The sequence below is a fragment of the Mustela lutreola genome, chromosome 2 (assembly GCF_030435805.1).
Source record: "Mustela lutreola isolate mMusLut2 chromosome 2, mMusLut2.pri, whole genome shotgun sequence".
In the NCBI taxonomy this organism is placed as follows: Eukaryota; Metazoa; Chordata; class Mammalia; order Carnivora; family Mustelidae; genus Mustela; species Mustela lutreola.
The window spans coordinates 109,281,350-109,405,208 of record NC_081291.1 but is presented as its reverse complement, the minus strand read 5'-3'; the positions used below and the strand labels follow the sequence as shown (position 1 = coordinate 109,405,208).

Genomic DNA, 123,859 nt, shown 5'->3' with positions numbered 1-123,859 from the left:
ATAAAACCTTTCCTCTAGGACCCCTGAGCCACCATGTAAAAAATGAACTAGTCCAAGAGTATCCTTCTGGAGGAGCCCAAGCTAATTGTGTGGATATGCCATTTGAAGAGAAATACGATGTAATGGTTGTTGCTTTAAGCCACTATGTTTTGGTCAGTTGTTATGCTGCAACAGATAATTAGAACAGCTTCCTTCCTACAAAAGGGGGTTAATACTACCATAGCTACACAAAAAGAACTTGTAGTGAGAATTGCGACAAGATTCTATTTTAATTATCTCCATAATAGGTTCCAGAATTACCATGGGAGAAAGGCCCTTTTTGTTTAGAAAAATACCTTGATTTGCCAATTAGGAGTGGAAGGCGAGACCCTGAGGGGATGAGTTGGCACAGAGAAGTAAAACGATAAAACTAAACCACTCTAAATTGAAAATGGACAGAAATTTGGAAGTAGGGAAGAACAGAGAATAGAGGAGGTAAAGAGAGATAAGGGGAGAGAAACCAAAGAGGGACAAGCAACGTGGCCAGAAGTTGGAACCCAAGTTGCAAAAATGACCAGGAGACTTTTTAAAAACATAGACATCTAACAAATTTGATTTGGTTGAATATTTATGATGGAAATCTGAATTTCTCCAAAACTCCTATCAGATTTGCTACCAGTATAGATATCTTTTGTGACTTAAAAAAAAAAAAAAAGAAAGAAAGAAAGAAAAGTGGAACTAAGAAAAATGTTTAAGTATCACACCTATGTTGACTTGGTGACAACAGGGACAGGTGTCACTTCCAACACTGAACTAATTCAGGATAGTGGTTTCCAAATAGGAGTGATTTTGCTCCCCGCCCACCCCAGGCAACATTTAGAAATGTCTGGAGACACTTTCAATTGTCATAACTGGGACAGGGCAGCCACTAGCATCGAGTGGGCAGATACCAAAATTCCTCCAATATGCAAGACAGCCACCCACAAAAAAGAACTGTCCAGCCTAAAATATCGAGGTTGAGAAATCCTGATTTAGAGGAAGCAAAAGATCTGAGTCAGATGTGTCCAGGAGAACCTAAATCTCCAGCAGAATTTGTAGAAATCTTGGAGAAGACATTGGACTTTCTAGCCTCCATTGAATGTACTTTGAATCAATCTTATCTTAATCATCAGGGCAGGGCGGTTCTAGTTAACATCTGGGTTATGGCATCAAAGCTAACAAATGAACCAGTCATGGCTCCTATCTGGAAATAACAGAAACAGCCTTCAGGAAAAAATGAGCAAAAAAGGAATGTATTAATAATGGGCATCTCAGAGAATCATTAAAAGGGCTGGAGAAAGGGGCCTGGAGACCACACAGAAAAGAACAGCTCATAGAAGCAAACTCCGTAACGGGGCTATGAAGACGTCAGTGCTCCCACAGCTGTCAGAGACACTGCTGGAAAGAAGGAAGGATAGCAAAGCCATCAGACAGAATGGATACCTGAAAAGAGGAAAGGAGAAGAGCTTCCAGGTTGGTGAAGATGTGGAGATGCAGGGAGAGTGGCAGCCTGGCGAAGACATGGAAGCTTGCACCCTTTCTCCACACCAACGCATCTCTTCATCTGGCTGCATATTCGTACCTTTTACCACATCCTTTAACACACCAGTAAATGTCAGTTAGTCAATCAAGATGCCCTAGTGGAGGCTCTCCGGACCCTAAAAGGTAGTAAGACGGCAACACTGGATGCTGTGCTCCTCGGGCCCCTGCCCAGAGATTGTTCTTTGTTGAAGACCACACCCGGGCACTCCACACCGGAAGGGCTGCTCATCCAGCCAGATGGCAGGTGATGGAAGTTTTGGTTGAAAGCATCCTGGCTTCTCCCAGTGGCCGTCTCATTCCTACTAAAGCATCACTGAAATGATCTTATGCAGGCTGACAATTCAGTGGGATGAAACAAGGCAGATCAAATGGGGGGGGGGGGGGGGGGAATACATGACATCAAAAAAGTTCATTTTACAAGCATATAAATGTCTTTCAGCCTTAACATAGAAAATCTAAATTCAGCCACTTATGCTTAAAAGTTAGTTGCTATTTTTGAACCCTTAACCACAATCTAGATCAGACCACATTAGGATAATTATGATAGCCTCCTAACAAGGCTCTCTGCTTGTAGCTTCCCACCTTTACCCACCACCCCACAACACACACACACACACACAGGTAGATTAACCTCCATGGAGGTTTGAATCATGGTGCTTCCTTGCAAAGAAACTGCACGATGGTTCTTTTGCCAGAAGAAAAATATTCAAAAATAATTGGAAATATTCAAGCCACTTTATAATCTATTCTAAACCTACTTTCCAGTTTTCTCTTCCAGGGAAATGGTTTGCATTTTGATCCTAAATATACCAAATACATCCAAATGACTGTATGACCTTGAGAAAATTAATATATTTCTCTGAAGTCATAAAAATACAAAATGGAAATCCTCTTATCTGTGCTGTTCATTGGCAGAACTGATAGCTTCAAATCCTGTGTCCTGACGAAACTGGAGGGTAAGCACTAGCACAGAGTCTTTCTCATGCTCTTTGCTGATGCAGTAAGACTACCAAGTCCAACCCTTTCTCAATCAGATCTCTAAGCTGCAGCCTAACATATGGAAGGCTGTAGCTCACATTAACGTTTTCTTCCAGTTCTCTTAAAATAGCCAGGCCTTCTTGACAGGTCCATGGAATGGTCCTGAAGTTGAGAATACTTCAATCTCTTTCAGTCTCTCTGTGTAGAGTGTATATTTTAATGCGGTAGGAATCAGTCTCAGACTGCAAAACTCAGGTATGCAATAAATACTGCATTCTTTACATCAACTGAATTTTAACTCTGAGCCCACGTTTAGTTGGTTTCTAGGAAATTTAACGCCTGCCAATATGGTGGAGAGTAAAATAAAATTAGGTACTCTACCATTATGGAGAATAAAATGAAAGTGGGTTTCATGGTGTTTTAGACATTGATAGAGGTTACAAAGTAATCTAAAACTCTAAGTTCAATGGGAATATAGATAGCAAATGTAACCAGAAGACAATATTCCATTCTTGGAGAATAGCAACATTATCATGGGAGAATAATATGATTGTTGTTGTTGTTGTTGTTGTTGTTGTTGTAGCTGATGCTCATAATGGCAGAGCTAGGGAGTCTGCACAGCTTTCACGTGCTCCTCTGTAGTTCCCAGCTTTCTTTGTGGTTAAGTTGGCCATATGATGAGGTTCTGGCAAATAAAATGTGGGCAGAAGTGATCTTTGACCTCTTGACCATTCTCAGAGTGGTCATTTTCAAGTTTTTTCTATTCTAGTCCTTAACAATCATCCCAGACAACCCACTGGACTCTCCAAAGTGACCTTGAAGACCAGATGTTTCAGATGGTGTAGACTCAAGCAGGAAGCAACGTGCAGTTCTGAGTCTCCAGGCTTCAAGAAACCCCCCTCCCTCCATTGTACATTAGACTGTCATTTGAGAAGGAAAGAGCGGTTTGTGATTAAGTCCTTGAAATTTGGTAATATATTTTCTAGAGCATCATATCCCACTCTACCTCAACTAATACAACTAGTAAGTGTTTACTAAATATCAAGCACAGCTCTAAATGCCTCAACATCTATTAGCTTTTTTTAATAATGAGATAGACACATTAGCCCATACATAGTATAGGGTCATGGTAACAGAACAATGCAGATGCACAAACCTGAAACAGTCATTGAACTACAAATTCACCACACACATCCTTATAGTATTTCGCTTTTCTAAATCTCACCCATCCCCAAGGACGAAAGAAGATGGCAAACAAAGAAAACAAAGGAAGAAAGGGTTCTAATTTCTGTCTGTTTTATGTAAATGTGTAAATCCAATCCTGCTTGCTCAGAATTCCTTGGGTATTGTGCATTCCTATCATCTCTCCTACTGGAATAAACAGGTAAATGAATCACTTTGTCTTCTCTAAATGCTGGCACCATTGTTGTGTAGGTGGGTCTCGAGACCAGGAGATGGTAGATCTCACTTTTCTGATGGCTTTCGTGAGCTATATCAGGATTACAGCTCTTGTAACAAGCTACTGCTTCAACTGCTCATCTTGGCCCTTCCTACTACAGAAGGAACTCAAGACCACCCAAAAGATGAGAAAGTAAGGAGGTTGTCAACAGCTTGTAACAATGAGCAGCAAGGGTATGGGATCCTGTCTCTCTGCAAGGCACATAGTCCCAACTCCTCTTACTGAAGAAGACACTAGTAGGCTGGAAAGGAGTTTGTACAGGTAATTCCAGAATAGACTGCCATGCAGAATTACTTAGGGACTAATATATATTTTATTTCTTGCATAGGCCAAGTTTGGGAACATGGTGAAAGTAGAAGATATATTTTTAGTCTAAAAAGGAAGCAAAAAGCAAATGTTCCAAAGTGTGAGCAAAAATACCTCCAAGCAGGAGGGAGAAAGCCTCAGAACCTGGAGAGTGGAAGAAGGTAATACTTCTGCCTGCTTTGGTCGTGGCATTGGGTCCCCAAAATGAGACAGCGTATAAGTAATCAGAGATAATAGGAAACTTTGAAACAAATTAGGAACTAAATGGCAAAAGTTTTCTATGATGGAAAGATGGAAATACATCAAAGGAAAGAACTGGTACAATGCTCAAGCATACATATGCATACCAGCGGTATGCTGCTAAATATTCAGCAATCAGGTCTACTATATATATATATATATATATATATATATATATATATATATATATATTATACGTTTTAGTAGAGATAAATGCTTGATTATTTTGATTGCTAGCTATTCAGCAAAGAAGTTGCTCACATCATTGACCTAGGGGTTTAAATCTGACATGAATATTGGTTGCTATTTGCCTATACATTAACAAGAAGAAAGTGAAACAACAAAGATATACGCGAGAACTTAAATAATTCATGAAAACATCATGACGTCTTTACTGAATCAGATAAAAGATTTTAAATAGTGGAAGAATATTTCCTCAGTTTTCCGTGCTTTTTACAATGAAATAGCCACAGACGCAACACACTTTAAAATTTAACCTGTAGTATCACTGTTTTTCCATAACTTTCTTAAGACTGAACAATCAATAGAATGATAAATAGAGCCTCGATTGGTAGGGTTTGCTTACTTCTGTGGTGTAAATACTGCCACCAAAACTAATGTCAAGCTATCAACTAGATGTCAGTGAATGTAGAGTTGGAAAGAGATACACAATAACATGCTATTATATAATTATTTACCCCACACAGATTTACTGGATATAGATAACAGTGTGCATAGAAGATAGTTCTTTTTATAATTAGTGGTCATAGGTAATCTCTGTTGTCCCCCAAATTCCTAATTTTCATGATTTTTTGAATCTGATGGATCGGCTGTTTCTGATCATCCTTAGGTGGAATCTTTCGAGGGGCTGAGAACCCTCCAAGATCTTGATGTCTCCCAAGTATGGGAACGGTAGTTAGGGGAGAACATTCTCCTCTTTCTGGCCTTTATAAATCTCTACCCTCCAACTTTTTTTTTTTTTTTTAAGATTTTATTTATTTGACAGAGAGAGAGAAATCACAAGTAGGCAGAGAGGCAGGCAGAGAGAGAGAGGGGAGGAAGCAGGCTCCCTGCAGAGCAGAGAGCCCGACATAGGACTCAATCCCAGGACCCTGGGATCATGACCTGAGCCGAAGGCAGAGGCTTTAACCCACTGAGCCACCCAGGCGCCCCTCTATCCTCCAACTTTTGCTTCTCCAAGGCCCTTTCTACTGCCAGGCTCCCAACAAAATCCTACGACAGACTTAAGCTTTCTTAGAGAGCTTTTACCAAAAGAGCCATTGAATTCCCCACACATTCCTTCCCACTAACATCCCTGAGACAAGGAAATTACAAAAACTGCCTCTCCTTTCAATGCGGGAAGGAAAAGAGAAGTCTGAAAAATTAACATAAATTCAGTTCAAAAGTTTACCTCAACTAAGTAGTGTATACAGCTGGAGAAAGTCTTCATTTTCGGTTTGAGTGTCCACAGTGAAACCACATTTTCTTAGTCAATAAGGTATTTGACTAGCAGTCCTTGATGCAGTTTTTTTTTTCCCTAGTCAATTACTAAAATACTTGTGGAAACTCAGTAAAAATATGAACATTTATAACCAGATTCACAGGACTGACCACTAAGGATAAGACTTGTGCAGTAGAATTAAAGATTATAGCCATCGGGACGCCTGGGTGGCTCAGTTGGTTAAGCAGCTGCCTTCGGCTCAGGTCATGATCCCAGCGTCCTGGGATCGAGTCCCACATCAGGCTCCTTGCTCCGCAGGGAGCCTGCTTCTCCCTCTGACTCTGCCTTCCACTCTGTATGCCTGTGCTCGCTCTCACTCGCTCTCTCTCTGACAAATAAATAAATAAAATCTTTAAAAAAAAAAAATTATAGTCATTGGCCAATACATCTTTTGCTGCATAAAACAAAGTAAACCCTCTGACCTTAGGAGAACCAGAAAGGGAAAGAAAAGAGGAAGCCTGTGAAAAAATATTGTAGGAAAGAATGGAAGGAGATATTATACATAAAGTGTAACATACCACCTAGCACATTACATGGGTGTCCACTGGCAATAGTAATAACAATAGTCTTCATGATAAAAAGATCCATTATAATAAAAGATCCAAATTCACATCAGTGAATTTATTATCTATGAGTTTATTCACTATAGGGACAAGAAAAATTTTTAGACAGTAATTTTACATCTTTAATAAGATGAAAAAAACCTTGACCTCTAAGATACACGTTCCAGAAAGCAATAAAGATAAGTAAAGGAAAGATTTCAAGATTTACAATGCAAAAGTAAATTTTAGAAACTACTTAGAAGGCAAAAGTGCCACTGTAGAAAGTGAAATTTGCGACATGGAATGCGGACTTGAAGTTTCTTCTTAGATTTCAGGAAAAGAAGATAAAGGTATGAAAGTCATTAAAACTAAGAAAATGATAAATATAAAGAACAAATATTAGAAGTACAGTTTTAAAGCAACAGCTATTTCTGAGTGTGACTGAGCTGCATAAACTTGATACTTCAAGCACGCGCACATACTCCTTAGCATCAGAGAGACCTCACTGAAAAGAATTTAAATGGAGCTGTGAGGTAGGCAGAATAATGCCTCCCACAAAGAAGCCTGCATCCTATTTCCTAGAACCCGTGAATATGGCAAAGGAGAATTAAGGATGCAGATGGAATTAAGGTTGCTAACTCCTGACTTTAAAATAAGAAGATTATGGGGCCCCTGCGTGGCTCAGTGGGTTAAAGCCTCTGCTTCGGCTCAGGTCATGATCTCAGGGTCCTGGGATCGAGCCCCACATCGGACTCTCTGTTCGGCGGGGAGCCTGCTTCCTCCTCTCTCTGCCCGCCTCTCTGCCTACTTGTGATCTCTGTCAAATAAATAAAAATAAAATATTGGGTAAATAAATAAATAATAAAATAAGAAGATTACCCTAGATTCTCTGGATGGTCCCAATGCAACCACAAGGGTCCCTAAATGCGGCAGAGGAAAGCAAGGCAGTCAGGGTCAAAGGCTATGATATTACCAAGATTCAAACAGTCATTGCTAGCTTTGAAGACAGAAATGAGCCAGAAGCCAAGGAATGTGGGGAGCATCTAAAAGTTGTAAAAGGCAAAGAACCAGCTTCTTCCTGAGAGTCGCCCTCCAAAAGGAAGCAGCACTGTACGCATTTTGTTTTTAGCTCAGCGAAACCCATATTTTTTAAGTCTGACCCATAGAACAGTAAGATAATGTTTGTTTTGTTTTAAGTCATTACATTCGGGGTAATCTGTTGTAGCCAAATAGGAAACAAATACAACTAGAATAAATTCTACATAGTACACAAGCTGTGTGCCTTTCATATTCACTGTTCCCTCCTTCATACACCCACAAGACTGCTCTTCTGTTACATTCATTTTGTTTTTCTTCCTGTATCATTTTTATAAGAAGTCTGTGATAAATTTTAAAGCCATTAGGATGAAAATTTTCCAGTATGTACAAAGTGAACAGAATAGTATACGGAGCCCTCAGGTACCTACCACCCTGCTTCCCTAATTATCTACATTTTGTCATTCCTGTTCTCCCCCTAGTCTCCACCCACTTCAACTCTCCCCACTCAATCAATATATAAATGCTTGCAAACTTGGAAATGTGAAAAAAATCTGAAACTTGGAATGCACAGTTCTTAGCTGCACATTATGATAAACAGATACATCCAAGTAACTCAGACTCCTAACATTCCCATCTTCCTTAAAAAGTTCCCTAATGTTCTTTTCCCACTCCCAACACCCATTTTCCCACAAGTGGAACATCCTTTTTGATTTCAGCATGTCTGTTAGACGGATTCATGTTGTTACACGTCCAGTAGTTGTTTCCTCTTTGGTGTTGAGTAGTATTTCCATGTATAAATTCATTTATCCATTTTCTTGTGATGCACATTTGGTTTGGTTCCAGTTCTTGGCTACTATGAATAAAGCTGCTATGAACATTTTCGTATAAGCCTTTTTGTGCACAACATGGTTTTTTGTTTTTTGTTTTTTGTTTTTTGTTTTTGTCTTAGATAAGTCTGTATGACTGGAATTGCTAGACCAAAGGAGAGGTGTATGTTTAACTTTGTGAGAAACTGCCAAATATTTTTCCAAAGTGGTCATATCATGTACGTTCCCATCAGCAGTGGCTGACAGTTCTAGTTGTCTCACATGCTTGCCAAACTTGGTATAGTTTTTTTAAGGCTAGTAGTTTTAGTGAAGATAGAGTGCTGTCTCATTGTGGCTTTAATTTGCATTTCCTTGATGACCATTAACATTGAGCACTTTATGTGTGAGCACTGTATGTAAGATATATATATCTTCCTTTGTGTAGTGTTTGAATTTTTAACTGGGTTGTGTCTTAGTCCATTTGGGCTGCTATAACAAAATACCATATATTGGGTAGCATATAAAGACACAAATTTCTCACAGTTCTAGAGGCTGGGGAGTCCAAGATCAAGGCACCAGGGTGGTCTTGTTTGGGTCAGTGAGAGTCTGCTTTCTGCTTCATAAATGGCTGTCTTTTTTACTGTAACTTTATAGCATGGAAAATTCAGGGAGCTATGTAGGGTCTCTTTTATAAGAGGCTAATCCCATTCCTGAGGGCTTCCCCCTCATGATTTAAGGCCTCCCAAAGACCCTTAATCCTAACAAAATGGGCCTTAGTACAAACATTCAAAGCAAATTTTTTATCTCACTACTGAGTTGTAAGAACTTTTTACATATTCTGGAGATGTATACTTTGTCAGATAAATATTCTAAAAATACCTTCTCCAAATTTGATGTTTGTCTATTAAATTTTGTCAATGTTGTTATTTCATGAGCAGAAGTATTTCAGTTTGATAGAGTCTAATTTATCAATTTAAATTTTGTGGTATTACATGCTGTGTGTGACCTAAGAAATCTTTGTCTATTTTAGATTTATAGTTTTTATTTTTACATTTAGGACTGTGTCCCAGCTTACATAATTTTTGTTTATGTATAACAATTTTTGTATACGATATAAATTTATATTAAATTTTATGTGTATCATATGTAGGGTATATTTTTTCCCATATAGATACTCAATATTTTTCACATCATTTATTGAAAAGACTTCCATCTTTATTGAATTGCTTTGGTGCTTTTGTAAAAAGCCAATTGACTGCACAGAGATCTGTTTCTGAGCCCTCTAATTTGGTCCCTTCATCTATTTTTTATCCCAGTACTATACTATCTTGATTATAATATTAAGTCTTGAAGTCAGTTGGTTATAAATACTCTAGTTTTGTTCTTTGTTTTGGATATTCTAGGCACTTTACATTTCTACATACATTTTAGAATAAATTGTTAATTTCTGCAATACTTGCTGGGATTATGTTGGGAATGGGCTGAATACATAGACCATTAGAACCAAGGTATTGGTTCTAATACCTTGGCAGTCTACTAAGCAAACCAAAACAGAAGCCTATAAATGCCTAAGGTTAAGAAAGCAATACTGATGAATTACTGAACTCGACACCTGAAACAAATGGTATACCATAAGTCGGCTAATTGTATTTAAATTAAAAAAAAATAAGGCAACCAATCACAGTTAATTAGACTTTCCCAAATAAGGCAATCATGTAAGCTATTAGCCAAACAAATAATTTCCTTGCTTTTGCTTCCCTTTTTTCTCTATAAAAGTTTTGTCCCTGGCTCCTGTTGATGGAGCAATCCTAATCAATTCTGGCTTGGCATTGCTTAATTTAAATCAATTTTCGATCAAATAAATGTTTATAATTTTTATTATGCCTCAGTTTATCTTTTAATAATATAGATTCCAATCTTTCACTATTTCATACAATGCAAAAATAAACATGCCTTTGTCTTTGCACATGTGGGAATGTTTCAGTATTCCATTTCTGCCTAGAAATAGAATCGCAAAAAAAAGGGGGGGGAGACTTTGTGAAATGTAAAGGTAACCCATACATGAGAGGGGTTAGTTTACCATTATTTGGTTTCTCTTATTTTTTAAAAACAACTGGGAAGCAACAGTAACAAAGGAATTTTGCACAACTCTACAATCCTGGAAAAAGCTACAGTTTGCAGAGGTCAGTATAGCAAGTTCCTAACTGGACCTGCCATTAAAATAGTCACCACAATAAATGTAATAAAGAAAATCCCCAGAGTCCTACGTTTGGGAAGTTTACTAGCAATGACTGGGTCTAATACTTGGCTTTGTTGTGAATGGATGGATACTGATTTAGGATTCTGGTGACTAAGGGAAAAGGAGTTGGGAGTGGGGGTGCCCTTGAAGTGAAGAAGGGGGAATAGGGCCCTTTGATTTTGGTCTTGGTTAAGCCAGCAATTGACTTTATTACCTTTCATGGACCACGTCTTTTTATGGGCCTCAATTTCCTCATAAAACACAGAGTGTTAAGGGAAAACAGTATTTAAAGTCATAAAACTGATTCAGATTAGGTGGGAAGAGAATGAAGATACGGAAAGGGGCTCAGGATCTCTGAGCTCTGGAAGCTTCCTACAGTAAGAGTTTTGGGGGTGGAAGAACCAGCAAAAGAGAATGGGGAGTAGCGGCTCCTGGAAAAAAAGGAAAAGGTTATGTCCTAAAAACACAGAGGGGGAAGCCAAGTAAGGAGAGTGCTGATTACCAACATTCTAAACTAAATGCTGAGGTCCAGTGGCCACTGATAATATGGAATTGTCAGAGGCTTTGACACAAGCCATTTAAACAAATGAGTGGGATTAAAAGCCAAATGAAGACCATTTAAAAAGTGAATGGGGGGGGGGATCATTATCGATGCTTTTATAAAGCGCACAAACTTATTCCAAACCCACAGCTGCTCATCCGAGCCCTTCTCAGATGTGACCTTCAGAGGATCCTAAAGCACTTAACCAATCCACGACTCCTCTTGCTTCCCAGGATTGTTCTGAAAGTGCTTTGTAAACAAGGACCCCGAACAATCCACTGGCAACCACTGGCTTTTCTTATACTATTACCCTTTCACTGTATTCATTTGGTACTACGTAGGCTCCTCCAGGCCCCCTCAGTACTAAATTTTCTTAAATCGGTAGCCGATAGCCACCTAGAGAGAATTTATCAATCCGCTTTCTTCGCCCTACAACCGCCAGTCCCAGCTCAACTCTCCACCCCTCCCCTCTCCAAATCTTTGACCGGGGAAACTCAAATTTCGTTAATTCCATCCCGGAAACGAAGAGGGAGGGAAAAGGTGAGGGGAAGCGGAAAGTGCTTGTTTCCTCTGGAGGCTCAAAGCCAAAGCACTACTCCTCCGCGGACCGTTTGTGCTGTCCTCCTAGGAAGGGTGGGTGGGTGCTTGTTTTTCTGACGGACCGAGTACGGGTGCCGGGCGGGCTCTCACGGAAGTCCATGCGCCATTGGGAGGGCCGCAGCGGCTGCTCTGTGCCCTTGTTGCCGAGGGCTTCTTCCTGGGTCATTCCTGGAGCAAGGGCCGGACGGGGGCTGACACCCGGGCTCCCGCGTGGCCCTGTAGGCGCCTGTGTGACCTCCTCGCCGGCGGGATGTGGCGACTACACCGGGCCGCCGTGGCCTGGTAAGTGTGGGCTCCGACCTGGCCCCGTTATTTCTGGGGCCTCCGAAAAGCCGAGTTATTTCATCGCTACCTCCAGAATGTGCACATAACTTGCAGGCCAGGCGGAGGAAGGTTGGAGGATTCCGGGATATTTTTGAGGACCCGTGGTTACAGGAGCTCTGACCCGGCTTCCCTGAGGGGCCGGCTGCAGTACTGGCCCTTGTTCCTGTCCTGTGCCACTCGAAGATTCTGGGCTCTTTTCAGTCTTGGCCTGTCTCTGTTGTCCTCTTGTCCCTGCCTCTTTCACCTTTCTGTCCTTGCTGTTATCTGGTTGCTTCTTGTTTCTGCCCTCTGCGTCCCTGGCTCCTGGCTCTATTCATGTGTCCCCCTCTCCGCCTTTCAACTCTTTCTTCTACCTCCACGACAGGTGTACGTTGCTCTTGCGGGTACTCGTTCTTCTCCCAGAGTGAGGAGGCTCTGCCTATTGTCCTAATCGTCTGAGTTGACTTGCTTTGGAGTCTGATCTGGTTAGTGACGCAAATGGTGTCGGAGATGGTGATTAGAGATGCCCTCTCAATAGCAGCTTTTCAGCGTTTAGGGAGGAAGACTTGCTTTGGATGAAGAGTGGTGAATGTAGCACCAACTTTCTTATCACATGGTTATTGCTGCCCTGGCCTGGTTTAATTCCAAGTAAAAAAAAAAAATCTTAGGATCCTTTCATTCCTGTGGGTTACTATATACATTTCAAAAAGATTTAAATTTGACTTTATCTTTAAATGTATTTGTGTTCTGATATCCTTAGATACTTTCAGGCTTAACTTATTGTTGCAGGCTGTTGATAAGAAGTAATATGCATCAAATAGGGTTGAAAAAACTTGGTTTTCCTGAATTAGCCTCTCACCACCTGTCTTGAATTTTTTTCATATTGTTTAAAGGGTATGGATAATTGATGGTTTTTATAAGGAATGGTATCCATTTTTTATGAAGGTTGAGTCTAAATTTAGAACTGGATGACATACAATAGTTATAGTCAATTAGAATAATTGGATAGTTATTTCTAATTTTATGGAATTTGAGTTTCTGAGTAAATCTACAGCTCTTGATACTGCAGTAAATTATTTATTACCTTTTTATTTCTACTCCCGGTTTCCTGGAGAAACATACCCAATGCTATTTAAATAAAAAGGGAAAAGGCTTTGCAGAAAACATCATGCTTCATTGGGACAATTGAGACATGTGGGAAAACTTTAAAATTTGAACTTAACAGACTGATTAATAACTGATATTTGTTTATTCGGGTGGATGCTGTTGGGCTAAATTGTTTCTTAAGTTATTATGGACTCCACAGAGTCATGGCTTAAAAGTGTTTATGTTGATAGCACAGTTTAGCTTTCTTGCAGAAGAGGAGTTGTGGAAGGTTAGAAGCGTCAAGCTCTGGAGTTTTTCTTTTGCTGTATTTGTTTTGCATGTTTGTTATGAAGGAGTACATTTAAATTCCCATTCTTAAGCAGATCGGAACATAAACATTTTTTTGATATAAGGTATGTAAATGCATACTCACTGACAAATAACAAGATAGTGACCAACATTTATTTAGGTGCAATAAATGTTTGGTAAATTTGTTGAAAAAAGAATTCATATTAGGAGATGTTATATACTTAAAAGAGATGATAGATGAGAGAGAATACATGATTTCAGGAGTCATGGGGGTGGTTGTTTTGCATCACATTGATTTTTAGTTTGGCCAAATATAGAAGTCTATATTCAAAATACTTTTTCAGAACGGTAAAGGCATTGGTACATTTTTTTTCTAGAATCCTTTGTTACTAATATAGACTCTCAGGACAATCTGATTTTTGTGTTTTTGTAGGTATTCTGCTTTTCCCTTCACAGGAGCTTTCAGGATCTTGGCCTTATCTTTAATTTCTCAAGGCTTTGTCCTTGAGAAAGGTATGGGTCACCCCCACCCAAATCTGGCTTGGTACTAGTGGGCCTTTCCATTAAAAAGATTCTTTCTTTAGTTCTTCGGTTTTCTTTATTTTCTTCCTTCCATTTTTCCTCTTTTTTTTTTTTTTTTTTTTTTTGACTCCTGTTAGATGAATTGGTCTTCTTAGGTTGATCCTGTATGTCCATGATTTGCAAAATATGATCTGTGCTTATCATATTTAAAAAAAAAAATAGTAGGCATATGCCACAAATGTGCATATACACACTTATTTTTGAATTACATATATCGCTGTATTACTTTATTATTTACATTATAATTCTACCCTAACATAATCTTGAAAGATGAGATCCAAAAAAACACTGTATTTAGAAGCGTTGGTACTTTTTCCTGAATCCCAGTGAGTTATTTTGTGTATCCTTTGAAACATATTCCACACACACCCCACTTTGGATACCAATTCTCTGAGTCACTTTTTTCTCAGGGTTTCCACCTTTTTTCTTTATGTTCTAAGTTCCCAGGAGTTTCCTTAATACATTTTTTGGTGTTGCTGTTCTTTTTTTTTTCTTAATGTACTATTACAGCTTTAATTTCCATGAATTCCTTTCAAGCCTGTATTACACTCTTAAACATATGTTTAATTCAATAAACTTTATAAGAGCATCTTAGCAGTAGGACTCCTTGGGTCTTGAGTTTATCTAATTTGGATATATATTTGGATTAACTCCTTTTTTGAAAAAAGCAAACAACTTTTGAGGGATACAGTGTACTCATTGATACATTAGTAGAGGTTAGTGCGGTTAATGTTGAAATGACATTTGTTGAGTACTTACTCTATGGTCATTGCTAGGTTCTTTCACCTTTTGTTTTGTTTTTTCTGTTGTCCCAATTACATATGTTCGTTCAGTGAATTTATTAAGCATCTACTACTTGTGAAGCACTGGGCTGGGCTTTAGAAATACAGTGAGAAGCAAAACAGGATCACCCTGGCTTTATGAAGACTGCAGTTTACTGGTAGAGACAAATATTAATCCAATAATTACACTATTACTTAATACCAATTTTATGTGCACTGAAGAAGCTAAGAAAAGTAGCAAGGGACTCAAATTAGAATGTAGGTCCAGGAGAAGAGGGACTGCTGAGGTGAAACCATTTGTGACCAGAGTTAACAGGAGTAATGGGAGTTAAGTAGGTAGAAGAGTTTGTCCAGGCACAGTGGGTATCAGGGCCTTGAGGTGGGAAGGAGTATGGCACAGTTGAAAACTGGTCTGGGTGGAGCTGGGAGGTGAGAGGGAGAGAGGCAGGACCAGACCACGGAGAGTTTGGATTTTATTCGGAGTGTAGGAGGAGGCATTGAGATTTATGCAGGTGAATGACAGTGATCAGATTCACATTTCAGAAGAGTGCTCTGATTGTGCTGTGGAGAACACCGCAGTCAGGACTGCTAACAGCAGCCCAGGTAAGGAACCCTGGTAGTGGAGATGGGAGAAATGGAAGCTTCGAGATCTGTGTTGGAAGTAGAACTTGAGGATGAGGAAGGTATCAAGAATGAGCCCCAAGCCTGTGGCTTGTGCAACTGCCAGACAGATGTTTTTGCCATTTCCTGATACAGGAAGTACTAGAGAGGGTCTGGGTTTGAGGGGAGGGAGGAAAGATACCATTAATTTGAATTTGGACATTTGGGATACTTTTAGATATCTAAGGGGTGGTGTTCAGTAGGCAGTTGGACACAAGGCTCTGGAACTTAACTATTTGTATTAGATGTAGAAGTTTGGAGAAACATGAATATGTATATGGTAATTGAGGAAATGAGTATAGGTAAGATTAGCAAGGAAGAGTGAATAGAATGAGAAGAAAAGTGACTTTACATCTGAGTCCCATGCTCCCAGCATTTAAAAGGTAGTTGGGAAGGGGTGCCTCGGTGGCTCAGTTGGTTGAGCATCTGATTCTTGATTTTGGCTGGAGGGGTGGTCTCTGGGTCCTAGGATCAAGCCCATGTTGGGCTGTGCACTCACTGGGGAGTCTGCTTGGGATTCTCTTTCCCTCTCCCTCTGCCCCTTACCCTCCATGCTCACAAGCTGTCTGTCTTTCTAAAATAAATAAATCCAAAAAAGGGGGGAAGGGGTAGTTGGGGAAGAGGTGGCCTGAAAAAGAGTTGTCAGTGAGTGGGGTAAAGCTAGTGACTGTTGGTATAAAGGAGTTCCTGCAAGGAGGGGTCAGATATTGCTGAGAGAGAGAAAATGAGAATTGAAAAAATAAATGCCCATTGGAAGGCATCAGGACATTCAGTAAGGGCTGTTTCAGTGAAGTGATACAAATGGAAATCAGGTTGGTTTGGCTTTTAATAGAATAGCTAGAGCAGGGAACTGGAGGTTTTTTTCCATCTCTTCTTTAAATTGAGAGAGACTTGACTAGTGATTCCTAAATAGGGAATTCAGAGGAAACAGAGGGAGTTGCCTTTGAAGGGAAGAGGAGTACTTACTGTAATCTTACAGGACTCAGGGTTCAGGGCTCCGGAAATTCAGGGGGAGCAGCTAGAGGAGGGTGGGCGTAGATGCAATAGGAAGCAAGGAAGCAACAGCATGTCTCCTTCAGATGGCTTCCATTTTCTCCAGAAAATTGCAGGAAGTATAGGAGAATATGGGAGGGTAGAGGAGTGGGGAGAACATCCGAAATGGTCCTAGCAGAGAGTGGAAGAATGGATTGTTAAAGTAGGATTGTCAAGCATTCTTGGAGCCAAGGTGAGATGTGTGTCCAGTAGGTACAGTTTTCTTCAGTAGTGCTTCATTCCATTGGTACAGGCTTAAAGTGATAAGGTTCATCTAGGGTTTGCATTTTGCCAGACAAGTGTAACAAAAAGCCAGAGGGCAATTGAGTTTAGAGTATTTGTAAAAGAGTCATTGAAACTGTGAACTATGAACTATGAACTATTTATAAGGTGGGTAAGGAGGTAAATAGATAAGGTAGAGACTAATAGGTTAAGAAGAAGATAGAAGGATCCATGACTTGGTTCTTCCAGTAAGATCAAAGATGGTTGTAGTGAAGGGGTGAAGGGGATTATGGTCTGAGAAGAAGATAACTTAGATTAGTGAGTATTGACAATATAACTCTGATGTAGCTATTATCCCATTTTAACAGATTTTTTAAAACAGCCTTTGGCAAGTTCATAATTTGCCCTTGACTGCACAAAACTAAGCAGTGAAACTATAATGGAACCAAAGTTTATCTAGCTCAAAACACTAAGTGGCTGTAAGAAGAGAGCTAAAAGAAGTTTGAGCTAAATATTATGGAACCGTGGGCTACTCGCCCCGCCCAGTTGGTTAGGCTCTTGATTTTTTTTTTTTTTTTTTTTTTTTTTAAATATCTGTAAGTGGCAAAAATGTCAGGATTACTATTTGCTTCTTCCCTTGATTCCCATGTCAGTTCATCATTCTGGTATCTGTCTTTCGTTTTTCAGTGCTGCCACCTCAACTCACTCTAGCTTGTTCCCCTATATCTGCACAACTGATATACAGTCACCTTATCACTCCCCAAATTACCAAAAGCTCGGTGGCTTCAACAGTAAACATTTATTTCTCACAGTTATTGGTGGCTGAGAGCTCCAGGATCAAAGTGCCAGCATATTTGGTGTATGGTGAGGACTCTCTTCCTGGCTTATAGACAGGCATCATCTTTTTGTGACCTCACAAGAAAGAGAGGGGACAGAGAGATATATGCCATTTATTTCCTTATAAAGGCACCAGTCCCAACACAGGGGCTCCGTGTCCATGACCACATACAAAGCAAATTACCGCCCAAAGGCCTCACCTCTAAATACTTCATGTTGAGAATTAGGCTTCCATATATAAATTGGGGGAGGACACAAATATTCAGACGGTTGCACATTGCTTTTAGTATCTTCTTTCATTACTCTTTAATTTATTCTACTCAGAAACTTTCCATCAGGTGCCTTATATACAGTTAATGATTTTTCCTTAGTTTCTATCCCTGGGCTGCTCAGGATCCTGAGACCTAGAGGAGAGGCCAAAGAATAGGTATTCTAAGCTGTTGGAATTTTTGTGCTTAAAAGCAGGGTTTGCATTCATCTTGTTTTCCAGTTTTATTGACAGCGAATAGCAGTTAATAAAAGAAGTAAACGAGAGGACAGGCTCTGGAGTCCCAGCTCTTGGGTTTGAATCGTATCTGTGTGGACATGGGCCAGTTATTTATGTGTGTGTGCCACCTTTTCCTCATTGGTAGGATGGAGGTAATACTGGCATTTTCACCATAGGATTTTTAGCAGAATTAAAGGAGGTAGCGCATGCTGCATGCAGCAGTGCCTGGCGTGTAATAAATGGTTAGTAAATGGGAGGTGCGGTCCGACATAGTGGGTTTGAACACATGCCCGCAGGTGTGTTTTCTCTTGTGCATATTGCTTTTTTTTTTTTTTTTTTTTTTTTTTAAATCATTTCCTTTGCACTATTACCCAGTCTGATCTTTGTCCCATGCTTTTTTTTTTTAGTGAGGTCTGCCAGTCCTTAGTGAAACATAGCTCTGGAATCAAAGGAAGCTTACCGCTACAAAAACTGCATCTGGTTTCACGAAGCATTTATCATTCACATCATCCTACCTTAAAGCTTCAAAGACCCCAATTCAGGACGTCATTTCATCAGTTCTCCTCTTTAACTAACCTTCCCTTACGTAAATTGAAACTTTCTCCAATTAAATATGGCTACCAGCCACGCAGGAATTTTTGGCCAGCGAGATTAGCTGCAAGACTCTTAAAACTTCGCTATCTCATACTAGGATCTGCTGTTGGGGGTGGCTATACAGCCAAAAAGGTGAGTCGTTTCCATTGCTTTTTCAGTTATTTTAGCATGATTATTTGAAGGGTTTATAGCACAAATCATTTTTCTTTAGTGCAATAGACTGTAATTTGATATTTAAAAATGTAGTGTGTATCTCTACCATGTGCTAAGTTGTTTTAATGATGCCAATAGAAAACTGCTCTCTGAATCTTGGTTATACTTATAAGAGATCGGAATGGCCCTAATGGAAGGAGCATTGGGCTGGAGTGAGGTCACCTAGGTTTGATTTTCAGCTTGCCACTTAGTAGCTCAGACAAGAAAGTAGGTGGCATGCTAACACAACCACTTTTGGGCAGCTTTGAGAGTAGAGTCAATGTGTCCTGACCCCTGGCTTGTCTTCTGTTCTACAGTATTGTTTAAAGCCAAATCATGAAACCTGTTTGAAATAAGACTATCTTTTGAATTTTTACATTTTCCATATTTTGTAAAGGAACATTTACATATTTTATATGCTGGCCAACTAATTTATTTTTAGAAGAGCCAAGGCTACTTTGTTTCTAAAATATTTGAACATAATACATCATTTTTAGTAGATTAGCATGTTTTAATTAGATAAATTAAGGTAGTTTTTCTCTATTTTTGTATGACATTCAGAGCATTTGATTGGCATACTTTCTTTTCTTTTAGACTTTTGATCAGTGGAAAGATATGATACCTGACCTTAGTGACTATAAATGGATTGTGCCTGACATCGTGTGGGAAATTGATGAGTATATTGATTTAGGTCTGTATCATCAACATTAAAACGTGTTTCTTGGTTATGTCTTTAGGAAAGAGAAATAGTGGTATTGAGATTTTCTTAACTCATGAGCTTACTGTGTAGCAGTTTTATTTGAATGATAGACGTAACAGAATATCAGAGAAAAAATTGTTAGGAAAAAAAAAATAATGCCCTCACCCATCACTCACATTTTCTTTTAGTTGTAGCTAATCTGTGTGTGTGTTAATATTTTAGAGCCATAGTGAACATACGCTTTCATTTTTTATCTTTTGCTAACTAATAGATTGTCAGCTAAGCAGCCTTCTAGACATCACTTTCAGTGTTTTGTATTATTACCCAGAACAGATTCACCGTGACCTACCTAACTAGTTAATTTTGACTAGCTCCCTTGTTTACCTCCACTTGTAACCAGGTCCCTTAAAGTCTGCTATGTGTCCAGAGTAATTTCTCCCCATAGTCAGCCACTGTTCCCTTTTTCTATAATGGGTAAATGAGAAAAAAGTATATTTGATAATTTTGATTGCCAAGATTAAGCTGAGTAGTTAAAAAAAATTTTTTTTGAATGAAATTATTTTCCTCAGCCTCTTTTTTTTTAGACTCTAATTTCTTAGCCTAGGTGTATATGGAGGTAGAATTGACCTCTCTGTTTTTACTCACACGGCATTTCCTTAAAGAGAAAACTGTGTTGCATTGACAGAGGAACCTGCAGGAATTTGAAGTATTCTTTGAGTATTTTTCCAATCTTCATGTGGAGAACTTTCAACTTTGATATATTTGCCACAGTGTGGGGCTGAGGGCCTGAATTCTGAAGCTGGCCTGGCTAGGCTTGAAGCCTGACTCCCCACTTGTTCACTGTGTGCGCAGGTCCAGCTGCTTAACCTCAGTGGCTCAGTCCCTCACCTGTAAAGTGGAGTTGATGATAACTGTTCTGTAGGGTTGCTATGAAGACTAAACAGGTGAATGCTTTTTATAGCACTAGAACAATATCTGACATATATCCTTATTTTGAGAATATTTATGTGTTCCATTTTTTAAATGAAGCTAGCAAAAATAAAACTAAAGCGTGCTTTGGGCTCTTAGACAGTTATTTCTAAGTGGTAACAAGTGTGACTTTTCTGAAAGTCTGTGAAAGGACAGAGAAAAGTAATGGAACTCTGTTTCTGAGCTTGAACTGAGAGTTCATTACTTTTTTTGAGTTTGGACCAGGTGTTACAGGAGGCGTTTTTCTCTTTTTTTCTTTTATTTTTGGCCTCTTCACTGTGACTTTCTCCTTAAAACTACCTCTGATTCCAATACAGTGTTAACCTTGTTAATTTCCTGCTTGTTTTAAGGCATTTAACTTATAGATCAAAGCTGTCCATCTAAGCCAGACATTGGTGAGTCTTTTTAAACAAATTTCATGGCTCATGGAATATCCTCAGAATTACACATTGTTTCAGATACATGTAGCAGTTGTGGTTGTAATAGGGAGAAAAATGCAAAAAATATTTTAATTTAAATTTATATATGACACTTATGTATGGTATTATTTAAATTTTATAAATGTTTTAATAGTGAAATTCTTATTTTGAGAATTTTTTTTTTGTCTTCTCCAGAGAAAATTAGAAAAGCACTTCCTAATTCAGAGGACCTTGCAAAATTGGCACCTGACTTTGATAAGATTGTTGAAAGCCTCAGCTTATTGAAGGACTTTTTCACCACAGGTAAGGAAGGACCTATTTGATCTCACTTAAAATGTCAGAAACCCAGGAGGAAAAGTACTGAGATATATTCATTGTTGATTCCTCCCTTTTAAATGAAAACAGTTAGTACAAATGAAAAACAGGTTTTTGAAAAAAGGACACACAAAGTTTTGGTGCTCATTGATTTTAAATTTTGGTTAGTGCAACAAAAATGAAAATTTGTAAGAGTTTAAACATGCTTGGCTTTAATCAATGAGGGAAAAAGTATTTCTTGTTCCTGACAAGTAGATGAGACTTCCTATGTGCTTGCTTTTCATAATTGGTTAGACCCAATTTGGTGATTTTAAGACAAACTTAATTATGATGGACCATAATGAGTGGAATTTATTGAGGTTAATCCTGTTGTATTTGCCCAATTCATGCCCTATCATGATATAACTCTGAGATCTCAGACATACTTGTTTGCTCATTCCTGTCAAATTTTACATTTCTATTTCCCCTTTTGCTGGTTTTTCACAGGTCACAAATTGGTTAGTGAAGTCATAGGAGCTTCTGACCTACTTCTCTTGTTAGGTGTGTAAACAGACATTTTTGCTGACCTTAACATGCCTTTTAAATGCTTCTAATAAACTAGTTGCAAATAAAATTTCAGACCAAATTTATGCTGCTTATGCTGAATTTTAAAACTCCAGAACTATATTGGGCAAATTCTTTACCTTACAGGAGAAAATAATGAAATAATTATTTTGCAGTAAAACTAAAATTCCTAAGTATGTATCTATAAGATTAAAATTATTACTGCTTAACCAAAATATTTTCTCAACATATCACTTGATTTGATTGTTTCTGATAATTGAAATGAAAAGTAATTTTAGTTTGTCTCATCTGCCCTGTCACAGTTGACATTTTAAATTTATTTTGTTACTATCTGTGGTCGGTAATGGCAGTGGTAAATGGCTGAGCTGTAAGTACTCTCATGGAAAATAATCCTTATCAAATATTGTCTTCTCTTTTTTTTTAATTGAAATTTTCAGTGGAATTTTAAAAACACGTCCTATAATACTCAAAAGGGGTTTTTTTGGTTTTGGGGGGGGGGTTTGCATAGGTTACCAGTATGTTCCCTAAAATAGGAATAGCTTTTATTTTTCAAAAAAGTGATTTTTTTCTCTAAAAATCTACTTGCCTTTAAAGTAAGTTGGAATTTGGACTTTTGACAGCAATGGAGAATTTAAAGGACTGCATTATTTATCTTTAAGGTTCACCGGGAGAAACAGCATTTAGAGCAACAGATCATGGATCTGAAAGTGACAAGCATTATAGAAAGGTAAGTACAAAGGAGAATTTATCACATCAGTAGTCCTGAAAGAGATAAAATAGTTTTTACCCACCCAGAAGATTTGACAGCAGTAATATCTGAGGAGCAAATATAAAAACATCTAAGTAGAGATGTTTTTAATCTTGGTACAAAGTGAAGGTACTGTGTGACAGTTCTGGAAATATTGGAGAAGGCCATTTCTTTCAAATATGCTCTATGAAATACTAGTTACAAGCATTGTTTTCAACAAAAGGCTTTATTGTTAAATATGTATAGGAAAAGCTGATTAAGTAATATAAGCAGGCTTTTCTTTTCCCTAGGACTTCTCAACCTTAATATACTTGTTGTGCATTGTGAATCCCAGGAGAAGTCAAAGTGTACGGAGTCGTCCAGATTTATTTAGCAACAGAACCTTTTTCCATGAAATACATTCTAGGGACTACTGTTTTCATGGCATATACCTTGGGGAAATATTAAGGGAATAGGAAATGGGCCGTTAGGGGCCGTTAGAGGATAAATTGATTCTCTCACATTAACAGTTAACAACTGTGTATGGATTTATTTCGGTTATGTCAATTTCAGTACTTGTGTTAAAATCCATACGAATATTTGGGAGAGCTACTGATATAAAATAACATATGCATTGCTCTTTATTTATATTCATATGTTAACCTGACATTCTCTTAGTCTTCATTTTTTTCATCTTTTGTAATTGGTGACATAACTGATTCCTTGGAAGTTTTTCTGAAATAATATTTATATAAACAGATACCTAAAAAAGATATTTAATGAACATTTCAGAATTAAATATGGAATATGTAACTTTTATATTGAAGGTTATTATGGTTTTTATAAATTGAAGGGAAATTAATTTTATGTTTATTTGGAAGGCAGAAAGAAAATAATTGCTGTGTGTAGGTTTCCATCTTTTCTCCTTGTCCTTTAACTTTGAACTTTTTATACGATATTCCAAGTTTGAATTCTAGTATTTCAAAAGACTTTTCTCTTGCCTTTTGACTAGATCTTTCGGAGAAAACATTTTAAAATGTGTGTACATATGTGTGTGTGTGTGTGTATAAGTATATTTGCCTTTTAACTTGATCTTGTTTGATATCTTTTCCATTGGCATTTTAACAAAAGGAACACCCTTGACTATTCATGCTACTGGGGAGAAAAGTTTGAATAGCAATTAGCCTATTATGCAAAGCTTATTTTGAGCCAAGGCCTTGTCCCTTAATGCAGGTAGACTTAATATGCAGACAACAGCTAATCTAAGGAGGGGGTAGGAACCTCTCTTACTGGATTAGTAGTGTAGTTTTAGAGTGATGAGGCCTTGTTGCCTAGATCATTTAGGGGAGGTCCACATCTTTGCTCTTCTCTGGTATGGCCAACAAGGATTGCTTTGGTAAATGAAAAACCTGTTTCAGGGTCTAACTCAGATAATCTCCTTAAAATCCTGCTAAGATGCTTAACGAATAATTGGTAAGTGATCAGGAGCTTTGCAGTACAGAAGAAGCAAAAGAATGGATCCCTAGGAATATAATTATAGTCTTCAGATGATATTTTACACAATAGACATAAAAGTAAATTTACTGCTTTATTTTATAAAATAAATTTATAAATAATTTACCTTCGCTTGAAGGTAAATATTCTCATCTACTAGTTCCTTTTAACTTCTTCATAACTTATGGGGATTATCTTTCCCATTAAAAGCTCAGCAATTAATATTACTAAGTCTAGAGTTGTAATTAAGCTACTTTCATTACGGTTTAAATTAATTGTAGCAAATGCTAGTGTAAGAATTTATTATACAGGAAAAGTATTTCCAGCCTCAACTAGTGGTTTTGAATTTTGTTAATATGCAACATTATGGGTTTCAAGGCTTGGTATTTACCTATGATACGCTTACCTATGAGAGCCCCAGATTGAAATTGGTATTCAGAGTTTGAAGCAGTCATGTCTTAGCTTAATGGTTGTCTGTGTTGTACCAAAATTTCTGGCCAGACTTAGACGACAAATGTAAAATTTAAACTACAAATGTAGGGACACCTGGGTGGCTCAGTTGGTTGAGCAGCTGCCTTCGGCTCAGGTCATGATCCCAGCGTCCTGGGATCGAGTCCCACATCTGGCTCCTTGCCCTCCACAGGGAGCCTGCTTCTCCCTCTGACTCTGCCTTCCACTCTGCCTATGCTCGCTCTCGCTCAGTCTCTCTCTGAAAAATAAATAAATAAAATCTTTAAAAAAAAAAATAAACTACAAATGTAAAAGTAAATGTGAATCAATTATTTTTTAAAGTAGTGAAACATTTCTACAGCTAGAACTAGAAAAGAGATTTGTCCTTTCTAATAGAACACAGGGGCACCTGGGTGGCTCAGTCCATGGAATGTGCCACTGAGTTTCAGCTGGGGTTGTGATCTCCCCATCCTGAGATGAGGCCCTATATGGGGGGGGTCCCCACTCAGCAGGGAGTCTGCTTCCCCTCTGCCTCTCCCCCTACTCATGCACATACACTCTTTTTCTCTCTCCCCCTCCCCCTAAAATAAATAAATAAATTTAGAAAGAACAGGAATAGGTAGGACCTTTCAAAATCAATTGAAGTGAAAATGACGGAGTTGAGAGAATACAGATTCAGATTGTTGGACTTGAGTTAGACGGAATGAATAGCACAATGAACTGATTACCTGTGGCACCCGGTCTGGGGTCACTAGACTTTTTAAGTACTCTGGAAAGTTGTAATTGAGGTCTACCAAAAGTCTACAAAAGTGAAAAGCATGTATTTCTGCATGATGCTGCACAGGCTAACTAAATATCAAGTTTCTTTGACTTTGCATGGATTTATATCCATTCCGTTTATGGACAGTAGTTACTTACATCATTTGACCAGAAGTTGTGATACGTATTACCAAATTTAAAAAATGGAAAAATACTAAAACCACTTTTCAATAAATGGTGTTAGTCAGAAATTTTAGAATTTGTATCCACTGAAGAGAAATATTAGAGCCCTTGATGTCAACTGAATAATATCCTTGAGACCTGGAGACCTTCAGAACCACCTGAAGGAAAATTGAGAATTGAAGTGATGAGCCTTTTTTAGTGAATAATTTGCAAATCTGCAGATTTCTATATATCAGTCACAACATAGATAGGTGACAAGATCACTTAGTGAATCTCCTTTTTTTGGATTCAGTAAGACTGTCTGTGACTAGTGAAAACTAGCTTGCTAAATGACAGTTATTTTCTGTGCTTTTGTTTTATCATGTTTTTGTTTGGTCAGAAACATCTCACAGAAGAAGCAGTATGGTCATTCTGAAGGTTACAGACACATTTATAATTTACAGGAAATATTTGAAGGACCTTTTAAAAGTCTAAATCATGAAGAATGGGGATACTGTTTTAAGTATAATTATTAGGTAGTAATTAATGTTCTTCCTTTTCACATGTTGCTCTAATTCTTATTTTTGTGGCTTTACTTCTGTTGTACCTTCCAGCTGAAATCTCTCTTCCCTTTTCTGCCAAATTTTTTCTCATCCTTAAAGCCTTGCTCTGTTGTCCTTTTCATGAAACCTTGCATAATTATTTTAGTATAGTTTGGAGTATAGTTATAGTTAACTATATTCTTAACACTGAAAACAGTTGCCAGCTAAAACATTATTTACTTCTGCTTGCATTCTATCATAAAATCTCTGTCCTCAGAACACCTAGGATAATACTGAGCTTTTAGCAAAATTGAGTGATTGATTTAACACCGTAACAGAGATGCTAATTGAAGTATATAAATTTCATTTAATGCCAACAAGTAGGCCACAAAATTTTATATAATATGTGTTCGCTCTGATCACATGTGAATTTTCCTTGGCCTTTGGTATTTGGCAGCTACTGGGGAGCATAGGAATACAAAAGTAGTACCAATGCTTGGTAACTATAATGAAACAGCACTGCTTAAGTGGGATTTATGTTTCTGGCATTCCTCGGGCAGCAAATAATGCACTCACTGTGGCAAAATGAAATTCCCACCACCAGCATTATCAAGCAATCACAGATCAGTAAACTTAAGTTTCCTGAGCAGCTAACTGGCAACAACTAGAGTAGGTTAGAATCTTAGCTAGGAAGCCAACCCACTTGCGCACCAGAGTACAGTAGTTAGGAAGCAGAGGGATCAGAGGAAGAAAAGCAGGGAAGATCTACATGAAGAGAAATGGAATGGCAAAACAGGCAATCCTATTTTATTCTTTCATAAGCACACTGTCCTTTTACATCTTTTAAGAAACGTTAAGTACATATTTTGTATTTAATACTATTTTTTGGTAACAATTTAGAACAAAGGAGATTTGTAGGAATTGTAATATAATATAATATAATATAATACAATATAATAACTATCCATAACAGACTGATTTATTCATCTCTTAAAAATGATCAGTTGTAGAAATTGTCTAACTAGTAAAATAGGAAATGATATGTCTGAATAGAAGCAGGTTAAATAATCCAAATGGAAAGACATATTTCCTTCTGATATCCATTAATAGACATTTTTCCATTGACCATAAATACCTTGAACAGTACTATGTATTACTGGGAGGGGGAAAAATAGTTGTTTTTAGCTAATCAAATAGAATTATTCAAATTTTGAAAAGTAGTTTAATGCATACCAGTATTTTTTGAATGAAAGGGAAAAGAAGTCTTCACTTTCATAAAGTTCTTTTCTAGACCCAAGTTACTTTTAAAACTAATAAAGCAGAGGTTAGCACTTTTCCATAAAGGTTTAGATAGTGAATATTTTAGGTTTGTAGGCCCAAAGGTCTTTGTGGACTACTCAGCCAGTCCACCTTCTTAGTGATTCAGAATGCCTTCTGGTGTATTGTAGTATTACCATTTTCTTCTTTTAAATGTGGATTAAATCGGATGGAATCAAGGCTACTTTGTAAATAGACCATCATTGCAATAAGACAGTATCAGGCACAGATTTTGTAGTCACACTGCCTGCGTTCAGATCCCGTCCTGCTTGCTTTCTGAGCTATGTGATCTTGGTTGGACAAGATCAAACTCTGAGTTGCTGGTCTCCTCTCCTGTAAAGTGCAGACCCCCTGCTTGATAGGGTTGTTTTATGTATAGCCCTTTAGCACAAGATCTGCACATAATAAAACTAAACAAATACTGCCTATTAGGGTGATGATGATGGTGATGATGGTGATGATTACCTTACATTTTTAATCACTGTATGAGTTTATCACCTATTAATATTATTTGATGACTTTTCTCCCCTTTTCTTAATTTCTGTGGAGTCTGTTCTGGGGATTATGAAAAATGGGAAAATAGATTATGGGGTTGATGTATAGCTTACTGACAGAATATACATTTTTTTGAAAAGCCATTTTGGATTTTTATACTAGAAACTTCGTGTGCATCATTATTATTAGGTAAAAGTGGTCATAATTCAATTCACTGAAGGAGCAAACATGTGCCAGGCTTTTCCTTAGGTGTCAGCTGTAACACATCTCAAGTGTCAGGTCTTATTCTAGGTGGTGGGTATGCAAACAGTTTAAGGGCCTAGTTCTGCTATGAATTTTTAAAATGCTGTTATAAATACAGTATTTTAAATGTATTCATATATGAATGACTTCTAAATTTAAGATTATTTAAAATCTTTCCTATCGAAAGGAAAGACTTTAAGGTTTTCACAGCATTTTTGGCTGATGTTTTGGTTTCTAGAGTTATCGCTGATTTTCTTGATCTAATAATTTAAAAATCTGACAATTCTATAGAAATATGAGACTGTGAGAGTTGCAGTATCAAATTGACAATAACTAAGAGATGTTTAGAGAGCATATCATCTGTAAATAACTATCATCTGTAAATAACTATTGTTATTTACATTATTTTTACATGTATTGTGTACGATTTTAACATAATTACGTGCTATTTCTTGATGGAAAATGTCCGAGGTTGGGAAAATATTTATTGAACAAAATATATTTTGTTCATTTGTAGCCACATTTCTTTCCCTTCCTTATTCCACATGGCCTTAGCTCAGAAGCTGTAGTTAGGGTGAGATTTGATGCCCCAAAGTGAATAACAGTAACTTCCTTTAGTCACGTAACATAGTGTAAGTAGTTTTTTCCGTGTCTAATTCTTTTCTTCCTAGTCTTTTTAGGAGGTAACAGTTAATTTCAGCTACCTTCACATAACAGTGCTTCAGTAACAAACTTGGAAGGAAAGTGAGGTGTCACTAGAAAGAGGGTGTTTGCTTATAATATAATAGATATTAAGTATTTACCGTATAATTTATATAGAGATATATATGGATTTGGGAGGGTATTTAAGCTATAGGTAAAAAGGAATCGTGTGCCTGGTAGACTACTAGACAGTTAAGAAATGTGGAATATTTGCTTACTGCTTTGACATTGTATAAGTTAGAGTATTGGTGGTATGTTAATCAAACCACAGGTACACTATTGTATAAGCCAACACAAGAAACCTGTAAAAGGATATTATTTTGAGACATCTAAACATTTGGATGATGAGAAGTGATTATAGTAGATGACTAAATTAATAAAAATAAGTTGGATTACTCTTTTTTCTGCTTCATGAGAAACAGTCATACAAAAAAATGAAAAAATGACAGGTGATGAGGGGAATGAGGAGGACAGTGAGAGTAGTTGGTTGGCATTGTCTTTTCTTTATAGATCTATCCATGACCATAGAAGTGTTCATTTAGAAGAGTTATCTCTAAAGACAGCCACAGGTTTTTGTAAATACATTTTGTATTGTTGAATTTGGAAACAGATGTTGACAGTTCAGTTATGTCACCTGCCATTTTGATGTTCTCTCGTTTGTCACACAGAAATTTCAACTAGTTTCATCCTTTGATGTATAGTAAATCAACCAGTTTCATTACTGTTGGCACAGCCTAATGTATTCAGTCTAAGAATCAGACAAAAATCTCCCAAATTATATGCTAATACTTTCCCTTAATTTAAAATGCCTTACTGTTTGTATTTTTTTCTTTTCTGGGAAAATTTTATTTATAGTAGAAGTCTTTGGGTTATATAAAGTTTAAGCCTCTGGATGAGTCTGCTAGTTAAAATTTTGAATGTAATGTTAACCAGCATTTTAGGAAACTTTCTAGTTGTATTATATAAAATATAATATTTGGACAATTATTTTAAAAAAACTCTGAAGCTATTTGAAACTGCCAATTTAGATTATTTTAATGAGTTTAGTTTTCCTAACTCTTATTTTTATAATGTGGTAAAAATTGAGCCCATTGTTCTCCTAGAACACTGTTCTTGTACAAATTAGTGACCTCATTCACTGAAATTTTACCCTTTTTTGAGTGTCTAATTGAAAAAATATTAGGCTTGTGACATTGTCAATTCTTAGTTGTTTTTTCTCCCACATCTCTTGAGGTCTTTTATCTGATAAAAATACTGTACAGAAAATAACATGTATTGAGTACCAATCCACATGTAAATACATTGTGATAAAAATTGTACCAGTTAACATTTCACGATTATTAAATGGAATGAATTTTAAACATAGGAATGCTGTTTGTGTTGTATATGGGTAACTGGGTTTTGTTTCATTTTGAATTTTCAGAATAACTGTATTATCTCCAAATCTGAGTTTTGTTTTTTTATAGTACTTTTGCTTTAGTAATTGATAGATTTTTACCTATGTTCTTAGAAGCTGCTTTTACTGAATGTCAGAGCAGCTCATAAAAAATGAAAATTCAGTCGAACTACTTACTTTATGTAGTATAAAGTTAAAACAGTGCCTCAAACATCATTCTTTAACTTGGAAAGAGATCCTAAATTGTAGTCATATAAGCTTGTGTGAGAAGGTATATAGAATATATGAATTAATGTAAAACTGTGATTAACTTGATGCTTAGAAACTCAAATTAATAGTTTTGAGGGGCTGTAATCTTAAACTGAAGTCATTAGATAGCAAGGAAAAAATACTTAATAATAATTTACTAATTAAATAAGCTACCATATATACTCCAGTCTTGTGAAAATTATGGTTGAGAATTAAATGATTTTTTCCCCTTTTGATTCAAGTGAGGAGCATACACTAGTTCATATTGGCAATTCAAAAATAAGCGTTGAAAAAAATAAAAATAAAAAAAAAATAAGCGTTGAAGTAATAAGTTGTTAACGACAAGCCACTTTCCTTGAGCATTCCAGTTAGTCTAGGTTTTACTGTATCTTAATATTATATGTCTTGCTCATTTTATTCAGCTAACAGTCACATTGCTTTTCACTTTTTAAACTCTGCTGTTTTATATTTCTGACAGATCTAGTTTTAGTGAGGGGGGAAAATGGAAATGCAATATAGAGCCCTATTATATAGCGGCTCGAGAGGTACAGAAATGCATTTCCATTTTTGTTAGAAGCTATCCATTCTTCCCTAACTTACACCTGTTCCTTGCTTGTGCCCTTTGGTTTAACATTGTTCTCCTCCCCAATTTTCCTCTTCTCCTCATTGTAAACTCATGGCAGGGTCTGCTTGGTGAGCTCATTCTCTTACAACAGCAAATTCAAGAGCATGAAGAGGAAGCACGCAGAGCCGCTGGCCAATATAGCACGAGCTATGTCCAACAGAAGCGCAAGGTGATGGATGATTTAAGGGGGCTACTGATGTGTTCACACTAACCGGCTATTGCTGCCAGGATCCCGTCACCTTAATCCGTTTGTGGACTCCAGTGATGGGAAATTATTTTTAACAAAGTAAAAATATAAAAGACACCTAATACAAATATGTAACTTTCCTGGAGTGGATTAATAAACCCAAAATATTAAACATAGGAATTTGTTTTCTGAAACTGAGATTCTCTGTGAGGGTCCATGGATTTGTATTTAGAGAAGAATTATGAATTGTGGTTCACTTGGTCCAGTTACTGTATGGAGGCACCCCAGTTTGTAGCCAGCTTGTCTGTGGTTCACCCAAGTTTTCATTCCTAAAATGTAAAGGATTACTGTGGATGGCCACTATTTAAATTATCTAAAGAATGAAATTTACTTGTTTTAGTAAAATGGGTTAGCAGAAAACATGGCTACTTCTTGTAGAAGAAAATATTCTGCTATAAATTTTGGGCAAAATTATTCAAATACACCCTGATAAACTCATTGATTATTTCCACAGTCATCAGTGAAGTTAGCACAAATAAATTTTCACCTTGGACTACTGAAGGATTGAACATTGGAAATTTGATATGATTCAGGTCCTAAAGAAGAGATTCTAATAAAAGTTGGCATAAATCTGTACAAATGTTTGGTTATAGGTGTAATTAAGAAGTCCTTAAAAAAATGCTTTTGGCTGTTAAATGATCCCATGGTGTAGATCCCAAGGTTAATGTTCTGAAAAGACTTGAGTCAAAATGAAAGGAATGTAATGACTTCAGAGTTACTTCTGAGATCTTGACATCAGCTTAATTAGGTTACATTTATTAGATCAGGAAAGTTTTAAAAGTGGTATGTAAGTTTTACTCAGGAAAAGAGATTCAGCCATTTAATTAGCTTCCTATAGGTTCTGGTTTGAAGTCAACCAATATTGTAATGATTTAATTACAACCAATATTGTAATGATTTAATGAAGTTTTGCTTACTAACCTTATTACCTCATTTGGTGATGGGTAATACTTGAAAGTACTCCTCACAGTTTCATTTATCTTTTCAGTGTCATTTCCTGACTTTTCTCAATTCCATGGCTGTGGAATCAACTCTTGTATATTTAACTTTCAGTGAATGAACAACATAGGTAGAAATTGAAAATAAGTTATTTTCCTATTTGATTAAGTTAAAGTAGATGCCTTAAACCAAAAAGGACTTATTTTAAGTGGTGCTTTAGCATTCTCTGCTCTGTATGTCTTTGAAGTGCCATAAATAGTCTCACAAATTGGATGCTTAAGCCGAGCCATCTGTTCCTTGGGTTTGTTACACAATGAAAGGAAGGAGTTACTATGTTCTGGTATGTTAGAAATATGAAGAGCTCTACTTAGAATTTCTTGTTTTCTCATAATGGTAAAATAATTTGAAATGAACCCCACAGATCTGCCATCCTTAGATTCTAAGATATGGCTTAAGATTATTGATACACTTTTGAATCAGATGATTAAAGGGATCTTAGTAGTGAATAATGTTAATTTTCTACATTGCTCAAGGTTAGTGTTCATTTGAGGTCTACTTTACTAGGCTGCTTTCAGGTTTAGAAATCTCATTTCTATTTCTGATGTCATCAGATTGTCCATGTAACCCTTTATTTTGCATTATCCCCATTTGTAAAACAATAGCTGGCAGGATTGCACCTCCGTGTGTGTGGCTTATTGAGGCATACTCAGTAAGTACCAAACAGTCTGGCCCACTCCGGAGTTACACCATGCAAAAGGAAATGGAACTTCAAGAACAATTCACGCTCTTCTGTAATGACATCATTCCCTATCTGTCCTGAAAGATCATTTCCTTACTTCACCTTCCCCTGTTTCTCCCTATGGTAGGGACACAGGTGATGTTTCAGCCCTTCACTGTCCTCATGATCTGAACCCCAGTTCATGAGATTTGTGTCATTCCTCTAAACATTTGAGGTTTTCTTGAGGTGCAAAACCACAGCTTTTTGTTGCATTTTAATCATTCTTCCTGCCTTATCTTCTTGAAAATGTAGGTAGGCCTTAACTTCTTTATATCTTATTAGTAGCAGCTAATAAACTGTCCCTATAGCTCATGCAGAGACAGTAGATTCAAACTGCCTTTGGTAGTTCTGCCTCCTATGAATACATAACATATGTGGAAATGTTTACGAGTCCTTTACCTATGTATTTTGGTATTTGAGAATGGCCACAATGGCTTAGTAGGAAGAAACACTTAAAATATGAAACTCAGGCTTGGTTTTGTGAGGAGCTAGTAAAGGTTTTTCTTTTTCAGCTTTAGCTTGTTTCTGCGGAGGATTCCGCTCTTTCTCCATCAGTTTCACAGCCCTGGAATTGTAGAAAAGCTCTGGTTTCAAGACCATTGATACCCATTTCTGTCAGGGTGAGTTTTAAATTAATTTCATAATGCAAACTGAATATATTGAGCAACGGGACAAGAACTTAACTCTTGTCATAAGTGGCAGAACTGTACCAGCGACGTGCGTCAACATTAAATATTAAATATACCCAGAACATTAAATATACAACATTAAATATACCCAGAATAGGTGACAGGTGAAAAGTCAGATGTGCTGTTCCCTTAAGAAAATACGGAAAAGTATCTTCTCATTTCTTTAATATTCACTTCAGAAACCTAAATGTTTTCATCTTATTTGCCAGAAAATATTAGGTCTTATTCTTGACTCCCACCATAACACCTGTCTTAATATAATGTTAATTTTGATATTCCATTAAACTGAGCAGATAGGAAGCATAGTGATAAGTCTGTGCATGAGTTATGCCTAACACTTGTGCCAAAAGGCAAATGATAAACCTAAAGACTCCTAAAAATACAAATTTATAAAAATCTGAAGTCACTGCTACTAAATACTAATGTTAGCATAAAGATTGTAATTAATAGTCTAATAACCTTGTATCATTTTAACTTACCCTTTTTATGTTATCAAATTACCAAGTTAACCTTCTGTAGACCTTGGTTTACAGTAAGCATTCAAACTGTTTTGGTGTAATTATATTAGTTACTTAATTATTGTCCCAGATGTAGAGTACTAGTGGATTTTTCTGTTATAATTTAGGGTATATTGCATGAAGCCATTAATACTCACATTCAAAACTAAAACAGTTTATACTAACACTGCTTATATAGTTCATACTAATTAGCTGCAGTCAGATGAGTTTTTAATGAAACAGTTACCTTTTAAAATGAATTGGGAATTTAATCGACATAGCACAGTTTTTATGATTGCATTATTATAGTATGATGGCATGCCATATGAAAACAATATGAAATTATTTATTTCTCCATCGGTCTTCAAGATTTTGTTCTTCCAGTTGTTGGTGCCTTCCCAGCTTGTTTGTTTCCTCACATTTTAGGAGACTATTAATAATTCTTGTCCATTTTACACAAACACAGTCAAATGAAAAAGCTTTTCTCCATAAGTCTGCTTGCTATACAAGAATGAGAAAACAGTAATACAGAGTTTGTTTTATATTATCTTTTCTTCTAATTACTGAATCATATTTGCAGAGATTTTTAGGCATAGGCTTTTAAGGAAAAAACAGTATGTTCATAGCAAGCGTTGCCATTTTTATTTAAAAGAAGTTTGGGGAATGTTTTGAGAAACTATTTGGAAAGAGGAATTAAAACCTCAAAATACATTTTTATTGTGTGGATAAGAGTTATTAATATCTATCTCAATAAGTAAATCACTTAAAATTTTCTCATATGTAGTTGCTACCATAATGCCTTGATTGCTTAAATAACTATTGAATGACGGTGAACAAGGACTTACATGAATTTCACCTTGAGTTTTGTGTCCTATGAAATAAAGTCATGTTTATGAATTTTGATTATCAGGAATTAGATAATTATTTTGAAAGACTGAGTATGACAACTTCTGCACCTCACCAAGGAATCAAAGAGCAGTTATATGGATTTGTCATAAATGACATCATTTTAATAAAATTGATCAGTTGTTTTATATTTTGAATTATACTGTGACTAGAGCCTGTTAATGCAATAAAGTTCTTTTTGTTTTGGATATTTTATTTTAGAACTGTTAGCATTAGTAACAATTGGAAGTAGTTTCTACAATAGCGATAGATTTTATCCTACTTTTGTTTTATGTTTAAATCAATTTTAGTTGCCTCACTCAATTTTATTACTACTAATGCATTCACTCTGTTGTGGGTTAGCAGATCTTGCACTGGAATTGAATTTAAAAACAAGCATCTGGCTCTACTTAAAGCTCTGAAAATACAAGTTGTTCTTTGATTTATTAAATACTTCTCTACTTACAGAACAGAAATGGGTAATAGATGCTTAACATATACACTGTGACTAGTGAATTTTTTCAGTAACTATAAATGATAACATGCATCTAAGTTCCCAAAACACATTTCTGGAGGTGTCAGTGCTCTTTTTCTCCAAGCATCCAAATGCCTAGGGCAGAATATAAAACAACCTATGAAAACTATAGTAACTGTATATACTGATCTCTTATTTTTTTAACGAGCCTTTCATCAGAAATGACTAGAATAGTGTCTGGAATAGGATTGCTTTTTAAGGCTATTAATATAGTTAAAAATTTTTGATAAGCAATTTTAGTGTTGAATACAGATTTTTTTACTTTATTAAATCATGTAACTTAAAATGTGCTTTGATTAAATATGCATATAAAGTCAATAATTTTTAAAAATACTTCTCAAAAAATTTAACTTACTGTACATTTTATGTAAATCTATTTCTACTGAAATAAAGTTAATTTATTTTAAATATCTAGGTGACAGACAAAGAGAAAATTGACCAGCTTCAAGAAGAACTTCTGCATACTCAGGTAATTCTGATGAATAGAAAGAACCAGGGACTTGAGGGGCACCTGGGTCTCTCAGTGGTTAAGCATCTGCCTTCATCTCAGGTCATGACCCCAGGACTCTGGGATCAAGCCCCACAGCAGGCTGCCTGCTTCTTCCTCTGCCTGCCACTCTGCTTGGCTCTCTCTCTTTCTCTCTCTCTATCAAATAAAGAAAATCTTAAAAAAAGAAAAAACAAGGGACTTTATCTTATACTTAAGTTTGATAATGGAATTTTTTTAAGAGCAAAATTTGGAGTGATTTGATGATACAATCTTATTATAAATAGATGTAAAAAAATGCAAAAGTAAGTTAAGAAATAAAGAATAAAAAAGAAACTTGGTAAGTGTGCTTTACTCATATGTGTAAAAACATATCTGAGTGAACCTTGTACTTTTAATTTTAATGAAAACCTGCTGTGGAAAAAAAAGTGGGGGAAAGTGACTTGTTCTTACATAGACCTATGCTTGCATTTTTACATAGATAGGCTGATAATTCAAGTCATTTAGTAGGCTGATTTAAGTCTACCATAGTTCTAATCCTCCCTCAGTATCTTTTTCCTTTACTTCTCTAACCCCAAAATGAATCAGATAATGGCTTTTCTAAATGTATTTCTGGCACTGATTTGAAAAGCTCTTCTCCTGTAGTTGGTTATAAAACCTTGATTATTTTAAAGACATGTTGTTCTGTGCAATCTGATGAGTAGGTAAATTCTAGTGCAGAATTGCCATATCATCCACTCCATCATTAATTAATATGTTTTTATGATTATTATATGATATAAATACAATTGAAATCTATAATCTAGTTATGTTAATTTACATGGATAACAACAATGTGCAATAATAATTAAGTTTTTGTCTTTTAAATTAACACTTTTTTTAAGGAGAGTCTCTTTTTTAGGGAAGAAATACAAGGGACAACCTAGATGAAATTAAACAGTATAGTTTTTCACAGGTTCTCTTAATATTCTTGATTTCATTGATATCTATGCATTGATCCTCATGCCTGACTATACCATAGAATCACTTGTGCTCTGGCCGTCTCCATATATATTTTTAAAGGCTTTTCAGCCAAGCAATTCCAATCTTCACTTCAGCCAGAGGTTAGGAATCATTGGTCTCAAAGTGTGGTCTCTCGAGCAGTTGCATCAGTATCCTTTCAGGATCTTGTTAGACGTGCAAATTATTGACCCCTTCCTAAACCTCCTGAATCAGAAACTCTAGAAGTAAAACCTAGCAATCTCTCTTTTTAAAAGCCCTCAAATTATTCTGATGCATCCTTAAGTTTGAGCACTGTTGGTCTTGATCTTTGGAGGACAGCTCACTAACACATCTCTACAGAATGGCTGAAGATTGGCACCTGTACCAAAGAATTATTCCATCCCCAGAAAATGTAGATCTGCATAATTGATTCCATATTTACAAAGAAATGAACCAGTGTAAATCCTACTACCCTTGTTTATCTGTTGATATCAACTCTTTGACTTGTGTAATTTGTAGTGTCAGCCATGGGCATTGACACAAAGACTATGAAAAATTCTTGACATAATAAACCCTAGGGTTAGCTATCTATACCAGTGATGTGCAGTAGAAATACAATGCAAGCCACGTGTGTGATTTAAAGTTTTTGCATTCCAAAAAGGTAAAAAGGAATAGGTAGAACTGATTTTAATAATACATTTTATTTAACACAGTGAATTCCAAATTAGGATCATTTAACATGTAATGAGTAGAAACATAGTAATGAGGTATTTTATTTATTCATTTATTTACTGAATTGTAAAAGTCTGGTGTGTATTTTACATTTAACAGTGCATCTCATTTCCGACTGAACTATGTTTCAGAGTGCTCAACAGCTCCAGTGGCTGGTGGCTACCATATTACACAGCAGAGATCTATTTATGTCAGAGTTTTGTTGTATATTTTATATATACAGCATATAAGTGAGCAGGTGTTACTTAAAAATGTTTATAGTAGGGACACCTGGGTGGCTCAGTTGGTTAAGCAGCTGCCTTCGGCTCAGGTCATGATCCCAGCGTCCTGGGATCGAGTCCCACATCGGGCTCCTTGCTCCACAGGAGCCTGCTTCTCCCTCTGCCTCTGCCTTCCACTCTGTCTGCCTGTGCTCGCTCTCACTCTCTCTCTCTCTGACAAATAAATAAATAAAATCTTTAAAAAAAAAAAAAAGTTTATAGTAGAATCTAGCTTCTTGTTCTACCTGTCTCATATTACTGAGTTCTACTGCAGAATATGCTTTTTTTTAATTTGACTATAGTTGGACATTGTCTGAGGATAGACCCCTGATTGCCTGTTACTTTATTCTTAAAAGATTACAACAACCTAAAAATTTTCCAGAGGATGATTTTTCCATTTTGAAAGACATGATATAAGTTGGACATAAACATTCTGCTGGTTTTCGGAAGAAGTAATTCTTAATAGTGTCTGAACATTGCTCATGTTTAGAGAAGAGATGATAGTATACAAACTAAGAAGATCAAGTAGAAAAGGATTGCATTTATTTGAGAAGAGAAGTGTGTAGCTAAGCATCTACCTTGACAAAGCAAGCTGTCTACATGTATCAGTCTTTTTAAAAAATCTCTTTTTATATCAGTATTTTAAGAATTAATGTGAAATCTCCGGCCTTGGAAACATAACCAAAATTTGGAGAGTTTGAGTTCTTGACTCTGACCTATATAATCAAAACCCTGTGATAAGCTACCAAGGGTCCCTAACCTCAGATCCCTAATCTAGGGAACCTTTGCCTCATGTAAAGAGTTTAGGAAGCTAATGCTAATAAAACATTCAGTATTGGGCCTGTCACATAATACATGCTCAGGTACTATTAGCTGTTGTTATTTCATTTTAATATACAACATAAAATAATGTGGGGAATGGGAAGAATTTGAATTTTTGTCAAATGTCCCTATGGTAAAGACTTAAATTTTTGATGTAATAGGAAATACTGTTTCAGTAGATTATACTTAAGAACTTACTTCTTTAAATTCTTACATTTTACTATTTTTAAATAATTCAGTTTCTTCAATGTAAATAGCAAAGAATTTTCCAAAGAAGATGCCAAATTATAATAGAAAAACGAATTCCATTGTTTGCATGAGAATTTTCATAATTTATTTTATTCTCAGCATTTTCAGAGAAGCTTCTTAAATGAAATAATTCATTTTAAATATTCAGAAGATACGACTTCAGGATTTTGCAAGATTTTAATTTAGACTAATTAAATTGTTAACTCATCCTTTTCTTATGTAATTATGGTGTTATTTTGTTACAGTTAAAGTACCAGAGGATCTTGGAACGGTTAGAAAAAGAGAACAAAGAATTAAGAAAATTAGTATTGCAGAAAGATGACAAAGGCATCCATCACAGAAAACTTAAGGTATTTTCAGTTTACCTTAATTTTGCTAATTCCAGAACTTTGCATTTCACATTGTACATTCATCGATACCAGTTTTTAAAGCCATAATGTGTTCTATTCTTTTCTTTCTAACCTGATACCCTTTGGAGATAGGGAAGTCTTTTCCTATATTAAGACACTTCATAAATTATAGTCTACAGATATTTGTTTCATATAGGCCCATAAAATCTTCATCCTTTTAACAGTCATTTCTTGTGAATCCATTTATTTTTCAGAAATACCCCATTTATCTTGAGGCTGATTTAAGTTCTACAGTTATAAAATAAGAATTGTGAGTTGAGGGACATTTAGATATGACTTGGCATCATATCTTAAATTTCCAGTGAATGATTAGTCCATTTTCTTCAGTTTTATGAAAATTACTGTTTTCTTCTGGAAGGTTTTGTAGGCATTTTACAGCATTTTTGTAAAAAGTGTATGCTGGTATTTTTATCATCAGCACATTGGTAATTACCATTATCAGTAAGTTAAAGCTCATTATTGCCCACTAAACCAAGCTGTATGTGCTGAATTAGTTGAATTAGTAACATTTTTAATGTATATCTTATATAAGTAAACAGAATTTGTATATAGCAAACCTACAATAAGTCATGGCACATGTATTCTGAAACCAGGGTCCAAAGATAAGTAGTTCCTCTTTAACCTACATGTATTAATAGTTCTAACTGTAAATCATGACTTCATAAAACAAATAAATAGCATGGCTTTATTCACAATTTACATGTGGTGATTGAGTAAAGTCATATCCAAATGTAATATATTTTGAGAGTTCACCTCAGAAATGGTATTTTTTCTCATAAAATGAAATGGTAATGAAAATTTCAAGAATTTTTTGTTTATTTTTTGGTGGAAAGGATAGCAGTTGCTTTCCATTTAATTACTTCTAGGTGTTAAGAGCTGAAAGGAAATGTTGGCCATCATTTTGTTCCTACCTTGCATTGAAACTTATCTTTAATTATTAAATGCTTGGCATGGTAGTCCTTTTTTTCCTCACTTGTTTATTTGTTCATTAGTTGTTCAAATACTTTATTGAAGTATTTGCCAGGTACCATGTTCTGTCCTGGTTCTCGAGAAAGAAACAATGCAGGATGTCTGCCCTTGATGCTCTCACACTTGAGTCTGTACAACTGTCACAGTACACTTACTCATTCTGACTGATTTAATAGTCTTCTTAGTGATTTCTTCTCTTCTTTTATCCTTTCTTCAGTTTCTCTCCCCTCGCCACCATACACATACCAAACTTGATAGGGGATGATTTCCTTGTAGTTGGTCACCTGACTCCTTTTTTGGCCTTTGTGGTGTTAATGATCTTCCTTTGTTGGGCATTTAATATTTGTTCTTCAATATTAAACAGTAACTTCCCTCTTTTAACATTTAATTGGAAGGTTAGAAAATCCTCAGTTAATGTACTATATTAAATCAGCATATCTCTAAATTAAGTGAGATAAAATGGAATTTTATTATATACTGTTTTACTATGAAAGTATATTATGTAATTAGAAAAAAAATCATTATAGAAAAACATTTTGGATTTATCAACTTTTTTTCTCTTGATACATCTGATTTTCTTTAATTTATTCATATTAATTTTTGAAATTTTCTAGAAATCTTTGATTGACATGTATTCTGAAGTTCTTGATGTTCTATCTGATTATGATGCCAGTTACAATACACAAGATCATCTGCCAAGGGTAAGTGAAAAATTTATATGCAGTGAGCTTGCTCTTCAGCAAAAGAACACTTCAGATTTTAAAAAAGTTATGTGTGTGTGTATGTGTATGTATATATTCAGACACACAGTCTAGCCATATACATAGGGACATTAGCCATATACATAGGGACATACGACAGAGATATATATTTTTTACCTATATATTATTATGTGCTTTAGGTGATGTCTTAAGCATTAACTGTAGCTTGACTCTTGGTCCACTGGCTTAGTTATATTTATATGTAATGAAGTAAGGTTATTAGGTACTTGGCATTATGTATTTGTAACATCCACGAAACTAAAATATCGGAACAATGGAGTAAATTAGTCATGAAGGAAATTTAACATCATAGAATTGAAAATGTCTTTATAATGAATAAGCTAGCTACGGAAAAGATTTATAGAACATGAGTGATCTGGTTTTAGAAGTAGTAGTTTAATTTAGCACAACTTTTTGTTAAAAATTTGGATATAAATACTGGATCCAATTAATATTTTACTGTTTATATTTTTGGTATGCATAGAGGTAATGACCATCTTTGTTTTTATGGATGGGATTTTTAAAATCATTTAACTGTATTTTTTTAAAAGACTGAAAAAATCTCAGTGATATTTCAAATCTATTTAAGTAAAATTGTGTATTTAAAAAATCTGAACTGATGTTATTTGTTCTATGGTAAGGTTGTTGTGGTTGGAGACCAGAGCGCTGGAAAAACCAGCGTGTTGGAAATGATTGCTCAAGCACGTATATTCCCTCGAGGATCTGGGGAGATGATGACACGCTCTCCGGTTAAGGTAGGACAGTAGGCCATCTGGATGAAACTCCTCGGGAACGTAGCTGCTGCAGTGAAGTTTGTTATGTTGAAATGAAGAATTATAATGAAAAAGAATGGATACATAGCCCTGGGAATTAGTCCTATTGTGGAAATCGGTGCAGGCACAGCCTGGAGACCAGTGTGACAGGAGCAGAGCGGGTGATGGATGAGAGATGGAAGAGGAGGGCAGAGGTGTGGTGGGACCAAGCTTCACTAAGCCGTTGTTAGGACTCTGGATTTTATTCAGAGTGAGGTCAGTGAGAGGTTGAGTCAGAAAATGAGAATATTGGAAGTGGAGTCTGTAAATGTAGATAATTTTCCAGTTTTACTCTAAGAAGAATGGAGCAATGGGGCAGTAGTAGTTGAAATATGTTGGGTCAAGGGAAAGATATTTACCAACTGATTGTAATGATACAGTTTGAGAGGTAAAAATGATGATGTAAGGGATAGGGAACAATTGCTCGTAGTAGCAGAGTCTTTGAGGACAAAGGCTGGGACTCAGCATGCAATATATAGAAGTTCTCACAGTTCATCCATTGCCGCAGGAAAAAAGTCTATGGCTCCAGTCTTTCATTCAACAAATATTTATTGAATGCCTAATATGCTTGGCACTGTTCTAGCAGTGTGTTAGTTAAATAAAACAAAGATCCTTTCCATAATGGAGGATGAGTTCCATTAGAAGAAGCAGGCAATAAGTAAGAAGCAAAATAAATGACTGAATTACATAGTATGTTAGAAGCTGGTAATTGTTGTGCCACAAAAAAAAGAAGGTGAAGCCAGGTAAGGGTAGGGTGCCAGATAGACTGCATTGAGACGGTGACATTTGAACCAAGACTTGCACAAAGTAAGGGAAGAAGTCATGTGGATATCTAGTTCAAGAGTGTTCCATGCAGAGAAAAAGTTAGTGCAAAGCCCCTGAGGTAGTTCGGTGGCTGTTGTGTTCAAGGCCAGTGTGGCTAGAGCAGAGTGAAGAGTAGTGGATGGATGATGAGATCAGAGGACTAATGGGAGGCAGCAGGAAACAGATCATTGGGGCTTTGTTGGTCATTGCACAGACTTGGATTTTTATTTTGAATGAAATAGGGAGCCAGTGCAGGGTTTTGAACAGAGTAATACTACATTTTTTTTAATAGAGAAAGAGTTCTCCTGTGCATACAAGTGGAGAGGGGTGCAGAGGGAGAGGGAGAATATCCCAAGCAGACTCTGTGCTGAGTGCAGAGCCCGACACAGGGCTCGATCCCAGGACCCCAAGATGACAACCTGAGCCAAAATCAAAAGCTGAATGCTCAATCGACTGAGCTACCCAGGCGCCCTATAATACTACTTTTTAAAAAGGCTCACTATAGCTGCTGTGCTGAAAATAGATGTAAGTAAGATGGGTAGATCGAGAGAGACCAAATGGGAAGCTTTTGGAATGTTCAGGTGATTCTTTCACCAGGGAACTAGCCACAAAGATGATAAGAGATTATTGGATTATGGATCGATTCTTAAAGCAAAATCAGTAGGATTTCTTAGCATACTTGATATGAAGAAGTGTAAGTCAGTTATCAAGATGATGCCAGTGCTTTTTGGCCTGAATAAATTAGAACATGTAATTGATATGGGGGTGTCTGGAGTAGTGGGAGTTAGCCCTGGAGAGAAGATTGGGAGTTTTTGACTTGCAAGGGATATTAACAAATAAGTAGCAGTTGGAGACCTGGGCTAGAGACATAAATTTAGACGTCATAATCAAATATCTAAAGGTGGTATGTAAAGCCACGGTCTTCCTAGGTAAGTTCACTGAGGGAGTGAGGAAAGAGAAGACACAGGACGAAGAATTGTGTCCTGGGCATACCCAAGATTAAGAGGTTGAGGGTGGAGCAGACAACAAAGGAGCTTCTCAAGGAGCCAGCAGTGTATAGGGGGAACCCAAGCAGCACAGTGTACTGGAAGCCAGGTCAAGAAAATAACTAGGAGGAGGCAGTGATCAGTGAGGTCAAACACTGCTGACAGATCAGGAAAGATGAAGACTAATAATTGGCCATTTTACCAGTGAAGGCAATTAAGTAGAATATGTGCAGGTATCCTTCTGCTTGCTTCCATTTGCTCAGTGAAATGAGAGGCTAGATTATCAGCTATGAAGTAATGAGAGGGGAGAAGGTATTAAAGATCGAGTGAACAAGTCTTTCTAGGCAAGTGGTGACTCCAGAAGTGAGTTGATGGAGATAAGGCAAGATATAATAGGATTCCTGAGCCATACTAAGGTCTCCATTAAGATCTGTGGAGATAGGGGCGCCTGGGTGGCTCAGTCGGTTGAATGTCCAGCTCTTCAGTTTGGGCTCAGGTCATAATCTCAAGGTCATGAGATCAAGCCCCCATGTTGGGCTCTGTTGCTGGGTTGGGGCCTACTTAAGATTCTCTTTCTCCCTCTGCCTCTCTTTCCACCCCTCCACTTGCACATCTGCTCTTTCTCTCAAAAAAGATCTGTGGACATAAATTCAGGGGGAAAGCTGAAAGCTGTCGTAAGGTGTTGTTTTTTTTTTTCTTTTACTTTAGCTGGTGGGTGTAGAGTAATGGCAGAATTAGAAAATTGACATCACCAAGAACAAAGGCCAGAATAGATAATAAGGCTAGTGCTAAAATCTTCCAGAAATGAAGTCTGTTCAAAACTGCAACAAGCAGTCTAGTGTGATTTATAACAGAGTGCACTGTTTTGGATCTGGGCATGAATTCAACTATGTTGTGTAAAACCAGTTTCTTTCCCGTTGCTCCATGGTTTTGTGTGAACACACCAAACTTTATAGGTCCATCTTACTATTGATAGGCACTTGGGATATTTCTGGTGGGGGGAAAGTCTGACTGTACCTCATAGCTTATTCTATAATCATCTCTAAAAATGTTGTAAATCTACCTTCTACATTGCTACCAGCACTCTAATTATAGTGGCTGTTATATGAATAGCATTATGAATGATATTATATTTTAGGAAGGAATTCATTTTCTTCTGGCAGGTGAGTAAATCATGAACAGATTTCCTTGAAATAGACAAGGCTGGTTTCTTTCCGGTTCACCATTACTTCTCTAGAATTTACCAGGACTTCTTCTCTTTGATAGACTCTGAACTCTGTGTTTTTGTCTCCCCTAGACAGATTGCCAGAATCTTGATTTAGCCTCTTTAGCAGATTCTTTCTGTTTTGCTAACTCATGTGCAAACATGTTACGGGGAAATTGTGGACAAAAGGTAGGGCTTGGTTTTTGGAGATTGATTTCTGCTGTCAGTTTTTTTCTGGAGCTTTAGCACCTTAAGCCAGGGCTGCTTGATACCCTCTGATCTCTGATCTTGTCTCCTCAACCCAGTAAGACTGCTTCAAGTTTTAACCTTTTCTCTTACATGACCCTGTGCCACAAATCTGTAAGCACCCCAAAGGAAAACAGCCATAGGAATATGCCCCTAAAATCCTCTGGGGTCTTGGGCCCAGTCCAGGATGCCATGGCTGCTCTCTGATGCTTTCAAACAGCTAAGTTTTGTTGGTTTTCTTAGCAAGTCTCAGTAGAAGGAATTGTATTTTAAAAGTAAAATTGGATCATTATAAAGAAGCCTGAAAAGCTGCAGTTGAAAAGCAAAGGAATGTGAACTTTAGAAGTCCTCATGAAAGCCCTAACTGTTGATATATAAGCTGTTAGGGAATTCTTTATGCAGATGTCTCTCACTCCTAGGATAGAAGCTACATTAGCTCCCCTGTGGTCAGTCTTATGTGCACGTAGGTTTTGCTGCACTGTCCATTTAGTTCTGTGTATTATTTGTCCCAGGAGGTAGTGAGCTCTAAACGAGGGACAGTAGATTCTTTGTTTACCCTCCGGCAGCACTTGACACAGTTAGTCCTCAATAGATAGAAGTTGAATGAATGAATTGTCCTTTACCTAAGTTAACCTTTGAAGTTAAATCCAAGATTTCTTTTTGTTTTTCAAGTTATAGTTTGATGGTTCTGTTCTTAGTAGTCTTCTAGCATTGACTGGAAAAGGATAGGGGCAGCAGCATTTTGTTTTAGGTCATGAAAGATCAAGAGTAGCCAGCAGTCTTATTGGGAAATTACAGCACATGCAACAGATATATGGACAATACAGATAAAAAATTCTGTAGTCTCTGCATTGCCATGTTGTCAGCCCCCAAGGATGTTCCTTTATGTGTACTGTGAGGGGATGCCTGGATTTATGCAGTGCGGTGGGCTGTAAGTCCTATGGGATCAATATGAATTGTAATATGAATTGTAAATGTATTACTACATCTTGATTTTCCATTAATTTCAGGTTACACTGAGTGAAGGTCCTCACCATGTGGCCTTGTTTAAAGATAGTTCTCGGGAGTTCGATCTTACCAAAGAGGAGGATGTAAGTAGACTTTGTATGAGGTTCATGGTAGCTTCTAACTCCTATAAGCTTAAGAAAGACAACTAAACTGGAATTTTTGTTAGTTGAAGATTTTCATAGGATTTTGTTGTTTACTATTAATAGCTCGCAGCATTAAGACATGAAATAGAACTCCGAATGAGGAAAAATGTGAAAGAAGGCTGTACTGTTAGTCCTGAGGTAAGTGTTGTAATTCATTTTAACAATGTTCTGTGGAAATTCAGAGTTTATGATTTGAGATAAATCATGATTGGCATTCATGTTTAGATTGCAGCTATTCTAAAACACACAGATTTTTAAAAATATTCCAAATAATGTATCATTTTGTGAGTAATTTTCTAGAATAATTAAATAAAAGGATCAGAAAAAGAATAACTTCTTTCTGAATGGATGAGGTACAGAATTTTCAGAACATACATATCATGAATATATTACTAACAGATCGCTGCCCATGGTGAATTTTGTTTTCTTTTGTTTTCCCTGAGTAGACCATATCTTTAAATGTAAAAGGCCCGGGATTGCAGAGGATGGTGCTTGTTGACTTACCAGGTGTGATCAATGTAAGTATATATAGAACATGTATTTTTGTCTTGTTCCTATTGTGGAAAATATGTGTAACGATATTTAAAACCTTTTTCTTCAAGACTGTGACATCAGGCATGGCTCCTGACACAAAGGAAACTATTTTCAGTATCAGCAAAGCTTATATGCAGAATCCTAATGCCATCATACTGTGTATTCAAGGTAAATCTTATCAAAAGGTTTTAATTGCACTGATATGCTTCCCTCTTTAGCAGGCTAAGCTTTGCTCTAAATATGCACATTACATAAACATACAAGATAAATGTCTTGCCCTCCCTAAATCATTCATTTATTAATAAATAGGATTGATATTGGCAATATTTTGATAAATTTCATTGTAGGCATTGCAGATTTTTATTAGCTAGAAGTTCTTTTCATAACTAAAATAAATGTATTAAGAAGTTTTCTTACTGTAATGTAGATACAAGGGTGTAGCATATAGAAATTTTAAAGTCTACTTTGCAGTTGTTATAGTGTCATTTTTCAAATTTTTTTCAGATGGATCTGTGGATGCTGAGCGCAGCATTGTTACAGACCTGGTCAGTCAAATGGATCCCCATGGAAGGAGGACAATATTTGTTTTGACCAAAGTAGACCTGGCAGAAAAAAACGTGGCTAGTCCAAGCAGGGTGAGGGCAAGTTCTTCTTTGTGAAAGAACAGATTCTTTGTATAAGCTTCAGCTATGATAGGGACTGGTGATAAAAGCAAAAACATACAGCAAACAAAAACTTGTAGAATACTTTAGTGGGATTTTTCTTCTCATTAAAAACAAAGTATTAGAAAGTTAAAGTAAATTACTTTAGTGCAATTTTGAGGTTTAAGTAAAATTCCATAATTTCAGTTTGTTTGTTTCAGAAATTCTTAGAAAACTATTAATGCTGCTTACTCTAATTTAAATAATCTTATATGCCGATGTTCATTAACCACTTATTAATTAACCACAAATTAATAATGATTGTGGTGTTTCTTTTCTAAAAAAATTTTTTTTAAGTTAATGTTTATAAATTAGTGTAGGCCTAGTGACACTATAGATTCCTTCTGGACATTATGTATACAATTTTTGTTGGTTTTTTTTTTTTTTTGCAAACAAACATTACCTTTCCTAACTGATCAAAGACTATGAAGCAGATTTTTATAATACGGAAGGCAATGGGTTGGTCTCAGGCCTCACAGTTGTTATCCATACTCCACCACCAAGCTGTGTTGTCCTTGAGCAAATCTTGTTACTTCTCTGCATCTAGTTAGTGCATAATCCATCCTATTAGTCTAGCTGATCTCTAGGGTCATTTTCATTTCTAAAATTCTGCAGCTTTATACATCTTTGTACATGGGCTTCAGTGTCCCTCTTTCTCCTCTAACAATGAGAAAGTTTTATTTCAACATGACATTGTAACTCTTACTAGGGAGCACGTCATGACTTAGAGCGAGTTCTTTGCTTAGTTCTAAAAGCAGAAGTCAGTGATTGAAAATATAGGGTCTGTAGCCAGATTGCTTGGTTTCAAATGCTGGCTCTACTCTTTGCTAGCTGTATAATGTTGGGTAAATTTTTAAACTTTTTTTAGTGCTTTTGGCTTCCTCATCTGTTGGGATGAAGATATTAATGGTACTATCTCATAAGTTGCAAAGATTTAATGAGTTAAATATTTGTTGTGAAGGGGTTAAAATAGTGCTTGGCACTGTCTTATATACATGATGGCTGTCATCTGTTATATCTTGATCCCCCATAGAACAACTTAAGGTATAAGTACCCATCCTTTGTGCTACTGCTTAGAATTTCTCTCCTTCCCACCTGAAACTTGCTGCGTGTGCTTCTTGTGCTGTGTTCCCAAGATAGACCACCCCAGAGTTTACCAATTCCATAGAAGGACTCACAAGACTCAGCACATAGTCATTCTTACACCAGCATCTGTGAACAGTGATTGGATACAAAGAAGAATCCCAAAAAAAGCAAAAGTACAAGAGATGGTATCTGGAGGAAACCAGGTTCAGGTTTCCAAGAGCCCTCTCCTGGGAGAGTCCTGAAGGAAACACTTAATCCCTCCAGCAACAAGTTTCTCTTGAGAGACTCAACACCTAAGGTTTTTACTGGGGGCTGTTCATGTAGGCCCCCTCAAGTACCAAAATTCCAGACGCCCAAAGGAAAGCAGATGTTCAGCAGAAACCACATTACTCACACAATGAGCCACTCTTTTGCAGGGAAAGTTTTGTTTCAATGTGGGAATTGTTTACCAGTGAGGTCCTCGGATGCCAGCCAAGGACGAACAGGCCTTTCTAAGGACCGCAGTCTCATGCCTGCTCTGTTAACTCTTCTCTGCACAGCCTCCATGACCTTTGCTTTGCCATGTTTTGAGGGGGAGGGCCTGCTGTGATGCTGCTGGTCCTGGTATGAAGACAAGTAGAAACAAAGTGGAAGGAAATTCTGTGCCTTCTTCCCATGTCCCTTCATTTCTTTCATTCCTTTCCCCTCTTCCCTAGGATAGTAAGTTTGTATTTCTTTTGAAGTGCAGTTAAGTTTTCTATCAATCCTTTTTTATACCAAAGAGGCAGCATTAGCTCAGGGGTGTAACTTGTCTTGAAGGAGTGATTCTTCCTGTAGTGTTAATGTGAATGGGCTTCTGGGAGCAGAACCTTCAGTTGTTTGAATGATAGGTCTCTATGTAAATATGCATTTTTCTGGGGACAGAGTTTATAGTTTTTAGAAAACTAAGTTTATAATTTAGAAAAGGGTTTTTGACCCTGAAAGAGATGAGAGCCAATGGATCCCAATATTTTTAAAAGTAAGATAAGACTGTCCCACCTTGTTTAGAATTTATCTATTTGAAGAAAAGTATAGGGAAATAATCATCACAGCTGCCATTTATCGAGGGCCTCTGCATGCCTGGCACTGTGGTACGTATCGTAGTGCTGCAGAGAATCTTCTCAACAGTCATTTTGAAAAAAGTAGCGGGGCGCCTGGGTGGCTCAGTGGGTTAAAGCCTCTGCCTTCGGCTTGGGTCGTGGTCCCAGGGTCCTGGGATCGAGCCCCATATTGGGCTCTCTGCTCAGCATGGAGCCTGCTTCCTCCTCTCTCTCTCTCTCTGCCTACTTCTCTGCCTCCTTATGATCTCTGTCTGTCAAATAAATAAATAAAATCTAAAAAAAAAAAAAAAGTAAGTAGCTTCTTCAGGCCTCGTAGCTAGTAAGTGGTGGAATTGAAATTGAACTAAGGCCTGACTCCACTGCACATCATTCCAGGTTTTACTAATACATCTTAGGTCTTAATAATGTATCTTTTAGTGTAATGAAATTAAATACATTCATTTTTTCCCCTCAAATAGCAGTTGAGAACCATTTTAACACTTTTGTACAGATTTATATATTTCACTGAACATATATGTATGCAGCATTATTAAACTATTCTTTTTGAATAGTATGTTGTACTTTAAAAAATTACATAAACATATATCTCACATTTATTTCCCACGTTTAAAAATAGATTCAGCAGATTATTGAAGGAAAACTCTTCCCAATGAAAGCTCTGGGTTATTTTGCTGTTGTAACAGGAAAAGGTATGTGAAGAGGTATTATTATATAATTTAGGTTTTTCTTGTTTTCAAATAAAATTAATTTTCTTAGACCTCCATCATCTTTCCCTAGGAAACAGCTCTGAAAGCATTGAAGCTATAAGAGAATATGAAGAAGAATTTTTTCAAAATTCAAAACTCCTAAAGTAGGTATATGGTTTAAATATTTTAAAATTTTATACTGAGGAAGTAGCTTAAACTGTTTTCACTTAAAACATTTGTTTTATAGCTGTTAGTTTAACATTGAATTTCCAGAATTTTTCCCAAATAACGATCTCTATCTAAAAGGCAAGTCCTCAAGCTACTCAGAATGAGAAGCAGCTTATCACCTGGTACAACACATGCTTGTGTGATAAACTGCCCCTTGGACTGTGGGCACTGAACGATAACACAGACACCTCTTTAGTTTTATTTATGAAGTGATATTTAAAAATCAATACTTAACATTTTTATTTATCTTTTAAAGAAACCCATCTTGTATTTTATATTTATTTTCCTTCTTTCTCTCTCTCTTTTTTCTTCTTTTCTCTTCTCTTCTCTTCTTTTTTTTTTCTCTCATAAATAAGTAAGTACCCTGGCCCTGATGTGGATATCAAACTCACAGTAAGATTCGCCTGCCCTTGGGGCGCCTGGGTGGCTCAGTGGGTTAAAGCCACTGCCTTCAGCTCAGGTCATGATCCCAGGGTCCTGGGATCAAGCCCCACATCGGGCTCTCTGCTCAGCAGGAAGCCTGCTTCCTCCTCTCTCTCTGCCTACTTGTGATCTCTGCCTGTCAAATAAATAAATAAAATCTTTAAAAAAAAAAAAAAAAAAAAGATTCGCCTGCCCTGGGGCACCTGCGTGGCTCAGTGGGTTAAAGCCTCTGCCTTGGTCTCACATCATGATCCCAGGGTCCTGGAATCGAGCCCTGCATTGGGTTCTCTGCTCGCTAGGGAGCCTGCTTCCTCCTCTCTGTCTCTCTCTCTCTGCCTACTTGTGATCAATCTCTCTGTCAAATAAATAAATAAATAAATCTTAAAAAAAAAAAAGATTTGCCTGCCTACCAGAGTGCCTGGGGGATTCAGTCGGTTCAGCATCTGACTCTTGATTTTGGCTCAGGTCAGGATCCTTGGGGTTGTGGGATTGACCCCTGTGTTGGGCTTTGCACTTAGTGGGGAGTCTGCTTGAGATTCTTTCTGTCTTCCCCCTGCCCTTTCCCCTGCCCCTCCCCTTGCTTACGCCCATGCGCACGCTCTCTCTCTCAATAAATAAATAAATAAAGTATTGTTTTATTGTTTCAAGATTTTATGTATTATTTGAGAGAGAGTGGGGCAAGCAGGGGGAGGATCAGAGGGAAAGGGACAAGCAGACTTTGTGCTAAGCACAGAGCCCAACATCAGGCTCAATATAATGACCCCAAGATCATGACCTGAGCTGAAATCAAGAGTCAGACAGTTAACCAACTCAGCCACCCAGGCATCCCTAAGTAAATAAAATCTTTTAAAATCTTTAAAAAAAAAAAAAAAAAAAAAGAGTTGCATGCTGAGCCATCCAAGTGCGCTCAACAATTACATTTTGAGTACACATACTTGGTTCTCTTTCAGTATTGGGGAAAGTTGGAGTGGGAGATGAGGATGTCAAAGGGATAGCCCTAAGTAAATATTGACAGAAAATAACAGAAAGTAAGATCCGGACAGAGAAACAAAAAGGAAGAGTTCAGGGACAACTGGATTATATTAAAAATTATATCGAGAGTCTCTAAAAATGGCAACGTATATTTGTGTCTGTATTAGTGTAGTAAGTCAAGGTAGCTCTTGAAAACGTAGTCTTGAGTGTTATCTGTGGGTACTAGAGCTGACAAGTATATGGAACTTTCAGCTGTCCAACATGATAGGCACTAGCCTCAGGTGGTTATTTAAATTTGAATTAGTTAACTTCAAGGAATTTTAGATTTCTGTTTCTCAGTCACACCAACCATACATTCCAAGGGCTCAAGTACCCCATGCACTTAGTAGCTCCCATGTGGGTAGCTCAGACAGAGGACATTTTCTGCATCATAGAAGGTTTTATTGAACAGCGCCAGTATAAAATATGAGAGTCACTATTCTCATTATATTATAACAAGCACATTTTCAAACCTGGTGAGAGTGTTGTCCTTTTTGCCATTTTTATGTACATAGCTCTTGTTATTTTTTAATAGGACAAGCATGCTGAAGGCACACCAAGTGACTACAAGAAATTTAAGCCTAGCTGTTTCAGACTGCTTTTGGAAAATGGTACGAGAATCGGTTGAGCAACAGGCGGATAGTTTCAAAGGTAAGTTAACAACTTTAGACATTTCTTTAATTGGCAGTCTTAGGTATCCAGCAGATTCTTTATTCCCTAAACAGTTGCTTTTTAGCTCATTGTCTATTAGCTAGCATGTGGAAAATGGGAAGAATAGAAATTTTCAGTTGTTCAAGAACACTTTCTCCTTCAGAGGAAACATCGCAAAGAGCACTTTGCAGAGTTTAAACAGAGTAAAAAGTTTGCAGTAGTGTTTGGGAGAAAGCTTAGTAAACTAGAGAGGACTCAGATTCCTCTGTTTTAGGGGGAAGAGGGGAATGGTGTTGGAGGCAGAGCAGCTTCTGCTTCAGCTCTGTTGTCCTAGTTCCTGAAGCCCACACTTTCCTGCTCTGTGGCTTTGTTTCCATAGTTTCATTTGATGGGAGTATACTTTCCTTCCCTTTTCCCACTTGGGAATTCTACCTGCTTAGTCCCTCAGCAACCCTATGAGTATTGTTATTGTTCCCATTTTACAGAAGAGGAAACTGGGACACCAGGGTAACTTACCTAGGTGATGCACTCAGTATCACACACAATAAATAATAGACCCAAGATTTGAATCATTGTGATGTGACTCCAGAGTCCATGCCTTAGCAGCTGTACTAAGCTGTTTCAGCTCTATGCTGTGTGGATTGAAGATGGAGAAGCAAGTCAAGAAGATTGGTTTGGAAAACTGTTGCAATAGTGAGATTCTGAGGTGTTGAGAGCCAGAATACTCAGGAGCAGTAGATACACACCAGAAATTCAGTTAGTACAGAGATAAGTCAGGTCACCTTTAACCACTGCAGTTGGATAGAAAGAGAATCCTGAAACTGGAACGTCTTTCCTTCTTCCTTAGCAACACGTTTTAACCTTGAAACTGAGTGGAAGAATAACTATCCTCGTCTGCGAGAACTTGACCGGGTAATGTTTGTGTGCCTCATGTATTTTGCATATGGCTTGTTTAATATTGTGCTCCAACAGTATTTATGTTGATGAGCAAAGTCTGGTAAGCCACACTGCTTTGGTTTTGACCATAGCATTACTACTTTAGAGCTGCAAGAATACAGTCTCTGTATAAATGCAAGAGTGCAGTTCTCTTCTATAATAATTTTAAATTATTTAGCATAAAATATTAAAAAATAATTTTAGATCATAAGTTGCTAAAGCAAGTGTTTAAAAACACTGAAAAAGTGAGGGACATTTCTTTAAAGGTCTTTAGAGAATATATATGTGTAATGTAAACTTTTAAAAATTATACATCAACTTTTTTACCTTTTCAGTATTTACCATGGAGAAATATACTCTAATTTAGTGGGACTTAAATATTGGTTTTCTTTGATTGTAAAATGCTATGTGTTGTAAAACACTGCATCAGTTTACTAATGCTAATAGACTAAATTAATATGTATTGATATTTTCATGTAACATGAAAAAATACACTCAGAATTGAGTGAATAAGATAGATATCTGTATCCATGTCTTTGTTCTTATCTGGCTACTGGTATTCCTAAAAAAGAGAGTAGGAGAGAAGAACATTACTTGCTGGTCATGCATGCTTCAGACGTAATCTAACCCTACTAGCCTGTCAGAGGCTTTCTTTTTAGTTATCTCTGAAATTCACATCAGGGCAGATTAATCTTATGAAAATCTTACTTACTTGTATCTTTATTATCTAGAATGAACTATTTGAAAAAGCAAAAAATGAAATCCTCGATGAAGTTATCAGTCTGAGCCAGGTTACACCAAAACATTGGTGAGTATTTGACCTTTTCTCAAAGATTTTACTACATGGATTATAATGAAATATTAAAATTTAGATAAATCAGTGATTTATTGTAGCCTTGGCTCATCCCCCCAAACAGTAAATACCATAAAAGTATTTCTTTTTGCAAAATCTAACTACTATGGTTGTCTAAGGCTATTTTGGGACACCTGGGTGGCTCAGTTGGTTAAGCCGCTGCCTTTGGCTCAGGTCATGATCCCGGGGTCCTGGGATTGAGTCCCGCATCGGGCTCCTTGCTCAGCAGGGCATCTGTTTCTCTCGCTGCCTCTGCCTGCCTCTCTGCCTGCTTGTGTGTACTCTCTCTGGCAAATAAATAAAATCTTTAAAAAAAAAAAAAAAAAGGCTATTTCAACTGAACTCTCAGGAAAATACTTATATGGCTTCTCCCAAACTAATTTCTACTGTAAGATGATACTACAACATACAAAAAACATTCTGCTTACTGAAAGTGGTCAGTCTTAAATATAATAAATTATATATTTTTTAAGTATCTTTCAGAAAAGGTATTCCTGAAAAATTGCTTTCTGCATGGTCCTTTTAAATCTTAATTTGTCTTGGACTTCTTTTTACCATGTAAAAATTTTGATTTCTGTCAAGTCCTTTAGGCAAAAGTTGCATCAAGTTGTATATTATATAAAGATTAGTCTATCAAGGGCTGCCTGGGTGGCTCGATGGGTTAAGCCTCTGCCTTCAGCTCAGGTCGTGATCTCAGGGTCCTGGGATCAAGTCCCGCATCGGGCTCTCTGCTAGGCAGGGAGCCTGCTTCCTTCTCTCTCTCTCTCTCTTTCTCTCTGCTTGCCTACTTGTGATCTCTCTCTGTCAAATAAGTAAAATCTTTAAAAAAAAAAAAAAAAAAGATTAGTCTATCAAAACTGGTTGTTCTTATAGGGGAAGGGAGGGAGAAATAAAACAAAGCAAAATCAGAGGAGACAAACCATAAGACACTCGTAATCATAGGAATCAAACTGGAGGGGCAGTGGGTGGAGAGATGGGGGAAGAGATGGGTGGTGGACATTAAGGAGGGCATGTGATATGAGCACAGGGTGATAGAATGATCACTGATTTCTGTCTCTGAAACTCAATACATTATATGTTATTTAACTGAATTTAAATAAAAAAATAAATTTTAAAAACCTCGTTGCTCTTGTTAGATTAATCACAGAGAACAAAACTATAGTGAAAACTAATTTGTAAAGGGAAAAGAATATGTATTTTCATGTTCTCATTTCTGAGTAAGAACAGTAGGTGCTTTTTGTAATATGTGCCTCATGTTTTATACAAATCATATTTTAAGTTGAATTTTATTGGAGATTTTAAAAAATAGGTAAATGCATTATTTTGAAAAGTAGTCATGCAAATCTCTTTCGGGGCAAATTATCACCTTCTCATTATTTATTTATTTTTTATTTTCACCTTCTATTTATGTTTAAGTGAATTTTGGCACTCTTAAACTTGTTGGATATAGGGCACTGAAACCGAAATAGGTTCTGTGTACCTCAGGCAAAGTGTGTATACATAGCCTTGATTTTTTTTTTGTGATCATATTTTAATTAACAAAGTCCTTGTGCATGAATTATCTTTATGATGAAGTCTATAGCATTTTTAAGAATTTATCATTCTTGGACTAGAACTAAATGTTTTCTGTTCTTCGGTTTGCTCAGCTGAAGATCCAAATTGAGCCTAGAGAGTAGTGTCTAGTCCTTAAATATGAGTTCAATATTCAGTATTATTAGTTTATTTAGTATTGTTAGTTTCCCCACATCAATGTCCTTTCTTCCTCTTCAAGGAGCCAAAGTTGGTCTGTTTCCAGTCTCTTCTCTGTATCCCCAAAAGGATTCTTGATCTTACAGTCCAGCTTATCTTTGTTATTATCTTTATTTTAAGCCAGTTCTATGGCTTTCTGTAAGCTAATTAGCTTTTGAAATTGTAAGATACTGTGTGTGTGTGTGTGTGTACACACTCACACATGCACACATGTGCACACAAAGAATGAATACTACTTGTTGTACTAGGTTGTATAAGGATAATGTACATGAAAAGTGATTTGTAAACTATTATAACTAATAATGCTGTTTATGGGAAAAAAATATGGTGCCTCTGTAAATTTCTGTTATCATCATGAAATGGGTAATTTTCTGTGCCTACATTAAAGTGAGCAATGGATATAGATGTCATTTATTTAACACACAGGTGGCTGAAGGGAATTGTGAAGGGATGAGAAGCCTGTATTTCCAGACTGCCTACTGATAAGGCAAGGGAAAGAAATAGGACATGTGTCTGCTAGACATTTATTCTGTGAGCTGCTGGATCAGATGATTCTATATCTTTTCATCAGCGTTTTTCTTTTTTTTCCTGGACTCTAGCTTAACACAAACATAGATCAAAATAGCAGGTCCTAACTGGAAGTGTTCATACCACACTGAATTCAACTGCATTTTACCCAGAGCATTTTATTTTTGCGACATAGTTGTTACTGTCCTAAGTAGTATTTGTTGTTGTTGCATATGCCTTATGTGATATTTTAGGGTTGACTAAGATATTAATTATTTAATCACCAAGACTACTTGATGTATACTTTGTAATCTGGAAGCGGTATTACAAGTATTTTATATCCCAAATGTGATTGTTTATAATTTACTTATAGGTATTCTACTGTACTGTAACTGTGTTTTTAAAAAATTTGTTAGGGGTTTATATTTGACATATGATGCATTATAGGCAGAAATAGGCTCCCAACAATTTCACGTAATATACCTCATCAGGAATTGATTACAAACATTAAGCAGGAGATATTGGTATACTATTAACATTATGTGACCATTATTATAGCTTTTTATGTTTTTCATAGTCATTTAGAAGGGTAGCTGGCTATATTGATAGAAATACACTTTTTAAAAAATGGTATGATGGTAGCATATAACTTTTGGTTAAAAGTGTTAAAGTTTATTTTCTTTAAAGAGTGAAAGGAAAATGGGAATGCACAGCTGAGTTCCCTAACTCAGAGTTGAGGAATTTTAAAAAATTTCTGATATCATAATTCTAGATTTAATGGGTAAAAGGTGTTAGGTAAAGGCAGTGACAGAAAATTGCAGAACCCAGGAGGTGAGAGCAAGCAAGATGACAAAAGTAGCTGAAGACTGTTACCTATGGCTTTAGCATAGGGGAGGCGAGTAGCAGGAGATAAAACAGTAGATACAAATAAGATATAGATTATCAAGGGCCGTATAAGCCTTGTTCAGAAGCTTGGAATTTATCCTATGAGCACTGAAGGCCGCTGAATAACTTTAGGGCAGATTTGCGTTTTAGAAAGATCTTTGTACTAGGGAAAGTGGAATGTTATGAAGAAGAGGGCAGTGAGCAAAGAAACAGTTGGCTGTTGAAATTATGTAGATGAGAGGTGATGGTGGCTCGAACTTGAATAGTGGTTGTGCAGATGGAGAAGAGGAGACAGTTTTGAAATATCTGAGAAGTTACCTAGAAGGTAGAATTGATAGGATTTAGTGATTGGATGTATAGATAATGGAAAAATTAGCTAAACAGCGAGTATATTTTTATCCAGTCATTACATTAATGTGAATTTGTAGGAATAAAGATATATTTGACAAAGATGAACACGTAAGAATCTTCACTGCTGTTTTACTTATAAGTGTAAAAAAATTAAAAACTTGTGTTTTCTCTTTGAATTAACATATTTGATTTATTCATAGACTAGATTACTGTGATGCTGTTGAAAAATATAAGATGTTGGGGCGCCTGGGTGGCTCAGTGGGTTAAAGCCTCTGCCTTCGGCTTGGGTCATGATCTCAGGGTCTTGGAATCGAGCCCTGCATCAGGCTTTTTGCTTGGCGGGGAGCCTGCTTCCTCCTCTCTCTCTGTCTCTGCCTACTTGTGATCTCTGTCAAATAAATAAATAAAATCTTTAAAAAAAAAAAAAGAAAGAAAGAAAAATATAAGATGTTGACATGGAAAACTGTATAATATGCTTTTAACTTTTAAAAAGTGTTTATAAATCAGTCTGTGTAATATGATCTACCTATGTAAACACACATAAATTTATGTAAGCATTAAATGTTTTTATTGATAACTTAAGCTGTGAATTATACTACTGAAAGAGGAATTATGGAGGACTTCTTACATTTTCTGTATTAGTTGAAATTATAGAGTGAGACCTCTGCTTTAAAACAAGAAATTTCCATTTTGAAAAGTGTTTTCATTAAAATGGAGTAAAACAGAGGTAAAGTTCCTGGAGATAATGAGGGGAATACATAGAACTATAATGTTAAAGTTATATTTTGTGTATTTGTGGAATTTTACCTAGATGATAGCAAAGTGTAGAATAGCGAAGTCTACAGTCACATAACATGTTAGGAAATGTAAGTAAGGATGCATGTCAGGGTGGCAGACAGTGTAAGCATATGAGCTGGCCTCAGCACAGGGATTTTTGCGTGAGAGTTGAGGACTAATGGTCCAGAAGAAAGATTGTGGGATGAGGAGAACATGACTTCCACTTCCTAACTGAGCAGCTTCCGGTCAGCAGAATGTAAGGACAACCACTGTCTGGAAGGGAGAGCTAGGAAAGGCTTGAGGATATAAGGAACAGGCAAAGAGTGAGAATGTAAAGTGGTTTGTTTGTTACGGAACAGAGTATAGGGGGCGCAGTAAACATGATTATGATGAAGGCAGGGGAGCAGGCGGAGTGTGGACAGAGGACAACAGCTTGGTGGTGAAAGGGGAGGTGAGGATGGGGGGGTGAGGATAGGTGACAGCAGCTACCTGTGGTGGGTTGGAAAGAGGCCTCCTATAAGAAAGTTACCATAGACTTGTCAGGATTTGATGGTCTGGAATTTTGTTATTATCTCCTTGAAAGGGTGTCTGAGATGTCAATTCTTGGCCCAGACTCCAGGGAAGAGATGACAGACCAAGTCTGTTCTGAGACAGGAGCAACAAAAAGCTTGGTGGTCAGAGGCTGGATCCTGGCCTTTTGTTCATCTTTGAGAAATCTTTAATTTGTGTTTAAAGTTATATGAATATGAATTAAGTTGAAATTAATAAATAGGAGACCCTGAGAAGCTTTTTTTTTCCAGTTTGCTCCTAAAAATCTCCCTGTCATTTTCTGTCATTAACACTGTGACTAAATTAACTTTGTCCTTCTGGTCCCCTGTGGTATATCCTTACCTCCTTACACTAACTCTTTGGTGTTCTGGTTGTCACTGAAAACAGACCTGAAAGTTAGCAAGGGGAAACCAGCAGCTAAGCTTATTGACTTAGTAAACTTGTTTTTACACAAGATGTTGAGTGAATATGAGGAGTTTGGATAGAAGGGAGTGTTGACACTTCTCAACCAAGAAAATTGCAACTTGGCCTTTGGTCAGCTGTTTCTGCTACCCTGAGCCTTGTGGCTGCATAGTAGTGGGTTGAGATTACTCTTAAGACTGACCACTTTGGGGAGGCAGAGTGTTTTTTATGTTGTAGTATTATCTTATAGTAGAAATTTGTTTGGGAGAAGCCAAATATTTTCTTAAGAGTTCAGGTTTTTTCCTTGATTTTTTTTTTTTTTTTTGTTTAGAGAGCTTTGTTCTTCTAAGATGTCTTTAAGGCAGGAAGGATTCTCAACTTGATTATCCATCTTTTACATTGTTACCTTTATTTATCATGATGTGCTGGACAGTTTGACATAGCAGTATCTGATAGCATCTCTGTGCTTTGTGCTGTGGTCTGATAAATTGTTAAAATTACACCAAGAAGTTCTCAGACTTGGTCTCCCCTTCACCATCAATATATATAAAGTATTTATTAATATTAGGCAAATAAGCCCTTGAAAAGATGCTCAGAAGTATTAATCATTAGGGAAGTGCAGAACAAAACCATAGTGAGATACCAATGTAAACCTGGCAGAATGACTAACCATATCAAATGTTGGCAACATGTAGAGCATCTAGAACTCTCATACTCTGGTGGGAATGTAAAATAGTTCAACCATTTTGAAAAACAATTTTGGCAGTACTATAAAAAGTTACTTGTATAATTGCCATATGATACAGCTATTCCAATCCTAGATGTTTTACCCAAGAGGACCAGCAGTATGTGCCCATAGAGTGAATGCTTGTAGCAGCTTTATTTGGAATAGCCAGTAATGGGAAGCAACCCAGATGTCCATTAACAGGTAAATAGATAAACCGATTCATATAGTGGAATACTACTCAGCAGTAAAAAGAAGTGAAACATTGATATACACAACAATGGATGAATCTCAAAATATGCTGAGTAAAAGAAGACAGACAAAATAGGAGTATGCTGTATGGTTGCATTTGTATACAGTTCTAGAAAATACAAGCTAATCTCTAGTAATAAAGTAGATACCGAGGCTAAAACTTTTGGAGATGATGGAGAAGTTCATTATGTTGATTATAGTGATTCACACAGGTGTGTTCATATTGTCAACATTTTAAATATGTGCAATCTATTTTAAGTGAGTGATACTTCAATAAAGCTGTTTTTGAAAGCAAGATTATGTTTAAATTTTGGTGTTTTTGAAACTTTTTTTTTTTTAAATTTCAGGGAAGAAATCCTTCAGCAGTCTTTATGGGAAAGAGTATCAACTCATGTGATTGAAAACATCTATCTTCCAGCTGCACAGACCATGAATTCAGGGACTTTTAATACAACAGTGGATATCAAGCTTAAACAGTGGACTGATAAACAGCTTCCTAATAAAGCAGTAGAGGTTAGGATATAATTTATTTAAATGGGTAAGAAGCATTATCTGAAGGGAGTAGGAGCTGTGAGTTTTAGGTTTTATTCCCATCACAGCCATTGTCTCTCCTTTGGGTCATTATGCTCCATTTATTCTGTACTCCTCTTCTCTGTGGTGGGATTAACCTTAATGCTACTACTGGTGACTACCATTATAAAAATTTACTAATTGGTATGGTGCCTGAGAGTATTTGTTCTATTCCAAAGATAACATATAACAAAACCAGCAAAATTTGCTCAAATGTGAAATGTTTTTAGCTTTTTCTGTGGGTAAGGATTTCATAAGGAAAATGTTTAATGGATAAAGCATTTCATTTATTGATTTTCTGCAGAGCTCAGTTGTACTTAATCATTTCCTTAGTTTGGGTCCTGCCAGAAGGTTAGACTAGGAATTAAAAGAAAGTACCTTGAAGAATGCTTTTCTGTTACACATGGTCTCCCACTTAGTAGCTGTGTGAGCTTTGGACTGGTTGCTTAAGCTTTTTTTTGTCTGTACATTAGGGATGGTAATGTTGCCTACCTCACAGATTGTTATAAGAGCTAAATGATATGTGGGGCGCCTGGGTGGCTCAGTGGGTTAAGCCTTTGCCTTCAGCTCAGGTCATGATCCCAGGGTCCTGGGATTGAGCCCCGCATTGGGCTCTCTGCTCAGCGGGGAGCCTGCTTCTCCCCCTCCCTCTGCCTGCCACTCTGCCTACTTGTGATCTTTGCCTGTCAAATAAATAAATAAGATCTTAAAAAAAAAAAAAGTAAATAATATGTAAATGTATGTAACATATAAAATATTTAGACATATCTGGCTCACAGTAACTGCACAGTAAGTGCCAGCTGCTGTTATCTAAGTTGATCTGCCATACGTGTTACTCTGAAGAATGAATATTCTAGCAAAGACTCAGCGTGTCCTGTTCTTCTGTGTGAGGTTGCTCACAAAATTAGAATCAGTGTTAAACATAATTTTATTTTTCATTTTCTTAAAAAGAAAGTGTCAACTTTTTATTCGGGTGTGTTTCCCCCCCTTTCCTGTCCTGCTCTGCTCCTGGCTTCTTCACCTCTTTTCTCAGCTTCTTTAAGCTTTCTAAGCACTGACAGCTGTTTTTCCAAAGCTGCATAGAACTGACCCCTGTCAGTTCTCGACACATGTACTTCAAATAATGAGGGGGCTGCTGCCACCACTCCACTAGCTCTTCTCACAGCTGGCCTTGACATCTATCTGGGCCCTGTCCCATGGTAGGGTATTGTCACATCCTAAGGCTCAGCAGGGAAATGGTCATTCTCTTTTCCTGCTGCTTTCTCCCTTCATGGCTGAGTGTGGCAGAAAGATGTAAATCTGCTGAACTGTCAGGAAATACAGATTCTCACACCTCACTGGATATTTTTGGACAGTCACGTTGTTTATACCCTGATTTCTTAATGTTTAAAATGAAGAACGCTAATTAAAAAATACAACATCAACTAGCCCACTTAATCCTAAGTAGATTTAGTTCTTAGTTACTTTTGACACTATGCTCTTCCTTTCACTGGCCAGGTAATTATGAGTTAGCTATTAATATAAGTTGAATATTACTTATTTGGTATAAGTAATATTCAATGTGATTGAAGGTATTGATGCATTGGTTCATATATTTGCATAAAGGGAAAGATATGAAAAAGACTGGATCTTCACAATGATGTGAAGAAGATAAATTATTATGACATTGTAAACTTTGTACAGTATGGAAGAAGCAGTCAAACTCACATGTTATACAGAATGAAACAATTAAGTGAACTAAGTGTGGTGGGTGATTGGGAGTGCAAACCTATCTCAAGGGGGTAGCCCCAGTTCAGCTGCAGCTAGTGTTGTATGGGAACTCGGGTACAGTGCTGTCAGTTCAAGAGAGGCTGAAAACACAGGTTTTATATGAAGTCTATTTTTAGTGTTGGCTACTAATTTTTTTAAATTTAAAACACTGTATGTCAGAAAAAAGTATCAGGACACCCACTGTATCCCACCAGCTACCAGTGTGAGTTTGTATTTGCCGCCTTTAAAAAAAAACTGTGGTTTCATATGTGTTTTGTGACAAGCTGACTTACTACATCCGTTTGGCTTAAATTCACGTGTTTGTCATGTTACATATTAAAGTATGTAGTATAAATACAGCTTTTTTTCTTTTAAATCTAGGTTGCTTGGGAGACGCTACAAGAAGAATTTTCCCGCTTCATGACAGAACCAAAAGGGAAAGAGCATGATGACATATTTGATAAACTTAAAGAGGCTGTTAAGGAAGAAAGTATTAAACGCCACAAGTGGAATGATTTTGCAGAGGACAGCTTGGTACGTCATTTGATTATTATATTATATTACATATATATATATATACTTATTGATATATACTTATATTTAGATATTATTATATGTAACTATATATTACTATGTATTATATAATTTGATTATTCTATTATAATGTAATATTATAATTATATTACAGTGTCATCCTCACAGTTTTATATAATTTCTCAAATTTATACCCTTTTTATAGGAAGTTGTTTTTATATGACTATTTCAATTAGGATATGCATTTAAAATAATGAGGAAAAGAAATAGTTTAACTGTCCGTAATCAGCCCTTTAACAATTCTCTGCTATTTGTTTCATGTCAAATTTCGCAATAAAAAGGCTTCTTTAAACTTTCACAAATTGTTGTAGACTAGCCATTACATGAGCCTGAACCACAGATGGCCCAGAGGATAGCTGCTTCTTATTTTTACCCTTGGGGGTAATGAAAGGTATTAGATGCATTGCTTTTCAGCGGATTTGAGTCATAAAATATTAGACTCCTAAAATAATGCTAATTACCACATGTTGAATGCTTAAAAGGTGCCAGAAACTCTATAATATATTTTCTAAGCACTATTTTATTTAGTTCTTAAGTAGTTTTATTATTGTCCTTGGCAAAGCTCAGACTCAAGCCCTGCTCTAATTACAAAGCCGGGCTCTTGACCTTCACCAAATCCTCCGCCTCCAACAGATCTTTTGTTATGTAAAACGTTCACATCACCATAAACCTTGCTAATAAGCCCCTGCTCTGCTCAGACAGTTCCAAAGAGGTACCTTTGAAAGATAAGATAGAACAGTTTTCTAGAAAAATGCATATTTCACTGGGGGCTGGTTGTAATTACAATTTATTTTTAAGCAAGGGTTTGTCTTTGTGTTTGAAAGCTGTATTCATTCTTGTTAAATGCCTTTGAGACTAGCTTCCTGTGAGTGTCCTTTTTCATTCATTCATTCAAAAATTATAAAATTTAGAAATCAGTTTTCTTATAATAACTCACATTTGCTTATAGTTGTCCAGACCTTTTAAGCTTCTCTCCTTTATACTTTTCAGTGATGTTAACAGTGAGACGGGTTGTTTTTCTCTTTTCTGAAGATGAGACATACAGATTATATGACAAAAAGGAGAGTAGCGAAGATCTGAATCATTAACTCTTGAGTACTAGGGTTCTAGGCAGATTTTATGTAGTTACATGTATGATGTATCTCTGTCTCACATAGATCATTTAATTTGGTATAGGAAAAAATCTTCACTGTTTATTCTTTTGGAAGAAAGCTGACAAAATAGGCAGATAGTAGGACCCTCCTGTATTTGCGTGGGAACTACATACTTTTATGTTTTAGGTGTAGCTGTTATTTTGTTTATTTGATAAGCTATCGATTTGAATAAAATTACTAAGATGATAAGGCATAGGGGTGCCTGGGTGGTTCAATGGATTAAGCCTCTGCCTTCGGCTTAGGTCATGATCTCAGGGTCCTAGGATCATGACCTGAGCTGAAGGCAGAGGCTTAACCCACTGAGCCACCCAGGCACCCTTATACCTTCAGGCTCTCTGCTCTGAGGGGAGCCTGCTTCCCCTTCTCTCTCTGCCTGCTTCTCTGCCTGCTTGTGATCTGTCTCTGTCAAATAAATAAATAAAATGTTTTTTTTTTAAAAAGATGGTAAGGCATAAATCAAATTAGCTGTTTCTCTTTCCTTGTCATTTCAGAGGGTTATTCAACACAATGCTTTAGAAGATCGTTCCATATCTGATAAACAGCAGTGGGATGCAGCTATTTATTTTATGGAAGAAGCTCTTCAAGCTCGTCTCAAAGATAGTAAGTAGGGACACAGGTTATTCACTTTTGAGTATTCCAGTGGTGAAGGAGTTAAGTCAACTTGATGAACATTAGTTTAAAAAAAAAAAAAATTTTTTTTCGGGTGTCTGGGTGGCTCAGTGGGTTAAAGCCTCTGCCTTCAGCTCAGGTCATGATCCCAGGGTCCTGGATGGAGCCCAGGCTCTCTGCTCAGCAGGGAGCCTGCCTCCCCCTCCTCTCTCTGCCTGCCTCTCTGCCTACTTGTAATCTCTGTCTGTCAAATAAATAAATAAAATCTTTTAAAAAAAAAAGTTTTTAAAAAATAAATGAAACCAACATTTCATAGTCTTTGTCATTAATACTATAATTAAATATTTTTGTGAGATTTTTCAGTCAACTGCTTAGTAACTACTGAAAATACTAAATAAACTGGATATATGTTTATAAGTACTCATATTCTTAAACTATAAATTGAAGACTATTTTAGTGTTTGACTCTATGTTTATAGGAGCTTTACAAGCAACTGTACCATTCACAGATTATAAACACATATAATTAAATTATTTCTTCTATATGTACCATATCAATCATGTAATCTTTTCATTTATTTCAACTGACTTTATATTGAGATAGCAGTTGGAAATAGTTAAGAAAACAAGACTATTATTAGTTAAAATTTATGTATTTGGTAAATGATTAAATTCTTGATGAATTAAAAACATTTTTTAATTTTTCTAGCTGAAAACGCAATTGAAAACATGATAGGTCCAGATTGGAAAAAGAGGTGGTTGTACTGGAAGAACCGGACGCAAGAACAGGTTAAAACAAACATATCTCTGTGTTATGATATAATTTCATTTATTGTAATTCAGGTATTAAAATACAGGTTTTCCATGCCTCCAGACCAAGCTTAATAATTTCAAATGTTTTACATCAGCCTTTCTAAACTATAATGAATCTTTAGAATAAATAGAAAACTACAAAAGAAAGTTGTTTGGGGTTTTTTTTTTTAGGTTTTTGGGTTTTTTTAAGTTAAGTAGCTGTGTTGTTAAAACGAAGGGAAAATGAACCATGCCCCTTTTGTGGTAGATCACTTTGTTCATTTCAATTCCCTGTTTGAGGTAAAGCGAAAATTAACATTATGAACAGAAGTAAAAAATGACAAGGATTTCAGAGAATGTAGAGTGAATATGATTAGAATAAAAACTATAGTGACTTTTTTTGTTTTTTAAATTTAACCTCATCTGATATCAGTTACCTCTGGATTTTTCTGTTATTTTGCTATTGTGTTCCCAAAATGGTATAAAAATTCAGATAGGAAGAGGAACTATAGAATTTGTTCATTCAGTAAGTACTTAATGAGCACTTCAAAAGAATAAAACAGTAAAGGCAAGTAGAACAACAAATGAATGAAGGGAAGATGTACAGATCATTCAAGTCCCTATCCCCTACCATCTTTTTATTCCTTATCATTAGGGCTTCTTTTCCTATCTAGCAGTGAGTTTTATACCACATCTCATTCTTATGTTCATTACTTAAACTTAAGAGAGAAAAGAGGGTATAAGAATGAAAATATGTAAGTGAAGGAAGTAATGAATAAGAAAAAGAGGTGGAATCCAATCTTCTTTCTTTCCTTCATTCTTTGAATCCATGTAATTAGAGAAAGGAGGCCAAGATATGGAAATATCAAGAGAAAAAAATTTATAAATGAAAAATTACCAAATATCATGTCATTCCTATTTTTTTTGTTCTCATCTTAAATACAGAATTAAATTATATAATCAATACCCTACACACACACACACACACACACACACACACACACATATATATTTTTTTTAGTTTCATCCATTTTTTGTTTCATAAGCTGTCCAATGTGAGTTCCAATTTGTCTTAAAAAAGTGAAGGGACAGTCTTCCTCTTCTTTTTTTCCTGAAAGGATTCTTGTGGAAAAATGAGTCATTAAGAGACTGGAGAGAAGCCAAGGAAGTGGACAGTTAGTGGTTGGATCATGCATGTTTTCAGGGAGCATCATTTCTCTCTCTTAACACATGGGTTGAGAGGACGAAGTCTGTCCGCAGTTTTAGGAGATCCATCAGAGGTTTCTGATTTTAAGACTAGAAGAAGAATTGATTGAAAAGCACTGGCATGAGGCAGATAAACTTGGAAGAAAAATGGTGTCTGACCATCATGGCTAATGGGCAATTAGGCCTGAAGTCCCCAGAATTATCAGTGATGGCAGCTTGCCTCAGCAGCTAGTGGCAAAAGTGCTTTAGTCAGTCACTCTCAGAGAGAAATAATTCTTAGTTGTAACTTATTTTCTCAGGAATTTGAACCCATATGGGATCCCTACAAGAGAAGTAGAAGAATTAGTTTTAGATTAATGCAAGGATCTGTCGCCTAGGAGAGGGATGTGGAAAACCTTCAGAGAAGAGCCCCCTCAGGGTTTCAGGGCAGCATGTGTAAGACCTAGACTGACTTTAGAACAGAGGCTGTAACTGGAATTGTAGGGGCAGGGGCATCAGGACCGCCTGGGGAGGTATTTGTATGTGTTATGTTTCATTGTCTGTTTCAGAAGAAATGCCCTCCTGTCAGATTCACTGAACCAAGTTCTCATTCTCCAGCCTTTTTATCCATCCTGCTCCCTGTTGAAACCTCATCCCTAGAGTCTACTCTGAGAAACAGATTCTGGAAGAGGTTGAGACTGTACCCATGTCTCACACTGCAAGTTTCAGTGGCTGTGCAACAATTCCTTCTGTCTTTTTGAATGACTGATTTAGCAGGAAAATTTAAGATTGTCCTGTGTTAAAGATGAGAAGTCTATGCTCTGAAAACTATTTTGTTCTTTTATGTTATTACATTTTCATTAGTTACTGGGGAAAAATCCATGCCATTGAAACATTCTTTCCTTGTCGGAGCTGAATTGTGGAGATCATCTTCAGGATGGATGGGAGAGTAGTGTTCTCATGAAGACTGTGGTCAGGGGACGGGTGGACAGACGGAAGTGAAAACAGGACAAGAGTTAGGGAACATTATCTAACTTAGAGATTTCCTTCTTTCTTCAGACCACGAGCAGATGTTTAAGGAAACTGTAAAATTCTCTTAAGTAATAGCTCTTATAAAGTATCATGTGTTAGGAGGATATTAACTAGTAGTTTCATTTATAAGCCAGTTATTTACATTTACATCTTACTCTTCTATTCTTAAATAGGGGCATAGTGCTGTCGGTGGTAGTAATTTCTTGAGAATAATCGGTGAATATGAAGCTAGTTTCTTTTACTATGCAATTTTGAAAGGATTGAAGAAAAAGAATAACATAATTTGACACTGCATGAGTTTTATTTTCAAGTTTATCACTAGTATGTGTTTTCCTCCTTTGGTCATCAGACTGAACAATTATAGAGAAGGGATTGGAAGTACATTTAAGAATAATAGGCACCTTGGGGTGCCTGACTGGCTCAGTCCATACAGGTGCTACCCTTGATCTCACGGTTGTAAGCTCAAGCCCCATGTTGGGTGTAGAGATTACTTAAAAATAAAATCTTAGGTGTACCTGGGTAGCTCAGTGAGTTAAGCGTCTGCCTTTGGCTCAGGTCATAATCCCAGGGTCTGGGATGGAGCCCCACATCAGACTCCCTGCTTAGCCAGGAGTCTGCTTCTCCCTCTCCCTCTGCCCCTGCCCTGCTTGTGCTCTCTCTCTCCTGCTTTGTCTCTCATGCCTGCTTGTTCTCATGCTCAAATAAATAAATAAAAATCTTTAAATAAATGAAATCTATATAAATAAATAAATAAAAATGAAATCTTAAAAAGGGAGGATAAGCACCTTGAAGAAGCAGTCTAAAGCACAATTTTTAATGAACATTTAAAAAAAATCCCAACTGTGTATTTAATATTTATCAGAAAAGAAACATGTCAGCAGGTGCAAGTCCTTATAGTTCTCTAGTTCTTAGATACGAGGCATTAATAAAACATTATCTCCTCCCGTGTAGTCAGGGTACTTTTTCCTAGACTGATATTCCACACTAAGGTCAAGAAGTAAGGTACCTGGTACTGTAACTATGACAATAAAACATTTCAGCAAAAGTAAAATATGTAACAGATAAAGGCTTTTTTTTTTTTTTGCCTCACCCAAGTTCAGCCCGTTGTTCCTAAGCCAGAATACTGTGTTCTTTTTTGTTTCTTGTGTAGAACTTGTGTCCCCTGTTGTACAATAGCAATATATTTATTAAAATTTTTTATAAGTGTGCCAAAGGATGAACCATCTAAAATACAGTCGTCTTTTAAACAATTTTAAGTTTGTCCACAATGAAACCAAGAATGAATTGGAGAAGATGTTGAAGTGTAATGAGGAGCACCCAGCCTATCTGGCGAGTGATGAGATAACTACGGTCCGAAAGAACCTCGAATCCCGAGGAGTAGAAGTGGACCCAAGCTTGGTAATACCTATTGCTGATTTGCATGCACTTGCTTCCCTAATCTGTGTTTCTTGTGGTGAAATGTGACTACTACTTACATGTTATTTGGGTATTTAACTGCTTGATTTGACCTTGGTCACGTGTACTTTTGTTGGCTCTAAAATGACTGTAAGAACAGTCATTTTGACTGTTACAGAGCAAAGATGTAGTCTTGGTATTGCTTTCTTAAACATAATGCTTTAATTTGTAAGTGAGGAAATTAGATTTGAAAAAGTAACGTACCTGGGCAGGTTCAGCAGGGAGCTCTGGCAGGAGGAGGTGAGGCCCACCCACATCTCTGCACCCCGTTCCACTGCTTCAGCTTGCAAAATACAAGTTCTACTTTGATACAGTTCTTTTTTATTTGTATTTTCTTAGTCCGGTGTACCTTAATCAGGTATGAGTAGGTTGAGAAAAAATAGAAATGTTACAGTCTTATTAAACTGGATAGTGCCTTAGGGTTCTGTCTCATTTTCCTCATTCCTAATAAGTAAGAGAATAAAAATAATTACAGTTCAGACTATGTTTTACTTACCTTTGTGATGCTTATTTGGGAAATTTTTTAAAAAATAACTCTCTGGGCCTGTGTGCCCCAGTTAGGGTGTAAGGGATTGAAATTTCATTTTAATGTTAGCTTAAGTTAAGTGAAACACAATTAGAAAAATAATTCTAAGGAGAAAAATAATCGTACAAGAAATTTCAGAGCCACCCATTAATTCTTTCAGAGATTATCTACTATTTATGTTTCTGTACTTGAGAAATGAGTATACTTAATATATAAATTCCACCAGAGGTCAGAAGAAGAAAAGAAAGCAGATAAAACCCTTTATCTAGCATTATTTATAATTAAAAAATGAAATTAAAACTAATGATTACATGGAACTATGAGTTGAATATAAATTTAATTTATCCACATTTGGACTTTGTCCACATATTAAGATAGGGACTGACTATATATCTTAATTTCTGTTTCTGAGCAGGAAAATCTGTTTTTTTCCAAGAGACATTTTGTTCCGGATACTTTATGAAACTATGAAATAGTTAGCGAAGTATAATGACAAGAATAGTAGATGGGCTAGATGTCAGAGGTGTGAATTCTAGCACAGTTTCATCCCATTCATTAGTAATAGTACCTTTAGTAACTAATATAATCTCTTTGAACTTCAACTTTCCTCATCTGCCGTATAATGTTGGTGATACTTGTTTTGCCTACTTAACATTATTACTGTCATGCTCAGAAAAGACAGTGATATCAGAGAACCTTGAGCACTACATAGTAATGACGTTAGCAAGGGTCATTTTGCTGTGGTAACAATGAAATGAAGTAATCAAAAAGGAAATACTGTTACATTGATGGACATGGTCTGAGATCAGCTTCCTAGTCCTAACTGTCCTTAGATTAGGCTCACCACCCCTTTTTCCTGGGGGTTCCTTACCACTAACTAGGGGAGATGATAATCTCAACCCTATCTACTCTACAGGATGATTATATGAATATAATAATGCTTGTTAAAAAACACTGCATATTTGGAAGTACATAAACTGGTAAGGGGTCAGAGTAGTGGTAAATCTAATCTTTGTCTTAAAATATTTTTAATGGAGGGGCGCCTGGGTGGCTCAGTGGGTTAGGCCGCTGCCTTCGGCTCAGGTCATGATCTCAGGGTCCTGGGATCGAGTCCCGCATCGGACTCTCTGCTCAGCAGGGAGCCTGCTTCCTTCTCTCTCTCTCTGCCTGCCTCTCAGTGTACTTGTAATTTCTCTCTGTCAAATAAATAAATAAAATCTTTAAAAAAAAAAAACAAAAAAAAATATTTTTAATGGATAAAAATGTTGGTTAGAATAATAATATTACCATTAGTTTTAATTTTTTTTTTTGTAAGTAAACCTTTGGATGACTTTTCAGAATGTATTTGGTTAATCTGCAGAGTGTACAATAACTTTGTTTTTTTGTTTTCTTTTTTCATTTTAGATTAAGGATACTTGGCACCAAGTTTATAGAAGACACTTCTTAAAAACAGCTCTAAACCATTGTAACCTTTGTCGAAGAGGCTTTTACTACTACCAAAGGCATTTTGTAGATTCTGAGGTATGGTGTCCAAAAACAAGGGGAAATGTTTTTAGTGATCATTATTTAGATGCTTAAAAGTGAACTATAGCTTTTGCATTAGTTTTAAATCCTTTGATGTACTGGGGAAAGTAAGTGTGATTTATGAAGAATAACCTAACTCCTGTCTTTTCTAAGGTATTTCCAGTTTATATTTTACACACTATAAAATTTTGTATGCAGATAATGGGCTCCAAACCACTTTTTAAATTTTTTTTTAAGAATTAACTTCTTGGGGCAGCTGGGTGGCTCAGTTAAGTGTCTGCCTTCAGTTCAGGTCATGATCTCAGAGTTCAGTGATCAAGCCCCACTTTGGGCTCTCTGCTCAGCAGGCAGTCTGCTTCTGCCTCTCTATCTGCCATTCCCCCTGCTTGTGCACTCACTCGCTCTCTCTCTCTCTAATAAACCAATAAACGAAATTTTAAAAAATTTTTGGTTGTTAGAAAATAATGCATTTTTATGTTTTATGTTAGGAAATAATGCATTCTTCTTCTGGAAATGCAATAAACAAATGTAAAAAAAAATTCTCTTGTGGAAAATCAGTGAACAAATGTAAAAAAAATTGCAAAAGGAAATAGTCACCTATTTAAATATTCCCTATTAAGGAATAAGTCACTTATAATTTCCTGTCCTAGAAGTAATTTTAGTTAACATATTTATACATATCTGTTCAATTCTTTCTATACTTAGTTGTGTGTGCATGTGTATGACATAGCAATCCCTTTGGATTGTGGAAATAAGACTGCAAAAACAATTTTTATTGTGCTTTTTCCTGTATTATATTGTAATTCTTCATATCATTAAAATCTCTTAATTATTTAAAAGGAGTGTATAAAGTTGTACTTTGTTTAATACCACGTTTCATAGAGTAACCCCTAGGTGGCAGCAGACGGATATATTTTGAGCATTTTCTTACAAGCAGAAATGCTTTTTAAATTACCCTTCTGAAAGGGCTCTCTTAATCAGTAACCTTATTTGAGACCCCTAAAATAAGAGCTTTTGCGTTTTCTACAGCTTAAAGTAAATTTGTATTTAAATATATCTATGTAAAAAGTGGAAAGTTGTTTGCATAATTGTTGAGGAGGCCTCTCTACAGAATAAGCTTCTTTTAAAACATATCATTAATTTACCTTTATATACAGCTGCATTTCAAAACTGGCTTGAGTGCAGAAAAGAGGTTAACCTAAGGGTATATTTAAGCTAACGTGGATGTTAGCTGAAACTAAATAAAAATTAAGGGTAAATGCTATGAATTTCTACTTGTATATAATGTCATGAAATTCTCTACTTCCCAAATTTATTTGCTTTGTCATTGGAATCAAAACAAACCTCTGCTTGGGGTGGGGGGGTATGGGTTGACACCAATTCATGCAAATGTTCTTGGATCTGTACAGAAAAGATTCAATGGCTTATATCTACAATAGGAATATATGTATTAGGTAAATAGGGTTTTTTTTATTTAAGTTTAGCGTATAGGTACAACTTCAGTAGCCATATGTATTTATGATTGTGGTTTTCAATTTTAAATTTGCATCTGGTAATCTTAATTACCTAAATTTCAGCTGGAATGCAATGATGTCGTCCTCTTTTGGCGAATACAGCGCATGCTTGCTATCACTGCAAATACTTTGAGGCAGCAACTTACAAATACTGAAGGTAAGCCACAGGGGACCGCTTTGTAATTCTAACATCAAAAAAATAGTAAAAACTCCTTTTTAATGGAAGGATATCAAAATACTTCTTTAAAAAATAGATTCATTAGGGGCACCTGGGTGTCTGAGTTGGTTAAGTCCCTGACTCTTGGTTTTGGCTCAGGTCATGGTCTCGGGTCATGAAATTGAGTCTGCTTGAAATTCTCTCTCTCCCTCTTCCTCTGACCCTCCCCACCCCACATGCGCACTTTCTCTCTCTCAAATAAGTTAAAAATAAATTTTAAAGTAAAAATAGATTTGTTAGAAAAATTGGGAACTATAATCTGCCCTTAAAATATTAATGAAAATAAATCATAATTGGAAAAGATAGAAGTTAAAACATACCAGGAGTCTTCCTTCATTACATAAAAACTGTTAGAAAGGGACTCCTAAGCATCACTTAAGTTTTTGGGAGAAATTCTCACTTCTTTAAAGTGTTAGGACTTGAGAATATGACTTCCTCTGAGAATATGTATTAGATTCCTGTTGGTGGATAAGTGTACTATGTAATAGGTACAGATTCTGCCTGTAACTGCGAAAAGTCTGAACTCAATAGATCTAACATGATGAGAAAAATTGGAACTTACTCTCCAAATATTGCTAATTTATCATCCCGTGCATTCATAAAAATGATGCCCTTCAAGTTTGTTTGTTTACTTTAAACAGTCAGGCGATTAGAGAAAAATGTGAAAGAGGTATTAGAAGATTTTGCTGAAGATAGCGAGAAGAAGGTAAAACTGCTCACTGGCAAACGAGTTCAGCTGGCTGAAGACCTCAGTAAGTAGTTCTTCCTGCCTTCCACTTACTACCTTTTCTCCTTCTGCGTTTCCATTATTCGATCATCCATTTAATCGCAAACTGTAGAAAAGTATAGACAAGAACTTTTTTTCTATGAACTATTTGAGAAAAAATTGCTGACCTGTATCCCCATCACTTTCAAGTACGTTAATGTATTTTTCTTAGAAACAAGATTTTCTTCTAGCAACCATCAGAATCAGGATATTGACACTGATACATCACTACATCTAATTTTCAGACCCTCTTCAAGTATCATGTTTCATCCTGGTATTGTCCTTCCATGTAGCAGGATGTTCCATGCTCAACCTGTACTTTCCTTGATCCAGCTTCTTTTTTTTTTTTTTTTGAGAATGGTATTTAGAAATCAAGAGTTGGAAACTAAATACGCTGATTATGATTGGAATATCACTATTCCCAGACCCTCTCAATGGAAAGAGCTGTGGAACAGATTTTGCATGCATTCGTGTGTGTGTGTACACGCACACGCACGTGTGTGTATATGTACACATGTACATGTATAGATACACTTATGTATAGATAGATTACATGTATAGATACATATTTACATCTGTATTCCCAATCGTAGGTATATGTATTGAAAAATCCTAAGTTTCCATTTTAATTCAGTAATACAGAGTTCATCCTAGTTTTCTCCTTTTTTCTGACAAGGAGAAATCTGGCTCCAAGTCTCCTTAATATATTTACTTCCTTTGATCAGTCTTCCTGTATATAACCAAACTTGTCACTGTTCCCTTCATTGCACAGGCATCCTTTTCACCCAGTTCAGGCTTTAACCACCCGACTCCAGGCCACACCACAGTAACTTGCCCTGTGTTGACACTCTTTTCACTGAGCTCATGCTCTGGCATTGTGTACCAGGTGTATCCCCCTTCATCCTTCCCACCTCTTCCCCAGCAGCAGGACATCCTCCTCCCCCGAAGCCAGGCCATGCTTTTTTGGAGGACACCCTCTTCATCCTACATGTGCTCCTGTACTGTGCACCACACTGGACTGCCCTCCTGCAGAGATAGTCCCCTCACTACTAGGTCAAGCCACCAGCACTCCCACATGAACACCCTCTTCTGCCAGATTGGGCTTTAACAACTATGCTAGACCCACAAGGCTTTCCCTTCCATCACCACTTCCCCACCCCCAACCTGGCTTGGCCTTCCTGATCACCTTGTCGCTTTGTTTGGGGGGAATATTTGGTTCTCTCTGAACGCTAGTCAGTTCCTAGCTTTAAGGTATTTGGATTGCATATTAAGATTTATTTAGATCCTCGAGAACCTGAGGCAATCCGTGAAAGAGTAATATTAAGTAAAAATAAAAATACTGAGGTTGGTGCTTCCATTTGAGCTTACCTTGGTACAACTTTCCCCTCATTAATTTTATGAAACAAAGTATTTTTCCTTAAATTTAGTCTTAGGAGTTTTCTGATATCTAAGAGAAAGCAGATACTAAATAGAAAGAAGTTCTTCACATTTGAAAACCATTTCTAATCTGAACTTAGGTCACTACAATATGCTCCCTAAAATAACCAAGAGAAACCAGCAGTTTTCCTGTTTAACACCCAGTGCCTCAGCAGCATGCTTTTCCACCGCCGTTGCCTCCTCTATGTTACCTCAGCTCGTCATTTGTTCTCTCTTCTATCCTTTTTCTTCCCTTAAATAATTTTTTTTAAACGTATCTCATTTTAGCCTTTATTTTCATTTTCTGCTGCTTTTTTTTAAGTGTCTTTCTGTCACTTTATCAAATAATTAAGATTGTGCTAACTTGTAGATCTGTGTTTGTGAACTGCCTTTCACTAGCTGTGTTACCTTAGGCAGGGTATCTCTCAGAGCCTTAGCCCCTTTGTTTATAAAAATGATTCCAGTAGTTACTATATTGCTTGGAGGGGCTTTGGGAGAATTACTTCAAAAACCACTTGCAAGTCCCTTCTTCACAGTTTTATGATTCGTTAGTGCTGTTACAGGAAGAGGTGTGTCAGTGTTCCAATGTGTGCAAATAATTTCTTTCGTATCCTTCAGGACATGGTTATCAGACAGCAAGATACTTCTTTGTATTTCACCAGCATATATAATTTTAAGTAATTAAAAATAATGTGTCTTTTCTCATATTTTGTAGGAGAGCTTTATATAACCCCATTACTTTCCAGGCCCAATTTGATTATTTCAAGAAAGTGAATTGCTAACACAGATTTGTACCCTGTCAAGCGAAGTCTTAATGTTATCCTGCTCGTCTTCCTGAGAAAATACTTTATGACTCCCTTGAAATGATTTACTGTTTTTGTACATATAAAATTATGGTCATGTTAATGTACCAAATAACGTCCTTGCAAGTGTTTCACCAGTGACTCAGATTCATCATTCACACTGAAGGAGCAGATGAGCCATGACGTTATCTGTTAGTTGGAAAAGACTCTTGGGAGTACCTTTTCCACACTCTTATCTTTAGCGTAACACTTGGGAATATGGTCATGGATCCTTTTAGCCAGAAAACTTTTAAAGTTTTAACAGTAACTACTGTATTACTTGGATCAGAGTTTTTCATATATAGCGTATTCAGTTAGAATATCGTATGTTGATGGAATTTAGAGAAGGGAAAATTGTCAAACAAGCTTTTACTACAATTTCAAAATAGTACAGGGGTAGAGTGTTGTGGAGTTTGGAAAAGTTTGGTGCATCATATTTTTTGCCAGTCTTACTAAACTTGCTCGATTTTAAATCCTTTCACCACTTCCTTTCCTTTGGAGATTTACCAACTGATTTTCCTGAGTTAGGAGGGTCAAAGAAATTAAAAAAGAGCCTACCCCTTCTAGTGTCAAGAACAGAAGTCATACATAGGAAACAGGACTCTTTGGAGAGAGAGGTGGTGGATTCCATAGCTGGAACAAGAAAAGATTAGGATGAACCCGGAGCATCCGAAGATGACAGAAGAAGGAAGTGGTTGAAGGATGATGGGGACATGTCAGCAAGGAGCAAAAGCCAGCTTCAGAAGGCTCCCGCTAGCCAAACTAGGACAATTGAGGTAGCAAAAGAAATAATGACAAATACTAACTGTAACCCACTGAATAAAATAGGATTCCATAAGTTGATAATTATATAAATGAATAAAATGGATTATATAGATAAATGAACAAAATTAGTGATGAGGAATGGGGTGGTTATATAATCACACAAAATAGCTCCTCACAAAATAATTGAAAAAGGAAAAGGAGTAACTTTACAATGGAGAAACCTGGCAATGACCACCTTAATCAAGTTGTCAAAGTTAATATTAATATTATCAGTAATGGTCAAATTAGAACTGTGTGCCACCTTGTGGAATGCAGTAAAAAGAAATGCCAAACATTACTTCTTGGATATTTTTACCAAAGGATGTGTAACTGAAATCCAATCATGAAGATTCATTGGAGAAATCCAAATTGAGGCACAGTTTATAGAATAACTGGCCTATAATCTTCAAATGTATCAAGATCATGAGAAACAAAATAGTGAGGAAGTACTTCAGGTTGAAAGAGACTAAAGAATGAAAACAAAATGCAGTGCTCGCTTCAGCAGCACATATACTGAAAACAAAATGCAGTGTGTAATCCTGAACCTAATTTTGTTGCTCTACAGGATGTTATTGGGATGTTGTTAGATGTTATTGGGACAGTTGGTAAAACTTGAATGGGGTATTACATGGTAATGATACATCAGTGTAAATTTTTTAAATTTTGATTGTAAAATTGGGATTATTGGGGCACCTGGGTGGCTCAGTGGGTTAAAGCCTCTGCCTTCGGTTCAGGTCATGATCCCAGGGTTCTGGGATCGAGCCCCACATCAGGCTCTCTGCTCAGCAGGGAGCTTGTTTCCCCCTTTCTCTCTGCCTACTTATGATCTCTGTCAAAAATTAAATAAAATCTTGTTTTAAAAAATAAATAAATAAATAAAATGAAATTGGGATTATTTAGGAAGATAATCTGCATTTGTAGCAAGTACACAATACAATATTTGGGCTTTATGGGATGTAGTGACAGTAAATTATTCAGGAAAAATATTCTTCTTAGTGTTCTTCTAACTTTTCTCCATATCTGAAATAATTTTTAAATAAAAAAGGATAAGAAATGGTTTAATTTTATTTTTATAACTGGATTTGTTTGTATAAATGGATCATGGTCAGATGAAAATAATTTAGAGAAAATGACAGTTTTAAAAATATGAACTCTGAATGTGTTGAAAGGCTTAGTTACCTCCTAGACATTTTTTTTTTCTTTTTTACATAGGCTCCACGTCCAGTGTGGGGCTTGAACTCATGACCCTGAGACCAAAAGTCACATGTTCTACCAACTGAGCCAGCCAGGTACCCTACCTCCTGCATAGCTCATCTTTCCACCATAATTCCTTATTTACAATATCTACTTCCACCTACAACTATTTAGTGTTGAAATACGCCCACTATGACCTTGATGAAATTCTTTTGACTTTGTAGCAAATTTTATTTCAAAGGATTTTTTGTGGATATTTAAATACAGTGTCAACTTAGATAAAATCCATTTGGATTCCCAGTAAAAGTTATAGTAATGTTTTCAATATATTTATTGAAACAGACTGTATTTTTAATGTTTTCTTTAAAGAGGGGAAGATTGGTATAGTTTTTTCATAAAATACTGTTTTATGATTTATAAAATCTATTTTATAATTGTCATCCTATAAAACAATACTAACAACTCATAGATAATGCTAACATCTCATAGACATTTTGGAATTTGTTCTACCCTACCCTGGAAATGGAGTATTTGGGCACTGGTAACAATGGCTGTAATGTTGCTAAAGTGAGTTTCAGCAGAACAGCATGGAATTCTTTTATTATTTGTTATATGAATGTTATATCAGTTGTTAACCAAGGTTACTGTGAGTTTTGGACCTTTATATCAAATTGCCTGGGATTTAGAGTTTAGGTTTCTTTCTAAATTCTTGTTCAGTAAATCCCGAATTTTCATTCTGTACGCAATCCAAGAATCATTGATACCAGGGAGTTAAGGGGGCATTACAAATCATTTAGATCCAAGATCTGTAGTCTTTCCCTTTTATTTTAAAATACATTTCATTTTTATATCAGAACTTGAAACTGTTTATGATGAGTTAATTTTTGAATACTTTTCCTTTGCCAGATGTTAGTTAGATGTTAAATGTTAGTTGTGTGCCTTATATGCATTCTCATAGGTTCAGTCGTTTTGTTTTGTTTTGTTTTGTTTTGTTAATTTTATAGATAAAGAAATGGAAGCCTAGGAACACATAGATAGTAGGTGGTAAAGCCAAGATTTGAGTCCCTGTCTTCAACTACTGTGCTGAATTAACTTGAGAACAAAACTCAAGCCTTTGAAAAATACAATTACACAAAACGTGGTCCTTTACATTTGGAAGCTTATAGTTAACAGTGTCCTTTGTGGAGTGCATCAGAAAAACATACATATTAGTGATTTAATATTTAAACTTTCAAATGATATGAAAACTTTGATAGAATTAGAACGTCTAGATAAGGGAACACTAAAGTGTAAACCAAGACATTGACCAGGTTAAAGAAATTAATTTAGGACTTGTAAACATGCTTCAAATTAATATCAAATTCCACCAGAGTTAAGTAGTATGTACATTGCCCAAAATTCAGACACAGCTTTTCAAGATCCAGTTGTAACAGATAGAGCATGTTTACTTGAGCGTAAACATTGTTACTCCAAGTTGAGGGGTTTTTTGGTTTTTTTTTGTTTTTGGCCTGGGAGTGTTGAAATCTGTGTTACAGGCTTCAGTGTATTACTTCCTGCTTCTTGTACTTTATACAAATTAAAGGTGTGCTTCAGTAAAAATGGAGTAACTTTGTATTTCCATCTCATTTACTAAGTGAAATGTGAAACAATGATAAACTCCTTTACTTGGGCTGCCATTGCTTTATACTTTATTTTATTTAATGATACAGTTTGATGTCCCTAATGTTTAAAATAGTACAGCTAATAGAGCCTAGCAGATTAGAATTTTCCAATATCCGCAGCTTTTTTTCTCCTGCAGTTAATTTGCTCTGCTGACTCCCTACGCGAGGTGGCAACAGCTGGCCTTTCACTGGAGCCCGGGGATTAGGGAGCAGGAATCACAGCAGCGTGCTCGGCCTCTTGCCTCTGTTGACTGTTCTTTATTGTTTGATGCCTGGGCATCTCCCAGAGAGCCAGCAATTGTTTCTTAAAACTTAAAGTTTGTTTCTCTTGGGAGTGTACAATGCTGGTGGGGCTTGTCTTTGTGTCTCTTCACTTTCCCAGTCTCCTCTTATAATCCATCCTGTGCTTTCTCTTGATAATTAAAAAGGAGCAAAGTTACCAGCTTTGTATCTTAGTGTGCATGAGATTCAGTTTTGGCTCTAAAAACTTAAATGGAAATTATATTTTCCTCTGAGCTACCAGATATTCACTAGCAAATTATTTTTGGAGTGAAAGTTTTGTTCATTATTAGCATACTAGCGTATTTTTGAAATTGTGTTGATAAAAAGGGCATGATAGCAGAGTGAACCAGTACTGCCATTTTAAAAGCTAAAATTGAAAGAGAAATGCACCATAGCTGCTTAAATTTTAAAAAGATCCTTTACTGGTACAGCATAGGCAATCAAGTCGATGGTATTATAATGGCACTGTATGGTGACAGATGGAAGCTACATTTGTGGTGCACATAGAATACCAGACTTGTCTCACATCACTGAGTTGTACACCTGAAACTAATGTAACATTGCATGTCAGTTATACTTCAACTAAAAAATTTTTAAACATTTTTTTATTAGATCTAAAACATAATTCTAAGGGTGCCTGGGTGGCTCAGTCTGATAAGCAGCTGACTCATTTCGGCTCAGGTCATGATCTCAAGGTCTTGGGACCAAGCCCTAGAAGTTGGGCTCTGAACTCTGCAGGGAGTCCGCTCCAGGAGGATTCTCTCTCCCTCTTCCTCTGTCCCTCCCCCCATGCATGTATGCGCTCACTTGAGCTCTCTCTCTCTCTCTAAAATCTTTATTGGGGCGCCTGGGTGGCTCAGTGGGTTAAAGCCTCTGCCTTCCCCTCAGGTCATGATCCCAGGGTCCTGGGATTGAGCCCCACATTGGACTCTCTTCTCCACAGGGAGCCTGCTTCTCCCTCTCTCTCTGCCTGCCTCTCTGCCTACTTGTGATCTCTGTCAAATAAATAAATAAAATCTTTAAATAAAATAAATCTTTTTTTTAAAAGACCACTGGCATGAAAGAAAGAAAGCATAATTCTAAGTGTGTAAGGTAGTTAAGAAATACATCTTTGTGCTATGTTAAAACTTGAGTAAAAAGTAGTCAGAACATATCTAGATGGAACCCTCAGCCAGAACAATACTGTTGTTCTTGATCTAGAAAGGAAGACTACCAGGATACTCTCGGATTTAATTTCTGTTGATTATTCCACGTTCCTAAACTTCTTCCACACCTGCCATATCCTCGAAGGCCATTATGGATGAAAATAGTGACTGTGAAGTAGTGTGAGACTGAAAATTATCCCAAAAAATGATTATTATACTCAGAATCTGGAACAAAATTATGGAAAAGAGAACTCCTATTTAAAACTATTTGTCTAGCGGTAGGGCTCTGGCATGCAAATTTTAACAAGTCTCCATAGAGGATTTTTGCTGGGCACCACCACTACTAATCCTCCTGCCCCCAAGTCCATACTCTAGAAAATTCTAACTATTCACAGCATTAAAATTGTCTTTTTATTAACTGGGATAAAACTGATACTTATCTTCTTTTAGTAGAACCTTAGAAACCATGTGACTATTGAAAATTGATAAGTTATTTGAACTCTGCCTGTAGCAGCATATTCATTTTGTGTCTGTTGATGTAACCAAAGAAAATAATTTTTTTTTTTAAGATTGTTTTATTTATTTGACAGAATAGGCAGAGAGGCAGGCAGAGAGAGTGGGTGGGGAGGCAGGCTCCCTGATGAGCAGAGAGCAGATTCGGGGCTGGATCCCAGGACCCTGAGATCATGACCAGAGCCAAAGGGAGAAAGGGAGAGGCTTAACCCACTAAGCCACCCAGGTGCCCCAGAAAATGAATTTTAAAGGGATTTGAAAAGGGAACAAGTAGCATTGAATTGTAGAATTCTAGGTAAGTAGGCCTAGAAAGGCCTACTTTTTTTTTTTTTTCAAGGCACAATCATAGAGAATAGAGTAAGGTGCCCTGGAGAGAAAACATGAAGTATAAGGACCATAACCCGTTCAGTTTTACTTGTATCTGAATACTGTTACTTCATTTCTTTGGCCACTAATTTTAAGACCTCAGTACAGGTTTCTGATCTTTCCTGGCATTTAGCACATTTCTAAGCAGTCTTTTCCCTTTGTCTGTTTTTTATGTCTCTTCCTTCTTGCAGTCTGCCTTCTTGCAGACTATTACCACTTGCTCAACCAGGATTTTTCCTCCTCCCTACTTATTTGCCTTCCTCCAGTGATCGAAAACCTTACTGAGTTACTGCCAGTATTATTTAATTGAGCAGAAGGCAGACTTCCCACTGTAGACAACAGTAGATCAACTGAAATAACCAGTTTAAAAAATAAAATTTGGTAGGGGTGCAGGGGGAGGCACCTGCTTGACTCTTGTCAGTTAAGTGCCTGGCTTCTGCTCAGGTATGATCCCAGGACCCTGGGTTTCCTGGATCCTGGGTTTCCACTGGAGTTCCACATCCAGCTGCCTGCTCAGCAGGGAGCCTGCTTGTGAGGCACGCTCGCTCACTCTTTCAAATAAATAAATCTTTAAAAAAAATTTTCTTATCTGTTTTGATCTGTTCTGCTAAAGGGATTTGGTTCTTTCATAAATACACCATATCTTGTATGATATATATTGTAAGGGTTCAGTGACTATTTAATCATGACCTTTTAATACAGATTCTTTTTTTTTTTTAAGATTTTATTTTTATTTGACAGAGAGAGATCACAAGTAGGCAGAGAGGCAGGCAGAGAGAGAGAGAGGAGGAAGCAGGCTCCCTGCTGAGCAGAGAGCCCGATGCGGGACTCGATCCCAGGACCCTGAGATCATGACCTGAGCCGAAGGCAGCAGCTTAACCCACTGAGCCACCCAGGCGCCCCAATACAGATTCTTTATTAGCCTCCTCTTCGTCCTGGCTTAAAAAAGAGGAAGGAAGCTAACTCTTATCCTAAGGAATCTTTCTAACACTCTGTCCTGCCAGAAAGCGGCCATATCATTTCTCTTGTAGAGCTGCTTGCATTTGCTGTGTTCCTGTCTCTACCCACCCACTCCCTTGCTGACGTCGTGGGAGACGGCTTTCATTCCTTATGAAACCACTTGCTTCTAGGTCACCAGTGATTTCCAATTTACAAAAAAACTTTCATAATTTTTTAAGTTAATTGGAATTGCTTTCATTGTCTTTAACATTCGGGTACATTTTGTGTACTTTTTTGGAATGTTTATTAGTAGAAATTAGTATATTTTTAAAAACGGAAAGATTGGAATGTTTCTCTTGTTGATACAGAGTAAGATAACTTCTTTCTGTTTTGTGTTACCAGTATTTGAGGTCTTTAAGGCATCTGTTCAGGGTAAAAGTAGTTGAATTTTACATTTTGCCTTTGTGAAATATTTTTCATAGTAAGTGAAAATGACAGAGAGACTAAGGAAGATAGCCAAGGATTATTTTTACCTTGAGTCTGCACAGGTGAAGTAGACTTTGCTTTGTGTTATAGCGAGAGAGGGAGAGAGACAGACAGACAACCAAAGAATAAAGTAATCCTCAGGGAGAGTCCTCTGTGTTAGAGAAGTAGTTATTTACACACAGAATTCACATGACAAGCCTGAGCGGTGTGCTTTCCAGGTTATTGATGAGAAAATCCAGACTCAAAATGGGGCATTTAGAATCAAGCACATTTTTCATGGCCTAAGTGTATCTTTTAAAGGCAACATTCAGGGGTATTGATAAATTGGTATATGATGAAAATGGTATTTACTTCTCTGTAATCTTATACAGGCTACTGGTAGTGTTTTATTAGCAAGTGTATTCTTTTTGCCTTAAACTCACATTTTAAATTATTAAAAGTAAGAAAGATAAGAAAGTATTTGTTTCATTCATTTTGAAGTAGGTTTTATTTACATATTGTGATGTGTTTATGAGTGTCTCATTATGTAAAAAGGCCAGTGTGCATATTTTCAGCTAGAACTTCAACTCCTCCCCCCACCCAGGCTAATAATGCTTAACCACTTCCTCCTTACTGAGACCTTACTAGAATGAAGTAGTATCTTTAACGTTGGGATTAAATTGCGATGTGTTTTGGTTTTTGTTTTATGATTTTCTCTCCACTGCTAAGATGGAAAAAAACAACATTTTAGTCATTGAGAACCAAATCTAATCATAGAACAGGCTACTGGCCTGTGAAACACTATGTTAAAAAAATAAAAATTAAGCAAGATATGAATAAATTTTTTTTAAAAGGAACGGTCTTGGAGGATGAATTGGTGCGCACTGAAGACGTAACCTCTGTGAAGTGGGGTTCTCGGGGTAGTTGGAGAGGGGAATTAAAAGCAAAGGAATGTTAACTGTTTACTATTTTGTACATTTCTAAATTTCTTTCTCTAAATAAGCATAATTCAAAATTACCTTAGAAATTTCATATTCTTAATTATTGTATTCATAGAAATGACAAATCTAATTCATGATATAATCAATCTTAAAAGTGACCGATGATTTTCTCAAATAATTTCTTGGTGATTGTGATGACAAGAGACATTTCATGGGACTAGATAGTAATTGCTCATCATGGGGTCTTCCTCAGTAGTTCTGATTCACTTTGAATTTTTCTGATTTCCAGTAAATGCCCACTCTGTCATCTGTAAACAAATTGAAATCTTTCTTGAACTGGTGAAGTTTTCAAGCTCATGCAACCCATGCAAGATAATAGATTTTCCCTGCTTCATTGTTACCTGCTAAGTATGAAAATAGTCCATTTTAATTTCTCTTAGGACAGCTGTTTCGTATCTTCCTTAGTATTGTGCATTGTAGAGATGAGTTTGCTGGTTTTTATTCACTTAAGTTAGATCTGTTTCCTGGATAAAGGAATTCAGGTCTTTCTAAACTTACCTGTTGTGTCTCCTTGAGGCACTACTTCATCCTCTGAGTCATAGGTACAGACTACCTGTCTCCACCAAGTACACTACCAGGATTTCAGATGTTGGTTTTAATCCCTCTTACTATCATAGAACTAGTACATATATTTGCATTGTGGAAAATTAGAAAATACTAGGCATGTGGGTGGCTCAGTCTTTTAAGCTTTTGCCTTTCAACCCCACATCTGGCTCCCTGCTCGATGGGGATCCTGCTTCTCCAATTTCCTCCCGCTCTCCTGTTCCCCCTGCTTCTGCTTGCACGCTCTCTCTCTCTCTCTCTCTGTCTCTCCCATAAATAAATAAAGTCTTTGGAAAGAAAATCAGAAAATATACAGTGCAAAATTTTTAAAACAATTGCCACTACCCAAAGATAACCACTGTAACACTGTATTCTAACAAAAATTTTAATGTGGTCTTAGGGACATAATTTCTGCACATTTCTGGAACCCATTTTTCATGCGGAGATCTTAGCTTGGCTTTCTCTTACACTACCAATCTTCACTACCTTGCCATTGCTCCTATTTCTGGACTCTTCATTTATCAGAGTAAGCGAAATTTCTCCTTTTTTTCTTCATATGGTACTAGTTACTTTAAATAGGTCAGGTATTCCAAAGGATATGTCGTAGCAAAACACACAGAAAATCACTCTGCTTTGAAAGTTAATCCCCACCTTGTATCCAGGACCTTGGCACTTCCTGTGTGTGCTTGTGCCTGTATTTTGTCTGTCCTTTCTCCAAAGATGTTCACATCGGCCCCATCTTAAAGCCACTGGATTGATTCTTGCATGTACTCTGCCTTGATCTTGACTTTCTTATCTAGAAAAACCTTCGAACGTTTGCCTGCTACCTCCACTTTAACCATCCACTCTCTTAACTTTGCAATCTTTTATTCTCACTTCTGCCAAATTTGTTTTTTCCAAGATCGCTGACAGTCAGGAGAAAGCAGTGAGCCAGATGAGCGTTAAGGAATAGAAAGTATATTCTGGTGTAACCGCAGCATTTGGTACTTTGGGATCCACATTCCGCTTGGACCTCTACAACTGTGTAGAGCTTTGTACTTTACAAAACGTGTTACATTTGTCCATGTTCGCCTTGTAAAGGCATATGAAGCTTGTGAGGTATTAGCCCCTGTTGTTCAGATAGGGAAATTAATGATCATTGAGGGAAAAGATTTAGCTAGTTACATAAATATTTATGGCAAAACTGGGGATAACAACATGTGTTAGAGATAGTTTATTTTTGGATTTGTTTTGGGATCTGCTCATCTTTAGTCTTTAGGTTTGTGCTTGTGGGTAACCAAATTCATATGATTTGGCTTCCTTTTTTATATTATTTTCAGTGTGCTAGTTTTGATCCTACTCTCTAAACTAATTATTAAGAATCGAGAACAGTGAATTTGTCTCCTAAAGATGTATGTAATGGTTTCATTCTTCAAAAAAGATAAATATATAGGTTTATAAGACTGTGTGTTCTGCATTGGTCTTTCAATTTTGTGATTATCCTTTTTTGTAGAAAATAAGAAATTGTGACAAAATGTGAAGGTGATTTTCTGAATTAATGATTATATGTAAAACTAATTCTGAAGTTATTTTCATTTCCTTGAGTCTTACTCTGACTGGAACCAGCATCAACAATGATACCTCTTCACAGGGTCATAGTGAGAAATAACTGAGAACTTACGGAATCAGCCTAACAAAACATGAATCCCTGTTAGCTCTTCTTGTGATAAATTTAATAATAATCCTTTGTCCTAGTGCAGCATCTAAGTTAAGAAATATCATTGTATTTCATTTTTGTTTTTCATCTCACTTAGCTCATAACTTTATTGAAACCTGCAATTTTTAGTACCATATTTTTTTATAAGCTTTTGGTAAGGTTCATAAATCAGATTAGTCTTTATTCTCATATTATTTTCTTCTACTTTTAAAGATTACATTAATGAGCTGACTGTTTAAGAATCATTCTCATGATTCATTCATCTGTTACGCCTCCTTTTAAAGCTTCAGCACTGAAGGTCTTTTGACAAACCAATATTTATAACAGTTTGACAGCAGGATGAGGAACAGCGTTTGTCTTTGTAACAGCTTGAAGAAAGACCCTTTCCAGGACCCAGTCATGCAGTTACAATCTTGACCTCTTTCTTATGCTGGGAACATACATACAGCAGCACCTCCCATGTGTTTTCTTGTCCCATTGACTGTCCATTCACTTCCCATCTGTTTTGCAGCCTTAAAGGAACAGAAGGGGCCCTCTTCTTATAAATCTGTCTTCACAGGTGATAAATGATGTCCTGTCTCTTTAAGGGCTGCCTGGGTGGTTTTCTTTTTCTTAAAATGTTTCAACTTCCCTTCTAATAAAATTCAGAATAAGATATATTTTTAAGAAGAAGAGGAAAATAGGAAAGAAAAAAGTGATGGATTATTTTCAAACTTTCTTAATTGATTGGAACCGAATATTTTACTAAAGATTTTTTAGCCTTCTCAATTAATTGCCTCAATCATATTTTAGAAATTGTTTTGATAATTAGATTTTTCTGTGGAGACAAAAGGAATGTATTTATTTTGAAATAGTGTATTTAAACTTTTGTGAGGGACAAATAAAGCAATGTATCATTAATGACTTAGTATGTAGAGTAACTTATAAAGATTTTTTTTTCACCATAATTTGAGTTGATAGATGTAATTAATATGGAACATTTTATGTACTGGATACAGAATAAAATAATTCACAGAAGATGACTATTCATCTTATGCTAGAATCTTAACTTTTACACTGAAAAGACAATCATGAATCCCATAAAAATTTATTATTTTTTCTTCAGTTGCTAAAAAGGAAATGCTTCAAGTATTTATATTTGTATCATTGGATTTTCCAAGCATTGAGCAGAAATAAAAATATTTTTTTCTCCCATGCAGAAATTACTTATAGAAGCCTAATGGGACAAATATCACTCCCCCAAAAATGTTTTTAAATTACTGATTTTAAAAATATTACCAGCATAAAAAGACCACTTCTCAAGTTTTGCTATATTATATGAAACAGCTGCCTAGTGGCACACCTTCCACAAACTAGTTTTTTTAGTTTGTTTGTTGATTCCCTCTCCCGTTTCAAAAAGGGTTTGCAGCAGCTTGCAGAGGTCTATCCTGTACAAAAGGTAGAAATGCTTAAGTGAAAAGTTGGGTGAAAGGAAAGAGAAAGTTAAGGCCCATGAGATCATGTGAAACTTGGGATAAGATTGGTACCCTCTCAAAATACTTGTTTAGGGGTTCTTCTGTTTTGTAAGTAACCTGAAAATTTAGCTCTGAGTTTCCTAGACAGCTGATGCAAAATGGAAAGCAAAGTTGATTATGTTGCTGGTGGCTGTCAGACGCAGCAGTGGCTTAGTGGAAGCATAGGTGTTGCTAGCATACAACACCTGAGGGAAATTTCATCCATCCTCACAGACAGAACACTAAGTTATATGATAGAGTACATCAGATAACTACGTATTATCACGAATTTTGTGGGGCTCTTGGTTTTGGCTCATTGTAGGCTAATAACATAAGTAGTTCTAGGTGAAATCAAAATGATGCAGTCCAGATACATAGCTGTTTGACTTATCTAAAGATGAACTTACGTAGTATCTAATATCCCGCATACAGTCTTTCATACATATGATTTCTTTTTGCAGCTGAGCCTTGTAATAATCAAGTAGTAGAAGGTTCAAGGTTTTATATTCGTTGACAGTAACAAACACCTGGAATGGAGCTACTCTATTAATTAAGGGCAGATCCATAAGCATTAATAATTAGCTGAGATGAAATTACAGGGCCATCTACTTACAAAAAGGAAAGAGCTGAGTGTAAGGCTACTCTGTGTTCATTCATCCTGAAGTCTTGTAGAGAATTCGCTTTAATATATCACGGAAATGTTTTAAGAGGTTTTGATTATATTGGCCAAAAGAGCCTAATAGAAATGCTTGCAGTTAAGAGTTTTTAAAAAGAAAGAGAAAAAGAGGGAGGAAGGGAGAAAGGAAGGCAGGCAGGCTGGCTGGCGGCAAATTTACTAAGAAGTCACTTTGAGCTATTTGTATATTCATTAGACCTAAGTTGTAATTTATCTCATAGACTTTTTAAAAAATCTAATGTTTCTGAAATTATATAGCCCTGTGAGAATAATAATGTTATTTGTGGTTGAATTTTTATTCTGTGCTTAATACTGAATAAATTATAAAAAGTAGTAAGGAGCAAACAAGACAATTAAGTTTAAAAGGATGCAGTTAAAAGATACTATCAGTTAGAATAGTACATTTCAGTTCTGAGTTTTAAAGGAATGCAGGCTTTGAATTCTTCTGGATAGATTCCCTCACATTACAGATAAACGGGCTGTGACATGACTGTGAATGTTAAAGGCAAAGGAAGGGCTAGAAGCCTTGCTTCTGCTGACTACGCTGTCACATAGCTCTTAATCCATTATGTTCTCATCTTTATAAAAACCATATAAAGTTACTACCCCATTGATTATTAGGGGTGTTAGTGCAGGGGTTTCTAACCTTTGTTGTCATGAAACACTCCTTTCATTATATACTCTCAGAAGTCTATGTTTTGGAAGATTTGTCTACAGTAATACATACTTTTTCATTAGAAACATAGTTAAAATTATATCTTCTATCAGACTAAATAATAATTGTTCTGGGAGTAGGCGTAATTCTGGCCAAAGATATCCTGAGATAATAGAAATAACCCAGACAACTCTGCTACCACCTTCAGCAGACCCCTAGAAGTCGGGGACCCCACCCAGCTTTGAAATTACTGTATCAGTCTCAAACAGCTTTCCAGAACATAGGAAATGATGCTTACCTTTTGTTTAACAAGCAGAAATATTCTGTTCATCTTCATTAATAACCCTTTAAAAATAGCCATGCCTGTTTGAAGGGGGAAAAAAACTACAGTGCCAAGATTTAGAGGAGAAGTATGAGATTTAGCAATATACATTTGACTATCTCTTTGGTTTTCCCTCTCATTGACTATAAAAGGTGCTCCATTTTACTTGTGCTAAATCTGTTTTGACTATTCCTTTGAGAATCTTAAATCTGGTCTCTTGTCCACCTTTTTCATCTGTTGGGTATTTTCCTTGTTTCCCTGTATTCTAGATAATTCCTCTAAATACTGAAGTTCTATAGAGCACTTGCAGTATAATTGTCTAATAAAAGGCAAACCTTTTTAGGAACAGCAAATATTACATCTTAAGAATTGTTCCTTTAGTGAACAACTTTTTTACAGCAAAATCTCACCTACAAGATGTCCTCATCTTGGTACAAAGTAGGTTTGCAGCATCTTACAAAACAGTTCTGTTAAGGTACATTTTGATCTTTGGATGTGTGGTTTGCTTGAAAGTACACTGCATTAGGAACTTTGCAGTTCGTTTCTCTGTGCTTTCTTTAAAAACCTCAGAAGTTGTAAAAGATTTATTTCAGTGCATATAGTAGTGTTTTGTGTGTGATTCTTTGTTCCTATTCTAAACTGTTATTAACCACTGAAGTGAACCTTCTCCCTGGTTTGGTCTTTTGGTATTCACAGTGTATTCAAAACCTAATTACAGATTAGTCTATATTTGAGACTTTTAGAGCAAGTATCAGAAGATTCAAAAAGAAATCCAGAGTAGCAGTATCATTTCATGTGGAGATAAAGAGACCCAAAACATGAATGGGTGTCAAGTCATCTGAAGAAAAGAAAAAAGAGAAGGAACTTCATTCACTGAGACGGATGGTTTATGAGGTGGGGATTATGGGAATATTCATGACTCAAGAAGCACAATGAATTGATGTTTGAAATAGTTCATCTTTTAAGTAAACATTGGATAAATGGAAAGTAGACTCCGTATTCACTATATGTAGAATTGCCTATTTCGGAATCGAAATAGCAGTTCAAACAGAAATAGTGGTTTGTTAATCCCTTCCTGAGTTGGTTTAATTTATCAAGTTAATCTGAAATTTTATAAGAATTCTCTAGCTATAAATATTTAATGCAAATATATAATAGAAAAAGGAGTTTGTTTTGTAATTAGCTATGCTAATCTGTACACAAATTTCTATGGGAAAATAATTTCTAAATAGCAAAATAGTTAAGTGAAGTTAGATCTTGGAATTTGAAAACACTAATACTGGGACTTTAATTTGGAAGGATCAGAAAGTAAAAAGTTTTAGTTGCTAACACTTAAACTTATTTTTACAGATAACCCTATTTCCTGTATGCAGTTAGATGACAGTTTGTATATAAGAAGAGCTGAAAACTTAGAATTTAAAATGAATGAATTCAAATATAAGAAATAATATTGTTTATTATTGGTAATATAGCTTCTTTGCAAACAATGAAATCTGTCTACTTTCTAAAACTCTTTGTGTGTGTGTGTGCGTACGCGCACAGTCAGCATAGTTTAGTCTTCTTAATAAGGTGAAATAATCAAATTGATGTTTCTCTTTACACTGGTAATATATTGTTAGATCTGAGTATTCTCTTCTGTATTGCTTATATGGTTTGGGTGACCCACCAGCTGTCCTTGACCTTCGTATGTACCCTGCCTCCTGTTCCCAGGGTGGCTCTAGTTCTGGCCTCTGCTCCTGACTTCTGTCCTCTTGGTCATTGGCATCATACTCAGGAAGCCTATTAAGTGATATTTTCCTTCTTAATAACCTATAGCCTTTATTTTTTGTGCTATACTTTTGGGAACTTCGCTTACTACCTGTCGAGTATTTGTTGAGCTTGTATATTGAGTCTGACATTGTTGTAGATGCTGAAATTTTTTTGTCCAGTTCCATACTTTTGTATTATTTTCCAAGGATTTCTTCAAATGCGTGCAGATCTAGTCCTCCTTAAGAAGTAATAGTATTTATTATATGTTTCTTAGTCATTCTTAGGCACATACTTGGGAGCATGCTTGGTAACTAGTCCATTCCCTAACTTTTACCACAGTGTGTCTTACTTCACATAGAAGGTAAATCTTAAAACAAACACACTTGAAATAACAGCGTTTGTTTTGTTACCATTTAGAGTGTGTATATGGTAACAGATCTGGTATGTTTCTGAATTAGAGCGATGTCAAAGCTACCTCTCCAGGATTCATGTCCTTGTCTTTGGCAGTGACACCTTTGGTCTATGAGGACCAAATGAAACGTGGGATTTAAAATCATTCCAAATATAGTAGACACTTCATAGACTTAGAATGAGGTAGGTAGGAGGTGATCAAAGAGTTCTTCTCAAAGGCAGGATAGCATCTGTATCCCCCCAGGTCACTCCATTAAGTGCACTGTATTAATTAAAGGAACAAACACAGAAATAAATTTTTAAATTTAATGTAAAAAGGGTACATTTATTACAATTACTCTTTTTTTTTTTTTTTAACTTGAAATGTTTACCTCCACCCTCTCTTCTCTCTTCTCTTCTACCCCCATTACTTCCTGGTTACTTACTTAAATACTCTTTGTGTCATTCTTGGGATTTCAGAGTATAGTGGCACAGTGTCCTGATATTCTAATTGTAAAATATGTAAAAACAGCTTTTTGGAAGGGAAATTTGGCAATTTTATTCTGTGGTTTTCTTACTAAAGTTAATTAGATAAGCCTTTTACTGTCATTTGGAAAAAAACACTGCTTATCTCTAATTTTAGAAGAATTTGAGTTTGATTCAGACTCCACAGTTAGCTGCCTGCATCTGAGTAGCCCTTGGTTTCTTTCAATACAAATAGATTTTGCTCTGAACAGTCTCTAGTGAGTGATGCTGCTATACTACCCACTTTCAGGGCGTCTGTCCAGCTGAGGATAGAGGTCATGGACAGGGCAAAAGGATGGATAGAGCTGGCCCTGCAGCTGCCCGATTGTACGCAGATCGTGGAGAAGATAGAATCAGATTTCCTTTTCATACAGTACAGCTTTCCCAAGTTGAGGTGGTTCTCGGTGAAATGTTAAGAGGAGCTGCCAAGGCTTTAAACACCTGATATAGATTTCCATATGTTGTGCCATTTAAGCCAGATGATTTTTTAAATACCCTGTTCATTTCCAAAATTCTATGAGACAATTTAGAAAACTCCTTTTCGGGGCACCTAGGTGGCTCAGTGGGTTAAACATCTGCCTTCGGCTCAGGTCATGATTTCAGGGTCCTGGGATCGAGCCCCACATTGGGCTCTCTGCTTGACAGGGAGCCTGCTTCCCCTCCCCTCTGCCTGCCTCTCTGCCTGCTTGTGATTTCTGCCTGTCAAATAAATAAATAAAATCTTAAAAAAAGGAAAGGAAAGAAAACTCCATTTCTCCTACTCTCCCCTTTTTTTAAAAAAAATTCTTCAGCTGATGAACTGCTCTACATGGAACTCTCTAAATACTCGCTGAAGAAAATGGGTGAAACTGTTTCTAAGCAACAAATGAATTAATTTTAAAAATAAAAATACAGCCTTATTTTGAGAAAGGTTGTATATTTTTGGTTTGACTGTTTATAGTCAAAAAGTAGACTAAACTTCCATGAGATGGGTTGGGATTATTTTTTCAGGTTTCACATACAAGGAATTCTTGCCACCTCTGTAATAACTATTCTCATGTTGGCTCAGTAAATAGTTGGATTAAAACAATATACTTTTTTTTCCTATATCTAGATTTTATGTTAGTCTCAGACTAATACCAAGAGGTAGAAGTGTTAAATCACTGGCAAAAAAAAAAAGATGAAGACGTTATGTTCTTGATCTGGAACCATATAGGCTTTGTTGAGTTCCTATAATGCTAATAAGAATTCGTGAAGAGGACAGGTCTTCCTTTCTTTGGATGTTCATCAAAACTACTGTCTCACTGGTAGAAATACTTATGTCTTCAGTTGCAGATTCTTTATTTTTTTTGACTTTTTTTTTTAAGATTTTATTATTTATTTGACAGACAGAGATGACAAGCAGGCAGAGAGGCAGGCAGAGAGAGAGGAGGAAGCAGCCTCCCTGCTGAGCAGAGAGCCTGATGTGGGGCTCGATCCCAGGACCCTGGGACCATGATCTGAGCCGAAGGCAGAGGCTTTAACCGACTGAGCCACCCAGGCACCCCAGATTCTTTATTTTTAAATATAAAAGATATAAATGTTGAGGTGCTTGGGTGGCTCAGTCACATGAGTATCTGAAACCTGAAGTTTCAGCTCAGGTCATGATCATGAGATGAGCCCCGCATCAGGCTCCATGCTCAGCACAGTCTGCTTGAGATTCTCTCCCTCTCCCTTTGCCCCTTCTCCTGCTTGAAAGCATTCTTGCTCTCTCTAAAATAAGTAAATGAATAAATAAATAAATTTCTTAAAAGATACTAATGTTGAAAATCAGTGGTTTTTCTATAGCTATAATGCAGAATACTTTACAGTTTTGTTTCTAGATCAATAGTTTTGAACCAGTCACTTTACTTTAATTGATAATTCCCACTAATATATAGAATTGTATTAAAAGAACAAAAATATTTGTCACTGTGCTTACCACAAACTATATTTTGAAGGAGGAGTTGCATTATTAAGTTGGCAATGAAGTAGAATAAATCACAACTTCCATTGTTTTTAACATTTGGAAATTCACATGTATTGTGACTAAGGTATATCTATGAAGGAAATCTTTATATTTCATAGAGAAGTTATAGATTTTATTTGGAAGTCTATGAACATGAAAACCTAAAATCAAATAAAATAATGTAAGTCTGTCTTCAGTGCCTGCAGTGTTTTTAAACTATATTCATTTATAGCTAGAAAAGTACCTTTTTTTATGTATTTTTGAAGTGTTTTGCCCTTTTCATGTTTGTTGCAAATATTTCCTGCAATTTCTTTGATTTACTTTGACATATAAAGTATGCATTTTAATGTGGTCTTACTGGTAATCTTACCCTTTGTAACTTTTCCCATTTATTCTAGAAAGTCATTTTCCAGTCTAAGGCCTGTTCAATGCTCACTGTATTCACTTTTAATTTTTAAAAATGGTTTTTTATTTTATTTTATATTTTTCTTTGTTCCAGATATTGCTAACTGAGTCCTGGGTTGGACTCCAGAGAATCTGAGAATTCCCTAAAATTCTATACACAATTACATACGTATCTATACATACATTTTTCTGTGTAAGATTCCATAACTCTTACTACATTCTGAAAGGGGTCTATCACAAACCCTACGGGCCCCTTCCCAGAAAATTGTTGTGAGCTACTACTGTAATTTATCTTAATCTTTTTTCGATATAAGGTGGTATGGGATGCTAAAGTAATTTTTTTCCCCTTTCCCCTAATAGAGTATCCCAGAACATTTATTGGACAATTGTATATATTTTTTAAATTTTTTATTTAAGAGACAGAGATCACAAGCAGGCTCCCTGCTGAGCAGAGAGCCCGATGTGGGACTTGATCCCAGGACTCCGGGATCATGACCTGAAAGCAGAGGCTTTAACCCACTGAGCCACCCAGGCACCCCTGGACAATTATCTTTTACGATTTGTGTTGCCTTGAAAAATAAATTCACTTTTAACTAATTTGTTATCTTTTTTCTCTGCAGAAAAAGTCAGAGAAATTCAAGAAAAACTTGATGCTTTTATTGAAGCTCTTCATCAGGAGAAATAAATGGTAATAAGTAGAAGTCCTCCTACTGCATTGGTACTGACTAGATGCAAAATTTGTATTTTTTAACTTTTTATTATAGTTTATCATTATAGTTGACTATATTTTGCTTGTCCTTAATAACAGTTTTAGTGTGATTAAATAATTTTAATAGCAGGAATCTCTGAAACTAATGCTACATTTCATACATGTAATGTCCCTTTTAAATACTTGATTGTCTTCTGACTGAACTAAAAATATCCTCTAGAACTCATTTTGAACAGAACAAAGGTAAACAAAGCTCTAAGCTGTTTCATAATATGCATGTGGCTCGTAAGTGTTCTGCATGTAAAGACTTGGACTGTAGCCCTCATTATTTTATTGCTCATTGTTCACATTCAGTAGGTAATTATGTGTATGTTAAGTTGCAAAGCATTTATTTGGCTTGACTAGTAATCCTGAAAATTTTCCTAAATCTTATTCTCTTATGTTTAAAAATATTTCTGTTGTTTAAAAGAACTCAGATAGCCTTAGAATGTAGTACTCTTCTGAATGTGTGGACTCTTGTCTAATTCTGTAGTCTGGCATCGGAAGCATGTTCCAAATAAAGTATTACATATTTAAAGACTTGCCTTAGTAGCTTAGTAACCTGCTGATTATTGCTAAAGAATTATAATTAGTAAGTCTTTTGCTTTTACTGAAGAAATTGAGAAAGGGAAAATGCTGTAATTAAGCCATTATTGTGTATTTAAAATATTTAATTAATCACTTCATTTGTTAGCCTTGCCCTGTAGGCAGCATGCAACACATTCAGAACTGGAAGGAATAGAAAAGTGAAAGATTCCCTCCCTAGCTGCATTCATTTCAGGACAGGCCTTTAGCCAGACTACCTGTTTTCCTCTATTGGAAGGACAGTATCTTTGAGAAAGCAAGCTAGAAAAGGAAGCACAGCTCAGATCCTTCTCATCAGAATAGCATCCCAGCAATGAATGAGGGAGGAAGGAGTTAGAAACTGGCTTTCTAGTAATGCTTTGTTATTTTGTTCTGTCTCCCTGAAGTTAAGACAGATGTATATATGGATGTATACAAAATGTATCTAGAAACTAAGTATCAATCATCTTGAACACCATCCAAAAGTAATTCATTGTTTTTAAGTGTCTATGTTCATAAATTATTTTATACAACTTCAGTGTCTGAAAATTTTCTCTTAAAGCTATAAGGTTGTTATATCTTCCTTGCTGTCATAATTACTATGAGTAATTAATGTTAGAAATAAACATTTTGAGAGCTTTTTTGATTTGGAGATTCTCCTCTTCAGCACCAATGCTCTCTTGAAGTTTTTGTTAATAAATGTGGTTCAGGGCTGGGGCAGGGGGTGGAGAAAATTCATGAAAATTACAGAAGCCCATTAAAAATAGAAGCTTTATTTCTGTCTTTAATAAAATGAAGAAGCCTAAAGCCAGCCAGTGTTTTACATAATGGTCAATGTCACTTCCCTGAGCTGGTCAGTGTGACATCTTGGTGTTACCGTTGATTCTGAGAACATTCCTTTTCCTGCCAGAGTGTCTGTGTCAGGTGGAGTCCAGGGCAGTCCCAAGAGCTAAGTTGTAATGATATTTGTCTATGAGGAAACCACCCCAACTTTCATTCTTCCTTACTTGTCTTTAGTCTCTAAGGCCCTTCCCAACCCTTGGGATTTATAATCCTGTGAACTGTTGTTAGTAATTCTATTTTGTAGTCTGCAAAGCTAATGAAAAGAGTAAACGTGGCAAAATGGTAGTAGCCTTGCTTCATTCTGACCATTTTATAAAAGTTACCAGGAACGAACTTTAAAGAATAGTTTCTTAATGATAGGGTTCCTCAGCCTGATGGTTTTTAAGTTCATTCTGATAATTGCTGAAGAGGTTTATACCCAACACAGTCATACACAGTTTCCTTCTGCTGATTGGTTTTAATAGGTTTTTAAATTTTTGCCATAAAAAATAAATTACAGCATTTTTTTATTTACACATCATGTTAATAAAATTGTTCTATTGTTACATTAGGTGATATTTTGAATTTAATAAAACTAGCAGACAGGCAGTTAAGCTTCAGTATTTTTATAATCATGCAGTAATAAAGTTTAGAAATTTTGTATTTGCCTCATACCTTAATTTATCAAATGTGTTTATTTTTGCAGAATCCTACCAATAATATAATCACCTCTGCATACATGTGAAGAAAGAAAACGTCAAGGTCTCTTGTCCTGCCTTTTTTCCTTTCCTTCTGCTATTCCACCTTTTTAAACATAAAATAAAGTCATGGGATAAAAATAATTTATGCGTGTTCGAGGCACTTTAACCATCAGTTGCCTTTCGAATGCAAGAACAATGGAAATGGCATTAAAATCCTATTTTATTTTATTGAAGTGACAAAGTGAGATAATACAAGTGGTGTGGCAGTTAGATTCAGTCCTTGAAGATAAGAAGTCTGCTCTCCTGCTTGTCTCATTTGTGGTGGCACGTGTTCAACTAATTCATTAGCTCGTGTTACTCAGTGTCAGTTTTTTTCTGGGGAAAAAATGCCAGATGTTGTGAAGAGCTATCAATTGTATATAATATGATGGTAACCCGCTAAGTTGTTGTCTGTTTTTGTAATGCTCTATATGCAGTAGCTATCTGATTATGAAAATTCAGTTTACATTTATCATGTGAAAGAGGACTAGCTAACAGAAGAGTGCCTCAAATAGGTGAATTCGGATTTCAGCAACTTGCTCGCTAAGGGGGCTGCCTTAGAAGCGAAGTCGGTAGCAGCTTCCCTGGTTGCTTCCGTTGACAGTTTCATCCTTTCTGTACCCATTTTGGATGTTGTATAGGTAAGTCGGTGTTCTGTTAACCATGGGTGTTTTGAACCTGTGGACAGAGCTACTGGGTTGTGACACAGGGTAAGGAAGATAAAGAATAATCAGTTGACTGACTTCGTTGAGACTGTTACCAAGCACTTCTGGTGGGCTTCAGGAAAAGGCTTTCTGTCACAAGACTGTTTTAAAAAGAAATTATTTCAACCGAATAACGTTGACCATCTCCCTCTTAGCCGACCGTGTAAAAAAAAAAAAAACATAAAATTTGATTCACTGCAGTTTAGTTACTGTACCCTCACAGCATTTTTGTGTGTTTCATACAAATACTTTTTTATTGGCTCAAGGACCTTAAAGCAAAGAAATATGCTATTTTGGGCTTAAAATCTCTTTCTCGTTTATCTCTGCTCTTTGTTGCCATTTCATTAAGCCTTTATTATTCTAATAAAAGTGCCCATTGTGTGACAGTTTTATTTTATAGTTTACTTAATTTTACAGCTATTTTAGAATTATGTTTTGGTAACAGTGTCCTTGCTACCCCACTTTTTTTTTTTTTTTTTTTAATTTAGCATCAATATACTCTTCATTGTGATTTCTCTAAGATCTGAGGACATTTAATATACAAAGTTGGAAGGATATCACAGACTATTTCAGAAATTGAGAATTCAGTTAATATTTGTTCTATACTGTTTGATAAGAAAGGTAGATCCAGCTTTATTCAGCTGGTAGCAATCTACATTGTTACTTGGTAGATGAGAGTCAAGAACATTTCATGTGTCTTTAACCTCTAGAGCTGATGGATGAACAGAAAAGGAATAAATACACACACACACATACACACACACACACACATGTTCTGTGCTGAGTTTAGAGATGACCTCACTGGTTAACTCCCTCTAACTATGCTGTTTGGTGGTAACTCCTCACTGAAGCAGGCACCGTGCAATTATTAATATTTTTGTAGTTGTAAAATACAGCCACTTTACAACTATAAATCTGTTTCTAAAGAAATAGGACCATGTTTATTTGTATATGCTATGGATAGGAAAAAAATACTCTCAGCTGTATTTCTATAGCTTTTTTCCGAGCAGAGGGTTAATGTTAAGTCAGTACTTTTTCACATCTCTTTATGTAAATACAAGAAACAGTGATGGGTGTCTTCATTTTTGAGATCAGTATTTATAAATTAAACACAAATAGATGATAAAAATTAATGTGATTAAAAATCCCATGTAAGAGTCCAGACACTCCCTCTCATCCCCCACACTAATATGACTTCTTTCTTTCATGGGCTACATTTTTTTTTTCTTTTTAAGCTGATCTCATTCTAAGCATGCCTCCCCTGCCCCCTACCCCTTGGAAGTTAGGTTGATGCAGATGTTATTTAAAGAAAAAATAAAATTCAGATTCTCAACAGTAAATCCTGTGTGTTTTGTCTGTAACTCAAAAAATTACAAATGATTCAAATATAAACAAATCACTTCAGAAACTGAATATACAGGAGTTAAGTTCTAACTTGACCAGGAATCATTTGTTTTAGGGCAGAATTTGCCAAGAATAGGGTGAACAAAGCCCTGTATGGAAGACTGAACAACTAAGTAGATGATATCTATAATTGACTCGGTCAAGGTGTCAGTTTTAAAACTCCATATTCGTAGGCAGTACACAACAGGAAATAAGCCCTTCTTGCTGCTTCACAGTTGAATCCACTGAGCTCTAGCTATCGGTGGAGCAATCCGCCTTTCTTAGTGGCTTCATTATATTCTCTCTTCTTTGTATTACCCCCCTTTTTCAGACTTTACCCCAGTGGACTCCTTCCACAAATAGTTTGGCCTCCAAATGGAAATAAATAGTGTAAAAATGAGTAGGGAACATTGCAGAGAGTGATACTTCCTCACCGTATAATTTGAGAAATTTACATATGATGGTAAGATTCAGAGTGTAGGCTTAAACGGTAAATTCCTTAAGTAGTTAATAATTTTATATTTATTTATTTCAGATGTATTTATCTTAAAAAAGAAATAATGGTATTTTAGTTTTCCACTGAAAGGGATCAAAACAGTGCTTTTTCTCTCAGTTCTCTAAGCTAGTGTTGGCTGTAGTTTCAGGTACTTAGCAGTGTAGAGATGTGCTTACAAATATACTTACTTTTGAATGGTCATGGCTATGTGTTTAAATATTTAAAACTTAACCTTGTTTTTACTTGTGCACTGTGAATGAATTATTTTTTAAAACCTTCGTGCTCCATGTAGTTGTTATTGCAATTTTATTTTGCCGGTGCTTAATTAAGGTCATTTGTATAGATTAGTAATTAAAGATCTTTAAATCATGTTATAATTTGATATTGGAGAGCATCTTTTAACTTTTCTCTGTATTAACGAGGAGATGAGAGAGAGAAGAGAGAGACCTGTGCACCTAGACTCATAATTTGACCTCATAGTGTAACCAAATTCATGGTCTCATAAGCCTCTTAATGTGGCTCTTTTCTGAATACTCATATTTCACATGCTTCACATTTCACCATTGTAATCCATGGTCAAACAATGCCTTTTTTCATGTCTTGATATTTGTCAAAACATTTTGGTATTTTCTCTGATAAAATATATTAAAAATGTCTTTTAATTGGATTTTGCTGCCATGGCCATCATTTTCATTAATGATGCTAGCTCGCATGTTCATTTGTACAGGAGGCTTACTGGAAAATCATACCCAAGTCTTAGAATGGGAAGAAATTGAGGATCCCTTACTTCCATCTACCACCTTGTTATGAACTCCTATTTCTCTTTTTTTTTCTTCCCAGAACTTTGTTCCTAAGTGATGCTTATTAAATGTTTGTTGATCATTTGATGTGTAAAATAAGACAGAGTAGAGGAGTGCCTTCTCCAGGATTCCTATGGTTGGCTGAAGTCAAAACTAGGGAAAGACTCAAAGTCATGATCACTTCTATAAGTAGTACATTCTAGCTGGAATATGCTTTATTGCTGATGAGTTAATGTCAAGAGACCATCTTTGAATTCCTTTGGAAGTTTTGTAGAAAAGAACATGTCTTAGTCACGTTAGCCTGTATGTCACTTGTCACTGTTAACAGACCAATCTCAATGTGAGGCTCAAAAAGTAGTTGTACTTTAATTTATTATCCTTTGTATACTTCAGGTTCAAAAACTGCATGCATCAAAAAAGGTTGAAGAATTTACTTCTTGTAGATTAACAGTGATTTGTTTCTTCTCACGCTTCCAAATGAAAAAAATCATACCTTTTAAAAATTACTCATTTTTTAATTGAAATATAGTTAACATAATACTAAACTAGTTTCAGATGTATGAAGAATTCTCTACCAAAGAGAAGCAGCTATCATGTGTTTGTAAATAATACAGATGTATTGTTGAATTGTATTACAAAATGTATTTTAAAATAAACACATCCAGTTGGTGATAATTAAAATGGTTATATTCTGCACATATAAGTTAATAGATGTAGAAAACTTTAGAGTTAAGGTGAGCACTATAAAAATTAAGAAGCAGAACAGTATCAGGAAAGTTTATTTTTGTTAATTACTTATTTAAGTTCAGTTAGCCAACATATAGTTTCATTAGTTTCTGATGTATGTTTAGTGATTCATCAGCTTCATATACCACCCAGTGCTCCTTACATCATGTGCCCTCCTTAATGCCCATCACCCAGTTACCCCATCACCCCACCCACCTCCCCTCCAGCAACCCTGTTTGTTTCCCAGACTCAGGAGTATCTCATGGTTTGTCTCCCTTTCATTTCCTCCCATTCAGTTTCCCTCCCTTCCCCTATGGTCCTCTGCACTGTTTCTTACATTCCACATATGAGTGAAACAATATGATAATTATCTTTCTCTGATTGCCTTATTTCACTTAGCATAGTATTCCTCCTCTCTGGTGACTGAGTAATATTCCATTGTATATATGAACCACGTCGTCTTTATCCACTCATCTATTGAAGGACATCTCGGCTCTTTCCACAGTTTGGCTCTTGTGGACATTGCTGCTAGGAACATTGGGATGCAGGTGCCCTTCTTTTCACTGCATCTGTATCTTTGGGGTAAATACCCAGCTGTGCAATTGCTAGGTCGTAGGGTAGCTCTATTTTGAACTTGCTGAGGAACCTCCATTCTATTTAATTGTGAGTGGCCTTTACCCTGAAGAAGACAGTTCTATAGAATAAGGGTAAGAAAAATGTGCCTCATAAGATTAAATAAGTATCTTGAAATGAAGGAGTTGAGTTAGGTTCACATTCCCTAGGGCCAGTGTTGAGGCTCATTTGGGGACAAGTCACTGAGTAGGAAGTAATTTTTAAAATCCCTATTCCCTCATTCTTTGCAGTAAAGAATTCTTACTTGTTTTGTTTTTAACTAATTAATCCAGGTATTGGCCTGGTTCCTATCCAGTTATTTGAGAAAATTGAAAAACCTGTTTTTTTAAAAACCTCTAGGCCCAAGATCCCAGTGAAAATGCAGTCACCATGCCGTGACACTGCTAGCTGCCTCCCCCAGAAGCTGTTACCAATACAGGGTTTACTCCATGTTTGAAGCTCAATGTCTGTTCTGCTGCTTCCTCTTGCAGTCACTTAATCACATAGCAACAGCATGGAAATTAGAATTATATCCACTTGTCAGGAAATATAGTCATGGTTTATACGATTTAGCCCTTGCCAGAAGCTTGTGAGACCTCTAACATTTCTAAGAAAGTATGTAGAGAATAGACTAACTCCATCTTGCTCTACTAAAATTTTTCTGAAAATTGGGCCAAATCTTCAGGAAGCAATACTGCCTGGACTGCCACTGACCTACCTCTTGATTTATCTAATATGCCCTTGGCTCTCCCAGATCCTATATGATGTACCTATTTGAAGAAAATACTCTTCTGCAAGGTATCCTTTGCAGAAGTAAAACCTAAGAACATAACTGTTATCATTTAAGTTCATTAAAGTAAGGATTACAAGATAATTAAGTTCCAGCAAAGCTTCCCACTCCAAACAAATGTATATGTCACTGTCAAAAAGAATTCAAGACTTTAACCTGTTTCTTCACTTCAGCTGCAGGAAATACTGAAATTAATTTACCTTTTAAGGAATTAACCTATCCATTTTTCTGCTTTCCACTTTTGTTTTTAATCTCTCTTTTCCATAGGTCTTAATATGGAAGTTGTCACACATCACTAACAAGCTGCAATGCCTACTCTCTCTTCATCAAGAAATGTATTTGTCTAGAGAGCTTAAGTCCAAAAGTACCCACACTTAAAACACCTCAGCTATGCTTTAAGAGCACAGCACGAAACAGTGAGCCTGCCTCCTTGCCTCCATCAGCAGTACTAACAGGAGGAAGAGGTGCCTGGTGCGTGTTGGGAGAAAGTTACAGACAGTAGCACACCCTTACTAAGGGCACATCAGAAAGGTCCTTGCAGGACTGAGCGCACAGCAAAGATGTGTACTGTCAGTGGCCATTAGCATTTTGAGGTCCCTAAGCCTTTTTAGTATCCTATCTTGCCAAGGATTAGTCCATAAATTTTGGGGGGTTTTCTTTTAAGTTTTGAAGTTAAGAAAAGAACGTGCACAGGTATATCTTGTGTTTTGCATTCATTACTCCAGGTAGTAGTATTTCCATTTTGTCGATGAGGAAATTGGCTCCGAAATTTTAAGTAACCTGCCCAAGGTCATTCTAGTGAGTAGTAAAGTCTAAATTTGAAAACAAGTCTGGTTACAAACCCTTGTGCACTTTCCTGTCTCTCATAGTTTTAGGACAGTGAGCTTATTTATGAAGTGAATTTATTGAGGAGTATCCTGGCCCCCGACAGCCTTAGAACATGCATAAGGGACTAACCCTAACTAATGAGGCTATTGCTGCATCACAAAAATGGGGATCTCAGCAGAGGCGGGGGCTCCTGTGGGGTCCTGGGGGACAAGGTGATACTGAGATTCAGGGAGTTCTAATCTCCTGCCTGCCTCAGACCTCAAACCTCAGTAGTAGTTAGTACCTGGTGATTTTTCCTCAACATGTTATGTTAATTTTCCCATCTTACCTATGTTGATTCTCTACATTCTTTTGAGTTAGTCCAACTATTCAGATCCAGGATTATTTTTACCCCAGTTTTTAAAACCTGGATTGAATCGCTTCCCAAACTTTGGCTGCCTTTCTGTTTCTAATAAGCTTAAACCTTGAGAGAAAGGCTGTTAGCAGAAGCCTCTACAATTTTGACTCAACTTATTTTTAAGAACATCATATACATTCTTTATTTAATTTTCTTGCCTTGAGTTTCTAGTTTGCCAGGACTTGGAAATAGATAACTTTTCTTGCCAGCATCCTCCTGAGTTTATCTTCTCGTGTATCAGATAGATCACCCTTAATTAAACACCCCCACGCTTTGCTGCCTCTCCCATATGGGAGGCTCTCAGCACGAGCGAAACCACTCCCGTTTTCATACATCCAGATTTCTCTTTTTAAACATCCGAGACATCTCCTTTCTTGCTAATTATACTTGCCAATTGCCATGGTCAGAGCTGAACCAGGATTGTGAGATGGTAGTTTCATTCATGTCAAAAGTACCGTGTGTGTCGCTGTATGGACGGACGAGGCATTTGGATCTTGTTCTCCGTTGGGCACCCCCATCGGTGCAGTTCGCCAGCTGCACACCCTATGATTGGCTGGGCTTTTGATGTGCAGATACTACAAGTTGGTCACAAACGTGCGTACAATGGGCCTGTTCTGGTTCATGTGAAAATCAACATCCTTTTTTGTGTTCCCGAGTGACAGGATGCTACAATACTATTAGCATTTGCAAAGAGTGTGCTCTGTCCAAGGGTGTAACCACAGATCGTGTGCTGCTCAGTTTGTGTTTCTCTATTATGTGAGAGACACAAAGAAGCTGAAGGCTGGCAAAGGCCTGTCAAATCTCGTAATGTAGCGCTCGACCCCCAAACTCCACTTGGCCTCCGAGCATCTCTTGTTCCCCGTTCCACCCCTTTCCCTGAATGGGCTCTGAGGTAGGTAAATGAATTCAGTGGCCTGGTAGGCGGGGGATTCCTTTCTGACCTCATTCCTGTACCATTTGTTTGCAGGCTTGTAGGGGGAGAGGAGGACATTTTGGAATCCTTTGTGTTAAATAATTTTCTTGCAGGTTGGGGAGTTAATGGTAACTTTGTCTGAAGCCAACGGAGCAGAAAGCCTCCATGGACCAGGCGTGGCATGCTCAGCCAACCTCCTCAAAACTACAAGATGAGAATGTGGAAATAGGGAAATTTCTAGAGCAGATGCATATGCGGCACGACTGCGTGTTTGCCATCTGGTTGCGGGAAGCGGAGCTCCTCCTGTGTATATAAAATAGAGTAGTTCTTCCTTAAAAAAAGAGTTCCCTCCTGAACTACCATAGCTTTTGTTACTAACGCCTGTAGTTTGGATAGTCTTCTGTGCAACCAGATAGGTATATTTGGAAACATTTTTAAAAGCTTCCACGACCTGGCTGACTGTATGGAGGATAGTGTGATATGCAGAGGTTTTCTATCCTTTTTTTTACCCTCAGCTTCACTTTAGCCAGTAAGTTACAGCTTTAGAACAATGATAGCTTGCCATTTGCCAAAGCAGAAAAGAGGTCCTGAGAGAAGAAACAATTTGTTCAATTAGTGGCAGAACAAGAACCATTCTCTTCTGACTCCTAAGCAAGTACAGGTCCCCTTACCCGGGACTCCAGTGACCCAAGGGCAACCCCCATCCGGAAGCGGGTGACCCTCCTCTTGAGGCATCATCAGGCCAGCAGTGTCCTAACGCTCTGTCACGGTGCCTACGCCATTCTCCTCACTCCATCTCATCACAAGAAGGAAGGTGAGTACAGGCCAATAAGGTATTTGAAGAAAGAGACCATATTCACACAACTTTTATTATAGTATATTGTTACAATGGTTCTATCTTGTTATTGGTTATTGTTAATCTCTTACTAGATTTACTAAACTAAACTTTATCATAGGTATGTATGAATAGGGAAAAACATGACGTCTGTAGGGCCGGAACTCCGCAGTTTCAGGCATCCACCGGGGTCTTGATCATGGGGGACTGTTTCTATTCTGAGAAGATTTAAGCCAGGCCACAAACTCAGTGTCCCCAAAGTCAGGCATTTTACAAAAGAACCTGGAGAATCTGGATATTTATTTGAAATCACGTTACTTTTGAATGTTAGCAGCTATTTAAAAAATCTTGGGGCCCCTGGGTGGCTCAGTGGGCTGAGCGTCCAACTCTTGATTTGGGCTCAGGTCACAGTCTTAGGGTCCTGGGATCTAGCCCCGTGTCAAGCTTTGCACTCAGCGGGCAGTCTGCTTCTCCCTCTCCCTCTGCCCCTCCCCCTGCTTGCTTGCTCACTCTCTCTCTCAAATAAATATTTTTTTGAAAAAATCCTAAACGGTGTGTAAGTCAGACAGAAACATCCGCAACCAGCATGCTGCCCGGCCACGGATCACCATGTGAAAACTCAATTTGAACTGCAGCGTTTTGTCCGCTGCCAGCCTCAGTGCAGCTGAGTGACAACACCCCTGAGGGCTTCTGAAGAGAGCATGATTTCTGGGCATGCTTAACAGGTGCACAGATGTTAAGCTTCATTTAGAGGCATGGAGCCTTAACTCTAAATGAAGTTGAATGATGAGACTGGACTGAAGGGGGAAATCTCATTTATTAAATGCCAACTATACTAAATATATTAAATATATTTCTTATTCTTCCTAACATCGGCACTATCGCTGTTTTCCAGTACGTGGATGCCCACTGGAAGGGCTTCCCTGAGTTCCCAGGCTGTCAAGTCGGCTGAGTCTGTCTGGGATCCCATGTAGGTTTGCCTGCTGAGCCTGGAAAACAGAGCGGGTATTGAATAAGCTGGCAACGTGCCCGGAGCCCCCTTCCATCACCCACTCACCTGTCCTGACCCGGCATTTCCTTTTCATGTTGTAAGCCGCAAAGAAGTGTGCACATTCCTGAAGAGATACTTAATATATTACTTCCAGGACCACGGACAAGTCGGTGCTGAGAGGAAACCCTGATTGAATAAGATGCACATATTTAAGTAAAAGTCTTTTGTTCTATTTGCCTACCTTTTTCAAGTTCTGAAAGTCACGCTGGTGAACTTCAACAGGGGAAAATAGCCCCGAGGCCAATTTTGCATAATTTAGGTGAATCCTGAGTATTCAGAGCACATTCTATCTCTAAGGTTTACGGAGGAAGAGGTAGCCCAGAATTCTGATAATTATTTTGTTTTTGTTGCTCAGCTTTAATAAAATCATCTCACTAACTAAAGGGTACCATATCGTAAGGGAAAGCCAGTTGTCTACTGTGTATGTGTGTGTGTATTCATCCTCGATCTGTAACAAAGGGTTCATCTTAGTTCCCAAAAAAAGCCATCCTATTTGGAGAAATTCTGTCAGGAAAGAAGGCAATGACACGGGCACACACACAGAGCTCAAGACTGTGTGTCTGGCTCTTCAGAAGGGCAAAGCAGAGCCCAGGACCATGAAGCACAGGAGTCCTACTTCAGACTAGCATGCTGTGCTCCCCACATGACCGTGTCAGAGACACTTCCTTCCCCAGACCAGATGTGTGAAAGGACAGCAAGTTGGTTAGCCCCACAGGTTTCCTCCAGCCCAGATCACCTCTGAGTTTCTGCCACTGATTAAATTTAGCATCCAGAGAAACCAAGGAAACATGCGTCCTTGTCCAACCAAGTCAGGCAAGATGTTTTCCAGATCACATTCTTTTTTCAATGAAAGGCATTCTAATAGTTGCCTCCAAACCAGGTACAAGGTGTTTCTCTATTGAATCCTTCTAAATAACTAGTTACTATGTACTGTTTGTCAGGCACTGTTGTAGGCACTTAAACTATGTGAATGTTGGTAACTTCCACAACCCTGAGAGATAGGTACTATCATTTTCCCCATTTTATAGGCAAAAACAAAACAAAACAGCTTTTAAATTGTCCACATTGTCAGAGTTTGCTTAGCTTATAAGTGGCAAAGCTGGGATTTCATCTTGATCTGTGCCCCTCACCACCATCCTGTGCTGTAAATTGTTTCTCGCCCATAAATGGCCTGCATTGCATGGTACAATGCAAGATGAAGAAGTTACTGTTGGCGAAGACGCCAGAGAAGTTTGGGAGGTTGTGAGTTCAGAAGGGAGGCATTGGGGAGCTGTAGGTAAGGAGAGGTCCTGCTTTCTCAGGAATGTTTGCACAGAGAAATAGCATTGCTGGCTCATAGGTGCCTTGGCTCCACAGACCGGTCCTGAGATACCCCTGACTTCGAACAAGACAGCTCAAAGCCAGCAGCTGCTCCCTGCCAGGGGCAAAGGGCATGAGCCTGTGTTAATCTGCACTAGAACAGGAATGAGCAAAGAGACCTAAATCCAAAGTAGGGTTCTTTTTTTTTTTTTTTCTTTCTTTTTTTTTTTTTTTTGTATTTTTTTTCCTTATTAATCTATAATGTATTATTTGTTTCAGGGGTACAGGTCTGTGAATCATCAGTCTTACACAATTCACAGCACACACCACAGCACATAGCCTCCCCAGTGTCCACCCCATCCCTCCTACCCTCTCCCCTCGAATCACTCTCAGTTTGTTTCCTGAGCTTAAGAGTCTCTTATGGTTTGTCTCCCTCTCTGATTTCTTGTTTTATTTGTTTTATTTTATTTATTTATTTATTTATTTATTGTTTTATTTCTTGTTTTATTTTCCCCTCCCTTCCCCTATGATCCTCTTGTCTTGTTTCTCAAGTGCCTCATATCAGGGAGATCATATGATAATTGTCTTTCTCTGACCGATTTATTTCGCTCAGCACAATACTCTCTAGTTCCATCCACGGTCGTTGCAAATGGAAATATTTATTTATTTATTTTTTGGTGGCTGCATTATATTACATTGTAGGCTTATATATATGTGTGTGTGAATATATATATATACATACACTGTAGGCTCATATATATATACACATATATGTATATTATATGTATACATATATATACACACTGTAGGCTTCCAAAGAGACTATTGGTTGGCTGCCTGGGAGAGGGCAGGGTGCGAGCTGAGTGAATTTAGGTTCACAACCAGGTGGAAAAGGGATTGCCTTCTCTACTAATAGCCCTGCTGGGATCCCAGGCCATGCTTTAGCCACCATGTGGGTATAAGGAAACTGGATTTGGAGCATTTTAGATTACCAGTATGGTGGTTTGCATTTGCTGTTTTTGCATTTTTCTAATCCGAATGGGTTTTCTTTTATTCTCATTTTATACCACCACTTTAACATACTGTGTTCTGGGTACTCTGGATATAGTTATTTGGAAATAAGGCAAATGAACTTTTCTTAAAAGTTTTTTTTGAGGGACGCCTGGGTGGCTCAGTTGGTTGGACGACTGCTTCAGCTCAGGTCATGATCCCGGAGTCCCGGGATCGAGTCCCACATCGGGCTCCCAGCTCCATGGGGAGTCTGCTTCTCCCTCTGACCTTCTCCTCGCTCATGCTCTCTCTCTCTCTCACTGTCTCTCTCTCAAATGAATAAATAAAATCTTTTAAAAAAAATTTTTTTTTGAAGATTTGCTTATTTATTTTAGAGAGGGCATGTGCGCATGTAAGCAGGAGGGGTGGAGGGAGAGAATCTCAAGCAGACTGTGTGCTGAGGGCAGAGCCCGATGGGGGGCTCGATCCCAGGACCTTGAGATCATGACCTGAGCCAAAATCAAGAATCAGGGGCTCAACCTCCTGAGCCACTCAGACCCTCTGAATGAACTTTTAAAATACCCATGAATCCCAGGATCTAGAGACAAATTGGCATCTTTTGTGAAGTCTGTCAATCTGTAAAGTGTACACTATCTTTCCTTTCATTGACAGCCAGGGGCCTTGAAAGAGAAATCATGCATCATTCCTTGTTTGGCTCACTCCAAGCTCACATTTTCTTTGGCCACCTGGGCTGCTCTGCTACGCCCCTCATCAAGGCCACCACTGCCCCCCCCCCCAAGCACTCTTTTACTTACTTGGCCATTTAACACTGTGGCATCCATTCCCTCTCCCTCCTCTTTCCTCTCTCTCTGTAAACCCTTACGTCTTTGGCTTCTGTCCTTTGATGACACCACTTTTTCCTGGTTTCCCTTCTAGTGACAAAGCAGCCGCTGATTCTTGGTGCTCTTTGCGGACCTTTCTAAATGGTGGCCCAGAGCTCTCCCTCCGTGTCCTTTCCTCAATCTCACGTTCTCCCTGGCTGGTCCACTCCCTGCCATGTTTGCAGTGACTGTCACTCTCTGGCTCTGTCCCAGTCCTCTCCCCATGCCCCAAAGCCCCATCTCCAGTTGTCCACTCCCATGTCCCACAGACACCCGTCCACAGCTAGACTACTGCTTTCTCCATTAAACCTGTCCCTTCTCCAGACCTCACTATTTTGGTGACAGACACTGACTGATAGGTGCACAAGACAAACATCCGGGAATCTCCCTCTCTCCCCGATACAGGAATAAACCCAATCACCAGTCTCCCTAGTTTTCATCTTACTAACCCACATCACCATCTTACGGCCTCTGCGCATATCAGACGACCCTCGTGTCTACCTCCATTGCCACCACAGACCTTCCTTGTCCCTTCTCCCCTATCCACACTCTTGTCAGAATGATGTGTCCAAAGTGCAAACGTGACCACTTAATAACTGTCTCCAGATAGCTTTCAAGGTAAAGTTCAAAATCGTCAGCTCATAGCTCTTCCTGATGAGAGATCTGCCCACCTCTCTGAGCAGTTCCAGCCCTGCTCCTCATCCCGCATCCCTGTTGGTGCCCAGAGCCCCCCGCTCCACCACACTGCCTTTCTGCACACACACTGCTCAGGCTGGACCAGCTTCCTTGCTCTGGCGACCCTCCTGCCTTCCTGGGGACCACAGTCCACCATCTCCTCTGGGGACTTATGGGACTTATGTGACCCCTTCCTTACTCCCTTGTCTCCCACCTGAGTTAACTGCTTTTCGTCAGTGCCTTAAGCACACGTCCATCCTAATACAGTGGCATGTCCTGGAGTTACTGATCACTCACGCATTTCCTCACGAGATTGAAAGATCTCGAGGACAGGGACTGTGTTCTCTCTTTTCAGATACCTAACACTTAGCACATCACAAATATGGGAAAAAACTGTCTAAATGAGTTAATTGTTCATGTCTATAAAGCATAGAGTATGTAGGGGCGCCTGGGTGGCTCAGTGGGTTAAAACCTCTGCCTTCAGCTCAGGTTATGATCTCAGGGTCCTGAAATCGAGGCCCGCATCGGTTTCTCCGCTCAGAGGGGAGCCTGCTTCCTCCTCTCTCTCTCTGCCTGCCTCTCTGCCTACTTGTCATCTCTGTCAGTCAAATAAATAAATAAATAAAATCTTTAAAAATAAAGCATAGAGTATGTAGATACTGAGTTACATACAAATTAATGTTTACTGCTTTCTGTATGTTTACTGGGGGTGGGGTGTGCGCATGTGCGTGTGGTCTCTTTTTTCATTTGCTAACTGGCATAAACAACTTTTCACTTCAACTGGCAAAAAATTGGACCCATAATCAGGATTCGCTGTAACTTGGAAAGTCCTTTTCATCTTCAGTCTTAGTTTCCTCACTGATAAAACAGAAGCTTTGATTGGATATTCACTAAAGGTCCTTCTGATGCTGATAATTTGCAAAAATTTTAATACTATTTTAATATAAAACTGCCTCTTACCAATAAAACTACTCTTAAAAATAAAAAATAAAATGACCCTTAATTGGCATACAGCCATCAGAGCTATTATCTCATTTGATCTTCACAATGTAACAATACCATAGAGAAGATAGTCATTGTGATAGGGTGAGTAGAATTCAGTGGTTAGCCTATTTTAAGTATTTATCTAACCTTAATCAAATGGTTTGGCTCTACCGCTAAATTTCTGAAGTATTTTGTTTCTGCAAAAGTATTTCTGCAGCACAGGATGCATTTCTAATTCTTGGAGCTGTCAGAGCTGTACTCAAGACGTAAAACATGTGCATAAGGAAATGCTTGCCTTTTCTTACTTGGCGTCTGGAGATCCTCTCCTCAAGTAACTGCTGTCTTACAAACCCGGTCTTCCTCTGCACTCGAATCCAGTAAAAGGTGGTTTGTGGACCCCAGGGCTTGTCAAGACTATTCCAGGCTCACAAGGTCAACATGACTTTGTAGTAATACTAACATGTTGTTTGCCCTTTGTACTGGCATTTATACCCACTGGCTGTGCCAGAGTTGCGGTGGGTGACCCTGCTAAGATCGAATCAAGCAGGGATGTTGTGTTGCCCGAACCACTACACACTCACAGTTTAGAAAAAGGAAAAAGCCAGTTTTACTTAACGAATGGCTTGATCAAGTAGCAAAGTCATTTATTTTATTATTTTGTATTACTATGATTTTAATGATTTTTATTTTTGCTTAATCTCCACCTGTAAGTACTTTTCATGTCTTTTTCATGGTCTGTGACGAATTCGGAGGTTCACATAAAAGACTTTGCCACCCAAAATATGATGGTCACCTTGAGGGAGAATAGTTGTGCAGTTACTTGATTTGTGACCTGAAGCCTCACTTTTTTGAAGGAACACCATTTTGGTGAGGATGACTGAGAAACTATGCTAATTCAAACTTGCTCATGTGGCAGACATTTTCTCAAAAATAAGCAGAGTGGGCCTGCCACTTCATGGAAAACTCTGTTGTATTCGTTTCCAATGATAAAACTTACACATTTAGGCAAAAAGCGGAATCTGGAAAAACAGAGTGAGTGTGACAACCTCTTAGTATTTTTCTGGTGAAATGAATGATGACTTTGATGAATATTTTTTTTTAAAGCATGTTTTAATTTTTTTAATGTTTTTGAGAATAACTGACACACAGTGTGACATAGTTTCAGACGTACAACATAGTAATTCATCCTTTCTGTACTATGCTCTCCACAACTGCAGCTCCCATCTGTCACCATGCAATGCTGTTACAATATCATTGACTGTATTTCCTACGCTGTGCCTTTTATTCTCATGACTTAGATGAATGTATCTTTTTGATATTGTAAAAAGAAATGTATCAGAAGATCTGCATAACCAAGGAAACCAGTATTTTCAAAATGGCTAATGGATGATGGGGTCAAGTTAAGCCTAGGGAAAGCTCCTTTCCAAGGGGAAGGTAGACCTATGGATTTTTACATCATAGAGTATGAAAAGTTCATTGATAACAATTATAGAGTCTATATTGCAACTAAACTTTGTCAAATGTTGGTGTAGTACCAAAGAAGATTCACAATTACCTGGAAAGCTATTAAATTCTCCTTCTCTTTCCTAATTACATCACTGTGTGAGACCAAGTTTTCTTCGTACAATTCAATCAAAACAATACATTGTAATAGGTTGAATGTAGAAGTGAATGGAAGACTCCAATTATCTTCTATCAAGCCAGACATCAAAGAGAATTCAAAAATTAAGCTATAGTTTTTTAATAAGAAATGTAATTTATGTTAACATGAAGTTGTTTTATTTTTTAATTAATTAATAAGTATATATTTTAAATGATTCTCCATGTCGATTTTGAAAATACTGATATCAAATATTATATTAAATATTAAATATCAATACATATAACCCATCTAAAGAAAAATTTCTCTGGGATACTCAATAATTTTAAGAGATTAAAATTCTAAAAATCACTGCTTGTACTATGAGGCTTAACTATAGGATCAGACCATTTCTTTGTTTAAAATATCTGAAACAGAGTCACCTGGGTGGCTCAGTCTGTTGGGCGTCTGCCTTCTGCTCAGGTTGTGGTCCCGGGATCCTGGGATTGAACCCCACATTGGGCTCCCTGCTCGGCGGGTGGCCTGATTCTCCCTCTCCCTCTGCCTGCCACTCTGCCTACTTGTCTTCTATCTCTCTGTCAAGTAAATCAAAACAACAACAACAAAAAAAAAACCTCTTTAAAATATCTGAAGCAGGGGCACCTGGGTGGCTCAGTGGGTTAAACCTCTGCCTTGGGCTCAGGTCATGATCTCAGGGTCCTGGGAACGAGCCCCGCATTGGGCTCTCTGTTCAGCAGGGAGCCTGCTTCCCCCTCTCTCTCTTCCTGCCTTTCTGCCTACTTGTGATCTCTCTATCAAATAAATAAGAAAATTTTTTTTAAATATCTGAAGCAATGCACTCTCCATGAGAATTACCTCTTAGTTTCTTAGCCTAATTCAAGATAGATTTTAAATCCATAGCAAGGGTTAAAAGTAGTCTAGCAAACATCAGTGATTGTTGGTATGTGACTTGCAGGTTGAACTGCTTGACAGACAGATTGAGGAAACTGTTCTAATATTAGGGGTGATATGGTTAATGCAGCGCACGAAAATTTTTGTTTGTTTAAGGACCCACTGTTGGTAGAGTGTCTCAGCCCTCTGTCAGGGAGAACTGTGCTTCCCCGGAGCGACTAGTATGCTCTGACCATCCATAGACCATTTTTCTCCCTTTTCTTGGGTTTCTAGGAAGCCCACATTTACATTCTGAGCTCAGCCTTGCTCCCATATGGAAACTGACATTTACTTGTAACTTACTTGTTAACATTGACTGGTGGTACTAAGCTTTCCCCTGCCTTGGTTACATTTCGCTCTAATTATCTTTGATTTCTTCCTCTGAATTTTTGTGGGTATTTCCAAAAGCGACCTCCAGTTCTTCTGCCAAATATAGGTAAAACATGTAAACATAAGTACACTCAACTATCAGAGATGCTGTCACTCTGCTCTCCTTCCTGTACTGACTCCAGCTCCTTTCTATGCAGCAGGAGGCATGTCTGGGGTTTCTTTGTTATGTCCTTTGATTCATCTGCAGAAGAGGGACAGGGAGTCCTGAGGGAAGCAGCATAGCAATGCCTTAGGAAAATCTGGCTCTTCATGCAACCTGCGCCAAGAGCGGAGAAGCTAGCCAGACCCAGAGGCGGCAGAGCAGGAAAGCAGCCAGCAGGCAAGCCGGTGGGTGGGAGGAGGGGGGAGGCCAGCCCCCAGGCCTCCAGGAGGAATCTGCTCCTCTAATGAAAGGGTCCTTCTTTCCAGGGGATTATAAGAATATTCATGACCCTTGAGATCAGCAGGTGAGGCTCAGCCCTCCCTACTCATCCTTTGGGCAAATAGTCCAGAAAGCCGAGGTTGCCAGGACGAGAAAGGAACAGTGGGAGTTGGGAGCTTTTCCTGCTTCCCTAGGCCCCCCAACCCCCTTTATTTTCAGAGGAGGGCAGGGTGGGGGGCACTTGTCCTGAGGTGAAGCAAGGACTGTGTCTTTCATTTCTAAAGAGCAGGCAGCGAGGCCGAGGCAGAAGTCCCGTGACATGACTTGAGACACAAAATGGTATCTTAGCATCGAAGACCCCCTTTGACAACAAGAAGAAAAGCCCTTTTCTTCCCAGCCCGGATTAGGCGAGGAGGGAATTCTCCCGAACATGTGTGCATTGTTTTGTGGAGGGCAGCCAGGCTGGCCTGGGGCTTGCCTCCCAAAGTCAGCCCAAGGAAGCTTGTCCCCGTGTAATTAAAAGGGAAGGCAAACAGCAGGGAGGCTTGTTCCGCTGCCGCCCACCAAAGTGGGGTCCCGGGGGGCCGGTGTGGCCCAGGAAATTGGCTAAATTAATGGTTATTGGAGGCCTCACTGAATGTGTGGGCCCTGGAGGCAGAGAGAGGGCAGGCCAGGCAGTGTCCTCAGAGCTCTTCGGAACAAATGGAAAAAAGAGTCATTCTCAGAGAGCTGAGATGTCTCAGCAACTTGCCACCTGACCGCGCAGCAAGCTGCCCTGGGGACAGGCACCTGCAGCGAGGGGTCAGCGCCTCACGGAAAGCAGAGCCTCCAGGCAGCGTTTCCAGGCCCTTGTCTGTCCAGCTGACGCAGGCGGGGCCCCTCTCTTTCTCCAGCTGACGGCAAGGCCAGGAGCCAGGAGGTCACAGGTCATGGCCGCCTCGGTGGGGGCCCGGAGCTCACAAAGGGGGCAGAGTTTCTGGAAAGTAGTCTCTTGTGTTGGTCAATGGGAAAGTGTCTCACTCAGAAGTTACTGGGTGGGGGACGTCAAACCCTGAACCGGAGGCTAACATGTTTGGCATTTGTAGGGTTTAACTCCTTTATGAAAAAGAAAACTTTTTCAGGGGAAAAAAAAAATCTTTCTAATTGCCGTTTCCTGAAATCTTCAGTTCAAGGCTGTGAACTTCATGCCTCGGGTTCCCAGCTGCCTCCTCGGCATTCACACGGGGCTACAGGCGATCTGGAAAGGCCTGGCTCCCTCCCGAGGTACAGGGAGAAGGTAACAGTGACAACACAGACAGCCGGGAAGCAAAGCAGGGCTGAGTCTCCAAACCCACGGGCCCCCAGCTTCCTGCTGAAGGCCACAGACTCGCTGAAGGCCCAGGCAGGTAAGCAGGCAGGGCTGGGGCCTCCACTTTTTCTGGTAAGTGGTGGATCTAAGTCAATATGCCAGAGTGGATATGGCTTGTCTGACTCTGCAAATATTGAACCAAAGACTCGAGTACGGCCATGCTGTTGACAGTTCCGAGATGGTCTCTTTGTTGTCTTTGTCACCATGAAGTGCAGTCCAGGGGAGTCCGGTCTAACACCCTGTGTACACAGAGGGGCCAGTGTGCTCGGAGGCCCCTGTGTTTGCTCTGCCAATACATGCTGGCGGCCGTGCCTTCCAGCCTCCCACTGCCGGGAGACAGCTGGGGGCATGAGCCTCGCCCACCCTCTTCTGCCTGCCCCCCTGGGGAGGGGTGCTGACCACAGTAGCCAAGACATGGGCTTCCTTTCCTCTCTTCTCGGTTTGTTTATTAAAAAATAAAAGTTTGCTGTAGAATGCACATGTGTCATCTGTCAGCCTCATAGACCGTCCCAGAGCACCCCACGCTTGTATCCAGTAGATCAAGAACTTGAACGTTCCCAGCATCCCCCAAGCCCGCCTGCGACCCTCCCAGGCATCACATCCTGCAAGGCCGACCGCTCGCCTGACTTCTAACATACAGTAGTTCCCTCTGTGTTAAGCCGCATGGTTTTGAAAACTTCCTGTGGCATTTGAAGCCAGCCTGCGATGTGTCTGTCCCTCAGGGCACTGTCACCGCACAGCCTGGCCCCGATGGGTCCCAGCTCTGCCCTGCCCCAGGCATTCCCCTTCCCTGCTCTGGTGTTGGGATGGGCTCTGGGAAAGCATAGAGTTGGTCTCATGTCCCTTGGGGACTTCCCAGTACCAGTGTGTGGTCCCTGGTTCCTCGAGCATGAGGAGGACTGTCTAAGCCACAGGCAATGCACAGGCTCGGGTGTTATGTCCCAGGAAGGTGGCAGGTGCCCAGCCCACCATGCCCCATTGTACCTCCATACCTTCTATACCACTGTTCAGAAACATCAGAAGACATGTGGTTTATGGATTCCCTCCATGCCACCAAATACACTGGAGTCATTCCAGTCCTGAATTTGGTCCATTCTTCTGTCTGAAAACCACCCCTGGCCCAACTGAGAGGGAAGAGGAGCCTCCCTCTAACTATGCTCTGTTATGTGACACCGCACTCCTTTCACATTCCTAAAGCAAATCGGGGGCTGGGAGATGAGAGGCAGCTTAAAATGGGTGACAAAAAAAGCATGCCAGAGCTAAGGGTTCAACTCTCTCACTCAACAGACGGGGAAACTGAGGGCCAGAAAGGGAGGGGACTTCCGTCAGATGTAGAGTGTATCTGGACAGGCTCCCTCCAGTTTGCCATATCTATTCTGGCATGCTTTTAAAGAACTTCATTGCTAATGTCAAGGGACACACACACAGACGCACAGACACACAACAACAAAACAACTGCACCATGAGAATTCTCCAGGTCACCTACTTCTGCAGGCGTTCACATCACCTCTATCCCCACCCTCACCGAGGGCTCTTTCGGAATCTGCGCTTCCCATGGTCACAACCCTGGGTCCTGCTCTAGGAGTTCTGCATTTTGGATTGTGTCACACTGTGTCACATTCTTGGCCAAGAAACTGACTTGGAAATGCCATGTTCCTGAGAGACTTCTGTTGTCGAGGCAGCGGGTGGAGCCTCTGGATCTCCCTCTTGCCTGAATCCAGAGTCGGGCTCCCTCTCTCCTGAGCATGCGCGGTGGACCTGTCATTGCCAGACGGTCAAGACACCCCACCCACCAGAGGCAAAAGGTCCTGGCAGAGACTACCAGCGCAGGGGCCTCCATGGAGGGACCCAGATACCCTACAGCCCCTGCAATCTTGGGAACATTTCCCTTGTCCTGATGCTTTTGCTTCACTTCCCTCCAAGACACACACCAGCATCACCCCAGACCCCACCACTGGACTCCCTAAAAGCTGGAAGCTGGGGGCGAGGCTGGGGTGCTGTGTCTACACAGGTGCCCACGAATCCTTGGGAAGCTCTGGGGTTCTGCGACCTTGGGAGGAGCCCGCTCCAGGCGTGTGGCTTCCATTCCATTCAGGTCTTCCTCCTAGCCTGGAGAGACACAGGTGGACAAGACACACACGCTCAGCTCAAGGGGCTCATATCATTTGGTAGAGGCTGAACTTGAAGAAGAGAGTAATAATCCTGATCACAGGCCAAATAAATAATAACTTTAGACAACCAGCACTCCAAAAAGGAGCAAAAAGAGAGCAGATCCAGCCTAGGTGGGCTTTACAGAGGAGCTGACGTTCAGAAAATGCACCATCCTGTTTTCCCTTTGGCACAGTAAGCTCTTACTTCGTTGTCATGAAGCCTGGGGAAGTTTACAGTGAAAATGCACTTACAAGGGTTTTTGGCACACAACAGGTGCTCATTAAACGTCACACACAGAGTTAGGTAACCACAGCTGACCTGGTGTGATAAGAGCCAAAGCTGCGTCTTTGTCTGGGGGAGCAGGCTGGGTGATGAGATGGAAGAGTCGGTTTGGGTGACATTGCAACCAGCTGAGTTTAGGTTTTCATCCTGAAGGCGATGGGGAACCACTGAAGAATTTTGAGAAAGAAGAGATGTAATCAGAATTGCTTTATCAAAAGATCATTTTGACCACAGTAATGGAGTGGAGAGTAACTTCGGAAGTGAAGAGCTGGAGGTCAGCGTAAAATAAAAGTGGAGGCTCGGTGACCTTTATGAGTCTTCATCATGGTCCGGGTGTGAAGTGACAAGGATCACAGCCTGACCCTGGCAGTAAGGATGAAGCTGATGGGACCAACATGGGGGTTCACGCTTTGTCCGTGCTGGTATGGGGGCGGGGAGGAGCATGGGTGTGGTTAGCGTTTGAATGATTCCCAGAGAAAGCCATCAGGAAGGATGCCCCGGAAGTGGGCAAGGGCGGCAGGTGGGCCAGCTTAGCCCAGCTGGACTTGGCCCCGTCCTGGTGCTGGCCTGGACTTGGCCTTGATTCCAGAGACAAGGTTCTTCTTAGCTTCCATTTGCAGAGCTGAGATGGACTCAAGCTCCCAAGGCCTGGTTTTAGGCTGTTTGTTGGTGGCCTGCTTTTCACTGGGCACCCATGTCTCAGCACCATCTCTCTTACAGTCATTGGGTGAGGTATGCTTTATTGTGTCCAGTTCAGATGAGAGAGCTGAGGCTCAGAAAGGTCAACTCAAATACATAGTAGAAATAGAACTGTAGTTCAGGTCCCGTTATTCCCTGACCAGGGCTTTTTCCAGAGCACACCTCTGCCAGCATTTAGCACAGTGGAAACCTGAGATCATACCAGGCCATATGGAAAGAGATGCAAGAGGTTTTTTTTTTTTAAAACAATATTTATTAGTTTAAAAAAATTACAAGGATCATATTCTTTTTTTTAAGATTTATTAATTTGAGAAAGAAAGAAAGAGCATGCATGCGTGTGCAAGAGAGAAAGAGAAAGAGAGAGAATGAGCACATAGAAGGGGAAGGGGCAGGGAGAGGGAGAAGCAGACTCCCTGTTGAGCAGGACCCTGAGATGATGACCTGAGCCAAAGGCAGCCACTTAACCGACTAAGGCATCCAGGCAACCCACAAAGATTATATTCTTAAATTGTTATTGTTGAATAATTTTAAAATTATTAAATTTAAATTAATAATTAAAATTATTAAATTGTTATTTTAAATAATTTTAAAATAATTTCAAAGTCACAGAAAAATTACAAGAAAAGTGACAAGTATTCCATGTACATTTCACCCTGACTCTTCTGTTGTTAAAAGGTTAACATCGTTGTTTATGTTACATATATTTCCTTTGTATTCAGGCATTTAGACCATTTTCATTTAATGTGATTATTGATAAGTTGGTCTTAAATCTATCATCTGACAGTCATTTTATGTCTGTCATCGTGATATTTTCTACTTGTCTGATTTTTTGTTCCCCTTTTTCTCCTTCTTTTGGGATAATTGAATATACTTTATGATTCCATTTTATTTCCTTTATCAGCATGTTAGCTATACCTCTTTGTTTTGATTCTTAATGTTAGCTTTGGGTTCATGATGTAAATCTTTACCTCAAATAATATTATACTTCACATATAATGTAAGAACCTTTCAGAGAACACTTCCATTTTGTACTCTCTCAACTTCGGGCTATTCCGTCATACATTTTACTTCAATGTATATTACAAATTCTCCAATACATGGTTGTTATTTTTATTTTTTTTAAGATTTTATCTATTTATTTGACAGAGAGAGAGATCACAAGCAGGCAGAGAGGCAGATAGAGAGGGGGGGGGGAAGCAGGCTCCCTGCTGAGCAGAAAGCCCAATGCGGGACTCAATCCCAGGACCCTGAGATCATGACCTGAGCCAAAGGCAGCGGCTTTACCCACTGAGCCACCCGGGTGCCCCAAGACTTCCTTTTTTTTTTTTTTTTTTTAAAGAATCTTTCAAAGGGATTTACATGCTTTTATGCCCTTACCCACATTTGGTCATTTTTGGGGTTCACCATTCCTTTCTGTAGATCCCAGATGTCCCCCTGGTATCATTTTTAATGGATTTACCTTAGTATTTTGCATAGTGTAGGCCTGCTGAGGATGACCCCTTTCAGCATTCATATTTCCCAGGAAGTTTTTACTTCACCTTCTCTGGGTATAGAATTCTAAGTTCCTTTTCTTTTTTCAGAACTTTCATGACGTTTCATCACCATCTTCTGACTTGCATTGTTAGGTGAAGTATGCTGTCATTCTTGTTTCTTTTTTACACACTGTGCCTATTTTTTCTAATTGCTTTTATTTTATTTTTTTTCTTTTTGCCACCAGTTTTAAGCTATTTGAATAGAATATGCCTTGTACTTTTCTTCATATTTCTTTTTCTTGGGGGTTTATTGACTTTCTTCAATCTGGGCTGTTTTTGTTTGTTTGCTTGCTTTTTTTAAAATTAAATGTACAAAAACTTTAGCTATTACTTCTTCGGTATTTTCTTGGGCAAACTCTCCTCTTCTTCTGTGACCCAATTACATATATTGGGCCACGTGGAGCTATCTTGCTACTCATTGACTGTCTATTTTTCCTCTTCTCTTTTTATCTCTGGGTCTTATTTTGGCCCTCATTTGGTATTCTGTTGCTCAGTCATCAAATCCACTCATCTTCTCCTCTGTAGTCACCAATCTGCTCTTAGTTCCATCCAGGGTATTTTTCATATCAGACCCAGGATGATGGAAACTTGGGAGTGGAGGATGAAGAACACAGTGCCTGCATGTGGACGAATCGCAGATTTCATGGAAGAGGTGGCATCTGAGATCAGCCTCAAGTGACAGGGAGTAGGGGTATTTTACAAAGAAATGGATGTGAAGAGAGAAAGGAGTACTCATCACTGGCAGACAGACCAGCAGAAAGCAAGGCACAGAGGTCAGGAAGGTCCTGCTGGTGTGGACACCAGCCGCCTGGAGTATGCTGGAACAATAGGAAACGGGCAGGCGTGTGAGTGAGGAGAGCCTTGAATGGCAGAGTGACTCTTGCATTTTTAGAAGAAAAAGCATTAAGCTGGGACTGCAATAAACATCCTGCCATAAAGCTCAAAACCAAATAAAACAAAACCAGAATTCCTAAGACTGGTGGAGTTACAGATTCCTTGCATCAAAGTCATTTCCTCTCCTTGGTAATTAGCTCTTCCATCAGAAACAGGAGGGTTGAACATGACTTCTTCCCAGTTTTGTATGCTTGATCTCTAAGGTCCCTTTTTGCTCCAAACGTGCACAACTCCACGAGTCAACATAATTTAGTAGCGTTGGGAGTCATTTTTTGTGTTTGGGCAAGAGAGTGACATGCTTTTAAGAAGATGATTACTTGAGCATTATGAACAGGCCCAGTAAGTAAGTTGTCGTTATATTCATGCATAGTGAGACTCACAGGGAAGGTGCTATTTACATAGATGAGAGCAGGTGTTTTTCCCACTTGTGGGAGAAGTGAGGATGAAGAGAGGGTCAGTCAGAAGCAGCATGAAGGATGGGTTTTGAAGGTCTATTCTGCAGTCAGGTAAACATCAAATGATGGCTTCATGGGTTGAATACAACCCAAAAATGTTTAAAGGGAAAACCCAGCTGAAGGCTGGGACACCATTTATGACCCAGCTAACTTTTCCAAGCTCTACCGCTGTAGCAAGAATTATAGCAGTCGTGGGTTCTAGTTCTTTTTTTTTTTTTTTTTTTTGAACTTGAACTTTTCTTTTTAAGATTTTATGTATTTATTTGACAGAGAGAGAGAGAGATCACAAGTAGGCAGAGAAGCAGGCAGAGAGCGGGAAGCAGACTCCCTGCTGAGCAGAGAGCTCGATGCCATGTAGGGCTTGATCCCAAGAAGCCTGAGATCATAACCTGA

The 123,859-nt window shown here is 37.7% G+C and overlaps 1 protein-coding gene across 4 annotated transcripts; it reads left to right on the top strand.

Annotated features, from left to right (window-relative positions):
* The first annotated feature begins 11,869 nt into the window (after positions 1-11,869).
* Positions 11,870-101,710, top strand: OPA1 (OPA1 mitochondrial dynamin like GTPase). Of its 4 annotated transcripts, XM_059163115.1 has the most exons (31): positions 11,870-12,092; positions 18,518-18,836; positions 19,491-19,587; positions 21,180-21,287; positions 21,786-21,839; positions 22,523-22,590; positions 31,083-31,193; positions 36,010-36,063; positions 39,371-39,475; positions 41,119-41,205; positions 41,907-42,020; positions 46,328-46,408; positions 46,532-46,606; positions 46,915-46,986; positions 47,071-47,170; positions 47,507-47,637; positions 50,485-50,557; positions 50,646-50,718; positions 52,752-52,867; positions 53,715-53,779; positions 54,535-54,611; positions 61,200-61,365; positions 63,553-63,705; positions 65,411-65,519; positions 66,237-66,316; positions 69,794-69,934; positions 71,922-72,038; positions 73,619-73,712; positions 74,414-74,524; positions 96,207-96,274; positions 98,427-101,710. In XM_059163115.1, exons 1-30 carry the CDS (start codon positions 12,061-12,063, stop codon positions 96,269-96,271), a joined length of 3,048 nt encoding a protein of 1,015 aa, XP_059019098.1. In that variant the 5' UTR covers positions 11,870-12,060; the 3' UTR covers positions 96,272-96,274; positions 98,427-101,710. The 4 variants fall into 4 exon arrangements, with proteins under 4 accessions (XP_059019098.1, XP_059019100.1, XP_059019101.1 ...); XM_059163117.1 differs by lacking the exon at positions 21,786-21,839; XM_059163118.1 differs by lacking the exon at positions 31,083-31,193.
* The last annotated feature ends 22,149 nt before the right edge of the window (positions 101,711-123,859 follow it).

Bases quoted from the DNA above. Each gene is read 5' to 3' on its own strand.
- OPA1 (XM_059163115.1), top strand. From the start codon at position 12,061: ATGTGGCGACTACACCGGGCCGCCGTGGCCTG. The intron at 47,171-47,506 runs GTAAATCTTATC...AATTTTTTTCAG, and splicing joins CATCATACTGTGTATTCAAG to ATGGATCTGTGGATGCTGAG. The intron at 69,935-71,921 runs GTAATACCTATT...TTTTCATTTTAG, and splicing joins TAGAAGTGGACCCAAGCTTG to ATTAAGGATACTTGGCACCA.